At 43.4% G+C, this 144,179-nt stretch overlaps 3 protein-coding genes and 2 long non-coding RNA genes across 13 annotated transcripts; 3 read left to right on the top strand and 2 right to left on the bottom strand.

Moving 5' to 3' along the window:
• Positions 1–23,970: 23,970 nt before the first annotated feature.
• CREG2 (cellular repressor of E1A stimulated genes 2) lies at positions 23,971–59,672 on the bottom strand. The gene is made up of 4 exons (XM_072844489.1): positions 59,239–59,672; positions 57,024–57,193; positions 31,359–31,472; positions 23,971–29,015 (listed from the first exon to the last, which is right to left on the bottom strand). Exons 1-4 carry the CDS (start codon positions 59,656–59,658, stop codon positions 28,868–28,870), a joined length of 852 nt encoding a protein of 283 aa, XP_072700590.1. The 5' UTR covers positions 59,659–59,672; the 3' UTR covers positions 23,971–28,867.
• On the top strand, positions 28,339–42,942 carry LOC140643078 (uncharacterized). 4 transcript variants are annotated; one of them, XR_012039477.1, is made up of 5 exons: positions 28,339–28,437; positions 28,557–29,107; positions 39,172–39,384; positions 41,266–41,381; positions 41,807–42,942. It is a non-coding gene; the product is annotated as an uncharacterized lncRNA (long non-coding RNA). The 4 variants fall into 4 exon arrangements; XR_012039476.1 differs by lacking the exons at positions 41,266–41,381; positions 41,807–42,942 and adding an exon at positions 41,105–41,259 and having other exon boundaries at positions 28,557–28,653; positions 28,872–29,107; XR_012039475.1 differs by lacking the exons at positions 41,266–41,381; positions 41,807–42,942 and adding an exon at positions 41,105–41,259.
• Positions 54,746–79,062, top strand: LOC140643079 (uncharacterized). 6 transcript variants are annotated; one of them, XR_012039481.1, is made up of 5 exons: positions 54,746–56,069; positions 57,965–58,041; positions 76,394–76,535; positions 77,957–78,006; positions 78,450–79,062. It is a non-coding gene; the product is annotated as an uncharacterized lncRNA (long non-coding RNA). The 6 variants fall into 6 exon arrangements; XR_012039482.1 differs by lacking the exon at positions 76,394–76,535 and having other exon boundaries at positions 54,749–56,069; XR_012039480.1 differs by lacking the exon at positions 54,746–56,069 and having other exon boundaries at positions 56,280–58,041.
• On the bottom strand, positions 76,775–141,537 carry RFX8 (regulatory factor X8). Its single transcript, XM_072844488.1, is given in 16 exon segments — positions 76,775–77,038; positions 77,041–77,166; positions 82,709–83,025; positions 85,221–85,335; positions 88,447–88,541; positions 90,679–90,835; positions 92,385–92,443; positions 95,046–95,196; positions 96,000–96,113; positions 98,420–98,497; positions 99,076–99,186; positions 103,946–104,009; positions 119,504–119,590; positions 120,658–120,719; positions 132,944–133,067; positions 141,392–141,537. Coding segments are annotated over 15 exon segments (1,659 nt in total). The 5' UTR covers positions 133,016–133,067; positions 141,392–141,537; the 3' UTR covers positions 76,775–76,987.
• On the top strand, positions 127,191–127,880 carry LOC140643071 (ubiquitin-conjugating enzyme E2 N-like). Its single transcript, XM_072844433.1, has one exon. The coding sequence runs from the start codon at positions 127,269–127,271 to the stop codon at positions 127,725–127,727; it is 459 nt and encodes a 152-aa protein (XP_072700534.1). The 5' UTR covers positions 127,191–127,268; the 3' UTR covers positions 127,728–127,880.
• Positions 141,538–144,179: the final 2,642 nt, after the last annotated feature.

The raw sequence follows: 144,179 nt of genomic DNA, 5'->3' as shown, positions 1-144,179 counted from the left end.
TGCGTCCGAGGGCAGAAATACTTGAAGTGTGGACTCTGGTGCCAGTCAGTGAATTGTTTGTTAATGGTCTGACATGAGATAAAGAGCTTGTACCAGAGTGTAAATCAGTTCACTGTTTCTTTTATAATGAAAGTCTTGGTACAAAAAGAAAAAATTTCAGCTGAACCAGGCATGATGCTTAAAGATGTGGACCATACTTTGACACTGTGGGGCTCTGCGTGAGGGAACGCAAAAAGAAATATGGCAGAAACTAATCTACAATTGAGTAGTAGAGATAAATGTTCTTATTTCTTTTTTTAAGATTTTATTTATTTATGAGAGACACAGAGAGAGAGAGGCAGAGACACAGGAAGAGGGAGAAGCAGGCTCCATGCAGGGAGCCCGATGTGGGACTCAATCCTGGGTCTCCAGGATCACACCCTGGGCTGAAGGCAGCACTAAATCGCTGAGCCACCTGGGCTGCCCCAAATGTTCCTATTTCTCTGTGTTGTTGCTGGGTAAATTGTAGTAGATACCATCAGGAGCTCCAATAAATAGTGAGAGAGTTTCCAAGTAGAAAAATCTGGCAGTAGTTTACTAAAGCAGTGAATCTGAACTAAAGTTTAAATGATGGTTAAGATTTTTTTAGGGATTAAAAATATTTTTTCCAGTTTTATTGAGGTATAAGTGACAAAAATTGTATACGTTTAAGGTATACAATATGACAATTTGATGCACTTATACACTGTGAAATGATTACACAATCAAGTTAACATATCACCTCACATAATTTTTTGGGTGCAGTGAGAAGGTCTAATTTTCTTAGAAAGTTTCTTAGAAAGTTTCAAGGAGGGATCCCTGGGCGCAGCGGTTTAGCACCTGCTTTTGGCCCAGGGCGCGATCCTGGAGACCTGGGATCGAATCCCACGTTGGGCTCCTGGTGCATGGAGCCTGCTTCTCCCTCTGCCTATGTCTCTGCCTCTCTCTCTCTCTCTCTGACTATCATAAATAAATAAAAATTAAAAAAAAAAGTTTCAAGGATACAATACAATATTACTGTACGTTAGATCCCCAGAACTTGTTCCTCTTATAACTAAAAGCTTGTGCTCTTTGACTAACATAATCTCATTCCCCCAGCCCCTAGCAACTATCATTCTGCTCTGCTTGTGTGAGTTCAACTGTTTTAGATTTCATATGTAAGTGATATCATACAGTATTTCTCTTTTGGTGTCTTGCCTATTTTACTTAGTGTAATGTCTTCCAGATTCAGCCATGTTGTCACAAATGGCAGGCTTTCCTTTTTTATTTTTTATTTTATTTTATTTTATTTATTTTTATTTATTTTTAATTTTTATTTATTTATGATAGTCACAGAGAGAGAGAGAGAGGCAGAGACAGAGGCAGAGGGAGAAGCAGGCTCCATGCACCGGGAGCCCGACGTGGGACTCAATCCCGGGTCTCCAGGATCGCGCCCTGGGCCAAAGGCAGGCGCCAAACCGCTGCGCCACCCAGGGATCCCGGCTTTCCTTTTTTAATGGCTGAATTTTATCTCTCACTCTCTCTCTCTCCATATATATAATTCACATACATGATTGATACATATCATATGATATTTATACATTATATGTATAATATTTTCTTTATCCATTCATTCACCAAGGCTTAGGTTGTTTCCATATCCTGTATTTCTATGTATAACTACAAATGGGATTGCTGGATAATACAGTAGTTCTAGTTTTAATTTTTGAGGAACCTCCATACCATTTTCCACAGTGGCCAGCTTATATTCCCACCAACAGAGTTCCCTTTTCTTCACATCCCCACCAACCCTTGTTATTGTCTTTTTGGGTATTACCTATTTTAACAGGTGTGAGGTGATATCTCATTGTGGTTTTGATTTGCATTTCCCTGATGATTAGCAATACCAAACATCTTCTTATGTGCCCTTTGGCCATTTATATGTCTTCTTGGAAAAATGTCTATCAAGGTCCTCTGTTGAATGATGGTTATGTATAGGGTTGGTAGAGAGAAGACATAAGGCATTTGAGGTAGTACACAGTAAAAGAAAGTTTGGAAGTGGGAAAAATGAGGGTTGTGTTTGGATACTAGTAAGTAGTGAATTGTGAATGGAAAATAAGGTATAGAAGTCAGAGTGAGGTAAGGTCAGAAAGTATTTGAGGCCACATTAGAAAGGACTTGGATTCTGCAGCATGGAGTTTGTCCTCTGCTTTTGGGCAATAAGGACCCATTGATATTTGGTGAACCAGGAAGTGACATGGTTCTACTTTGATTTAAAAGATTAACTTCATATATTTGAGGAACAAATATCTAAAGAGAAACAGACCAGAGTGAGGGAGACTCATTAAAATGTTATTTAAATAATAAGAGACCAATAATGAAGGACTGAAGTGGGGTGGTGGTAGTGGGATCTGCCAGGACTATGATTGAGACACCATTTACAGGTCTTAAAACTGCTCAAATATGAACAACCAGGGAAAGAAAGGGTGTTTGAAAGGATGATGGTGCCAAACCAAGGGAGAGAGGCAGCAGGTAGAACTGGTTTGGTGGGAAGATAATGAATTGGCTTGGATTGAGTTTGAGGTTCTTGGCAAGCCATCCAAGTAGAAATATGCATAGACAATGTAGGTCAGCAACTTGAGAGAAAGGTGAGGTCTAGCGATCCTAATTTGAGAGGCAACAGCACCGAGATGATTGGGGAGCTATGAGGATTGAGATGCTTGCAAAGGAAACTACTTGATGAGAGAAGGTAGAGAACCTTGGGGGTAGGTTCTCTACCTTTAACCAAGTAAGAACTTTAGGGGAAGAAGGAGTGGTGGTTGGTAAGGGTAAGAGAATGAAAAAGAGACATTGAAAGTGGCAGATAAATGTTCAGGTAAGAAGACCCCAAGGATTACCCTGGCTATAATCCTGGGGGCTGTAAGTGTAACAATTAAATGCATTAAGTCACTTGAGGAGAAGCAAGATTGGTAATTCCAGGAAGTAGTAGGATTGAGGGGAGCATTTTATTTCTTGGGGTGAGATTGAGCTAAAGGAGTCAACCTTAAAAGGCAGGAAGCATATATTTTTTCTTAGACATGGGGGAGAAGGATGAAAAGGTAAGTGTGGCTCCAGAGACATTCTGATGTGTGGAGACAGGAAGCTGAAGACATTCTTGGTGGGTGACTCACTCTTTTCAAGAGAATAGAAGGTGAGATCACCAGAGACCAGCATGGAACAGGTGCTGGGTTTTGAGAATAAGGGAAAAGACTGAAGTGGCTGTTGGGGTGAGATAGAGTCCACTAGAAATGGGCAAACAGATTTCTGAAGACCACTAGGAGCCTGAGTCTAAATCCAAGACTTTGTGGTAGAAGTAGGAAGCACAATCACCCATGTGGGGTCCCTGGAGGGCAAAGAGAAGAAACCAAATAGTGGGGTCTTCCAGATATATGTTCTAGTCAGTTATCTATATATTTTACATTATCACTGCAAGTGAAAAGCAGGTTCATACCTTACTTGGCATTGTAGTCCCCATACCCAGTGCCATTACCATGTTCATATTTAAGGGTTTGTTGAATATAAGGGTTTATTGTTCATATGTTCATGTCCATGTTTATATAAGGGTTTATTAAATGAATAAACAGACTATGCAGCAAGATTAAAATTCTCATTAACTAGCTACCATAGAGCAGAAGGAGAGGATGGAAAGTGAGAAACTGAGTTATTACTAAGGCTGAGTCAGTGCCCCATCAGCAGCTGCCCATGTCCACGTGCCAGGGAGAAGATGCCAGAACCTCAGATCCCTCTTCCCTATTGAAGCTCAACATGCCTACCAGTGGTACGGAAGAGATCCATGAAACTTCCCCCACCCCCTCCTTTCCTTGATCGCCATGCTTACCTTTCAGCCCTGATCTCTAATTCTGCTTCCTAAGATCTATGGGGTCTAATATCAAAGCCACAATCATGGCTTACTACAGAGATTTTATCTTTTTTTAACATTAATAAATTAGCACAATGGCTTATAAGCCAGTCTTGTGTGAGTTTGGTTCATGGGAGGCATATTAATTCATGGATGAATTAATAGAACAAGTTCAAAAGTTGCAAAGCTGAGCATTAGCATCAGGATCAGAGGCAATTTACTGTAATTATACTTTCACATTGCTAAGATTGAAGTCAAGAAATTTAGAATTTAGTGCTCTCTTCAATTAAGAGTATCTAATATTTTAGCCGAGGGCGTGGGCTTTTCTTAAAAAAAAAAAAATCAGAACCCTCAAGAGGAAACTACAAGACAAAATGAATAATTATTTAGATGTTACATGAACATTTACAGTCTACAGATCTAGATTCTCAGAGTTTTATATATCTGGGCAGAACACTCTTTTAGACACAGAGGACTATGAACCTGCTGTGCACCTGCAGTGAATCTCATTGACCCCAAACAGCATGGGTGTAACTGACTGCTGTTGCTGGCCTGTTGTCGGCCAATAACTGGGTGCTCCAGCCAGGGATGTGGAGGCATCTGCATTCTTAGAAGACGTGGATCTCCTCTGATAGCCAAGTTTGGCTTGAGAGCTCTCCTTTGGCCTTTGCAGAACGTTCCTTACAGCACACAGAGGTCTAGGACACCTCCAGCCCCTCTTCCTTCCCTGTCTCCTTCACTCAGGGTCAAATTTGCCTGGGTGCTAATGTTGCATCCAACCTTTCCAGTCCCTTCCTCATTATCTCTCACAGGCATAATAAAATGCTGGCACCATTCATCTCATCTCAAGCCATGGAGTTGGCTTCTTGGGGGACCCAGACTGACACAGAACCATTGTGTCAGGACCCAGAGGCCAAGAGAGACAGATGGCAGGCGAGAGTTTTCATAGCATTGCTCTAGCCACCGAAGGGGCTGACGGTATTGTAAGAAATATGTATTTTGGTCTTTGTCCTTGGGAACTGATGATCCTAATCTGAGTTCAAAAGCCTGAGGATTGGGATCTCTGGGTGGCACAGTGGTTTGGTGCCTGCCTTTGGCCCAGGGCGCGATCCTGGAGACCCGGGATCGAATCCCACATCGAGCTCCCGGTGCATGGAGCCTGCTTCTCCCTCTGCCTGTGTCTCTGCCTCTCTCTCTCTCTCTCTCTCTCTCTCTGTGTGACTATCATAAATAAATAAAAATTTAAAAAAATATATTATCTATAAAAAAAAAAGCCTGAGGATTAGGGGATTGACAGTATTAAGTCCTGGTCTGAGTCCAAAGGACGGAAAATCAGAACACCGATTCTGTTCAAGGACAGAAGAAGATGGGTGTCCTAGATCAAGCAAAAGCAAAAATTCACTCTTCCCCTTCTTTTGTTCTATCCAGACTTTGAATGGACAGGGTGATGTCCACTTGCACTGGTAAGGATGATCTTTACTGGGTCTGTGATTCAAATGCTAATCTCTTGGGAAACATTCTCACAGACACACTCAGGAATGAAGTTTAAGCCGCTCTCTGGGCATCCCCTAACTCAGTAAAATCAACACATTAAATGAACCACCACATACAGGTTTCCTCTTCTGTGCTTAACAGCTAGGGAGAAAAGGGAAAGTCTCAGTGAATTAAGATTTATTGGAGAACATATTTCTGTAACCTAACCACTGAGTTAAGTGTAGTGGATATCTGTTGAGTGTGCCTGCCCAGGGTCCATCTCCTGTTTTGCTAGGAGCACCACTGTTTTGTTTAGTGGAAATAGCTTTCTGCACTGGATACTGTCTTGCTGGGAGTGTCACTCAAGGTGCTTTCTCTCTCTCACTCAAGTGTTGGTAAGTAACTCAAAGAGGAGCTCCCTCCCAGAGCCTGAATTAGAGTAGCACAAAACTGGAGATGGTTGGAGAACATTCGCATAGGGACCAGGACTCTGAAGAAACCTTCCCTGGGTTCCTGACCCAGACCTCAAAAAGCCGGGAACTTTGGCTTTCTTTCAAGTCTGTGGCCATCTTCAAAGCATCTCAAGATTTTCCTTTGCTGAAATTAGGCAGAGGTGGTTCTCCCCGGTTTTACTGTATTCCATTTTTCGAGAAAGTCTCTTTGAGACAAAATCAGAAAGGAACAGCAAGAAAATACTGACGTTTATCCCCTCACAAGTGGGATCACCTTTCTCTTTAAGGTCAACATCACATTCAGTGTCTCAGTGGAACCTCTCAGGATCTTCCTCCTCCTCCTCATGGGTAAATAGAGGCTGCCCAGAGCTATATAATTAGGGAGTGATGGGGTTGGCACATGTATTTAGTTGTCTGACTCAGGGACGTCATGCTGGTATCTCTCAGATAGCACCCTGGCGTGCCCACCTTGCTCTCGGATTGTGATTTGGACCCTACCACTTATACACTGTGGGGCCTAAGGAGCCTCTTCTGGGCCTCCATTTCCATGTCTATAATGTGAAGATTGGATTGCCTGCCCTGTAAGACTCCTTCCCCACTCTCAAATTTTCTATCTTTCAATGTAACATTATGGGTAGGAAGAGGAATGTAAAAACACCATTTCCTCTGTGCTTAATATATGTCAGGCCTTTCCATGTATTTTGTATGGACTAACTCCCCTAATTCTCACATCCCCTGCCTCTGTGGTAGAGGCTCCATGAGGGCACAGGCTTTGTTTTGTTCACTGTGGTATCCACTCTGTGCTTGGCATAAAGTAGATGATCAATAAATGTTACAACAGCTGAATAAACAAGTTAAAAAATAAGAAAAAAAATCAATTGATGAATGAGTAGAAAGGGGAAAGAGACCAATTTTTTTCAAATCTAGTTCCATGGACTTTTGGTTTTCTTGAGGCTCATTTTGGGTTCTCATTATTTCTCCAGTAGGCTCTAGGTGTTTTGAGGAAATTCCCAAATTAGTTCTTTTTTTCAACTGCTGTGAAGATATGATTTCTGCATCTGCTTTGTTTCTGTTTTTCTTCTTTCAAGTAGAACCGATAACTGAGCCCAATGGTATAAGTACTTAGCTGAAAAATGGGTATCATTTATTTTACCCGGATCCATATAGGAAAGGCTCTTCCAGTTCTGAGATGGTAGGTTACCAGTTCCACATAACCCAGTTCCAATGGGGGTTTTCTATAACCAGGTCACTGAGAAAAAACTTAAGCTTAGTTTTAAAATTTTTAATTTATTTTTTGAGAGAGAGGGAGAGCATGCACGTGTGTGCAAATGAGTGGGGGTGAGGTGGAGAGGAAGGCCAGAGGAAGAGGGAGAGGGAATCTTAAGTAGGCAACACCACTCAGTGAGGAGCTGGACACTGGGCTCATGACTCTGAGATCATGACCTGAGCTGAATTCAAGAGTCTGATACTTAAACAACTGAGCCACCCAGGCACCCCTTAAGCTCAATTTATGATATGAAGCCGTCAGCCAGAAGTGGACAGCTGCAATGTTGTGGCTTCATCCAGGAGGGTGTCCAAAAGAAAACAGGAAAGACAAATCCTGGGCAGGACTGCCCAGTTGGAGAGCAGTCAAAGAAATGGTCTATATTGTTAATGGTTTGGCTGGATAGCCAGGGACCTGGAAAATAAAAGACCGGTGATAAGGAGGTCTGAGGAGGGGGAACATGCACTGACACTTTGGAAAGGGCAAAAGTTGGGAAAATATTTAACACCTCATGTGAATGTGCATCAAAGAGCAGAGGAGGACCCTAATAATCAGAAGAACAACATGCCCTATTCTGTGGATGTCAGCCTCTTTTTCCTATCACCCCTGCCTTTACCCAGTGCAGATGGGGATGTGGGCAATGCATGGACTCAACAACCTATGTTTCCTTTCACAAGATTGGCCCTGCTACTGAGGCTACTGTGTGCTGGCTCTGTCACCAACAGATGTCAGTGCTTAGTCTCCAATATGGCACCCTTCCCGAAGGGATCAGTCATCCATCTGGTGGGCAGGTTCATTATGGGGGACTGTCATTTGACCATGAGGGCTCTTCATGCTCTTGAACCAAAAGGCAGGTTGTCTGGGTGATTGATCCTGATTACCAAGGGCAAATGGCTCCTGATACACAAAGGGAGCATGATGCGTGGAACACCTTAGTAAAACATAAAGGAAGGCTACAGCAACCAACAAAGACAGGACTGCTAAGGAACCAATCCTTTCAGCAAAGGTTTGGGGCACTCTGGGTGAAGAAACTCACCTGAATGCTACCAGAGATGAAAAGGAACATGAAATGAATAGTGGAAGAAGGAAGTTAGGCTTATCAACCATGACCTTGTGACCAGGTATACAACAAGGACTTTGACATTATTATATTTTCTTCCTTGTTTGTTGTTTACATATTCATCTGTAAAAATTTCCCTCCAGCTTTTCTTATTCATTTTATATGAGGAGTGATGGTGATGATTAACATTATCATTTGGCTCTTGGATTATAGAACATCGGGCAGTAATTAATACCACCCAGGGTGTGATACAATGACCAATGAGCCTTTAAATCTCCCCTTTTCAGAGAGAGAGATTGAGAGAGAGAGAGAATCTTTATTTGGATAACGTGTACTTGCATCTTGTAAGGTAGAAACATGAGGTTTCTTGGTGGTGGTGAATGGACATTGAAACACTAATTGAAGGGGTAGACTGTGCCAACTATTGACCAACTGTCTCTTACAACTTCATTGTCTCTTTTCCAGTTGGTTCTGTAATGTGAAGGCTGGGAGTCTGCAAACTCTCTTGGAGGGTGGGATCTTGGAGACCCCAGCTGTCTTGCCAGCTGACTTCCTATCGTCTTCTGCCAATAGGAGGCACTGAGGGTAGATCCAAAGGTGGGAGAAGAGGGGAAAGGAGAAATTGCTCCTTCAGTAGGTGAAATCCCGGGAGTATTCAAGAGTGTCTATGTTCAGATTAACTGGAGAATAAGGAACCATTTTGTCAGCTTCTCCAAATATTGGGTCTTATATTTGAAGTTGCTAATTGACTGAAAAATTGCAAAACCATATTACAGTGCACTAAGAGTTACAAACATCAGCATGGGATCATTGGCCCTAATGTCATGAATACCTATCAAATTTACCCTGGAAATTATGACCATTTTCTCTTGAAAAGCCTGTGAAACATTATCCACCCAGGAGGTCATTAAGCATTACTGATTTATTAAAATGTGTAAAGACAGCATTTTTCTCACCTGTAACATTAGGAGCTCCTTTGATCTTGGTTGACTTTTTAGCTGAAGGGATTTGGACATCTTTGTTGGCATCAGAAAGGACAAAGAGTTGTCACTGTTTGATAGCTATTTGATATTTGACCTCTTTTAGCTGAAATGATTAGAGTCTTTGTAGAAACCATGTATTAATACACGGTGAATAATTCTGTGTCTTAAAGGCCCATGCAAATACATTTAAAACATAATTTTTTGGTTACGCAATATTGTGAATGTACTGAATGTCAATGAACTGTATACTTTAAAATGGATAATTCTAGGGTGCGGGTGGCTCAGTCATTTGAGCATCTACTCCTGATTTTAGCACAGGTCATGATCTCAGGATTGTGGGGTTGAGTTCCATGTCATGCTGGGCATAGAGCCGCCTAAGATTCTCTCTCCCCCTCTCCCTCATGCCCCTCCCCCTCAAAAAGAAATAAAAAATAATAAAATGGCTAATTCTATGTTATGTGAATTTTGCTTAAATAAAAAACTTTTCTTAAAGTATTTTTTTCACATTGAAAAAATTATTTGCATACAATTTCACTTAGATTCAAGGACTTTTTAAAAGTTTCTCATTACCCCTCCACCCCCAAAAAAGTTTCTCATTACCCACTTCAGCTTATCCTTTAGCTGAAAGCCATTTCATAGATCTCAGATCTTGGGTCATTTTTGTTTTCAGTGAAATTCATGATTTTTGATTACTTAATAGATGGAATAAGATATGGAGGACTTGTTGCACTGGCTATTTAACCCAGGTATCTAAAAGGTTCACAATAATCAATTGTGAAAAATACACAGAAATCTCAGGATACTTTCTTATGCATGCTCAGAAAAATCACCAATTTTGTAGTTGTATGAATTTGTAGGAAATCATTAAAAAGGAATTTTGGAAAAAATTAAATTGTGGGAATTTAAGATAGTTATAATGAAATATTATGACATGAATAGTTCTGAAGCTTGCTAGTTATTAATTTTATTTTTCATAGTTCTTGTGCCTATATATAGCAGATTGCTTCTTTCTTCAAAATAAAGCTATATAGAGGCTCTGCAGGAAAATCATGTTTAATGTAACTATCATTGCTCTTCATATGTTGCTGAGGATTTTTCTAATATCAAATTATGAGGACCATCATTCTAAATTTGTTTGGAAATTTTAATCTTACATGTGTGGGCAGATATATCCTTTGTTTATTATATCTCCTCTTTATTCTAGATTCCAAATTTAAAAATCTACTTAAATTTTTTACTAAAATTGTATTTTCTTAATAGTTATGCCAATTTATATGTATACTTTTTTTTTCAAGATTTTATTTATTTATTCATGAGAGACACAGAGACAGAGAGAGGCAGAGACAAAGGCAGAGGGAGAAGCATAGGCCTTCAGGGAGCTTGATGCAGGACTCAATCCCAGAACCCAGGGATCATGACCTGAGCCAGAGGCAGATGCCCAACCACTGAACCACCCAGGTGCCCTCTGAGTTTTGTTTTCAACTAGGTCTTATCCGTCATGTTTTACTCCTTTTTTATAGGAGCTAATTTGTTATGAATATGTACTGTATTAGTTTCCTGTGGCTGTAACAAATTATCACAAACTCAGTAGCTTAAAACCACACGGATTTATTGTCCTAAAGTTTGGGAGGTCAGCAGTCTAACATGGTTCTCAATGAACTTAAATCAGGGTGTCAGCACATCTACATTTCTTTGAGGAGGCTTTAGTGGAGAATCCATTTTTTCTTCCCTTTTCCAGCTTCTAGAAGCTGCCTGCATTCCTTGGCTCATGGCCTCTTCCGTCTCCAAAGCCAGCAGTAGCTGATTGAGTCTTTCTCACGTTACATCACTCAAACTCAGGCTCTCTTAACTCCTTTCACTTAGAAAGACTCTTGTGATTACATTAGCCCCACCCAGATATTCCAGAATAATCTCCTCATCTCAGGATCTTTAACTTAATCACAAATATAAAAAGTCCCTTTTGCCAACCCATTCACAGATTCTGGGGATTAAGATGTGGAAATCATTGACAGGCCATTAGTCTGCCTACCATATGTACCATAAAATAAAGCATAAAAACATAGTGTTACAGAAGGATACTGACAACCAGATTTCAATTATATTGTTTAAAGACATAAAACAAACACATAGTTTGTGTAAATATGAAAATAAGTGTGGGATGATATACTTGCCATCTGTTGGGTAGCAGTGACCCTGGGGAAAGGAAGAAAGAAGGGAGAGGAAAGGATTAAGGGTATCACTTTATTTCTTTAAGAAATCTCAAGCAAAATGTTAACATCTTGTAAATCTAAATGGCAGTTACATAAATGGCTGTTATATTCTCCTACATGTTGTATTACTTCATAATTGATAACTAAAAAACATTAAGATAGTATCCATTGTAAAGATGTGGTATATATACTCAATGGAATATTACACAGCCATCAGAAAGGATGAATACCTTTTGCTTTGACATGGATGGAACTGGAGGGTATTATGAGTGAAATAAGTCAATGGGAGAAAGACAATTATCATATGGTTTCACTCATACGTGGAATAGAATAGTAAAAGGGACCATAAGAGAAGGAGAGAAGCTCAGTGGGAAAAAATTAGAGGGGAAGACAAACCATGAGAGACTCCTAACTCTGGAAAACAAAGGGTTGCAGGGTGGAGGAGTGTCGGGGTGGGGTGGGGTAACTGGATAATAGGCACTAAGGATGGCACTTAATGGGATGAGCACTGGATGTTATACTATATGTTGGCAAATTGAATTTAAATAAAATATTTTTTAAAATAAATTTTAAAAAAAGATAGTACCCAGCAACATCTCAGTGTTGGATAACCTGAACTAACTCCAATTTGATTTCGTTGTCAAAAAGAAATCAGTTTTCCATAACTTTTACAAAGCATACCAGAAAGTGAATGAAAATTTGTTTTCACTTGTATGACATTTGTTATATAGTCTGCTTCTCTACACAATATTTATGTTGCTAAGTGGGAACTTCTATGTTTTAGCATTTAGCATTCAAATTGCTATTTCAATTCAAAGTGTTGATCTTTTCTGATTCAAGCACATAACTATCTGGTTAGTTGTAGGATTTAAGTATTAATTTGATGACTGACCAGAATGGCAAGAAGAAATGAGAAAAGACCTGTTCACTGAATGGGCTCACTGGGTACTGGGGAAACTACCCCAGAGATATCAATTCTGAGACACAGACTAAAAAACTATTATATTTCAAAGAAAAAGAAAATCCTAAAGGCCTGCAGGCTAAACTATCAAATAAATTACAAAAGAAAGAAGAATTAATCTGGCCACAAAAGAATTAGTCTGGCATCAAACTTTTTGGTCTACATACCAAGAAAGCAACATTGAACACCACTTAAAAACAAAACAAAACAAAACAAAAACAAGAACAAGAAAAGAAAGCATGACCCAAGGGTTTTATACCAAAACAAGTTGTCCTTCAAATATCAAGGCTAAAGAAAAATAGCCCTAGACATAATAACATAGAGAAATCTGCATCCACCAATCCTCCTTGAGGATTTACTACAGTATAAATATTCATTAACCAAATGATGACTGGGAAAACTTCAGAAAACATGATGGTGAGTATTTTGAAACATATAAATGCACCCCTAAGATTAAATTAAAAATGGAGACAAAGGTAGAAGACCAATGTACAGATTTTGTATATTATGACAAAATTGAAATATGAGAACTAAAATATGGGAGAAGGGAGCAAGAAAGTAAAAAATAAAATAAGCTTATTAGTTATTGTAGACAATAAGTGGGCTTTAATGGATACTAATTAAAAAAAACAGATCATAAAAATTAAATAAGAAAATAAAGGAGAGGACTAAACATGAGACTGAAGCCATCAAAGCTCCTAAAATAAAACATAGGCAGTAATTCCTTGGACATCAGTCTTAGCAACATATTTATGGAAAGGTCTCTTTGGGCAGTGGTAACAAAAGCAAGAATAAACTATTGGGACTACACCAAAATGAAAAGCTTTTGCACAGCAAAGGAAACTTGACAAAACAAAAAGACAACTTACTGAATGAAACAAAATATCTGTAAATGATGCAACCAATAAGAGGTTAATATCCTGAATATATCAAGAATTTACACAGCTCACCACCAAAAAACCCCAAATAATCCAATTAAAAAATAGGCAGAGGACTTTAATTAATAGTTTTCCAAAGAAGACATCCAGATGGCCAACAGACACATGAAAAGATGCTCAATATCACTCATCATCAGGCAAATGCAAATCAACACCATAATGAGATATCACCTTATACCTGTCAGAATGGTATCAAAAGAAATGTGTTGGGGCACCTGGGTGGCTCAGTGGTTAAGCATCTCCCTTTGGCTCAGGTTGTGATCCTGGGGTCCTGGGATTAAGTCCTGCATTAGGCTCCCCAGAGGGAGCCTGCCTCTCTCTCTGTGTCTCTAATGAAAATAAAATCTTATAAAAAAAAAAAAAAAAAGGAAGGAAGGAAGGAAGGGCAAGTGTTCATGAGGATGTGGAAGAAAAGGAACTCTATGCACTATTGGTGGGGATGCAAACTGGTGCATTAGCCAGTACAGCAGTACATGAAAACATTAAAATTAGAAATACCACACAATCCAGCAATTTCACTATTGGGTATTTACCCAAAGAAAATGAAAACACTTAATTCAAAAAGGTACAGGTAGCCCTATGCCCATTGCAGCATTACTTAACAATAGCCAAGATACAGAAGCAACCCAAGTGTCCATCAATAGATAAATGAATAAAAAAAAAAAGATGTGGTATGTGGTATACACACTCAATGGAATAATCCTCAGCCACAGAAAGGAGTGAGATCTTGCCATTTGCAACAACATGGATGGGCCTGAGGGTATCATGCTAAGTGAAATAAATCAGTCTTTCTAGTGAAATAAATCAGTCTTTCTAGACAAATATCAGATGATTTCACTTATATATAGAATCTAAAAAAACTAAACAGACAATAAAAGACTCTTAAAAACAGAGAACAAACTGGTGGTTACCAGAGCGGGGGGTGGGGGGTGGAATAGGTGAGATAGGTGAAGAGGATTGAGATGTACAAACTTCCAGTTACAAAATAAAAAAGGAAAAAAAGGGAAAAAAGAAAATAGGGGAGCAAGGGACTTCTGCTTCTAGCATGATGGAGTAACAGGGACTAGATTCACTCTCCCCTTCGAAATGACTAACACAAACACAAAATAGGTGAAATGATGGTTTTCAGACATTGCACCTCAGATTATGAAGAACAGGAATTCCTGAGAAAGAGGAAACTTAGGAGAGATGAGTGAGTGCCGAACTTGGGGTCTGAAGACAATCTTCAGGTAGTGGGGGAATGCAGCTAGAGAGCCCAGCAATTTCACTGAGTTGAGGAAGTGTGATCAGGAGTTCTGGGAGGCCAAACTAGCTTGGGTGCACAGGGCAAAGTGTCGGAGAGGAGACAGCTGCATGTGTGCACAAAAATAGAGGGCCATGCAGTGCCGGAGATCCAAAGTCTTCTAATCTTCAGCAGAGTATTGTAAGAGGAAACTACTCAAGGCCGTGGAAAGAATCAGCCCTTCAGATTAAAGGGAACAATCCTGAAAGGTTGCACAGGGCTAGGAATTGTTTCTGTGCTCACGAGCTGGAGCGGGAAACCTCACCATTCATGGTCAGTGAGTAACTCAGAAAGTTACTGCCTCTGTAATGGAGTCACATTAGTCACAGACTAAAGGCTGCTTTGATCCCACCTAAGCAACCTAAAAGCAAAATTGAAAGGATCAAACTGTTTCTAAACAACAATTTCATCCCAGAACAAAGCTCAATGATATTTATAGGAACACAGAAACATCTAGTCCCCAAAACAAGATACAATATTCGGTAGAAAAAATGCTGGTGTTCTGCTATTCAATAAAAAATTTCTTGGTTTTGCGGTTGTGATTCGAGCCCCACATTTGATATAGAAATTACTTAAAAATAAAATCTTAAAAAAAAATTTCTGAGCATGCAAAGGAGCCAGAAAATATGACCCACAGTGAGGAGGAGAGCAAATCAATACAAACAGGCCCAGAAATGACAAAATGATTAAATCAGTAAACAAAGCGAAGTTAATAGAACTCTGTTATTATGTTCAAGAAGGAAAAGCTTGAATGTGTTAAGTAGAGACAAGAGAGATATAAAAAAGACACACATGAAAACTCTAGAGATGAACCATGCACTGGAATTAATAGCCGATTAGACACTGTGGAAGAAAAAAAGCCTAAGTACAGAGGTGACCACCAGAAGAAAACACGAACTTTCCTAAGTACCAAAAGTGTTTTAATAAATAAGAGTAAAGGGTGCATATCTTTCTTTTTTTTTCTTTCTTTCTTTTAGAGAGAAGTGCACGTGTGTGTAAGTGGGGTGGGGAGAAAGGGCAGAATGAGAGAATCTTAGGAAGCCACCGGCTTTATCTCGTGACTCTGAGATCACAACTTGAGTGAAATCAAGAGTTAGACACACCACCCAGGCACCCCAAGAATGCGCATCTTTTAGAAAAAGAAGTACACGGGACGCCTGGGTGGCTCAGCGGTTGAGTTTCTGCCTTTGGCCCAGGGTGTGATCGCATGGTCATGGGATCGAGTCCCGCATCGGGCTCCCTGCATGGAGCCTGCTTCTCCCTCCGCCTGTGTCTCTGCCTCTCTCTCTGTGTCTTTCTCATGAATAAATAAATAAAATCTTTAAAAAAAAAAGAAAAAGAAGTACAGTAAATACACCAAACATACCAATGACATCAATAAATGTGAACAGGCATAACTCACCTAGTAAAACAGTAAGATTTTCACTTTGAGTCATAAAACTACACCCAACTAGATGCTGCAAACAAGACCTCAAGCAAAATGATTCAGAAAGACTACACATAGAGGTATAGATGAAGGTATGTTAGGCTAAAAGAAAAATGGAAGGAGACAAAATATAGAAATTATCATGAAAAAATATTTTTTTAAAAAAGGGGGGGACACTTAGGTGGCTCAGTGGTTGAGTGTCTATCTTTGGCTCAGGGCATGATCCCAGGGTCCTGGGATCGAGTCCTGCATCACGCTCCCAGGAGGGAGCCTGCTTCTCCCTCTGCTTGTGTTTCTGCCTCTCTCTGTGTCTCTTATGAATAAATAAGTAAAATTAAAAAAAAAATAAAAGAGAATTATCATGACAGACCTTTATGCTTACCTGTACACATTCTTTAGTATTTATTAACAGAATTCTTAACTTCCCAGTTGACACTGAAAATTGCTCTATGTTTGTACCTGACTCCATGCCTTTTTCATGTGGGGCAGACTGCAATTACAGCTATCACTTAAAGAATGGAACTTCAGGCACTGTACCAAGAGGCTTTATTTACACATCTCATTTAATCTTCAGAACAACTCTATGGCATTTATGGATTATGACTCTCAGTTTACTATGGAGAAAATGAAAGATCAGAGAGGTCAAGTACTTTGTCCAAGGTCACACAGTAGTAGTAAGTGGCATAGCCAATAACTCACTCAGGTCTGTTTGAGTCCCTTGTACCTGGACTCGTCTGGTACTTGTACCTGGACTCGTCTGGTACTCCACACTGCCTTATCTTTTGTTAGGTCCTCATAAGATATTTGAAAAATACTGACGTTACCAGAAGGCATGTTAAATACTACATCAAATATAAAAATATGCCACATAGAAGAAATACCATTTATTTTAGAGAAGAATTTAAAATGCCCAATGTGGCACTCGAACTCACGGCCCTGAGATCAAAAGTTACATGCTCTACCAACTGAGCCAGCCAGGCACTCCTTACCTTTTCTTTCTTTCTTTTCTTTTCTTTTCTTTTTTTTTTTAATATTTTATTTATTTATTTGGCAGAGAGAGCACAACGAGGGAGAGAGGCAGGCAGAGGGAGAGGGAGAAGCAGGCTCCCCAGTGGGCAGAGAGCCTGACATGGGGCTTGATCCTAGGACCCTGGGATCATGACCTGAACTGAAGGCAGACACCTAACCGACTGAACCACCCAGGCACCCCGCCTTTTCTATTTTTAATAAAAACCGGTGGAAAGGGCTGATTTACATTAAACAGCCATTACAACAGGGATTATTGTATAATACATAGGTTACTTCCAAGATCCTAATTAATTACACTATTTTATTTTATTTTTTAAATTTTTATTTATTTATGATAGTCACACAGAGAGAGAGAGGCAGAGACATAGGCAGAGGGAGAAGCAGGCTCCATGCACGGGGAGCCCGACGTGGGACTTGATCCCGGGTCTCCAGGATCGCGCCCTGGGCCAAAGGCAGGCGCCAAACCGCTGCGCCACCCAGGGATCCCACACTATTTTATATATATAACCTCCCACTTAATTTTTCTTTGGGCCCAAATGAGCAGAATCACTAAGTTTTCATAAAATATTTTGATGTTATCATAAATGTGCTTTCCTTTTTTTTTTTTAAATTTTATTATCAAGTAATCTTTGCACACAATGTGGGGCTCGCACTCACAACCCTGAGATGATGAGTTGCTTGCTCCACTGACTGAACCAGCCAGGTGCCCTTGACTTGCTCAACTTTTGAAGTGTACAATTTCCATGGTTTATGGCTCCTCACACAAACTATATTTGTATTCTAGGCCTGAGAAATGTGAACATGCTGACTGGATATATGAATACACACACACAACAATAAAGTTCTTCTCAAGGTTTCATTTATATTAATGTAATTTAAGTATATAGTATCCCCATTCAATTAGGAGTAGTATCAATTTTAGTTTTATCTGGATTTAAATTCCCTAAAAATTCTAGCAATGTGCATAATGAGAATTCCTGGTCCCAGAAACTGTGTGATATGATAAATGTCGTTGCGTTCAACTACTGAGTTTGGGGGTAAATTGTTAAACAGCAATAGATGATCGAAATACTGAGATGCAATCTAAATCAACTAAGCACATGATATGGAAATTATTGGTTGTCATGGAAGGACATCTCAAAACTTCCTGAGTGGTTCTAATCAATCAGTAAGTATTAATCAATATTTAATAAATTGTTGGGAGATAGAATGGCTATATGCTGCAAACACACATGACTTAAAGGATGGTGCCTTGGAATAGAGCTTTGTCAGTAATATTAAGCATTTACCCATCACCCTCTTCTAGGGAGAGACCTCCTAAATCTGGATTATAAGAATAATTTGGCTGCATTCTCTGTTAGGGAATAAAGATGATCTTGTTTCCCTTTTTCTGAGTTTAGATGAATAACCCCTTCCAACCCATTCTACTCCTTTGATCTGTTTTATGCCTGTCAAACAACTCTGGATAACAATTCAGCTGTCCTGGGGAAAAGGGTGGGGGGTCCTCACTGTGAGGCAGGAACATTTGGATGTGTGGATGCTGTCCTAGCCTGCTCAGCCAAAGGCCATCTGGACAAACCCCAAGTCTGACAAAGTCAGGTTTATTGGTTCAAGGAACTAGAGCCTGCATACCAGCGGAGCCCTGGGGCATTTCACCAAACAAAGAAAAGAGATAAGGTTATTATGTAATTTGGGGGAAGGGAGTTTAGGTAAAATTTAAATGAAGTAATGTTTGAATAGCCTCAAAACAAACAGGGTTGTGTGTTAGGGGTCAGTTTTGGGTGTAAACTGCAAATCAAACTCAGGGCTTTGCTTCTTGGGAATTAGCAAGCGAAGATAGCTATATAAATGTCTTGTCTGGAGCCCGCATTTCGGTTGAAATGGAGGCTGTTTCTCTATGTTAAAGACATAGATCTGCCCAGCAAAAGAGTGCGGGCTTTCATTCTCGCTGGTTGGATTTTAAACAGCAGTGTTTCTTGATGGCCTCTGATTTTAGAACAAGGCTTCTCATCAAGAAAATAGAAGTCACTCAAAAGGGGGTTTGTTATGACGTCTTACAGCTTTACCATGACCTTGGGAGTAATACTGTTTCCAGTTAACTTTGCAGCTGGCTTTGTTTCTGTTCTGCCATCCAGATTCAGGGTAGGGCAGTTTTTCCTTTCTCAGTGTAATGTCTGGGGAGAGAATTGTTTGAGTCTTTATTAAAAAAAAAAAAAAAAAATCACCAGCTACTTTGCTGAATGTAGTACACCACAGATGAATACAATAAAAAGTAATAGCTATGTTTAAAAACCAACCAACCAACCAACCCCAAACAGTCATACTATTTCACTGTTCCCAAACACTTTTAGGTCACGACATCGTTCTTTCACAATTGTCTATAAAAAAGTGGCATTCACGTCAGAGGGATCCAGAGCATGATCTTAAAAGTAATTAAAATATTGTATGACCTGGGAAATGTGAGTCATGACAGAAGAAATGTTTTTCTCTTCCACGAGAACCTAAGAGATCACTGCCAAGAACATTTCTTTCTTGTTAGAAAGTGTTAATCAGTGTCCAATCAGAAAAACAATCTAGATAATTCTACTAAACAGGATTGAAGGTAGGGACTTAGCTACAAAGTCGTTGGAAGGGCTGGAAGAACCGAGGAGCCAAAGACCCAAGAAGTTCGAGCTGGGAGTGAGGTGGGGATTATTGTAAAAGCTCCCACTGAGTGGCTAGGGGACGTGGGTCTGCATTACTATTCTTGTATTACTGAATCAAAATTAAAATGTCAATCACCATTTGATACTGAAAAATACACAGATAAACCTGTTGAGTCATGTTTCAGAGCATGGATGTGAGGCACCAGCAATTATTAGCTGCGTGACCCTGGGCAGGTTTTCTCACTCGGCAATAGAGGAAGCTCTACCTCCCAGGGTAGCTGTATTGTTGCAATGAGTAAAGAGGGTACAGCTTGTGAAGGGCTCGCAGCAGGCCTGGCACCCGGTAAACTCTCCACTGATTTAGGGTCCTTGCATCTGCTGGAAGCAGCACCTGCCTAAGCCTGAGGCCATGCCAGGGACGGCCACTCACCCTGCTGGAGAATGGAAGAAAAACTAGATAGAAATAACTGAGGTAGGGGCCCAGGCGGTTCAGTGGTTGAGCGTTTGCCTTTGGCTCAGGACGTGATCCTGGGGTCGGGGGATCGAGTCCTGCATCAGGGTCCCTGCCTGGAGCCTGCTTCTCCCTCTGCCTGTGTCCCTGCCTCTCTCTCTGTGTCTCTCATGAGTAAATAAATAAAATCTTTAAAAAATAATAATAAAAAGAAAGAAGTGAGGTCTTCCTGAAACCCTTACAATGTTGGGGTGGGGGGCGGTTGGCGTCAGATGGTCCTGGGTTTAGTACCCACTGGGCTCCCTACCTGGTCCTGGGCCCCAGGAGTGCAGGTCTGAAGGGCTTCTGAGCTGCAGGTTTTCTTTTCTTTTTTTTTTTTTTTTTTAATTTATTTATGATAGTCACAGAGAGAGAGAGAGAGGCAGAGACATAGGCAGAGGGAGAAGCAGGCTCCATGCCCCGGGAGCCCGACGTGGGACTCGATCCCGGGTCTCCAGGATCGCGCCCTGGGCCAAAGGCAGGCGCCAAACCACTGCGCCACCCAGGGATCCCGAGCTGCAGGTTTTCCCAGGTGGAAAACTGCAGTAGTTTCTTCCTCGCAGGGTAGATGTAAAACCTAAATGAGATTTTTTTTTTTAAAGTATGTGAAATACCTGGCTTATAGCAGGAGTTTAATAACAGGAACTGCTGTAATTAAATAATTACTTTATAAATAATTAACAGATAAATAATTAAAACCTTTGACATAATTAAATAATTAAAAATCACTACCAAAATGTCATAACGTATTGTGTCTGTCCTATCACCGTGTGCGGGGAAAACACTTATCTGGGTGCGTTTTCAAAGGGAGAGCTTGGTGTGCGCGCGTGTCCATCACGGGCACCTTCTCTCCGGCGGCTCCCGGGCCTGGGCGCTGCGTTCACGGGCTCTGGCGTCCAGGGCGGGGGAAAGCTGAAGTCCCCACATGTCGCCACCGGGTGGCGCAGCGACCCTTCGCCAGGCTGCCTGGAAAAATCCGCCGGGTTGGGAAGCCTGACCGGCTTTGTCAGAAGCTCTGGCAGGGCCAGCACTTTGTCTGGAAGTGGCCAGGAGGATGCGCGGCCTCCGTGAGCCCCCTGGGTGGCCCAGAGATTGAGCGCCTGCCTTCGGCCCAGGGCTGATCCTGGAGTCCCGGGATCGAGTCCCACGTCGGGCTCCCTGCGTGGACCCTGCTGCTCTCCCTCTGCCTGTGTCTCTACCTCTCTCTCTGTATGTGTCTCTCATGAATAAATAAATAAAATAGTTTAAAAAAAGAAAAAAAGAAAATAACAGGACGTAATGCCACCATCTCTTCAACCCTTATGGCGAGCCAGGGGCTGGATGATAATCTTCCTACTTTGCACAGGAGGAAACCAGGATTCAAGGGATTCACTCATTTTCCAAATTCCCAAAGCTGAAAAAACCGGATTCAAGCCATGCCACCCTATTTTAGAGGCTTTGTCAGCAGTGCTTTGCAAACCACTGCTGCTCGCCTAAAACAAGACACACAGCCCCGCTCCTTTAAAAGCTCACCACTTGAGGTTAGTCTCAGCAGGTTGGCAAGATGACAGTGGGCACCGGCCCCCCCACCCCAGCCCCGGGCTCAGTGACCCTCTTGCCCTCCTCCCTGCTCCCTGTTCACTCACTGACTTAGGCACGTGGCTCACTGTAACCACCATCTTCTGGCCACTTCCGCTGCCGCTCCCACAGCCACGGCTGGCCTTGGTGATCGCTGGCGGCTGGGCCCTGGAGAGACTGGCACCCACATCTCCCTGCTTACGTGGCCTTCCAGCTGGGTGCCTCAAATGCCCCGCCCAGAAGGAAACCTCATTTAACCTGGCGAGAGGAGGCCAGCTCGGGAGGCCCTCACGCCCCTCCACTGGTGGCCAACTGCACACCCAACGGGAAGACTCACCCGCCAAGTAGACAGCTGCTACTTCACTCCAGACAGCAGAGGGAAAGGGCTGTCTCCTGGGAGCTCCAACAGCCCAGCCAGGGAGAGACTGTCACAACTCAGCCAGTGAAAAGCCACTGCACGTCGAATCCCAATTTACGCCAATGAACACTGGGTTCGTAAGAGCTGCCCCATCTCCTTTTCCACCATGAAGGACCCTCCTGCTTTGTTTTGCGGGCTTGCCTAGCATTCTGCTGCAGTTTGCTCATCCCAAGTTGCCATTCTCTGCTATTCCTGAAAAAAGCCTCTTTTTGATGGGAAAATAACTGACACTTTTCTTTTTAAAGTTAACACAACTATTCTTTGCTTTCTGGGCCCCCTGGCAACTGGTCCAGCTTCTCCCTGCACCCACCTCTCCTGACTTCACCTCCTTCTTTCCCCAGCGTAGTTCCCATGAGGTGGCACCTCGGCTACCCTTCAAGAACAGCTTCGGTGCTGTCCCCAGTCCCACTCTCCTCCGGGTGCTGGCTTCTACCTTGCCATCACCAGTCCTTGCTGGGCACTACATCCCGCAACCGTGGCCGTGGCCTCGGTGGGAATCCTTGCAGCAGGGGAGCCCGTTGGAAGGGAATAGGAAATTCTGAAATGGAGCACTGAGCTGAAGGCTTCAGAGTTCTCTGGGACGGCAGCGAAGTTGTGGGGTCCCAGGGCTGAAGACAGTGGAGAGGCCCTGATAGTCACTGAGGAGAATGGGGAGCTCCTGGTGGGAGGAGCATGCGGAGGGCCCAGCTGAGGATGTGGACCTAGGAGCTAAGGTGGGACCAATTCTGTGGCTGTGGCCTTCCTCTCTGAATGCTTGGCTGCAGGGATGAGCAATCAGTTTATCCAGGGCAGGAGGCTGCCAGGTGGTTCCAACAGAAAATGCTGGAGATATTGGCCAAAGTGTTGGAGCGAAATTTATAGACATTAACCAGATTACCTGGCTTGAAAACCTGATCGTTTACTAATTGTTTACAAAACAGAAGCTTCCTGAAAGCAGGGCCTTGCTCTGCATGTAGTCCTATCCTGTCAGGGGTCACTTCTTGAGCAAGTGAACTCAGACAGTGGGCATGAAGAACCCCAGTGCTCTGGCAGCAGGACAGAGGCAGAGGGAGAGTAAGAGACTGAAGGAGGTGTCTGATGGCCCAGTTTCAGAGACGGGTCACTTCTGGAGATGATCTGCTCAGGACACCAGGGCCTGAGGTCAAGTGCAGGTAGGTGACCAATACATCTGGGTTTGTTTGGACCTTCTTGACTCTACCATGGAAAGCCCTGTGTCCTCGAGAGCCTTCAGTCCTGGGTAAATTGGCCAACTGGTTACTACATGCTGGACAAGAACTCTCTGAGAAGCCAGAATATTGGTCAGTGGTCTGTGGAAGCTGCAGGATTCCTCACTCCTGTGAGCCTGTGTCAGTTTTTGCCACACTCAGTGTGGGACTCCTTGGGCATGTTTTCCCAGCAGTGAAAGGGAGCTTTTTCATAGCACTGAACTCTAGGAATAACAAGTATGCTAAAAATGGCAAGTACTTCCAAGAGTGGAAACACCAAGGTGTGGCTACATCAGCATTTCCAAATCTGCAAATTAAGTGCATCGTGCTCAGAGCCTTAAAAAAATCCTATCAACACAGCTGCCCTGCTAATTTTTTCTCTTTCTAGTGGAAATTAAACTGCTGATTTATTATAATAGCATCTATTTTCTTATAACTCTAATAATGTCAATTTGCAATATTACATGAAATGCCTATATATAAATATCATAATTTTATTTAATTGAGCACAAGAATCATATCAAAAATGAAATAGTCTTTGGTTAAATAGACATAGCTAGTGTTGAAAATAGATTTCACACTCCACATGCATTACATAGCATAGACAAACCATAGCTTCATTATAATTCAAATTTTCTAATAACTGACTTGCTGTTACAGCAATCAAATGTGCATCGGTAAATTATTCTAGAGAAGCTTTATTTTCAGGACCATATTTGATGGATAAATCATTAAAAATGAAATACAGACTTTCTGGAAAAATTGCAGAAATACATTTCAACTAAAAAATAACTCTCATAATGAGTCAATATACACAAGGTACATTGAAACAAGTAACATCAGAATTATCCTATGTCAACATCATGGATATGTACAGTCACTATAAATAAAACCATAGGGGTCAGGATATAGCTGTTCACAGAAACAAAAGAAGACTTCTTTCCCAGAATATTTAGGAATATTCCAGGAATGTTACTAGGAGTATAGTTCTTTCCTATAATCAGGGGAGAATCAGTATTTACAGACTCGGATTCCTACAGTACCTACAGCTTACTCAACATGCTTATGTCAGAAATTTGAAGACAGCCTCCCTTTTCTATGTGTCCCACATAAAATCTTATTTGAATCTGTTGAATTCTTATTAATTTGGATTCAATATTAAATTGAATACATTTAGAAAACAAATCTTCTCTTTCACAAGTGCGTACATTAATGGTTAACTAAAGAAAACTAATGTCTGTTCTGCTAGATTTTGGCACATAGTTGAGTTCTTCATTTCATTAAGGACCAATGAGATAGCATAAATGCCTTAGTAAGTCCGTTAAGCCTTATATTTTGTTTGTATTAAACTTTTTACTCTGAGATAATTGCAAATTCTAAGATAACTGCAGAAATTGTAGATTCACATAGAGTTGTAGAAAATAATACAAAGAGATCTTGTTTGCCTTTTATCCAGTTTCCCCCAAGGGTACTATCTTGCAAAACTATTCCATACCACAACCAGGATTTTGACATTGATACAGTCAAGACACAGAATGTTTCCATTGTAAGGATCCCTGCGATTACTCACCTCTCTCCTCCAAACTCCTCCTTAGCAACCTCTCATCTGTTCTCCATTTCTAGAACTTTGCATTTCAAAATGTTGTATAAAAAAAATGTTGTATAAATGAATTGTACAGTATGTCACCCTGTGGGATTGACTTTTCACTCAGCATAATTCTCTGGCGATTCATCCAAGTTGTTGCTTGTATGAGAGATTATTTTTATTGCTGAGTAGTATTCCAGGGCATGGATGTATCACATGTTTAACCAGCCACCCATTAAAGGACATCTGGTTGTTTACAGTTTTTGAATATTATGAATAAAGCTGCTATGAACATTCATGGACATTTTTTGTGTGTGAACATAAGTTTTCATCTCTCTGGGATAAATGCCCAACAGTGCAATTGCTAAGTGGTATGGCAGCTGCATGTTTAGATTTATAGGAAACTGCCAAATGGTTTTGCAGAGTGGCTGTTCCATTTTACGTTCCCACCAGCTACGTATGACTGATCCAGTTTTTTTGTATCCTTGCTAATACTTGGTGTTGTTACTATATGTTAGGAATTTTGATAGGTGCATAGTGGTATCTCATTGTGGTTTTAATTTGCAATTCCCTAATGATCAATGATGTTGAGTATCTTTTCATGGTCTTATTTGCCATGTGTATATCCTCTTCAGTGAAATGTTTGTATATGTTCTCTATTTTTGAATTGGATTTTTTAAAAAAAATTATTGAGTTTTGTGAGTTCTCTATATATTTCTAGGTATTAGTCATTTGTCAGATATACACTTGCAAATATTTTCTCTCAGTCTGTAGCCTGTCTTTTCATTCTCCTAACATGGTCTTTTTCAGAGCAGAAGTTTGAAACTTTGATGAAGTCATTTATCAAACTTTCCTTTATGGATTGTGCTTTTAGGTATCAAATCAAAGGACTCTTTCCTTAGCCCTAGGCCCTGCAATTTTCTATTTTTTTAAAGTTTTATAGTTTAAGATTTTATGTTTAGAAGTATGATCCATTTTGAGTTAATTTTTACATAAGGTATAGGGTTTAGGCTGAGGTTTCTATTTGCCTGTGGATATCCCATTGCTTTAACATATTTGCTGAAAAGACTATCCTCCCTCCATTGAATTACTTTTGCATCTTTATATAAAACCCAGCCGAATATATTTATGTGGGTCTATTTCTAGATTTTCTACTCTGTTCTGTTGATCTATGTATCTGTGCCTCCAGCAATAAAAGCCATACTGTCTTGATTACTGTAGTTACATATAAATTTTTATATTGAATAGAGTGATTTCTCCTACTTATTTTTCTTTTACAAGACTGTTTTAGCTATTCCAAGGCCTATGTCTTAGAATTCCTGGAATAAAAAAAAAAAAAAAAAAAAAAAAGAATTCCTGGAATAAACTTGAATATGTCTACAAACTTTGCTGGGACTTTGACAGAAATTGCATTAAACCGATAGCTAAATCTGGAGAGAACCGACATCCTTGCTATTTTGTGTCTTCCAATCCATGAACATGGTATATCTCTTCATTTATTTAGGTCTTTGATTTCTTTCATTAACATCTTTTAATTTTTAACATATAGATCTTGTACATGTTTTGATAAATTTATACCTATTTATTTTCTTTGGAGTTATAACAAATGGCATTGTGCTTTTAATTTTGGTCTCCACTTTGTTCATTGTTAGTGTTTAGAAAAGTGATTAAATTTTGTGTGCTGATCTTGTATCCTGAAACCTTGTTGAATCCACTAGTTCTGGGAGTTTTGTTTTTTTGTTTTTTTTAGTAGATTCTTTGGAATTTCTATGTAGACAATCCTGTCATTTGTAAACAGAGATATTTCTTTCCAATCATATGCATTTAATTTTTTTTCTTGTTTATTGCCATGTGTGGAACTTCCACGACAGCCTTTAACATTTTCATCAATGTAAATTTCCAGAGATTTGCAGAAACATACTGTCCTGAATGGGGCCCATCATTCTCAAACAGATGTATCTTCAACACTCTTTATCATCCAACCTATTTAGACTTCATTCCCTATAATTTGGATAAATAACTGGTAACATTCAGCAGTGGTTTTTTAATGGCACCCACAACTGCAAAGCCTCTTGAAGCTAGCAGAGAGGCCGTTAATGAGCTAAGTGGAACCTCATTATAAAAGCAAACTTAGCATAGGAACATTATTCGTAAGACAGAACTAGGAGGTAGTGATGCTCAAAGATTTAAGGTATGAGGTTGACTTATGGAATATGTGGTTTATCCTTCCAGTTTTCCCCTCTTACCTCTAAATTGAAGGTAGCCATAATTTTTAACTTGGAAATACAAAGTACCATCAAAGTTACCTTATTCTTATATATTAGAAATTGCTATTGTTAGGAACCCTTTCAATAATTGGCTTTTGACAAAGAATTCCATGCATCTTTCTATGCTTTTAGTAATAGGCACTTAAAATATATTTTGACATCTCAAACTCTATTCATATCTTAATTTTTTAAATAAAAGTATAACCGTCAATAACATTTTACTTATTTAAAAAGTGTTTATTTCCTATAGTGTTGTGTTTTTATGTTATATAACATACCTAACCCACCAAAGAGGGTTCATAGCCATTATAAAAAGACAGAAAACTGGGTACTACTAGATCTTTATAGAGGTCAATGTAAGAGGTCTTGGATGTATACACATAGGCCCTCTATAGGCCTTAGATGTGTGCTCAGGTACAATGCAGTTTCTTGCAAAACCAGGAGCTCCTGCATATAATTTGTAGAAAATTTTAATCTGTAGTAACAATAAAACTTCAGAGACTTTTGTTTTTGTTTTTGTTATTTTGGTAGTTAACCGTGGCAAATCAGCCACAGACAGGTTAATCCTCACTTTACCGATTTTGCTGATTCAATGACCACCCCTGCATTTCAATAACACTCTTGTCTTGTTCTTAAGATTGGAAATCATCTAAGTTCCACTTCACCAGAAGCAGTGGCTTCTGGAGTCAGACCATGGGACGCTGACGTAGCCTGTCTGAGCCTCAGTTTTCTCGTCTGTAAGTGGCAATAATGATATGACTCTCACTGGTTGTAAGGCTTACATGAGATGATCCTGCCAAGGGCCTGGTCCAAGGCTGGGCAGGGAGTGTGCCTTCAATTACTGACTTCCTGGATTCCTCCTCTTGTATATTGTCCTTGCTTCCTTCTCTACTTCCCCCATGCCCTTCTCCTCTCTACACACCACAGAATGAGATGCTTCTTATTTTGGATGCCACTCCTCATGCCTAAGAGAAGGGAACCATCTGTCAGAAGCATTAGCAGTTGGGATCTGGGGAGTTTGGTGCTGAAGCTGTCCTGCCTCAAGAATGAATTACTAAGGCCTGCTCACCCAGAATGGGGCTGCACGCAGGACTCTGTGTTCTCATGCAGTTTGTCATGTTACAGTGGGACAAAGGCTTCCTAAGTGCCTAATACATTCTAGCAAATGTGACTTCATAATGCATCTGCAGTCCAGTAAGTAGCATGATGAGTGCTCCATAGACAAGCAGCCCTGCGTGCTCACCCCAAACACAAGACTGTAGCCATGTGAGGCATATCTAGTTCCTTTGTGGTTGCGGTGAGCTTCAAATCCAGACTGCTTTGGGCACAGCAAGCAATGAAAATATGCTCACAATACAATGCAATCACATTGCACATAATTTTTTTTTTTTTTTTTTTTTTTTTTTTTGTCCTAAGGAATGGAACAGCAACTGTCTCAACAGGTCACTTTGACAACCAACGATGATTCCCGAGTCAGCGAGACTGGGTTGAGTACAATACAGAGGCTAAATATGTGAGTGCCTGTGGGAACTGGGGGTTTGCAAATGAGCACTCTAATCTCCAGCCTGGCACAGGGTTCCCTGGTCACCCTCCCTCACTCTGCCATGATGATGACAGGGCGGCTATGAAGCCTGCAACCAGACAAAAAGCAGATCAGTCGCCGTCTGGCAGCGTGACTTCAAAGGTTTTCATTTCCTGCAAACCCCAAGGACTTTCTTCTTACTCCATCAGGCCTTTCTTGGGACTGCTCTGAAGTATTCGTCCCTCGAAATGTTGGATACTCCTCCATACCATTTCTGAAGCCAGATATGTTCTATCCTCATCTTCATAAAGAACCACTCATACTGACGAGGCCACTTCCTCATAACGGGGTGTCTGCAGAAATAAAGGAGAGGTCACAAGAGAGCCATTCTTATCAGCGGGTGCACCCTCCCCGGGCAGCGATCCAGACTACTAGCATCGGCCAGGTGAGGCAGGCCTCCAGAACCCAAGCCTCGTTTGGGTGGAGCCAGGGGCAGAAGCCAGGAAGCCAGGGATGGGGGCTGGGACACCCCCAGGAAGGCAGGAAACTGCACCTCCACCGAGGAGCAAACCAGTCTTGTCCCAGGCTCCTTGGTTCCAATCCCAGGCTGACTGCTGATGAGCTATGATGCTTCATGGGCCGTTTGGCCTCTCAAACCCTGCTCTCCTTACCCATCATGTGGGATGATGGTCAGTGCTCAGATCATGGGGTTGTGCGGAGAGCAAACAACTCTGCACACATGAAGCACCTGCACAGACCAAGTGCTCGGTGAATGCTGGTTACTGTTACCAGGAAACACAAAGACAGGCTTGATGCATCAAAAGAATTGTGAGCCCATGAAACGAATCTGTTCACGGGAAGATCTCCACTCCTGCCAGAGGCTTAGAACTGTTGAACCAAGTAGAGAGTTAGCCAGAATGGACAGGGAACGTTGCACTCCACCTTCACTGACTTGCTTTCTCCCTCATGCGTAACCCTACACACACGCATGATTCGTAAGGGCAGGGGCTTGGCTCACTTCTTTAAAATTTCATAAAAGTAAAAAATTATATTCATATCAAATAATGTCAGAAACAAAATTCAAAGACCAAAGGCAGGCTGGGAAGGATGTCTGTAACCATGTAGATGCAGTAACAGGCTCATGGCCTCTTATAAGAGATAATTTGCTTTGAAATAACTGTAAACGCACAGAGAAGTTGAAAGTACATTACAATGAACTGGGTTTTTCCCCCTAAACCACTTGAAATTAAATTGCTGATGTGATGGGCCAACACTCCAAATGTTTGAGCAGCCAAGATAATAAAAGGATTGTCATTATTTTAAGCCAACACCTTTTGTACTTGGAACTGGAACACACTTTGGCACTGGCAGGTGTGGGGCAGGTGTAGCAAATCCTAATCCAGGGGGCACCGGCCTTGCATGCAGGCAGCTAGGGGCAGGTGGCAGGAACTTGAGGAGACTCACAGTGGGGGCTTAAAAGAAGCTAAAGATGAAATTCGTCGAAGTGGGAGATAAAGGGACCCATGTAACATAGTGGTGAAAATTTGGCAACACCATGCCTGCGTGATGCAGACGGCAGGAAATGAATTTAACGAACCCAATGGTCTCCCTGAGATTCTGGCCTCTTCTCACTGCCTATCATAACACAAAAGAAGAGTGTTTAGAAGTAAAGAGGACAGCTGGGCTTGAAAGTATATCACGCATGCGGGCACACACACCTTCTCTGTTCTTTTCTCAGTCTATGTTCAGAAAACCCTGCGTTCGTGTTATGTATCTGATCACGATACGATTCAGGAGTTCATTCCGATTTTCTCTGTGGATGTGAAACTCTTTTCCACTGCATTGAGAAGCCAGGGTTCCCCTCTCCTACTACTTATTTGATGCTTCTCCTGTATGCTTCACCTCCTGAAGTGCCACCCACACCGCTTCTCCACTGCTTTCATATTACTCTAACTTAGACAAAGTATTAATCTGCCTGTTTTCATCACCTGCAACTCTGGGAGGGTACCTGCCACTCCCGGGCCCGGCTCTGACCAAGGCCACCCCCCTGACCCATGGAGACAGACTCCACACCCGAGCGACCACCCCTCCTTGCACACACCCTCCTCACGTTTTCACAAGCCCTTGACCTCTCACCACCTCTAACCTCCTGCTCACTGGGAACCCCTACAGCAGTGATTCTTAAACTTCAGCATTCATGCTAATTTCCTGGAATGTGCTTTTAAAATTTAGATTGAATCTTCTCTCCAGAGAATCTGACTCAGTCAGTGGGTGGGTTGGGTGGGTGGGGGCAGAAAGCCTGTGGCTGCCAGCATCTTCATGAGTCAGACAGAGGCATCACAGGACCACACTGGAGAGGCTCTTTCACCTCTGCACTGTGCTTTGCTTAGCGTGGCCCTTTGACAATGTTTGTTGGGTTGACTTCTCTACAAAGCCCAGTTATTTCCATTTCAAGGCAAGGTGTTGTGGATGGTTGCAAGGGCGCAAGGAAGACAGCCTCAATCAGGATGCTGTGTGGCCTCTGCTGCCACCTGGAGCAGCCAAGACAGCCAGCGTGAGGTTGGCAGTGCTGCCACCTGAGGGCCACTCAGACCATTACTCTCATTTGCTTCAAAGGCAACAAATGGCACAGTCCTCACCTCTGCTTTTTATTGAGGTTTATTTTGGGGCAAATCAACTTGAAAGCATATACAAACCTTGAAAACATGGCCTGCTTGGCAAATTCTACTTCTTCTGGAGGCACTGCAATCATCTGGCCGGTGAGTGTCAACCGGGCACATCTGGGGTCTTCGGGGTCAACGATATTTTTTCTGCATTCAGAGAACGTTTTTCACATATTAAAATGATAGAACATTGACCTGAAATACCGAGGATTTTATTAAAAATTAAAAATAGCAGCCACACAGCTGGTTGTATCATTCAGGTTTTTACACTGTCCATAATCACTTTAAAAATACTTTGGCACAGGCCACATGGGAGGTGTGCGTGGGTAAGTTACACATCGGCCTGCACCCCCAGGGCAGCAGAGAACCCCCAAAGGACCTTAGTCAAGGGAGCACGTGCCAGCCTGACCTCTGCAAGACCACAGTCGGGAGCCGCTGTCCTGAATCATGTTGCTGCTCTGCACAACTCTAGGGGGTGCCACTCACTTAAAGACTGTATGAAAGGTGCTCCTGAAGTAGTGCGGTGCACCTGCCTGGATCCAGGGTGACTGAGACAAGGGTCTTCAGACGTCACTATCAGAACGTGGAGGCTCCTCCCTCAGCGTAAGGGACATTGGAAATAATGAGAACGTTATTGTGACTGTATCTGTGACTGCTTGCTAGAAGTGCTTCCACGGTGGCAGACTTCTTCTAAGACCTGCTTTCACTGAGTCACCTGGCAGTAAGGGTGTATTCTGTATTCGGGACACCACTCTACTTCTGTAATATAACATACGGTATGATATGATGTAATATAATTCTCCTAGTTAAAAATTCTCATTAGGATTGCCTGATAAAATATTGCATGGCGCATAGTTACGTGGGAAACATATTTGTTGTTTATCTCATTTAATTTTTTATAGCTTTACTGATATATATAATATATATATATATTTACATAAAATTCACCCTTTTGAAGTGCACAGTTGAGAGTTTTTAGGATATTCAGAGTAGTGCAACCAAAACCATAATCTAATTTTAGAACATTTTCATCACCCCCCACAAAAACCCCTGTGCCTGTTGGGGACACATTCCTCATTCCTGACCCTTCACTCCATCCACCCCATCCCGAGCGACCTCTGATCTACTGTCCACCTCTATAGATGTGCCTGTTGGGTCGATCCGGATGGAGTCATACCACATATGGTCTTTGGCGACTATCTTCTCTCACTTAGCATAGTGACTTCAAAGTTTATCCATGTTGTAGCCTGAATCAGAACTTCTTTTTTTTTTTTTTTTTTTACTGCTGAATGTTATTTGATTGTATGGAGAGACCACCTTGTGCTTATCCATTCATCAGCTGATGGACATGTGGGTTGTTCCCACTTTCTGGTCCTTACAAATAATGCTGCCCTTGGCCCTTACAAATGATGTTTTTGTGTGGACATGTTTTTCAGTGGTGGAACTGTTAGAAAGGGAATCGCCAGATCCTATGGCAATTCTACGTTTAACTTTTGGAAGAATAGCTGAATTGTTTTCCAAAGCAGCTGTACTATATTATATCCCCACCAGCAGTGTGTGAGGCCAGTTCCTCCACGTCTTTGACAACACTGTTTTAGTCTTTTTCATTCTAGCCAGCTTAGTGAGTGTGAAGTTGTACCTCACTGTGGGTTTTATTTGCATTTCCCTGATGGCTAATGATATTGCCCACCTTTTCATGTGCTCATTGGCCATGTATCTATCTTTGGAGAAATGTTGCTCAAATCCTTCCCCATTTTAATTTCGACTTGATGTATGTAAAAATAACTTAAAATTTTTTCATCAAGTCCAAATTACCTATTTTGCTTTTGTTTCCATTTATGTTTTTTTTTAAATCTCCCACCAAACTAGGGCAAAGGCTATTTATCAAAATCCTACACATATGTTATATTTCATGGAACATGACAAGCATGTCCATATTACTAGATATTGTGGCTTCTATAGTAAGACAAGAAATAGAAATATGTATAAAGATTGGGAAATAATAAACAAACTTGTAGTTATTTGCAAATAACATGACTGTATACAAAGGAAAATGCAAGAAAATCCACACTAGGAACATCAGTATTGAGAAGAAAGCTCAGCAAGATTGTTGAGTTTAGGAATAAGATTATGAAACAATTGCATTGCTACTTATAAGCAAAAAATTATTTTTAAATACTAAAAAGTATACAAGATGGTTAAAAAATACCTATAAAATACCTAGAAATAAATGTAACAAATATTGTGTAATACCTTGGTGGAAAAAAACTGTGACTTTATTGAAATACATAAATGGCCTAAGCAAAGGAAGAGTTATCCCATACATATGAATGGGGAAGCCCAATTTAATGGAGCTGTCAATTTTCCCAGAATTAATCTTTTTCTAAAAAGATTTCATTTATTTATTTGAGTGAGAGAGAAAGAGAACAAAAAAGGGAGGAAAGGGAGAAGCAGGCTCCCCACTGAGGAGGGAGGCCCATGTGGGGCTGGATCCCAGGACCCTGAGGTCATGACCTGAGCCGAAGGCAGATGCTTAACTGACTGAGCCACCCAGGTGCCCCTCAAAAGTAATCTTTATAGATGACATAATTTCAATCAAATTCTGGTGTTTTTTAAAGATTTTATGTCTAAGTAATCTCTACACCCAACATGGAGCTCAAACTCACAGCCCCAAGATCAAGAGTCACATGTTCTGCTGACTGCGCCAACCAGGCGCCCCAAATTCTGGTATTTTTAAAGTAGAACTAAGCAAGCTGAATCTAAGCTTCACATGGAATAACAAAAGTCTGAGAATAGTCAAAACCATGATAAAGAAGAGCAATATGGTGGGAGGGCTTCCTCTACCAGATAGCAAACCCTGATGTAGAAGAACCATATTAATAAGGCAATGGGTATTGGTGTAAGGATAAAGCAAGGGAACAGACTGGAAGACCCAGAAATAGATTCATGCTTACACAATCCTTGACATACACCAAAGACTGAATTAGAAATTAGCAGGCAAGGTTCTAATTATTCAATAAATGGTGCTGAAAAAAATGGCTATCTGTATGGGAAAAGAAATCTAAAAATAAATCCCTATATCACACCCCGTACAAGTAAATTCTACACTGAATTAATGAAATTAATGATTTAAATGTATAAAGTAAAGCCCTAATACTTTTAGGACAAAATCTTTATGACTTCAGGGTTGAAAAGAATTTCTTAAGCAACACACAAAATGCACAAACCACAAAGGTAGATGAACATGACTCATTAAAATGTCAATTCTTCTTTAATAAAATATTTCATAAGTCAGCTATGGGTGAAGTCTGTTAATTTCCATCATGATTTCTTATTCTCTCAGTGAGCGTGGTGGGCAGAATTCTGGGATGGCCTTCGTCATCTCCACCCCCTACTGCTCCACCCTCTATAATCCTTCTCCCTGAACGTGGGAGCCGGCTCTCGCTTTTAACCAACAGAATATGGCAAAGGTGACAGGATGTTAATCCCATGCTTATAAGATGTCACAGGCAGTGAAAAAGACTTAGGGACTGTGGAAGAGACAGACTGTCTTACCCTTCCTGCTGGTCTGGAAGAGGTCAGGTGCTGTGAGGTGACCTGTCCTGGCAGTGGAGGGAACAGTGGTGGCCTCTGGGAGCTGAGGCCCCAGTCCTACATCCACAAGGAAGTGAACTGTTCCACCAGGAACAACACTCATGGGAGCTAGAAAGAGGACCAGAGCTCCAGAAAAGGAAGGATGCAACCCCACTGACATCTTGCTTGCAGCTTCAGGAGACTCTGAGCAGAGGACTCAGTTAAGCCATGCCCAGAACCCTGACCCACAGAAACTGTGAGATAACCAATGTGTGCTATTCCAAGCCTCCATGTTTGTGTTAGTTTGTTACATAGCACAGAGAGTGAATACAGTGGGTCTGTTCAAATTGTAATTTTCAGCTGATAATTCTTTTTCCAGTCCCATTGTTTGTTACTGATTTCCAACTTAACTACATTTTGGTCAGAAAGTTATCCATATGGTATCTTTTGTTTGGTATTTGTTGAAATCAGCCTTGAAGCCTTGTGGTCAACTGCTTTGTGCCTAAATAGAATGGGCTTTCTCTAACTGTTCAGTGAAGGTTCTACAAATGACCATTACGGCAAGCTTCTTAAATGTCTTCAAATCTCTTATATCTTTGCTATTTTTGTTGTTGTTGTTTGCTTGCTCTATCAATTACTAAAAGGTGTGTGAAATATTTTAAGGGCCTAATGTCTGGATCTCCATCCTTACACACACGCATGCACTCACTCACTTCTCTTCCTCCTAAAGTAGTTAGATCATAATTTTTATTTTTATTCATATAAATATTGTGTTTACAGTGAACACAGCATTTACATAAGCCACTATGAATAAAGTTTTTATTCAACCTTTTGTTTTCATTTGGAATTACCAATAACTTCCCCTTTTTCTTTCTTTCCTTTTTAATTTTATGTTAGCATTCTAGAAAGTTACCATTTATTCATTCCCAAACTTCCTTTTAGCACAATCAAATATCAGATATATTCTATTGTACTCAAAAGAACTGAAAACATGGGACGCCTGGTTGGCTCAGTGGTTGAGCATCTACCTTCGGCTCCGGGCGTGATCCCAGGATCCATGATCCGGTCCCACATAGGGCTCCCTGTGGGCAGCCTGCTTCTCCCTCTGCCTATGTCTCTGCCTCTCTCTCTGTGTCTCTCATGAATAAATAAATCTTAAAAAAAAAAGAACTGAAAACATAAGTTCATACAAAAACTTGTACATAGATGTTGATAGCAGCATTATTTATAATAGCCCAAAAGTAGAAATAAACCAAATGGCATCAAATAGACAGAATGTGGGATAAGTCATTCATTAAAGCTGAATATTATTCAGCTTTAAAAAGGAATGAAGTACTAGGGTGCCTGACTGGCTTAGTTGGTAGGGCATGCAACTCTTGATCTTGGGGTTGTAAGTTCAATCCTCACATTGAGTGCAGACATTACTTAAAAAAAAATCTTTATAAAATTGGTGCCCTCTCTCACTTCTAAAAAAAAGAATGAAGTACTGATAGTATGGGTAAACTCTGAAGATACTTCAAGGTGTGTATGTGTAATATAGATACATAACTCATATATATATATGTGTATATAGGTGCAGAATATGCAAATTCATAGAGACAGAAAGGAGATTAGTGGCTGTAAGGGCTGGAAGAAGAGGAAATGGGAAGAGAAAGCGAATACGCATGGGGTTTATTTTGAGGGAAATGAAGATATTCTGAAACTAGGCAGTGGTGATAGATGCACAACCTTGTGAATTTACTAAAAGTCAGTGAACATCACACTTTAAAAGGTAAATTAAAAAAAATAAATAAAAGGTGAATTTTATGGTACATGAATTCTATCTCAATTAAGAAAAAAGCCGTATTCCACGGAGTTCATTTTTTTCTTCTTGGAAATCAGCTGCTGGCTCCCACCTGTACAGTACAGGTACTTTCATGCTTGTTGCATGACCATAATCAGGAGAACTCGCTTTATCAATGAGAAATTTCCCTGGTCCTGTGTAGGATCATTTCTTTCCTTTTTCTTTCTTCTCATTCTGGTATAATGATTCTGCCCAAAATATGTACGTTTTCTGAGAAGAACTACATTGGAAGTAAAATTGAGGTTTTGTTTATTTGAGAATGTGATTAGTTTATTCTGATTTCTTTTATTTTTTTAAGTAAACTCTACACCTCATGTGGGGTTCAAACCTACCACCCCAAGATCAAGAGTAGCATGCTCCACTGACTGAGCCAGCCATGTGCCCCTAGTTTACTCTCATTCTTGATTGATAGTTTGGCCGAGTAGTAAATGGTATATTTAATGCTATACTAAATGCTGAAGTAAATCCATCATTCTGGGTACCTGGTGAATAGTTTTAAATCTGGAGACTCGTGTCTTTTGGTTCTGAAGAATTTTTCTTCAATTATATCTGATAATTTTTTCTTCTATTTTCTCAACTCATCTTTCCTGGAATTCTTTTATTTTAACTGCTGGACCTTTTGGATTAGTCCTTTAATTTTCTTATTGTTCTTCTCATATGTTTCATCTATTTCCTTTTATTCCACTTTTTGGAAGATTACCTCAAATCTACCTTCTATATTTCAGTTGAGTTTTTTTATTTCTGTTATCATATTTTTAATCTTTAAGAGCTTTTTTTTTGGTCCTTAAAGCTCATTCTTCTGCTATATATTATCTTCTGTCCTGAAAAAATGTTTCCCTCTTTTTGTATTGTTTTAATTTTCCCTAGTTCTTTTTATCTGTTCATTTTGCATGGTAGAGATTTTCCTCAAATGTTTTCCTTGACTGTTTATATTTAAAATGTGGTACCTCACAGCCAACTGAAAATTCTGACTGCATAGGTATGGCTTTCTGACTAGTGGACTTTACTCTAAGGTGATCAGCTTTGATGGTTTTGCTGAGGGATTCCCGAACTATTTAGTATCTCTGTGTTTGTGTGTGTGTGTATGTGTTTCTCTTGGGCTGTTCAGTAACCCTGGGGAAATCCTCAAAGGATTCTCAGACAAAGCTTTGTTAAAGATGAGCTCAGTCCATAATTCACAGGAATAAGCAAGAGTCAGTAGAAACATAAACAGTAGAATAGATACCCAAGATACACTTAACTGATTTATAAGATAAGGATATCTAGGGCAGCCTGGGTGGCTCAGCGTTTTAGCACCACCTTCGGGCTGGGGCCTGATCCTGGAGACCCGGGATCGAGTCCCGTATCAGGCTCCCTGCATGGAGCCTGCTTCTCCCTCTGCCTGTGTCTCTGCCTCTCTCTCTCTCTCTGTGTCTCTCATGAATAAATAAATTTTTAAAAAAATCTTTAAAAAATAAGATAGGGATATCTAAAATTAATAAGATCTCCCAATCTTTAATTGAAAGTGTAGCTCTTTGGAGGTCTGATTTTATATAGGGACCTTATTTCTAACTCTTCACCTGACCAGCCCAAGCTATTGTTTCTTATTTCTTGTTGCATTAAAACCTAAGCCTTTATTTTTCCCAGACTAGTATACCCCACTAGAAAAGTTCTGGTTCTGGGGTTTTTTTCATCTTCATTTTTAACCCCTGGGGATTTCTTTTTGTTTCTTATGAGTATGCATTTAAAAGACTGTTTTTTAGATTGATGAAGTCTGCAGTTGTATTTTATTTTATTTATTTTTTAAAAGATTTTATTTATTTATTCATGAGAGACACACACACACACACAGAGGCAGAGACACAGACAGAGGGAGAAGCAGGCTCCATGCAGGAAACCTGACATGGGACTTGATTCCTGGACTCCAGGATCAGGCCCTGGGCCAAAGGCAGGTGCTAAAACGCTGAGCCACCCAGGGATCCCCTGCAGTTGTATTTTAAAACTTTAAACAGGGCAGCCTGTGTGGCTCAGCAGTTTAGCGCTGCTTTCAAGCCTAGGGTGTGATCCTGGAGACCCGGGATGGAGTCCCGTGTCGGGCTCTCTGCATGGAGCCTGTTTCTCCCTGTGTTTGTGTGTCTCTCAGGAATACATAAACAAAATCTTTGAAAAAAAAAAACTTTAAACAATACAAATTTTTCTTTTTTAAGATAAAAACATAATTTTCATGTAGAAGATTTGGAGACTATAAAAACATACGCTAGAAAATAAAAATGTGTGTTTTAAAATAAACTTGGAATTTTCATCACTTGGAGTTGCCTCATATAGAGCTTATTTTTTCCACTTCAAAATTAAATCGTGAACATTTTATTTTGAGAAGTACATGCTGTGAGGCCTATGTACTTGCAGAATTCTCAAACATTTTTCTACCATTCCTGTCTACTGAGTATCCAGAAGGGGCTGGGACACTGCAGCTCTGATGTTGAATGATTTCACCCTGTATTGCGGGGCTGTGCAGAGAAGCTGAGTCATGGGAAGTGCACGGTGTCTGCTCTCGGTGAGACCACGGACCTTGTGAGCTGAAGCCCCCAAGGACAGAGCCTCACTTTCTTCTTTGGTAAAGTGAGGACATTAATTTCTTGCCTGCCTTCTTCACAGAGTTCAAAGGTATGTAAGAGCATGATGAGCATCATAAGGAAGTGTTTTCATCGAAACGTGAAACTACAGTAAGTTAACGTGAGTGGGTTCAAGACAGGGAAGCTCTTCTTTGGGGTAGACTGGATCATTTCCCTTCTCCATCAGTCTATAACCGCAAGAGATTATTCTGGCGCTGCATTTCATTATCTAAGGCTAAATGAGAAAATCTTTATGATGGATTGTTCTCCAACATCAAAGGAGAGAAGGCAGCGGGAGAGAGCTTGCATTTCCCTTTTGCTTGAGGCCAGTTACAGTTAGGAAAAAGGGAGGTGGAGTACTCTTCCCTCGTCTGTCTTGTACAGTCAGTATCACTGAGCATTCTGATAGACAGTAAATGCAGAAGGACGTGAAAGGCATATAGCGAGGTGGTTAAGAGCATAGACTCCGGGCGCACCTGGCTGGCTCAGTCGGTGTTGTATGTGACTTCCTCTCTCTCTATCTCAGGGTTGTGGGTTCGAGTCCCACGTTGTGTGTAGAGATTCCTTTAAATAAAATCTTAAAAAAAAAAAAGAGGATGGGCTCCTAATCAGCCCCTTAGACTTGAATCCTGTGATTCAACCTCTTTATGCTTCAGTTTCCTCACCTGTAAGAAACAGACACAAAGTTCCTGCCTTCTAGCAGCATTGTGAGGTACCAGTGTGGAAGATGGAGACTTCCTGGTGCTGTGATGAGATGGACTCCCCAGGATAACACTCCGGACTCTCTCCAATACTAAGACTTCAGTTAATCATTGAGTCTGAAAGAAGATACTGGACATCTTCTTGCAGGAAGAATCTATTCTGTTCTCCCCGGTTTCTTGCCATAAATTGGAAAGACCTGCCACAGCTCAGAGAGGTCCTAGGGTGGAAGTGCTGTAGACTGTGTGAATCTGTCAAATTTGGGAGTCTCCCACATTCTCCATGTTGGCTTGACCAATGTTAAAAGTGAGATTTTGCTGTTCCCTCTGCTTTACTCTTTTAGTTCTCAATTGGTTTAGACCAGGCAAACGATGGCCTCTCACTTGTTTGTGTTTGGTGTGACAGATAAGAATGGATTTTACATTTTTAGAGGATGGAGAAAAATCAAAAGAAGAATAATATTTTATGACACATGAAATCTATATGAAATTTGGATTTCAGTCTACTTGAAAAAAGTTGTATTGGAGTATAGTCTCACTCATTTGTCTGTGGCTGCTTTCATGCTACAACAGCAGAGTTGAGTAGTTGTGACAGAAACCATATGGCCCCACATCTAAAAAATTTGTCATCCTCCCCCTACAGAAAACATTTTCCAACCCCTGGTTTAGATCATGGGACTGTTCATCAGGTCCCCTGGGACTCCTACATGAGGATGAAATGCATAAATTCATATAACATAATTAGAATAGTGCCTGGCCTGTAGTAAGCCCTCATAGAGTCATGCTGTTACCATTCTGCTCAGTTGTCTTGGGAGCTGAAAGGGTGGAGTGGCTGGAAAGTTCTGGAATCTTATAGCCTTGATTGGTGGTGGTATTGATCATGAAATATCAAGAAGACTGCTATGGAGTGAGCTGTTTGCCTCTCAAATTCAAATGGTGAACCACCACCTCCCAGTGGGGCTGTATGTGAAAACAGGGTTTTTAGAGAAGTAATTGAGGGTAATTAATCAGTTAAGGTTAATGAGGTCATAAGGGCAGTGTCCTCATCTGATGGCACTGTCCATCTGATGGCAGGGAGGGACATGCAGAGGACAAAGCCCAAGGGAGGACCAAGCAAGAAGGGGGCCATCTTCAAACCCAGGAGAGAGGCCTCAAGAGAAGCCAACCCTGCTGACACCTTCATCTTGGGCTTCCAGCATCCCGGCCTGTGAAAAAATAAATTTCTGTTGTTTCAGCCTCCCAGTCTGTGGTATTTTGCTAATACAAAGTTGGTGGGGACTGTACGGGGACTCTGAAATGGTGAGCACCAAAAGCCTCCTCCTCTGGCTCTCAGGCCACATTTGTTGCAGAGGTAGGATATTATGGGATGGAAGGTATTAAATTAGTATGACAGTAGATAACACATAATATTGGTGGGAGTTAACTTACAAAATCTTGGAGGTATTTTTTTAAAGCTGAAAATGGAGACCGATTATGTGTGTGGCAGATCCTGTGCCTGTATTGGGAACCTCGGGGTCTAAGGAGTCCACAGAGATGTGGGAAAGACCTACTCTCGCTGACTCCCAGAAGTTTGTGTATTTTTACCATCTGAATATTATGACATCCCCTGGCATCATGGTTAAAGCTGTCCCCACTTTAAGAACCTTGGCAGTTTCCAGCTGGGCTGTGCATTTCAATTCAAATCTACCCACCTAGTTACCAATCCATTTGCTTCACTTTGTAATTTGATCACTGCTTGAGAAAATGATATTTCTTTTTTTTTCCTTTTTGAAACAGGTATCACTATTTGACTTTTACATATCTCCTTTACATAATACTATGTATCTTTTAAGGCATCTGACTTGTTTAATCCTCACCATATCCACGGGACGTAGGTAAGGAGCTAACTCAGCAGACCACAGTTGCTCAGGCCCTGCACATTCCAAAGAAAGACCTGTTTCAGGAGGACTGGCCCTCAGCTGGTTCCTGGAAGATAACTTCTGAGGCCATGACATATCCTCCTTCGTGAGAGTGTTTCTGTGAGGCCCTGGGCCACACAGGATCAACTTGACCTCTATGGGGCCCAGAGACTGAGTAGCTAAGATGAGTCATTTGGACACCGTAGTGCCCATGTGACTGAACTACAATAAAAACACTGGATATTGAGGCTCAGGTGAGCTTCTCTAGTTGGCAACACTTTATACATGCTGTCATGCTTCATTGCTGGGAGAATTCAGTGTGTCTCCATGTAATTCCGCGGGAAGCGACTCTTGGAAGCTTGGGCCTCCTTACTCTTGGACTTCACCTGTGCAGCTTTTCTTCTGATGACCTTGACTGTATCCTTTCACTGCAGTAAAGCAAGAGCTCCTGAGTCTCACAAGTCATTTCAGCAAATCATCAAGCTGTTGGGGGGGGGGGGTCGTTTGGGAGTTCCTGACACAGCTGGCCAAGCAGACTCCCATAGATCTATTTCTCCCAGATGGCATGTGTCATAAAATGGAAGCCTTGAGGCATGATTCATTAAAACTCATTCTCACCCATTAAATTTCATTAAAACCTTGAGAAAGGTACATTTGTTAAGCAAAGCATATGTTTTGCTTATATTTAAGGAACTTGTTTTCACCTGCCTGGAAGCTTTTCTGTACCACACAACCTGTTGAGTTGTAACACGGGAAAGAGTGGACATGCCCACACTTTCAGGTCTATTGCTTCATGTGAGAACACTGTGTACCGTTTGAAAGTGTTATAGTCTGCTCTGTTTATGACACCACAAAAAATGCAGTTGCTGAATTGTGAATTCTTGTGGGGTTATGATGAAAGAATGGTGGGAAGCAATCCACATAATAACTATGAATCTACATTGAACTTGGTGAAAAACCCAACAGGAGAAAAGAAGCAAGAACAGTAAACAGGAACTAAATTTACATACACCAGACAAGACTGTCAATCAGTTGCACCTAATTATTTGTTCACTATTAAGGCTAATTTCTTCACAACATTGCTCTTTGATGAAAGCAACAAAGTAGTAGTCATAAGTAAGTCATTACAGGGTTTATATAGGGGGCATCATTTTTATATAGGGAGTGTTTTGCTTATCCACTGGTGGTGATTATATAGAAAAGAAAGGAGATTATGTATTTAAATAGATAAATAGAAAACTTTCCATTTATGCAGCGGACAACCCAGCGAGACTCTGTAGAAGTTCCTTCCCACCTGTGGCAGGCAGGATAATTGCCACCCCACCCCCCAACAAAGATGTTTGCATCCTAATCTCTGGAACACGTGACTGTGTTACTTTACATGGCAAAGGGAAATTATCCAATGCCAGCTGGTTTTCCCATTTCTCCTCTCTGCCTTCCCTTCTGCTTCATTTTAAAGATGGCCCCACTTGTGATCCAGATGTGGCGCCAGCAATTTCAAGGCTGTTTGGCCAACCAGATGGCATTGGATACGGAGACTATCCTGGATTATCCGGCTGGGCCCAGGGCAGCCACAGGAGTCATTAAAAGTCACGGGGGGAGACAAAGGAGAGTGTGAGAGAGATACGGTGTGAGAAAGACGACCTGCCATCGCTGGCTTTGAATGTGGCAAGGGCCACAAGCCAAGGAATACAGGCAGTTTCCAGAAGCAGGAAAAGGCAAGAAAATGGGTTTTTCCCCTAGAGCCTCCAGGAAGGCACGCAGTCCTGTCTACACCTTGATTGCAGCCTATGAAGACCTGTTTGGGACCCCTGACCTCTGTCACTGTAACAATATATTTGTGTCATTTGAAGCCAGTAGGTTGTGCTGCTTTGGTACAGCAGTAAGAGGGAACTAACTAGCATCTGAAAGAGGTGGGAACCGGGCCACCCCGGTGGCGCAGCGGTTTGGCGCCACCCGCGGCCGAGGGTGTGATCCTGGAGACCCAGGATCCAGTCCCACGTGGGGCTCCCTGCATGGAGCCTGCTTCTCCCTCTCCCTGTGTCTCTGCCTCCCTCTCTCTCTCTCTCTCTGTCTCTCATGAATAAATAAATAAAATCTCTAAAAAAAATAATAAATTAAAAAAAAAGAAAGAGGTGGGAACCTTTAGTTCCCTGCCCACCCCCCGCCACCCCACTACAACATACTTGAGGTTCCTCGCAGCTGCTGCTCTTGAGATGGTCGGTAAATGCACCAGCTACCAGCGAGGAGGATGCCCTGTACCCTGGGGACCCTTCCAGTTTATGAGAGCCTCCTTTGGTGAACAGGGGCTGGAGACAGACTCTCCCTCTTCCTGACACTGTTTAGGCATCTGCTTGTCCCTGACACAGCTCCAGGGAACCCTATTCCACCACCCTGATCCTGAGGGCTGGGATTGCCTAAACCAGCACACTCTGTCCCCTGGCCAAAGTGATGGATTCAGGGATTGGCACAAGAAGTCCGGTCACTAAAGCTCAAGGTGCTCCTTGCTGGGGACTTCTGGAAGGGCAGTCCCCTTACTCTCCTCTGGAGTCTACCTGGAGAGGTGCTCACTCTCCCTGGACATAAAGAGGGAACAGCCTTGAAATTGCTGGTCCCACATCTGGATCACAAGTGGGGCCATCTTTAAAATGAAGCAGAAGGGAAGGCAGAGATGAGAAATGGGAAAAGCTGATTTGGGCTGACACTGCAGGACCCCTAAGAAAAGCCTTCCTCTGGACTTCCAAATATGTCAGTTAATAAGTTTATTTCCCTAAGCACTTCTGAACTTATTTTTTTCTCTTTCTTGGCATCTGAGAGGCTCCTCACTGGTAGAACGGTTTACAGTTCCTGGAGCTCTTCCTGTTCTTAGAATGGATCCTGTGGTTGAGGCATGCCCGCCTAATGCTGGTGGTATTAATAGTGATCTGCAAACTGTTCTCGATACAGGCAGTAAAGTCGTGATGGAACTGTGCAGAGGAAGGAGGTCCCCATCTGCATCTGTTTCTACTAACACAGTATCAGGCCAAGCAAAGAGGGCCCAGGTTTAAAAACTATTCACACTTTGATATATTTTTTTAAAGATAAGACTCTATAAGTCTTATCTAAGCAGTTCTCCAAGAGTGTCTTGTGTTTCTGACCTCTTAGGAGCAGAGGACTAGCTTCCTTTGTTCAGGACCATCTTTTCCCAGAGATGTTCATAGAGCAAAGTGCCTTGGAGGGTACAGTGTTTCCCTCTGGGGCAAAGGGCAGGCTTGTTTACGTCCAGCAGGATGAAGATGCTGTCTTTCCCAGGACGGCGGGGGCAGGCAGGCTTGCTCTCGGTCACACAAGACTGAGGCTGAGAGGCTGAGAGTTGCTCTCCTGTTGTGCAACCCACTGTGTGTATAGATGCCAACTGGCCCTCTTCATATCCTTGTGGGAACTGGGGCCCCTGGGAACCCCGGCCACAAAACACTGCTGTGCTAGCCACTGCCCTTGCGGTGAGCAACCCAAACCTTTGTCTCTGACTCACGAGTTTTGTGTCCTGTGCCAGCATCTGCGAACCACGGCAGGCTCACTGTTGGTTAGAACGAACGTGGCCAACTTGCTTGCAAATAGGGCAAAATCTTAGCCCTGTCACAGTTCTTGACACCATGTAAAATCGTTAAGTTTCTTTGCTTTGGATTGGAAGTGAATCACTTTGGAATCAGCGAAGTAAAAATAAATAGATCGTGCTGATTGCAAGCTCCGATTTGCATATGTATATATCTCTCTGAGTAATAAAAGCGGAGGAATAAGTTATCTTAAAATGCCATCTGCCCATTAGACAAAAATATTTCATATTACATGGATTATAGAGTAAGATAATGAAGAAGGCGTTGCTGGTGCAAACTCTGGAGTCCATTGGTGGCCTTCTTCTTTCTGGATTAGTCCAGGGCCTTGCTGGTCTATCCCCAGACTGGGGGTGTGTGCAGCACTGGCAGGAAAGGAACTGCCTCTTCTCCTTCAGAACTTCCCCCAAGTCTGTCCATTCACCTCTTGTTCCCTGTTATTATCTGCACAGCACTCCAAGTCTGATACCCACCTGCTATTTCTTGACCTCTGACTCTAGCTTAACCGCATTCCTTGGCTCCTGGTGGACTCACCACTAAAGAAACATGAGCTGACTGCAGCTGGCCAGGAATTCCTGCGTCTCCGTGTGACTGGAGTAGAGGACCCGGTGGTGGGAACAGAGGGCAGCAAACACATCTCAGGAAGGGCTGCTCTTTTGTTTAGGAAAAGCATTAATGAGTCTTGATGAGGAGGACAAGGCGAGGCCCCCTCCCCAGGGCAGGGCTGGCATGCACACGGGTCAGCGTGTGCAGTTCTGCAAATGATGTCTTCCCTTGATGTTATTGCATCTTGGACTCCTGTGCAGGCAGGAGACACAGAAGAGTTTTTTTTTTTTTTTTAATTTTTATTTATTTATGATAGTCATACAGAGAGAGAGAGAGGCAGAGACACAGGCAGAGGGAGAAGCAGGCTCCATGCACCGGGAGCCCGATGTGGGATTCGATCCCGGGTCTCCAGGATCGCGCCCTGGGCCAAAGGCAGGCACTAAACCGCTGCGCCACCCAGGGATCCCCAAGAGTTTGGTTTTGTTCGGGGAGGGTGCTGAGACTCAGAGAAGAGAAGAGCAGAGACATGGAGTTGAGAAGGGAGGAAGGGAGGCCCAGCAGTGTGGCGGGAGGCTGGGGGTAAGGGGCAGACGTGCTCTCCATCCCTGCAAGGAGGGGCGGCCAGTGATTGGAGCGGGGACGCCCTGGGATCCTCTGAGATGGGGTTAGGGTGCCCGGGCAGGCCTCACCTGCAGTGCTGGCCTCCAATTGGATGCAGCCCTGAAACCACTTCCGAGATTCCACCCAAGCTCCCCCTGCCCTTCTGCTGGCACTGCCTGAACCCCGACGTGGGCAAACAGGCCTTGCAGCTCCGCTTGGGCTACTTGTGCTTCTTAGACCCACCATGGCCCTCCTGCCTCAGAAACAGGACAGCAAGTCCCCGTGGAGGCACACAAGACAACAGGAGCCCGCAAAGTGGGCTTTGCTTTTGTCCTCACCCTGCGTGCCGATGCTCTAGCAGTTGTGGCTCGAGCACACATGCTGTCTAATGACACTGTCCTCAACTGCACGTTCAGCTATCCTTCCCCAAACCCCACTGCTCATCCTGCTCGGAGATGTGCGGCAGCCGACGAAGTAAGCAAGAGGAGCTGCCTGGCACTCCAACACTCCACCCCTTGGAAGGAGAGAAGGCAAGGAGGCAGCTACAGAGGAGCTGAAAGCCGGAAGATGTGGGTGCTCAGTGGGGAGCAGAGCTGTCTGCAGAGACCACGCGGTGGGCAAGGGGTGACCAAATCCTGAGCCCCCATTTCTGGGCCCCGGCTTCCCGCCCCTCAGCTCCTAACCTGTAAAGTGGAAGGCAGTAGCCCATGGCCAGGCCCTTGCAGGCTGTTAGGACCTCTCAGTACCCCGGAGCCTTGGCCTGTTGTACGGGGAGAGACTGTGCCCCTTGGAGAATCACGTCTGCCTGCAGCCCAGTCAGGCTCAGCTTAGGCTGCTCTGATACCTGAAGGGGAACAGGGCAGAAAGGCAGCGCAGGGCGCACTAGGGTCAGCAGGTGGGGAGCACACAAACACCCCGCTGTCCTGGCAGGTGGGGGTGCAGGGGAATGGGCTTGTCAGAGCTGGGGGCCTGGGACGATGCAGTCCCAGGGGCTGAGACCTGGGCTCTCCTTGAGAGGCAGGCAGAAATGAAGTGCATCCTGGGGAATGAACTGGTAATTACTGGGACTAGAAGGTGTGTTCGAAGCCTTAAGATGGGAAGGAAGAGGCAAAGAAAGGAAGGGACTTTCAAGAGATTAACTTTCAGATCAACTCTGTTGTTTTTGGTTTTTGGTTTATTTATTTATTTATTTATTTATTTATTTATTTATTTATTTATTTATTTTAGATTTACTTTTTACTTTAGAGAAAGAGAAAGAAGGCATGCAAGCAGGGGGAGGGGCAGAGGGAGAGGGAGAGGGAGAGAGAATCTCAAGCAGACTGTGTTTCAGTGCAGAGCCCACCTAGGGACTCAATTTCAGGTCCCTGAGATCATGACCTGAGCAGAAATCAAGAGTCGGACACTTAACTGACTGAGCCCCCCCCCAGGCGCCGCAGTGTCTTAAAGGACAGGTCAGGCTGAGTGGGATGAGATGGAAATGGTGGACAGACAGATGCCAAGTGGAGATGCTAAGCTGGTGGAAATCACAGCTACCATGTGCATTTCTACTCATCTACCCCACTGCAGAGATGTGTGGTTTTAACAGTTAGGGGCCCTTTACACACAGTCACTTGTTCGATCTCCCTGTCTCAGTTCAAATGACTTGTGACAAATAAGCAGGGAAGAGCCCATGTCTTTAAGTCCTAATTATGTGCACCTGGCATAGAGGGAGTGCTTGATAAATATTGTTTGAAAGAAAAACTTATTTTCATTACTATATTTAGCATGTTCCTTTGTATACAGTATGCTTAATTCAATTAATTTTTTAAAAGATCTTATTTATTTATTCATGAGAGATACAGAAAGAGAGGCAGAGACACAGGCAGAGGGAGAAGCAGGCTCCATGCAGGGAGCCCGATGTGGGACTCGATCCCGGGACTCCAGGGTCACACCCTGGGCCGAAGGCAGACGGTCAACCGCTGAGCCACCCAGGCGTCCCTCAATTAATGTTTAATTGATTTTATTGTCAGTATCTCCCCACCTCATCTCTACATTATTAGAATAACAGCTTTCCCTCACAAATCCCTTTGTGATCCAATTAATTAAAATCTTTTTTCTGAGACATTTTCTTACCATTCTGCACATTAGATCATTTAGGTGTACTTCTGTATTATCTCAGGAAAGTTACTTCAATTATGTCCTTTTCTGATGGGGGAAGTCCAGCTTATAGAAGTGAAAGAACACTAACCAAGAATATATATAATTTAAATGTCAATATTAAATCCTGAGTTTTTCTACTTCTTCCAATGACAAAAGAAGAGAAAATCAGACAAAAATGCATTACAAACATTTGCAAATTATACATCTGACAAGGATCATATCCAGAATATAGAAAGAACTCTGGCAACTGAATAATAAAAAGAGAAATAGCCCAATTAAAAAAGGGTAAAGGCATTAAATAGTCCTCCAAAGAAGATAGATAGCTAATAAGAACATGTGAAGACACTTAACATTAGTAGTCATTAGGAAAATGCATATCAAAACCACAATGAAACACCACCAGGATGGCCATCATAAACAAGACAGACAATAACATGCATTGGTGAGGGTGTGGAGAAACTGGAAACCTCATACACTGCTGATGGAAGGTAAAACGGCGCAGCCCGTGAAGAAAACATTCAGTTCCTCAAAAAGCTGAACATACAGTTACCATATGACCCAGCAGTTCTACTCTTAGGTAGGTACCCTAGCGAATTGAAAGAAAAAGTCCATATGAAAACTTTTAAATATTCATAGTAGCATAATTCATAACAGGCAAAACATGGAAGCAAATGTCCTCAACTGATGAATGCATAAGTAAAAATAGATACACAGAATGTGGCATTTTCATACAATAGAATAGTATTTGGCCATAAAAAGGAATGAAGTATGGATACATGCTAAAACATAATGAACCGCAAAAGCTGATGAGAGAAAAACTCTAAAGATCTATCCTCCAGGGAAGCCATTCTAGATTTCTAAGTCAGCATGACTCTAAACTTTGTTCAAACCAAAAGCCTGATTTATGGCCACCATGCATGTATTGTACATCTGCTTTGTGAATGAGTAACCAAAAGAAAAATCATCTTGTCCTTGAGATACGGATCAATGTTCTTGCTCCCTGCATTCCTTTATGATGTAAAACTCTTGATTCCTGCCTATATGTTAATCCATAATCTTCCGAGCTTCTACAAGATGTAAAATGTAGACAATCCTGTAAAAATGACTCATTCTTCAGAACACGTTCATCTCTGTGAAGAGCGTGTTTCCCAGGCAGCCTAACTTGGGCTCAAATAAAATGCTCTTTCTTGCAGTTAGAGATTCTAAAAGATTTGTTCATTTTGCATTGACAAAAACATCATGCTAAGTGAAAGAAATCAGTCATAAAAAAGCATATATTATATAATTCCACTTAAAGGAAATGCCCAGAATAGACAAATTCAATAAATACACAAAATAGATTAGCAATTTCCAGAGGCTAAGGGCCTTATAATAAAACCCTTACCTCTCTCTTAACAACTAAAAGCTTTCTGGAAGGTGTATATTTATAGGAGCTACTTATCATGAATTCATCTCATTTCAGCACAAGGTGAAATCATGTCTAACAGGTGAATAAAACACTGTAAACTGGATGGGGAGAGGTAGTCAGAGATGCCAGAGGGTGTGGTATGAAGACAGGGGAACCAGAATCACCAGTGGACCTGTGAAATGAGTGCCCTGGGATCCACAGGGACAGAACTTCATGGAGCTGAAACAAAATTAGGGAGAAAGAAGTAGCCACAGGTTCCCGGGAGCACTGGCCATGGCAATGAGTGGAAGACGGGAGAGAAAAAGCAAACACCTGCCCAGGAAGCCTTCTCTCCCAGACAGTCTTTTAAAAGCAACTCAGGTTAATGTTAGCTTCAGGATTTCAGGGCTGTGCAGGCAAAGGAGAAGAGGCAACATGGACCTGGACAGAAAGCCGTCTATTTAGAAGACCTCTATGTTGCCTTCAAGGAGAATGAACAAAATTCAGTTGAAGAGAAATTGAATTCAGCTTCTTTAGCTGATGAGGGCTGGGCCCTGCGCTTTGGAACGCCCGTCACGTCACAGGTAGACGGAGTGCAGACGGAGATACATCCTGGCCGTTAGCAGGCAAGCTGTTGCAAGCACATGCTTACGCTGAGTGTGCACTTGACTGAACTCTTCTAGAGAACAATGGAAAAGAGCGCCTTCCACGTATAGTTCTAGGGGCACAGATCTTGGAGCCTGCATTTGAAATTGGGCTGGGCTAAGGTTTTCGGCTCCCATTTGATGTATCTTTTCTTCCTACGACAACAGTTAAAAAGATGCAGGCTAAGGGGCATTTGTATTTCTGGAACTTCTTGTAATTTTCTGCAGAGAAGGAAGGATTAAAGTCACTATGCTGTTTGAGTTGTGTGAGCCCACTGAGCGTTTGTCCTGCCTGTGCTCCTGGCACAAAGGCAGACCAGCCCTCCCACGGACACCCTCCCACGGTTCACCAAAGGAGCTTCTTGGCCCGTCAATGTGCCTATCAAATGCGAGGGCTGCTCAGAGGATAGGGCGGGAACCTGTGTCCAAGCACATTGTCCCAAAATCTCTAGTGTGAGCAATACTCTTTTGATGTGGGATTCTTCAGTGTTGAATTCCCTGTGCTGCACGTACCCCTCCAAGCAAATCACGCTGAGGGACCATCGTTTCTGAAGGGCTCCCATTCCGTGTTTTACACACCCAGGGGGCTTCGATCCATTCAGTCTGGCATCTCCCTCTCAGAAACTAGATTCCTTTACAAAACAGAATCTCAGCATCTCCTTTGATGCCAAACCACTCTGAGCCCTGGTCAATTCAAGAGCTTTGACAAGCTCATTGTTTGGACAGGGATGCCCTCAGCTGGGGGGAGGGGAGGTGAGTAGGGCGGGAATGAATGGGCCATGGCAATATTTCATTAAAAACCTTTTGGGGAAAAGGAAACAAGTGTTTTCAGATCCTCCTGTCTTGATAATTGAGTAGAAACCTAGCATGTGTCCAAACTATCAATCAAATCTTTTTTTTCATTGCAGGAAAAGCATCTGATAAACCCCTTTGGGTCCTATTTATTTCCAGATCTTCAAAATGAAAGTTCATTCTAATGCCAACGAGCAGAATGTCACTCAATAGAAGAACCCTCCCTGGCCCAGAAGGCTTGATTTGCCTTGGCTCTGAGAAGATGCAAACCCTAAATCCCACAGTGTTCGAGCCTGCGCACTCTGTAAGGAAAGATGTTTCTGCAGAGGGGAAGGTCTCCGATAGGCTTTCTCTGTCAATCAATATTTATTGGATATTCACACAACTGGGTCTCTGGTCTGAGCATAAAGTTACTTAGGCATAGGAGCATCTCTACATCCTTATGTGTTTGAAGAAAGAGGAAAATGAGAGGGGAGGGGGTTGCTCATTGCTGGTGAACCTTGTGAACTGGAATCTTATGCTCAATTTGTCATGTTAACCTGAGCTGGGAAGCCTGAGCGTGGTCCTTTAGAAGCCACCAATCCTGTCCTTTTCCGACATTGAAAGTCGCTTTTTGTTTATTGTCCAGTCGGATTCCCTTTCCAAATGATCTCCTCCCGGAGGAAGGGCAGGTAATAGCACCCAGTTCAATACGTCCTGGCATGGGAGTCCAGACAACTGCGTGCCATTACATCTAGTAACTTTACTGTGACATTTTAGGGTATGTTCAGGGACCAGAGGATCAGGGTGGTAAAAAGTCTGGGGGAAATCCCATAACCAGATGGGATGGAGGACCCCAGGCTGCATTTTCAAAAAATATTTTATTTATTTATTCATGAGAGACACAGAGAGAGGCAGAGACACAGGCAGAGGGAGAAGCAGGCTCCTTACTGGGATCCCAATGCGGGACTCAATCCTGGAATCCCGGGATCATGCCCTGAGCCAAAGACAGATGCTCAACCGCTGAGCCATCCAGCCATCCCCCCAGGTTGAATTTTACAGATTCACCAAAAAACTCTCTAATGTCCCTGTAAACCTGTAAAATGTGGAGAAATACGTGTTCCTTGCTTATTCTCAAGATGTTGGTCAGCCTTAGTTAAGGACAGGACATCTGCTATGTATTTTCTTCATCATTAAACCTCCTCAGAGTTTTGGATACTTGATGTCTTTCACCTCTAGGAATTAATTTATTTATTTTTAAAGATGTATTTATTTACTCATGAGAGAGGCAGAGACACAGGCAGAGGGAGAAGCAGACTCCCTGTGGGAAGCCTGATGTGAGAGTTGATCCCAGGACCCCAGGATCATGGCCTGAGCCAAAGGCAGACAGTCAACCACTGAGCCACCCAGGTGTTCCACCCCTAATAGTTTAGATCCAACTTTATCTTTAATCTACAGGCCAGCTATAGACCTAAGCATCATTTTTGGGGCATGATCTGTGTCAACACACATGTGGTGTTCTAGAATGAAAAGCACTTCTCATGTATACAGGAGGACATTAATCAGCTAAGAGAAAAAAGAAACTCTGCTATTTGAGACAACATGGATGCCTCCTGAGGATGTTATGTTGAGCATGAAAAATCAGATAGAGAAAGACAAAAACGGTATGATCTCACTTACAGGTGGAGTTCAAAAAAAAGCCAAACTCACTCACTCAGAGAGTAGGGTGGTGCTTACCAGGGCCTGAGGATGGGGGTGGGGGGGGACCAAGGATGTGTTGGTCAAAGGACACAGGTGAGCAGTTGGAAGATTAATGAGCTCTGGGCAGCAAATGCACAGCACAGTGATCACAGGCAATGATACCGTATCACATACTTCAAAGATGCCAAGAGACCAGATCTTAAATGTTCTCACCACAAGAAAGAAATAACAATTATGGGACGTGCCAGAGGTGCTCGCTAACACTACGGTGGTAACCACACTGTAATATGTAAATGTATCAAATCAACACGTTATACACCTTATATACTGTTCTATGTCTATTATATCGCAATAAAAAAAAGCGCATTTCTTAGCTACATGCCAAACAGCCACATCAGCTTTGATCACAACATGCTTTCAAGGTTAAGCCTCTCAAATTAATAAAACGAGGATATAAATCAACTGCTAAGTCAATTAGCAAAGACTCGGGCTCTCTTACCTATTTTGAGAAAGAGGCAGGCTCCCGGCCATGCAGGGCCTCTCAGGCCATTTCTGAGGATTTTGTTATTTTTCCCAATGAAAGCATTTAAGCAGGGGAATCCCAGGATCTGACTCGGGTTCTGAAAGATCACTTCAGCTGCTGGATAGAGAATTCAAGGTGACAGAGGAGACTGAGGGGGAGCTGGGGTGGGGTGCCTGAGGTACATGCCCTCCGAATGGGTAATAGTCGAATAAGGGACAGTACGCACACGTGCACCCACGCGGCTCAGCCTGCCCTGGCAGGAGAATCCATGCGTGCAGCGCACCCTCGGGCAGGAACAGTGCTTGGCCCTGCTGGCGCTGTGTCCTGCCGGGCAAGTGCACACTGTGGGCACCGGGCTAGGCCTGGGGCAGAGGCATAGCCGTAGCTGCAACGCTCCATGGGCCCTTCAGGAAAATGGCTGGGAAGGTACTTCTTTTCCTTCTCTCAGAGCATCGGTGGCCGCGTTGCTTCCCTCCTGTCTGGCCTCGGTCTGTGGTCGGGTTTCTGAGGGTTCCTCAGCCCCAGCATGGCCCTCGGGGCCCACAGAGCCCTGGCATGCAGCACGCAGGAAGAACGGGTCTGGCTTCGTCTGCCCACTTGGGGTGAAATGGGGAAGAGCCAGCCCCTCCCCGGGTGCACAGAGCGGAGAGCACCACGAGCGTGCAGAACGTACCAGACGTGATGGTAAAAATGCTGCTGCACGTCTTCAATCCACAAGGACACCAGCTTTAAAGAATGAAGGCAATTCTCACTTTGCTGAGTATGAGCTGCCTTCTGCAGGTGAAAGGAAGGTGAAAGGCTTTGGTTTATCAGCAGCAGCAGCAGCAGCAGCATGAGAAATGAGAGGGGTTTTTTTTTTTTCTTTTTTTGTAATCCCGCGGCTCTGTGGGGAATGCTGTGAAGGGCTTGGCAAAGAGCCCTGGTCTCAGGGGCCATCTCTCTAGACCCAGGGATCAGGTGGGAGGGGCAGCTTCTCACTGCCTTGCCAGGCTGTGGCAGGTCCGAGTAGTTCTTAGCCATGGACATATTTTTTTAATTTATTTTTTCATGAGACACACAGAGAGAGGCAGAGACACAGGCAGAGGGAGAAGCAGGCTCCCTGCGGGGAGTCCGATGCGAGACTTGATCCCAGGACCCCGGGATCACGCCCTGAGCAGAAGGCAGATGCTCACCCACTGAGCCCCCCGGCTGCCCCAGCCATGGGTATTTGTATCTGATGCCCTGTGATGCTCCTGTGACCCGAGGAGCTCCCGCTCGGCTTGTTTGTTCAGGGCTCCAGTGTCTGCCTGGCTTTCTAGTTAAGTCTCTGTGCTCAACATCACCAAGATGCTGGATCCAAAGCCTAAAATATAATGCAGAGCTTGGATGCTGAAGCTCACACAGCAGAAACACACCGGGGCATAGGCAGTTCAACGGAAGTAGTGGATCTTGGGGTGAAAACAGGCCCCACTGCTCGGTCACCTTAGCTTCGGTGCTAACCTTGATTTTGTGTATGTTTCTTTAAGTTCTATTTTAATGCTTCAGAAGCTTAAACAGGGAAAACAGGGAGCAGTTCTGAGAAGTAATTTCACGTGAGGATCTAAACACAGGGGTAACAACGGTGGCGGCTCATCCCTCCTCTTCCAGGCCAGGCTTACACGTGTGCTGAGACACTGATGCCCTCGGGCCTGGGGTGGCCACTCAGGTCCTGAGTGGCCTCCTCCAGTGACCCTGGCGTGCTGCACAGGTGTCTGAACTTTCCAGATGTGGTCTGCACGCATGAAGACGGATGGCACAGATGGTTCCAGGCCACACACACACATACCCAGTTCTTACAGACCTCGATCACCCCAGCAAGGACTTCTCGAAGCCAGATTTCTCGTGGCTGCCAGCTTTCAGCTCCTGCTGACGCCCGCCTGGGACCTTCCAGTCGACAATTCCTTCCGCCATCCGAACGCTGCAGCAGCCGTGTGCGCTGCTCTATGTTCTGTTGTCTGTCTCCAAGAGCTGCTGTGGGATCAACACGCTCAGGCCTCATGACAACCTTTAGGATGCCTGATTTAGGAACTCCTCAGATGTTTAGAAAGGTATCCTGGGAATATACTTCTAGTGCCAGCAAGCTTGACTGGCCAAGAACAGAGAGAATATTCCATGAAAGAAGAACCATCCCTTTTCCTGGCTTCTTGCCAGACCCCACAGGGAACTGGGTCAGCTGAACTGTCTCTAGCCCAATGCAGTCTCTCCTTGTCAGTGTCCCAAAGGTAAGCGACAGAGTCTTTTATCTGAGTGGCATTTTACAGCATGTTGTTGCTTTGATTATTACCACCCCACACCCCAAAGAACTAATCAGTTTGTTTGCTTAATGTTTTTTTATGCCTTGTGTAAAGAATAATAGAATTTTGGAATTGGGATGAATTCTATCCTAGTTCCTAAAGTGTCACCAAATTTTCCAGTGAAGTGACTGAGTCCTGGGGCTTAAGGAACTTGCCTGAGGCCACCTGTTGCATTTGCTGCTCCTCAGGGGGTTCCTGCCGTGTGACCCCCACACAAGCGTGGTGCAGACGTCTCCCTGGCAGGATGGGATTTCAACCTCTATGCTCTGAATGCAGACAGAAGTGTTGGATTAATGTTCCATCTGCACTTAAGTGTCTTTTCTTTTTAGAGGTTTTGAAAAAAGTGTGTTAAAGAATTTGGGGTCTTTGTGCATACATCTCTGGTGGGAGGGATGGTGGGTTCAAAATTAATTTGAAAAACAGTAAATAGAGAGTGAAGTAGGTAGATCACTGGGGGTAGTAAATGGAGTCCTTGCTACTTGTGACTCATGGACTATTGGACCTTCCTTCATCAACCTCCCCTCCCTACCCTATTTCCATCATAACAAGAGCTGCCAGTTGCCCACCAGGTATTGTACAAGACCCTCAACCGTCCCAGTAACCCTGTGAGGTAGGAATTATTATTCCCATTGCACAGAGGAGGAAGCTGAGGATCCCACAGGTGAAGTAACTTGCCCCAAATCACATAACTTGGTGAGTGGTGGAATTCTATTCACCTGATTCCAAGGGGCGGACAGCCACTCCTTCCACTTCAGGTTGGTAAACACATCACTTTGCATCTCAGGGCCCTGGCAAAGTCATGCCACCCAGACAGGACCCACCCCATGGTCCCTCTTCTTTATGCAGAGGACCTGTGTGGGCAAGGCCAACCCCTTTGTCTACCTGCAGAACTCTCCTTCTGATTCTGGCAGCAGGAGGGAGGCCATGGGGTTCTTCATCAGATCGGCCACTGCAGGGTCCTTGGGTGTCACATAGAAGAAAGGAATCCCAGTGCTGTTGTCCAAGGGGCCGTCGCTGATGGGCAGGCAGTTCCCAAACGGCAGTCCTGGGATCTAACAAATAGCGAAAAAGGCTTTTTCAATGCAGGGTTTTGGATTGATCTGAGCTGGGAGCTTAGCTTGTGTCTCTGGTCAGGAAATGTAGCAACGAGGATGGCACGGCATCATCACGGGGTTGACGGGTAGTAAATGAAGCCACAGGGGTTCCCACCTGACCCAGGTCACCCAGTGATGGCTCTACAATTCTACAGAGAAGGTGAGCGGGGCCATTCTGTCTGGGAGAATAGCAAAGGGATTATTCTGGAAGTTGATGAAAAGCATTTGACAAAGAAAAATGCTCACTTTATGCAATTTAAAGCGATCTGTGGGAGAGGTGATGAAATGTATGGAAGGGTGCTAGAATATTTTCCATAAGCTGCCCCTAGAAGCCTCACTCTCCCAAGGTTTTGAAAACTTTGAGAACAGAACTCAAGTCTTAACTTTAATAACTGGTCTTTGGACTCTTTGGGAACTTTCTATTACTGTTACTCTTAGGGCCATACCATTTTCTTAGGTATTAGTTACATTTTTTAATTGTAATCAATATTTCATTATATAGTCCAGCAAGTCACCCTGGAAGTCCTAGGAACATACTACACCCGGTTTTGTTCATGATCACCCAGCGGTGTGGGTGAAGTTCTCAGACATGTATGCAAATATATCTTAGGTTTGCCCTGACACCTGCTGGGTGTTGCATCCCTATCTTCATGAGCTTTATTTACCTTCTACAGAGTGTTCCTTATTCTCACTGAGCTTAGAACTCAGGGGCTGTCCTTGTCTTTAAAGTGTTACATGGCAACAGTGGAATAATAGATGGCTTTCATCTTTGAAGGAGACGCAACGTTATGGAGTCTTCCAAAATTGTAAGTTCATTCACAGATTCTTGTTTTTCAGCTTGTCATAAACTGCCTCGAGTCATGCTTTGCACACATGACATGCATATGGTAAATGCTCTCTGAATGTATTGAATTTGGATGAAATGTCAATACCGGAATAATAAAGCTAAGAAAAGAGACGTTGAAAGTCAAAGTATCTTCAGTACATTGGCACTAGCCTTTTAACTGCTTGAAACAATCTGTGTATTTTTTTAAACATTCACTCTATCTAGATTCTTCTTTTCTAAAAAAAAAATTATTTTTAATTTAAGTAATCTCTATACCCAGTGTGGGGCTCAAACTCACAAACCCCAGATCAAGAGGGGGTTGGGCTCTTCTGACTGAGCCAGCCACACACGCTGAAACAATGGTTTAAACCAAGATCAGCTTCATAGTTAAGCTTCATGTCTTCCTAAGGTGTGTCTTAGGAACATCATATATAACCGTGAGCAACCATTTGGATGCTGTGACAGGGGTTAAATCATTGCCATAATCATAATAAACTTCTTGAGATATTTTTTAAAAAGTAAAACAGGAACTTCGAAACTATATAGTCAACCACTTAATTTCATAGACAAGGAAAGCAAAGTGGACAAGCCAGTGACTTGGCCAGTCCCCAAATGGGTGAGACCTGGGTTAAGAGCCTGCCTGCTGGCTAATGACCTATACATTCCAAAAAAAAAAATTTTTTTTTGCATAAATTAAATAGGAGTTCTAATTACCTCCCTGTAATAAAACCCTTACCAGGCTTACCAGCCCTGAAAGCTTTCTGGAGGGTGAGTACTTAAGGATGTCACAGCCTCGTATTTCTCCATGTCATTTTGACTTAAGGTGTAATCCTGGCTAACAGGTGAGTAAAACGTTTGCGAACCGAATGATAAAAGTGGAGCAGAAACCGGCTCATTCCAGCCTGTATGTATATACACATACACATACACTTTGCACCCTAAACCTCCTTTCCAGAAAGATTCTCGAGGTCCATATTTCACAATGTCACTGTGCACCCCCAGCCCCTGGTGCTTCCTCCCAGCCGCAGTGTGGGCAGGTGGCCCGGAAGCTGGGGTCCGCGGGGCGCCGAGGGCTGGGAGGCCGCGTCCCCCCGCTCCCCGTTGCCAGGGTAACCAGGCGCCGGCTCCCCCCCGGGCCCCGCGGGGCGCGCACCTGCAGCCGGCTCGGGCCGCTTACCTTCTCGTGGGCGGACACGGTGGCCAGACAGCCCCAGGCGCTGGCGTGGGCCAGGAAGCGGGCGGTGCCGGGGCGCAGCCTCGGGCCGCCCTGGCGCCGGTAGGAGAACATCCCCGGCGGCGCGGGGGGCGGCCTGGCGCGGGCGGCGGCGGCGGCGGCGGCGGCGGGCGGCAGGTGCGCGTCCTCCTTGTGCGCCGAGGCCGGGAAGCTGCGCTGCCAGATGCTGCCCGAGTCCTCCAGCAGCGCGGGCAGCGCGTCCTCGGTGGAGGCGCTGTCCAGCTCCTCGTCCACCTCGTTGGTGACGGCCCAGGACACGGAGCTCACGATCACGTAGCCGGCGGCCGGGGACAGCAGGGCGCCGCAGCACAGCAGCCAGGGGAGGCGGCCGGCGGGCCGCGCGGGCCGGCGGCGCACAGACATCTTGCGGCGCGCGCCCTGCCGCGGGGGCCGCCTGGAGCGCGCGGGCGGCGGGCCGGGCGGGGGCGCCCCCCGGCGGCGGGAGCGCGGAACTGGGCTGGGCCCCCGGCCGCCCCCGGCCGCCCCCGCCCCCGCCCCCGCCCCGCGCTCCCCGTCGCCGGGTCCCGCCGCCTGCCGGGCCGGGGTGCGCTCCGCGGCCAGACCGGGTGGGCGCGCAGATCCCAACCGACGCGCGCGCTGACTCCCCGGCTCACTTAGCCTCTCTGTGCCTCGGTTTCTCTACCGGAGAAACCCGCAAAGCACAGCATCTAGCGCCTGGGGTGCTGGATGGGAGAAGTGAATCGGGGCTTGCGGAGGCTCAGGGCAGCGCGGGGCGCGCCGCGAGCGTCAGGGTCCGGCCGTGCACAGAGGTCGTTGTCATTTAGAGAGTAAATGTCACTGTGCACCCCCAGCCCCGTGGGGCTTCCTCCCAGCCGCAGTGTGGGCAGGTGGCCGGGACAGAGGCGAAGGCGAGCTTAGCCCCGCGTCAGTCTGATGCAAAGGCCTCGCTCTTCCTCTTGAGCACGAGGACCATGACCGCCTTTACACTTTGCTGGGACAGGAATGCGTTGCCCCCAGCTCATCTGAAGGCAAAATCAAATGTTTACGGATCAACTGAAGTAGAAGGGAGCAGACGCCCAGAGACAAAGTGGCTGGGGTGGACTGGGCGGAGAATTCTCTGAACGTGCCGGGTTTAAAGCGTTCTCTTATTGGTGGATATTTGGGCTGTTGCCAGCAGTGAAGTTTTATAGATATCAACATGATCTAATCATTTACCCTCTGAGCCTCTGCTTAGGCCATTCCCTTATCTGCCCGTATGGAGACATGGTCTGCTCTAGATTTTCTATTCTTTTTTTTTTTTTTTTAAGATTTTTTATTGGGGATCCCTGGGTGGCTCAGCGGTTTAGCACCTGCATTTGGCCCAGGGAGCGATCCTAGAGTCCCGGAATCGAGTCCCGCATCAGGTCCCTGCATGGAGCCTGCTTCTCCCTCTGCCTGTGTCTCTGCCTCCCTCCCTCTCTCTCTCTCTCTCTCTCTCTCTCTCTCATAAATAAATAAATAAATAAATAAATAAATAAATAAATAAATAAATAAATAAAATCTTAAAAAAAAAACTAAAGATTTTTTAAATTTATTCATAGAGACAGAGAGAGAGAGAGAGAGGCAGAGACACAGGCAGAGGAAGAAGCAGGCTCCATGCAGGGAGCCCGACGTGGGACTCGATCCCGGGTCTCCAAGATCACACCGTGGACTGAAGGCGGCGCTAAACCGCTGAGCCACTCGGACTGCCCTGCTCTAGATTTTCTATTCAAAATCTGATAGTCCTACTTCCAATTTATTATGGATGAAAGAAACAGGAGCTCGCACTAGCATTTTTGTAGCTCTTTTGGCAAATGTTACATGGTGCAGTAACCAGGGGATCTGTTGTCTACTCTGTCCCCCAATCCATCTACCTCCTTCTTTCCCTTCTCTTCAAAGCCTTTCTTCTTTTAAAAAGTCGGCTTCATCTCCTGGGTGCCCTCCAAGCTGACCTCCTCCCACCCCACCCCCCACCTTTTCACGATGCCCTCTTTCTACCGAGAGCCTAAGGGGAGGCCTGGTATTCTCTCCCAGTGATCGCCTCTCCTCCGTGGCTCTGCTGCTGACTTGCCAACCTCTCTCACTCGCCCCAGAGTGATGTGTGCCACGGTCTTGGAGAGGCAGCGTAGCAAGTTATTAAAAACGTGGGCTCTTTCAAATGACTTCAAATGAATCCAAATCCTGCTCTATGACCTACTAGCTGTGTCTGCAAAATAAGGACAGTCACATCTATCCCAGTGGCCCAGGAGGAGCACGGAGCCGCCGCGCCAGATCCGTGTAGCACAACCGCTTCCCCTGCCGGGCTCTGCAGGGAGCAGGGCAAGCCCCGCGGCTACTCCTGCCATCGACGCTCTTGTTCTTGACTGTCAGGGGCTGCGTCTTATTGTGAGGCTCTGGTGAAGGTGGGTGTTGTCCTCTGACGCCCCAGCACATGATGTGAAGAAGAAATGCCTAATTCTTACTGTTCATTGCCAGCAGGATCAAGTCCAGGTTCCTTAATTCGATATACAGGACCCCTGTAACCTGGTCCCTGCCTGTCTGTCTGTCCCTGGCCATCCTCCACTGCATCTCCCTCGCAGACTCTGCTGCAGTCATACCAGCCTCTTTGTGGTGCTACAGTCAGCGAACACCCACACTGGCACCATGTAGATAATGCAATTACCATTCTGATCTACTTGCGTCCTCACTCTTTAGCCCTCTGTTCATTCATCAGGCTACATGATAATAATTTTAGAATATTTTGATTAAGAGATAGGACATATGCAGCCAATGCGTAAAATACATGTGTACGATTTAAAGAATCACTAACAAGAAAATCTGCTAAAATCATTCAGTGAGGAAATTTTACCATTACCATTACCAGTTCCCCAGAAGCTCTCCATATATCCCCCTCCCCAAATCACAACACCCTGCCCCCTCTCCTGGAGGTGATTACCATCTTGTCATTTGTGACACACATTCTTTGCTTTTCTTCATAGTCTGACTTCCTACGTATGCACCCTCAATGCTATGGATTCATCTTATTTTGAACTTCATATAAATGAAATCATACTTAATGTATTTTTTGTGTCTGCGTTCAGTCAAAATTCTGTTTGTGGGGATCACCCTTGTTTTGTTGTTTGTGGATGTATATGGCTGTACACAATACTTTGCATTGTGTGACTATCTGACCATTTATTCAAGTACTGTCAGTAGATGTTTTGATAGGTTTTATTATTCAGGTAGGGTGAGGCCGGCAGATCAAGAGATGACTGCCATGGCAAAGGTAATTTACTCTACTCGTAGATCTCAAGAAAAGGGATCTTTGACTAATGTGGACAGGAGCCCTAGGATAAATACTCCCCATTTCCAGGCCACGGGTGGGCAATTTACTTTACACAGTTTCTCGGAGGGTATCCAGCAGGAATGAGCATGGGTTGCTCACCCCCTTCGAATGGCTTTCCTTCCTCACTGGTTCAATCATTCAAATGATGCGCCACTTCTGTTCTTTAGGACTGACTACATCCCGAAGTAAACTACTGTGTGCCAAGTGCTCGTCTCAGAACTTTGGAGGAACCTAAGCTAAGGCACTGGTGCACACATTCAAGAGTTTCTCTAGAAAATATCACTTGTAGTAGGATAGCTGATTGTGGGGTATAAGTGTGCTTAATTTTATTATATAATGTCAAACTGATTTCCACAATGATTGTACCAGTTTACATCGCTATAATCAGTGTATGATAGTTGCTGTTGCTCCACATTCTCATCAATACAGATTATTGTCAGATTTCCTGGTTTTTGACTCCTCCACCAGTCTGGTGGATAAATAATGGTAATGAGTGATTTTTGTTTTAATGACTAATGTGTTTGGTTGATTACCTTTTCATACTTCTATTGGCCAGTTGGATATCCTCTTTTGTGAAACGCCTTAATATCTTTTCCCCATTTTTATTGGGTTGCCTGTGGGGTTTCTTTGGTATTGATTTGTAAGAGTTAATTTTATTTTCTGTATGCCAGTCTTTTGGTGTTGAAAAGTGCCACAGCTTGTCTTTGGGTAGCTGTTAATGCTCATGTTTTTATGCATCAACTTCACGGGGCTAAGGGATGCCTAGACAGCTGGTAAGACATCATTTCTGGGTGTGTCTGTGAGGGTGTATGGGGAAGAGATTAGTGTTTGAGTCCATAGATGAGCAAAGAAGATGGGTCGCACCACTGGGGGTGGGCATCACCCAGTCCTTAAGGGTCTGAATAGAGCTGAGACACCCATCTCCTCCTGCCCTTGGACATCAGCACTCTTGGTTCCCAAGTTTTCAGGTTCACGCTGAGATTTACTCCATTGATACCCCTGGTTCTCAGAGCTTTGGGTTTGGACCGAGACCACATAAGTGGCTTTCTGGGGCCTGCAGCTTGCAGTGGGCAGATCTTGGACTTCTCTGGCTCCATAATCACATGAGCTAATCCATGTTGTTCTATGGACCAGTAGTGCTTTCCTTTTTCTAGGTGACTAATATTCCCTCGTGTAGATATACATTTGTTTATTCATTCAACGGTTGATATTGTGTTGTTTCTTTTCTTTTCTTTTTTTTTTTTGCTGTTATGAATAAAGCTGCTAATAACATTCACATACAAGTGTAGGTGGGGACACATGTCTTCATTTTTCTTGAGTAACACTTAAGAACAGGATTGCTGGGTTGTGTGGTAATTATCAATTTACCTCTATAATGAATCATCAAGATTTTTTTTCCCTAAAGTGTCTATGCCATTTTGCATTCCCACTGACACTACATGACTGTTTCAATTGCTCCACATCCTTGGCAACACTTGGTATTGGGTGGCTTTTAATTTTAGCCATTTACTGGGTATGTAGTGATATCTCAGTGCAGTTTTAATTTACATTTCTCCAATGACTATTAATATTGGGCAGATTTTTATGTGCTTACCTACTTTTTACCTATCTTCTTTGGTGAAGTGTCTCTTTAATTCTTTACTCATTTAAAAAATCTGGTTGGGTCTTCCTATTGTTGAGTTGTGAGAGTTATTTTATATATTCTCCATACCAGTCTTTTTCCAGGTATGTGTTTTGCCAATATTTTCTCCCAGTTTATGGCTTGCATTTCCATATTCTTACCAGTGTCTTTTTAAAAATATTTTATTTATTTATTCATGAGAGACACAGAGAGAGAGAGAGGGACAGAGACATAGGCAGAGGGAGAAGCAGGCTCCATGCAGGGAGCCTGACATGGGACTCGATCCCAGGTGTCTGGGATCCGGCCCTGGGCTAAAGGTGGTGCTAAACCGCTGAGCTACCGGGGCTGCCCTTACTAGTGTCTTTTGAAGAAAAAAACATTTAAAATTTTGATGGCATCTAATTTTCCAATTTTTTTTTCTTTCATGGTTTGTGCTTTCTGTATTGTTTCTAAGAAATCTTTGCCTGACCTAAGCCCATGAAAAATAGCTTTGATGTTGTATTCTAGAAGATTAATAGCTTTATCTCTTACATTTAAGTCTATAATCCATTTAAAGACATTTTCTGTATATGGGTGAGGTTCATTTTGTCCCCAGAGATTAGACTGATCCATCACTCTTTGTTAAAAAGACTATCCTTTCTTCTGACTTACATGTTGTTGTTTTAATGCTATATTATCTTAATACAATGAGACATTGTTATTCTTTTATCCACTCATTTATTCATTTTTAAATATTTCATTTGAGAGAAAGAGAGAGAGAGAGAGAGAGAGAGAATGCGCTAGTGGGGGGAGGGGCAGAGGGAGAGAATCTCAAGCGGACTCCCTGCTCTCAAGACCCTAAGATCATGACCTGAGCTGAAATCAAGAGTTGGATGCTTAACTAACTGGGCCACACAGGCACCCCCAGTTCACATTTATTTAGATTTAGCCACATATTCTCCAATTTCCTCACTCTGTCTTTTCTTGTATCTCAGATATTCCATTTGTAATCATTTTCTTTCCTCCTAAAGGCCCATCTCTAAATATCATCTAAAAGATCATTCTAAAGGAATTATATCCTTTAGAATTCGCTTTAATGAGGGTCTACTAGTGGCAAACTCTCTGTCTGAAGTGTACTTCTCTTTCACTCTCAGCAAATATTTCTGCTGAGTATAGAATTCTAGCAATAGGCATGTCTTCAAGACATGGAAGTCATCATTCCACTTTTGGTTTCCATGTTGCTGCTGAGAAGTCAGATTTCAGCCTCATGGCCACTCCTTTGAAGACCACTGCTCTTTAGTTCTCCTGTGGCTTTAAAACTAAACTCTTCTCTGTGTGTTTGGTATGCATCTGAGTGGGGGTTTCTTCCTCCTCCTTTTCTTCCTTCTTTCATTGGAAACATTTTAGACCTCTCTGGTCTTTAACCTTTTATATTTGTTGTCTCTTTATCTTTGTGCTACATTTTGGATAACTTATTGTTGTGGACAGAAGCTTTGTGTCTACCCCCACCCCCAATTCATATGTTTAGGGGTAGCTATATTTGGGGATCGGGCCTCTAATGAAATAATTAAAGTTAAGTGAAGCTGTAAAGGTGGGGACTGATCTGACAGAATTAGTGACCTAATAAGAACACCAGAGAACTATCTCTCTGTGTATGAGCACCAAGGAAAGCCATGTGATGACATAGCGCAAGGGTGGCCATCTGCAAGCCAGGAAGAGAGCTCTTACCAGAAACTGAATCAGCTGGAAACTTGATCTTGGACTGCCCAGCCTTCAGAACTGTGAGAGAAGAACCTTCTGTTCTTTAAGCCACCCAGCCTGTGTATTTTTTTTTTTCAGCCTGTGTATTTTTTATGGCAACCTCAAGCACCTGAATACAATGAATATACTGAAATTGGTTTGTCCTTGAACCTATTGATGGATAATAATCTTGTTACCAGATATTGTCTATTATAGCTAAAGCATCTATAAGTACCCTTGTACAAGTCTTTTTGTGAATATATGTTTTCTTTCTTTTGGGTAAATACCTTGGAATAAAATCGCTGGCTGATAGAGTAGCTATATGTTTATAGAAAACTGTGTTATGGATGGAATGTTTGTGGCCCTGCCCATATGTGGAAGCTCTATCCCCCATTATGATGATATTTAGAGATGGGGCCTTTGGGAGGTAATGAGGATTGGATTAGGTCATAGGGTGAGACCCCATGATGGCATTAATGGCCTTATAAGAAGAGGAAGTGAGAAAGTTCTTCCACCCACCTTCCTGCCCCACTGTGTCTATGCACCAAGGAAGGCTGTGTAAGGACACAGCAAGAAGATAGATAGATGTAAGCTAGGGAGTGAACTTACCAGGAACCAAGTCATCTGACATCTTGATCTTATACTACTAGCTTCCAGAATTGTGAGAAAATAAATGTCTGTGGTTTAAGCCACTCAGTTTATGATATTTTGTTATGACAGCCCAAGCAGACTGACACACTGTCAAACTGTTTTCCAATGTGATATTTACCATCTTATAGTCCTAGTAGCCTGGTAGCAGTGTATGAGCACCACATGAGGTCTCTAAATGATGCATGTGGTCATAGCACTTACACAGAAGGAGTTATTTTGAATTGGAACTTGGTTACTTGGCTTAGTGACATTTTCCAGTGATTTTAGGTTTGTTTTACTGTAAGCAATCCAGAACCATCGGGTATGTGTTGCTCTAGCAAAGGACTCTCCCACTAGCAAATACTCTCAAGTTTGGTTGTAGGAGACTGGCCATTGGTACCTTTACAAGAATATTTGACTAGTAATGGGAGAGAACAGATTGCAGATCTACTGCTCACCCATTACTTCCCACTCACAAATACTTTGTCAAGAACAATGAGAGGCATGTGGTCGGAGGAAATAGAGCATGGTTTAAAGTTTGAGGATGGGAATGTACAAGATGAGGCTGGGATGCCTTCTCGAGTTAGAAAAGAAAGCTAGAAAAGATTAATAGATCATGTCAGAAGAACACAGGAGGCAACTGGAAAGGTCTTCCCCTGGGAAAAGATGGAATAATTTAAGTATCAAAAAGAATAATAGTGGCAGTTATTTTAAACACTAAACATACATTTATTTACCGTACTCCTCAGCAATTGCTCTCCTGGGCATTTTTCCCAGAGAACTAAAACCATATGTCTCCCACGAAAACCTATAGACATCAGTGTTCATAGCAACTTTATTTGTAGCAGCCTCAAACTGGAAGCAACCCAAATGTCCCTCAATATGTGAATGGCTAAACAAATGGTTCTATCCATATCATGGAATACTACTCAACAATAAAAATTGATACATGCAACAACTTGGGTGGATCTTAAAAGCATTATGTTGAGTGAAAAAAAAATCAGTCTCAAAAAGTCACACATTGTATGATTTCATTTATATGACATTCTCAAAATGACAAAATTATAGGGATGGAAAACAGGCTAGTGGTTGCTAAGGGTTAATGATGGTGTGTGGGGGTGTATAACTATAAGGGGGTAGCGTGAAGGAGCTCTTTGTGGTGGTGGAAGAGTTTTGTATCTTTTTAAAAAAAAGATTTTATTTACTCATGAGAGGCACAGAGAGAGGCAGAGACATACGCAGACAGAGAAGCAGGCTCTCTGTGGGGAGCCCAATGCAGGACTCGATCCCAGGACCCCAGGATCACTCTCTGAGCCAAAGGCAGATGCTCAACTGAGCCACTCAGGTGACCCAAGAGTTCTGTATCTTGATTGTGGTAGTGGTTACACAAATCTACATGTGATAAAATGTCATAGAACTACACACACACAGCACCAATGTTGAATTCCTGTTTTTTATGTTGTACTATAATTGCATAAGACATTAGTCTAGCTAATAGTACTGGTCTCTTGAGTTAATAATGATGAAAAACAAAACAAAAGACAAAATCTCAATAGTCTTCACTGGAAGTTATCAGGGCATCTGATTTATTCTATTTTTTTTTTAAGATTTTATTTATTTAATCATGAGAGAGAGAGAGAGAGAGGCAGAGACACAGGCAGAGGGAGAAGCAGGCTCCATGCAGGGAGCCTGATGTGGGACTCAATCCCGGGACTCCAGGATCATGCCCTGGGCTGAAGTCAGGTACTAAACCGCTGAGCCACCCAGGGATCCCTCCTACTCTATTTTTTTCTAAAGCAAAAATAATCTAAGCATTTATCCTGCCTTTCCTCTTATATTTCAATTATATTTCAAGGTAACCAATAGTTGATGAGGGAAAGATTTTCTTTCTAGATAAATTCTAGCTAACACATCTAGAAGGAAATAGAAAATGATAAAAAAATCATTTTGCAACCCCTAATGAGGCAATCAATATAGGCAACAATAATCAATATATAAGTACAGCGCAGCCTGGGTGGCTCAGCAGTTTAGCACCTCCTTCGGCCCAGGACCTGATCCTGGACACCTGGGATCAAGTCCCACATTAGGCTCCCTGCACAGAGCCTGCTTCTCCCTCTGCCTGTGTCTCTGACTCTCTCTCTCTGTCTCTCATGAATAAATAAAATCTTAAAAAAAATACTGAGTACAAGTTCAGGTGGAATTTTACACCAGTCTGGCAACACTTGAACCCTGGGATCGATCCTAATTCCTAATTTCACCAAATGTGGGACAAAGGACTGTCTTAGTCTGTTTGGGCTACTCTATCAAAATACCATTGACTAGGTGGTTCAAACGACAGACACTTATTTCTCACAGTTCTGGAGGCTGAGAAGTCCAAGATCGAGGTGCTGGCAGATTTGATGTCTGGTGAAGGTTCTCTTCTTGGCTTATAGATGGCCACTTCACTGTGTGCTTAGATGACTTTTCCTCTTTTTTTCTTTTTATAAGAGCACTAATACCATCATGAAGCCCCCATCCTCAAGGCCTCATCTAATCCTAGTTGCCTCCCAAAGTCCCCACCTTTAAACACTGGGGTCTAGGGCTTCAACATATGAATTTTGGAGGAACACATTCAGCTCATTGCAGTGACATCAAGTGTTTCCTGATGTGATGCAGTGGTGTGAGCACAAGTAGGAATTGCACAGGGCTGTCTAGGAAATGTTTAAAATAATTTACCCTTAGCAACCTCATTAACCCTTGGCCTGATCTATGCAATGGGAGAAGATATATGCAACTGACACATCTGATAAAGGGTTAGTATCCAAAATAGATAAAGAACTTATCAAAATCGGGATGCCTGGGTGGCTCAGCAGTTGAGCATCTGCCTTTGGCTCAGGGCATCGGGATCAGTCCCACATTGGACTCCCTGCAAGGAGCCTCCCTCTCTGTGTCTCTGCCTCTCTTTCTAAGTCTCTCATGAATAAATAAAATATTTTTTAAAAAAGAATTTATCAGAATCAACATCCAAAAAACAAATAATCAGTTAAGGAAAGGGCAGAAGACACAAATAGGCATTTTCCAAAGAAGACATCTAGATGGCTAATAGATACATGAAAAGGTGCTCAATATAACTCATCATCAGGGAAATACAGATCAAAACTACAATAAGATACCACTTCCCACCTGTGAGAATGTTCTTCACAGGAAACAGCAGATGTTGGCAAATATGTGAAGAAAGGGGAAACCTTCTTTTACTGTTGGTGGGAATGCAAGCTGGTCCAGTCACTCTGGAGAACAATTTGGAGGTTCCTCAGAAAGTTAAAAATAGAGCTACCTTTATGACTCAGCAATTGCACTGCTACGTATTTATTCAAAGGATACAAAAATACTGATTTGAAGGGGCACCTGCACCCCAATGTTTATAGTAGCATTATCAACAATAGCCAAACTATGGAAAGAGCCCAAATATCCATTAGCTGATGAATGGATAAAGAAGATGTAGGGATCCCTGGGTGGCACAGCGGTTTGGCGCCTGCCTTTGGCCCAGGGCCCGATCCTGGAGACCCGGGATCGAGTCCCACGTCGGGCTCCCGGTGCATGGAGCCTGAAGCACTCCCTCTGCCTGTGTCTCTGCCTCTCTCCCTTTCTCTGTGTGACTATCATAAATAAATAAAAATTTAAAAAAAAGATGTAATATATATGAACAATGGAATATTACTCAGTCATCAAAAACAATGAAATCTTGTCATTTGCAATGATGTGGATGGATCTAGATCACTTATGCTAAGTGAAATAAGTCAGCCAGAGAAAGACAAATATATTATTTCACTCATATGTGGAATTAAAGAAACAAAACAGATGAACATAGGGGAAGGAAAAAGAAAGAGAGAGGGAAGCAAACCATGAGAGAGTCTTAACTATAGGGAACAAGCTGAGGGTTGCTGGAGGGAGTTGGTTGGGGAATGGGCTAAATGAGTGATGGATATTAAGGAAGGCACTTAGTTGGGATGAGCACTGGGTGTTATATGTAAATGATGAATCTAAATTCTACTCTTAAAACCAATATTACAGTCTATGTTAATTAACTAGAATTTATTTTTTTAATTTATTTTTTTTTATTTTTTATTTATTTATGATAGTCACAGAGAGAGAGAGAGAGAGGCAGAGACACAGGCAGAGGGAGAAGCAGGCTCCATGCACCGGGAGCCCGATGTGGGATTCGATCCCGGGTCTCCAGGATCGCGCCCTGGGCCAAAGGCAGGCGCCAAACCGCTGTGCCACCCAGGGATCCCTAGAATTTATTTTTAAAATTTTTCCATAGAACTTTTATTTTTAATTGAATTTTATTTAAATTCAATTAATTAACATACAGTGTATTATTAGTCTCGGAGGTAGAGTTCAGGGATTCATCAGTTGCATATTAACACTCAGTGCTCATTAGATCATGTACCCTCCTTAATGCCTATCACCCAGTTACCCCATTTCCCCACTACCTTCCCTCCAGCAACCCTCAGTTTGTTTCCTATTAACTGGAATTTAAATAAAAACTTGAAACAAAAAATTTGGCCTGAATCTGCCCAAGCTTCTATTTTAACTTCTACATAACAGAAATATGGAATGCAATGGAACAGGTTATATAATTCAGAATGTGGAACACTCCCTGGTACAAATGACTCCATTTCCTCAACAAATAAGTGGCATGAAAAATTATGGGTACGGTCATAGATATGAAAAGATTTAGGAGACACAGATGAAGTGCAATGTATGGGCCAACTGTTAAAATCTATTATTGAAGTAAGTAGCGAAATCTGGATGTGGGCTAAGAATTAGATGATAATGAAAGAATGTCGTTATATTTATTAGATGCGATAAAGGATTTTTTGCTAGGTAAAATATTCTGTTACAGAGACATTATCTGACAAGGGACTTGTATCCAGAATACCCAGGGACATCTACAACTCAATAACAAGAAAACAAGCCTCTTTAAAAATGTGCAAATGGGGTGTCTGGGTGGCTCAGTCCATTAAGTGTCCAACTCTTGATTTCAGCTTAGGTGATGATCTCAGGGTGAGATCAAGCCCTGTGTTGGGCTCCATACTCAACAGGGAGTCTGCTTGAGATTTTTCTCTCTCCCTCTCCCTCTGGCCCTCCCACCACTTGCATGCTCTCTCCCTCTCTCTAAAATAAATAAAATCTTTAAAAACTGAAAAATTAAAAAATTAAAATGTGCTAAGGATTTTAATAGACATTTCTTCTAAGAAGATATGCAAATGGCCAATAAGCACATGAGAAAATGTTCAACATTATTAGTCATTAGGGAAATGCACGCCAAAACCACAATGAGATACCACTTCACAAAAAGACAGGTGATAAATATGTGGACCCTTTACCCATTTCTTTTTTTTTAATATTTTTTTAAATTTTTATTTATTTATGATAGTCACAGAGAGAGAGACAGAGAGAGACAGAGAGAGAGGCAGAGACACAGGCAGAGGGAGAAGCAGGCTCCATGCACCGGGAGCCCGATGTGGGATTCGATCCCGGGTCTCCAGGATTGCGCCCTGGGCCAAAGGCAGGCGCCAAACCGCTGTGCCACCCAGGGATCTCCTCTTTACCCATTTCTGATGAGAATATTCAGTGTGATAAGAGGAAATAGGGGTGCTAAATGAATTAAAGTTACTCATCTTTTGGGCAATTTTCTCTTTTTCAAATCCCCTAATAACAGCCAGGATTCCCTCCAGCCAGGATTCCCTGTGTACTATCCACACAATTGTTGGTCAAGCTTCCTAGGCTGTGGAGAAGTTTCATAAAATAAAGCTATTTCTTTGGGAAACAGTTGTGTTTTCTTTGGAAAACAGTTTGGCTGTTCTTGAAAAGGTTAAACATAGAGTTAGCATATGAACCAGTGGGATGCCTGGGTGGCTCAGCGGTTGAGCGTCTGCCTTTGACTCAGGGCCCGATCCCGGAGTTTGGGATCGAGTCCCACATCTGGCACCTGCATGGAGTCTGCTTCTCCCTCTCCCTGTGCCTCTGTCTCTCTCATTAATAAATAACTAAAATCTTAAAAAGAAAATAAAAAGCATATGAACCAGCAATTTAATTCCAGGTATATACCCAAGATAAATGAAAATGTGTGTCCACACAAAAACTTGTACACCAATGTTTATAGAGGTGTTATTCAAGTGGAAATGACGTCATTTCCATTTCCATTCAGGGAAAACAACCTAAATGATGAATGGATAAATGAGATGTGGTATATCCATCCAATAGAATACCATTTGTCAATAAAAGGAGTGGCTTCTAGGGGCTGGGAAGAAAGAGAGAAGAGAGGGTGACAGCTTTCCCCCCAACCTGTTACACCCAGCAACTTTGTCACCTCCTGGGTATGGAATAGGGTGGGAAGGGAGGGCAGGGGCACGTTCACTTCTGACTCACCCTTACCTGGAGTGTATAAACCTTTGGATGTTCCAATTTGTGAGGTCTGCTATTAGACTCCACACCCTGGATAGGTTCTGGTATTTGACTACTGCTCTCTTCCCCCTAGTGGTCATCAAACCTGAAGCTCAAAGTAGCATAGATTGGAAAAAGTAGCCTTGGTGCTCAGCTTATCTCACTTAACTCCACTTTCTCTTAGATTTTGATCGGGAGGGCTTTTTTTTTTTTTTTTTTTTTTTTTCCATCTAGTCAGCTTTGTGATGCTTTTAAGAAGACATTTTCTGTTTTTTTTCCAACACATATAGTTGCTTTCACCTGATGAATTCATTCCAATATAGTAGCTTGCCATATTTCTGAAACCAATATTGATTTTAAATCCTTAATAGTTTTAAGTTCATGGTCATTAACTTCAAGAGGCCACTGGGGCTGCCTGGGAGTGCTACTCAACTACCCTGATTCATTGTCCCACCCTTCTAGAAGATTCTCACAATTTCTTTTTTCTTTCTTTTGATCTCTTTTCAAATTACACCTTGTGACAGAGACCTTGCTTGAGAACCCTGGAAGAAGCAACACCTGCCTCCCCATCATTATCTCCATTATTGTGTGTTATTTTAACTATTATACTAGGTAATAGCGATAGCTACCTAAGATATCAGACTTCTGTTGATTAGTTTGGTGTTGGTCTTCTACCAGGAATATAAGCCCACGAGGAGCAGGGATTTGCCTGTTTAGTTCCATGATGATCCCCGATGCTTAAAGAGTAGCACATGAAAAAGAATACATATGACAAATAATTTTGGAATACATCACTATACATTTTAGATCAAATGCCTGTGTTTGCAAGATCTGTTTGTTGCCAGAATGTTGGTAGGCTTCCAATTTTTTTTTTAAATTTTTAACTTATTTATTAATGAAAGACAGAGAGAGAGAGAGAGAGGCAGAGACACAGGCAGGCAGAAGGAGAAGCAGGCTCCATGCAGGGAGCCTGATGCGGAACTCGATCCTGGGACTCCAGAATCACGCCCTGGGCCGAAGGCAGGCGCTAAACCGCTGAGCCACCCAGGGATCCCCCCTTCCAATTTAACATCACTGTGGGTACAGTTTTATGTTCCAAGATCTATGTACTATTTGATGTGCTTCTCTTTCTGCAAGCACCATATTGACACTAGTGATGGGCCCTGGGAAGACTTCTGTTTGTACAGGGGCTCATTATTATTTCTATTTCAAATGACTGTTTCAGGAAATATTATTGCCTCTGTGGTAGATGGCTGAGTGAGTCCAGCCAAGGTTCACGGGGTCCAGCCCAGATCAGCATAATCGTCCAAACAACCTGAGGACCCGTGGGAGGAATAATACACACATTGTGGCTGTTTGAAGCCATTAAGGCTTAGTCAGGCCACAATCGTGAAGTGATAGATGGTGCAAGCAGGAAACAGTCTTTGCCACTCGCTCTGTAAATTATTTCTGGCTCTTTGATAAAAACCCAGGTTTGGGGAAGGGACCAGAGGGAGGTCCTATTTATGCTCACATTCACGTTCACATCATAGACCACCCGTCACTTTCAATCGTAAGCACTGCCATGATTTCAAATCCACTTCTTCATGGTTAAGTGAGGTTGTCTGGATCTAAGGGTGACTTTGTTTACATTCGGGTGACCATGTCAGAAGGACGTCACAAAACTGCTGTGCTGAGTGCTTACAGATACCAAGAATCTGTGAAGCCTTACCAGAGTGTTCTGTCCAGGCAGGGCTGCTCTTTGGCGGTCTAGATAGCTCTTTGAAGACCTTGGGACAGTAGCTCCTGCCGTGGCGAGGCTACTCCTTGCTGGCCGTGGTGCAAACCATGCAGTGGCCCCCTGAAGGGGATCCTCTTCCCCACCAACACCAGCGCTTCCGCTCTGCTAGCAAGGTGCTCCAGGGACAAGGCGCCTTCAATCCGTGCTGGCAGCTGGCCCTCAGCTCTTGGTTGGCGAAGCTGACTCTTCTGAGAACCAACTTGTGGAAAGGCACACCTCAATTAAATTTGGATTTTATATCTTTCATCTCCCCTTTGCCTGGAACAGTAGTGTAATTAATCTATTACTGGTTTGGAGTATGTTATTTCTTTATTGGCTCATGAAGAGAGACATTATCCTGGATGCTGCTGGCTTGTGACATATTATTATTATAAATTATAATTCCCGCAGTGAACTTCCGTTAAATGAGTTATTGGCAAAGACAATCTTGGTCTCTGAGCATAATTTGCCATGAATGAAACAAGAACCCTCTCTGTTGAGTAATTAGAATGTCCGATCCAGTGTAATAACCCAAATGTCAAACTTTATTAAGGATAAGAGCTTCTCCTCTCTCCTGGCTGAGAACTCTGTTGGGTCTTGAGGGAGGTGGATGTGGTTAGATTCTCAGCTTCCTTGCTCGGCCTCCTGCCTCAGCTCACAAGGGGTAGACTGAGAGGGAAAAACACAGATGTGCAGGGCAGGTGTGGTTCCATTTTCGTATCAGGACTCATGGGCTCTGGTGGCTTTCCAACCTGGCTCACTGTCTCTTGAACTCCTGTGTGCTTCTTAGCCATTCTCCCACCAGAAACTTCCAAAACGATCCCCATTATGTATGTAATGCCTTCTATTTTTAAAAATACATTTTCGGGTATAATATAAAGCAGAAAAGTAATCAAATCAAACCACAAACTTTGTGACCCTTTTTCACAAGGTGAACACACTTGTACAGCCACCCCCCACCCCAGTCAGGAACTGGAGACTCTATGAGAGTCCCAGAAACCCTTCTTCTCTTCTTTCTTACAACCCACCCCCATCCCCTACCCTAATTTCTAACCCTAGAGATAAACAATTCAGATTGTTGCCTTTGACAAACCTGGTTGGCTTTTTCAAGGACAGAATGTCCTCTGCTAGTTCTCAGCTTATCAGTTTACCCCAAAATATGCAAACAAAATTCACTGTTCCCAGACTGATACATCTTGTTGTTAGCTTTGTTTCTTCACTCAGTCTCCCATCCCTTTACTTACATGTGAGCAAACAAATGATATGCTAAGTTATTGAACAGTGAGCAAAGGAGAATCTCTGAGTTATTCTTTGATAGACAACCCCTCCCAGAGAGCTTAAGGAATGAGGTAACATATTAAAGGTCGGGGGGGGCCTGAAATATGATTACTTCTTTAACTATAAAGATGAAGAATTCTTAATGGATCTCGTGACATATAGTTCTTAGGTTTCTTTAAAACTTCCAAGCATTTAGGGAAACCTAACTCATTTCTTAAATAATATAAGATCAATAAAATATTCTCTCTTCTCTCCACTTACACCAGAAATCATGTTGAGCATGAATTGTTAAATTCCTTTTAAATATTATAATTGGTTATATAAAAATTGATCTGGTTTAACAGGGATCTATTCTTAGTTTCAGCATTCCTTAGGATTTTGCAACAGAGAGGAATGAAAAGTGATTCAAAGCAGGACATCATTTGTTGCAGACACTACTGCTTTCACAATTCCACCTCACCTTTCGAATATTCTTAGTGGACCACTGTGTAAGCCTAACGGTGGGTTCAAATTGCATTTTGCCTGTTCCTCACTGCCTGAGGGGATCTTTCTGCAAGGGGAAGAAAAATGTTACCATTGGCATTCTATTGCTTGTATAAGTTTGTGTTCTTCAAACTTTATCTTTCTCTAGAGATCTATCCATTTCTCTCCTCCCAACAAGATTTCTCAAATTTCTCTTCTGTTAAGTCCCCAACAAACATACTCAAAAATCCCTAAAGAAAAGCAACAGAAGCAACAATTAATCTCCAAATCAGTTTATGAGATTCATCAAAACTGGCTCCTTGAAATACAAACACAGACAATGCTACCTCTCCCATGTACAGAAAATCTTCTTTCTAATCAATATAAAAGCTTTAGCATTTAATATATCTTTATTTTTATTTTTTTTCATTTAACATATTTTTAAGAGTGAAAAATCTATGTCTTCTCATGTCCTATTCAAATAATAACCTTATATATTAGCATTGCTTTCCCTGAAAAAAAATATTTTCAGAGCTTTGGGGGTACATCTGATATGTGAATTACAAATTTTTGTCCATCTTTTAGGGTCACAAGGGCTTCTTGTCCCACAGGAAGGCTGAGTTTGACAGTGCTTTCCGTGGCCTTGTCTTCTAGTAATACCTGGATGAGCTGCAAGGGGGAAATGTTTAAACGGCAGGGAAAGATAAAAAGAGAAGTTACTCCCTGTTGCAGGACCCACCACTTGTATCCTTCTACCATGCCCTCAACCCACCTAAACTGCAAGCTTGTGCCCTTATTTATTCCTACTACATGAGGTCCTAATTTCTCTGAGGAATGATCAAGGCCTGGTGAGGACTTCAGGGAAGGAGTCTCATCCCTGGGATGGTGCAAGAGAGAGGGGCCACGGGGAGGGGAGGCAGGTGGGCTCTCTTTAGGAAAACGAGTAGGCCTGCAGTTGTTTGGGAGGAGCAGAGATCAAACCAATACTCTGCTATTAAAGACACGGGTGAGTGTGGATCCATTGTCAGAAAGGAACCTGTGAAATGTCCGTGGGGCTCCAGGTGGCTGAAAAGCTCATCGCTTCGGCTGCCTTCCAGATGGATACCAATCCCTGTATTCTTGGCTCCAGTTCCCACATAGATCCTCTCTCCACCATCCATCAAACATACCAGTAGATAAGGGATGATGAAAAAAGTCCTTGATTAAATTAACACTCCTGGGTACTAATAGATTCGAGAGATTCACAGATTCTGATGTTAGCTTAGTGCCTGCTCTTGGATAAGGCATCTAACTTGCCTGAGCTGGCCTTGCTATCAGAGAAACAAGGATAATATGCCTCCTTTCCCTTAGCTCCAATGGTACTTGGAAGATTAGTAAATCCTTGGACATGATTACTTTTAAACTGATAGAGACATATTTTCTTGGTGTGGTTTCATCGATAACCTCCTTCACTCCCCAGAAGTGAATACATTTTGACAAGGATGTGCACAAGACAACTTCAAATGCAAGGTTAGTGAAATTATTTTTCATTCTTTCTCCCTAAATTTGACAATAACCATCACCACCCAATGAGAGGATGTTTCTCTTCTCTCTCAAAAAAATCGTCTTTAGGGATCCCTGGGTGGCGCAGCGGTTTGGCGCCTGCCTTTGGCCCAGGGCGCGATCCTGGAGACCCAGGATCGAGTCCCATGTCGGGCTCCCGGTGCATGGAGCCTGCTTCTCCCTCTGCCTGTGTCTCTGCCTCTCTCTCTCTCTGTGTGTGACTATCATAAAAAAAAAAAAAAAAAAACCTTAAAAAAATCGTCTTTACCTTTGTCCTATAGCTAAAGAGTCATTTGTTTTTAAATATTTTTGCCATGCTTTAATCCTTGAGTATATACCCTAAAGTGAAAAATGTTTAGTATGTTATTTTATTTTTTATTTCTAAATATATATATTTTTTTATTTTTAAGTGATCTCTACACCCAATGTGGGGTTTCAACTTACAACCCTGAGATCAAGAGCCACATGGTTTACCAACTCAGCCAGCCAGGTGCCTCCATGTGGTATGTTTTTAAAAAGAATATTTCTTGGGATCCCTGGGTGGCGCAGCGGTTTAGCGCCTGCCTTTGGACCAGGGCGCGATCCTGGAGACCCGGGATCGAATCCCACGTCGGGCTCCCGGTGCATGGAGCCTGCTTCTCCCTCTGCCTATGTCTCTGCCTCTCTCTCTCTCTCTGTGTGACTATCATAAATAAATTTGAAAAAATAAAAAAAAGAATATTTCTTATTTAATATCAGTATGATTTTTTACTTTATTCTTAAAGACTCCTTGGCACCTTCCTATCTTGAATGTTGTTGGAATGTAGAAGAGTGACAGATGGATATGCAAGTCCAGAATGCTGACTTTGGATGTTATCATAGGTGCAGGGCAGCACTAAATTGTTCAAAGAATGAGGAAGCCACAGATGTACCGCTGAATGAGGCGTTAACTCGCGGCAGATGAATGCAGATGGGACACAGAGGGTGTGCTTTTTTGTTGATGATGAGTGCAAATGCTGAATAATGAATGCAATAAAAATTAGATGAGCGTAACTTTTTGGTGTTAGAGTGTTTAAGTCATTATAGCTAATTCAGCAGACATGCACAAACAGAAGCAGGTTTAATTAATCTCTAATGCATATTACCTTGGATTATCTGACATTCATCTGCCTGTATTGCTTTATGATGTAGTTCAATTAAGTATTTAATGTTTTTCTCTATTGTTTCCACCAATTAAATATAGGTCAAACCCCACTGCAATGAACTTTGGAGTTGCTAGGAGATTGGGTGGAGTGTCAATGGAAAGGCACTCAGATTAGGTTTCTTTGGAGAAATAATAATGATGACTAATGGTTATGGGTAATTACTATGTTCAAGAATTTTGTAACGATTGACTTATTTAAATTTCATAACAGCCCTATGGGATTAGATATTATTATTCCCATTTTGTAGATAGGGAAACTGAGGAACAGATAAATTAAGCAACTTGCACAAGGTTCTCAGCTAAGAGGTGGAAGATGGGCATTTGAACCCAGGAAGTTAATATACATAGAATTTCCCACTTATATTCCCAAATCTTCAGACTTGAAGGTATTTTTTATTTATTCTTGAATCACCGCTTTTGGACTTAAAGCACATAGTAGCATCTTCTGGGGAGAGAGAAAATGCTAGATGGTCTTGCAAGGAGATCTACAAAGGTTTGACTCCCTGCTCTGTCAATTACTAGTGAGGTGACCTTAGGAACATTACTTGACACCTCATGAGCTCAGTTATGCTATCTGTGAAATGGAGGCAATGATGGCACATCTTGAGTTGCTGAAATGATGCATTTAAATGCTCAGCATAAGGAGCTGACAGTGTCTGCTCTCCAGCAGCTTCCAGCTGTGGCCAAAGAAGTGAAAATTTACTCCCAGTTATCTTGGTGATCAAGGGGCATGTCAGATTATCTACAGTCCTAGTTCTCTCCCCAGCCAGGGAGTAGAGAGATGTACACACTTGGAAATGAGTGTCTAGTACAATTGCTTGTCCTGCTAGGGTTGCATAGAATGTTCCAAAGTGTACTCAGGCAGACTTCCTACTGGCCAGCCCTTGTGGGACCCTGTTGTCAGGACAAGGCACATCATCCAGAGGGTCAGGGTGCCGGGAGAGACATGCCCCTGGGCACAGCCTGGCCAATGGATCTGACTGAGCCTTCTGACAATAGCCCTGAAATACTAGCTCATGAGTGATGTCTTAAATGTCCCTGGCTGTTCCTCTCCTAAGGGGGCCCCTGCCACTGGGTCCCTGATTTGAGGCAAGTATGTTACTATATCACTATTTCATCCCTATCCGGCATATCTGCTTCACATACACACTCACAGAGGAAGTGAGTTTCTTATTTATAGACACACATCTGAATCTCCTTCACCAACAGCATCAAAGGCAGCTGGATATATGAACTTATTATTGCAAAGTAAGAAAACAAAGACCAAAGGCAGAGAATTTGTAAACCTGAGATGCATTTCTTTTGTTCCTGCTCATATTATTTTTGTCTAGAATGGTGTTCCATCCACACATTGCTCAATAACATGGTTCTCTGGGGGTGCCTGGGTGGCTCAGTCGGTTAAGTGCCTAACTCCTGGTTATAGCTCAGGTCATGATCCCAGGGTCTTGGGATCGAGCTCCTTGTCGGGCTCCCCACTCAGCGGGGAGTCTGCTTGTGGATTTTCTCCCTGTGTCCCTTCCCCTTCTCCCCAGAGAGCGAGAGCTCTCTCTCTGTCTCTCTCTAAAAATAAATAAGTAAGTCTTTATTTAAAAACACACACACACACACACAAGGTTCTCTGCACTCTGGAATACTTGGAACGAGAGTTTGTTCAGGAAGAAAAGGTCCCTGGGAAGTTCTGGTTATTGTGATGACTGACTGGAGGGCACGAACAGTTTCAGGCTATGACTCAGTCCCATGGTCAAGACCACCGTAACTCAGGTGAAGGGCAATGCCTTTGCCTGGGTCTCCTACTCAGCTCAACTCCTCATCTTTCCCAAAGGGGAAGGAACTTGAGGGTGCAATAGAAATAGTATGCAAAGTGGTTAAACTTCCAAACGTGTATAGAAGTTTTAGAAATCAGTACTAAGACAATTGTCTTTACACCAGGCATCCCTGCTTCCTCAGTCAGCAGAGTAGTTTTGGCGGCTTGTTCCATCAGTCTGGCTCCTCTTTCTGGCACTCAAGGCCCCCTGCACATCTGCAACCCATGTCATAATCTTCTGGGGGCATGGATCACCTTCTTCGGATCTTGTGTTATGGGAGAAGAATGGATTGGAGAATAGGCAGGCCAGGGCTCCAATCTCTATTCCATTATTTAGTGCTGTGTGACTTTGTGCAAATCACTTAGCTTCTCCGAGCCTCAGTTACCTCAGCCATGGCATGACAGTGATAGCAACAAATATTCCACAGATCTGTATGGTTTCGAGATAATGTATATAAAGGGTGTGTAGTGGGTGTTAGATAAATAGCAATTCCTTTTTTTTTTTTTTTTTTGAGAGGGACAGGGGAGGGGCTTAAGGAGAGGGCGATACAGAATCTTTTTTTTTTTTAGAGTGGGGAGGGGCAGAGAAAGAGAGAGAATCTTAAGCAAGTTCCACACCTGGCATGGAGCCTGATGCAGGGCTCAATCTCACAACCCTGAGATCATGACCTGAGCTGAAATCAACAGTCAGACATTTAACAGGCTGAGCCACCCAGGTGCCCCAGCAATTCTCATTTTTACATCTTTGAAGAGATAACCCAATTCTATCTTTTCAAAATCCAAAACACCAGACGTGCTTTCAGCGCTTATGTCTTAGTTGAGTTAGCTCAGTTAGTCTTACCATGCCTGGTAAGCTCTGGAAAGAGAAGACCCAGGCCATCAAATCTTCCATACCTCTAAGTGTGCCAGGTACCTATCTATGCACCACAAACTTGAGCCAACCAGTGATCAACAGATAAGCTACTATAATCACCTCTGGCACAATCTCCCAAAGCAAAGATAAATCTAGAATTGTGTATCATTGTTTGGACAAAGTGATCTTTATGGGTTTCTTTTTCTTTCTTTTTTTTTTCTTTATGGGTTTCCTAACCATATGATAGTGTTAGGAGTTAGCTGACCAGGTGAGTAGTCAGGGCCAGGGTCCCCAACAAGAAAATATGGAGTCAGGACAGCTAAAATAAAATAGCATTGACAATCTGCTTTGCAGGCCTCGCAGAACTAACTTCTGCAAAATGTCCTAAAACAAGACAATTGACCACAAAGCATTTGTCAATATCATGGGCAAGGGGCAGTGAAGACTTAAGCCCCCAGATGTCAACAAAACAAGACCATCAGCACATGGACATTAACCAAATGGGTAGACAGATAAGTGACCAAAGCCCTGATTGGCATGACTCAGCATACCTTGACTGCTTAAGAAATTTCTGCAAAAGAGCTCATAAAAACCCTTAAACTTAGAAATTCCGAGGGTAACCCACTCAGGCTCCCCTCCCTCTCAGGGAGCTTTATACTCTTGCCCAATAAACTTTGCTTTGCAGCCCACCACTCTTCACCTGGTCTACCTCTTCATTCTCCGAAGCGGCATGACCAAGAACCTGGGCACTAATGGGACAAAAATCCTATAACAATGGTTCTTGCTTCCTTTGCAAAGACTGCAGAAGCCAGGGCCCCTGTATCTGTACCTTATTGCCTGTGTCAGTGTCCACCAGGAAGCCCAGGACCCTGAGAACCACACTGCTCACACCCACAGGATATTGGCTCTGGCCCATGTGTTTCAGTGTCACCCGGTGTGGATCCACACTTGGGCTGTCATACTCCCGAGTTGGTGAAGAATCTGGAGGGTGGAAAGGTGCCTGGTCTGGCTGGACAAGAGACTGGTCATCTGGTAGCATTTCCTTGAGATTTCCCACGTCGTCGTCCTCCTCTTCTTCTTCTATGCGTGACTGAAGTATATGAGTTACAAATTCCAAAAGCAGCAAATGAAACAGATGCCAGGAGCCTACATTGAAATAACAACCCCCAAATGAATAATTAGATAGGCAGATGGACAAATAAACAGATCATTGTGGAACTACCAACTTTTCTGGAGCTTTTAACTCCTGTGTATGAGGCCCTTCACAGTCCTTTAGCAGATCCTGGGGGGGGGAGGGGGTCCTGGGCAGGCATTCCATACCCGTGAACCCCAGCAAGGCGACTTTTGGACAGAAAGCACAGACAGCTAGATAGCCTGAGCCATGAAAGGGAACTTAAAACCCATCTAGTATGAGGTGGGAGAAAAGCCAATCCTACAGAGAAAGAGGTGCTATTCCCAGAGCCGGGGAATGCGCCCCTCAGCACACAGGGCACACAGCTGGCACACAGCACACAAGGGACAGGCTGGGAGAAGCCGTGGAGGCAGAGTATGGAGGAGGCCAGCTGGCACTGGGAGGCTGGAAATGCAGCCTCGCCTTTCCCCTGTTGCAGTCTGTGGGGTGCCTGTCCTGGGGGGGAAGTGGGAAGGGAAGCTGGCTGACATTCTCTCCTGCCCACCCGCCTGCAAGGGCTGCCATCAGGGACATCATGTGGGGAAGACGGGAGGGCCTGCGACTCAGCTGAGTGCTCCAAATCCCAAGGTCTTTGGTCTTCCAGGAAAGAAGGATAATTAATGTTCAGCTGAAAAGCAGGCAGGGGCGGGGTGGGGGTGGGGGAGGGGGGTCTGGCTTATTGCTATCATTAAAAGATACTTTTTTTTAAAGAAGGGAAAACCGAGGCTCTCTACAGATATAAAATAAACCTGCATCAAAGATCTTATGTAAGTCGTTTATTAAAGAGGAATTAATAAAATGTTGCAATTGGTTCAAAGGAGAATTCAAAGCACTAAACATATATAGACAGTAAAGAATTCACACAAAGATGCCCAACAGATCTGTCCTCAGGGCAGTAATTAATAGCATCCACCTGACACAACTAGTTTGCATTTCCCTGGAGGAGAATCATTTGCATTGTTATTGATATAATTTAGAGAGTTGCAAAATAACTCAAACACAATGAAAGGTGGAGATAACTCAGAAGTGTGTGCTGAACCTTTGGCCTTTTTCAAAGCCTTTTGTCCATTTCAAGCAAACTTTTGTCGATTTCAAAGCCTTATACAGAGTTTGTTTTTCCTTGATGGATCTGGGTGGGATGGAATGATCTGACCTGGTCTGGAATGAGCCTGACCAGCAACCCCTGGCCTATTTAACTATGTAAAGAGAAGAGACCAATGCAAACACTTTCCTTGGATGTCCTACAGGGGTTGTGTCGGGGGAGGGGGCAAGAGCTTCAGGGCTGGGTTTCTTTCTGTGATTGCACTCCATCACTTTGCTCCGGGAGAGCATTAGCATAAAGCAGAGTCATTTTGGACTTCATCAAAGGGGAGAGTCTCATTACCAATGGGTGTCACCTACATGGCAGCTTACAGCAGCCACTCTCCATCGAGTTCCAGAGTAAAACTGGGAAAACTGGGCCACAATAGGTTTCACCTACCTGGCGTGAGGGCATCCGGCAGCTCTCTGGAGCTGGGAGTCTTCACTCTGCAAGCTCACAGGGTGGAGACTTTATCCTCTCACTGCAATGCCCCGGAAGGTGCCTGGGACTTTGTAGGGACACAATAAATGTCCACGGGAATAAACGATCCTTTCCATGAGGCTGGAAGGCTCAGGGGTGAACTGCCCTTCCTACTGCTCTCCTATGCGGCATCTTTGCCACAGATGCAGCGGAGGTGACCTTCCCAGAGAAAGACCACCTCTGACCAGAAAGTTTGCAGTGGATGCTGCTTCACTCTTTCCACTATCTGCATACAATGATGACTGTTATCGACTACTATTCACGAAATTTAAATATGGGTGCCCCAAGGAACCCATGTTCCTTTCCATCTCCATCGCCCCCCTGGGTGCTTTTCTGAACACACTCACTCAAGCACACAATTCAAAAACAGAAACAAGGAGAAGTTTCGTCTGCATCGGACCAGGATGGAATGGGAATGGGAAGCATGCTGTTTGATGGGCTATCATGTTGCCATTAAAAAAACGATTATTAGGGTTTTTGTGTCTATGTTGTATTTTACATACACAGGTGAAAAGAAAAGAAGGTGACTGGATTCTATGTGAAACACAGAAAATGCTTATGCTCTAATAGCAGTTTTCAATACAAACTGTTTGGTATTCTCGGACTTACCGAAACTCTCTCTGTGGCAGAGGGTCATGGCTTTGCTCACGGCAGTGAGAAGGAAATTCCATCGTAGCTGGAAGCTGGCGGCCAATTGGACAAACTCTTCTTTGTTTCTGCTTGGCTATTACATTTTTGTGAGGGGAAAAAAAATGCTGGGGTTTATGACCAAGTCAAGAAGATCATGTGCGCACAGCTGCCCTGCACAGATGCTCCCAGGTGGCCGAGCGGAGGAGGAAGAAATGGTCAGGCTGGGACGGGGGCAGAGGCACGCTGGCCTGTTTCTGGTCTCCGGCATCTCCTGTGGAGATGATTCCAGGCCAGAACCCTTTGAAGTCGGTGGAGAGTAGAAAAGAGGTGGGAAACTGGCCTACATTTTTTTGTTTTATTTTGTTTTCATCCCACACGATTGTTTGAAGGCGGTCACCTGCGGGGCGCACAGAGAAGGGCTGCAGGGGCGGCCTCGCGGATGCCATCGGGAGAGCTGGAGGCTCTTGCGCACCTGCCAAGGCCCGTGGGGTTGGCGGGGGGCGGGGGGCGGCACAGAATCCCTTGCTGGCCGCCGCGCCGCGTGCACGGCTGAGCCTGGAGGGTCCGGCGCGGGCGGCCAGCGAGGGGCAGCCTGGGCAGCCTGGGCAGCCGGTACCCGCCAGACGCCTCCACGCGCGGGCTGCGCAGCTCCCCCGGGCTGAGGCTCGCCTTGGGCCGCGGGATCGTGTGGCTCGCGGGCGCGGGAGTGAACGCCCCGAAGCCCTCCCGGGTCTCCCGGGCCCTGGGGACCACCGGCCGGCTGGCCCGCAGGCTGGGGGGAGCAGGCGTGGAGACAGAGGGGCTGCAGACGAGGGAACGCCCTCTGCTCTATCCCTAACCCTCCCCCTCCGCCCCCACAGCTGCGGGGCTGGCGGGGGGCTCCGGGGGGCTGGGACCCCGGCGGGAGCAGCGCCCTCCCCCGCGCCTTTGGGCCCCCGGGCCGGTGCTTCTGACCACCCAAAGCCGGCCTCCCAGGACCAGCCCCGCTCAGCACATTCAAGGATAACTTTTTAAAAGCATCGAGAGGGCAGCCCGGGTGGCCCAGCGGTTTGGCGCCGCCTTCAGCCCAGGGCGTGATCCTGGAGACCCAGGACCGAGTCTCACATCGGGCTCCCTGCTTCTCCCTCTGCCTGTGTCTCTCTCTCTGTGTGTCTCTCATGCATAAATAAATAAAATCTTAAAAAAATAAAAGCAATAGAGAAAGTAGCCCTGGGTGACCAGCTCTCTGCACGAAACTTAAGACTCCAGGGGGAAACCGTGAACGCCCTGGGGTGTCCCTCTGGTGCTCTGCTGGCCACCCCACTGACACTTCAGGTTCCCATGTCCCGAAGCTGCTCCAGGCCCGACCCCGCAGGAGCTGGGGGGAAGGGACCCGAGCCCCGGCGACTGTCCCCGGTGCTAGCCCGCTGCCAGATGCTAGCCGCTGACGCCGTGAGTCATCTCCGGCAGGCCTCGGGGCTTACATCCTAACAGTCTGAGTATTTTACTGACAGTAGTCTGTTTTTTATCAGCCAGGCTGTTGTACAAAAACAAGCCCTTGGAAGGCACGGTTACAAAATACACCATTTTTCTAACATGCCTCATTTGTGAAGGGTGAAGATACGGGGGCGGAGTCCGGGAAATCCAGCGGGTCCTGCCCCAACACAGGGCGAGCCTCTGGGGCTGCCCCCAGGCAGGGGGGGGCATCAATGGTCTCAGACACAACTTGGTTGAAGTCGGAGGTGGCGTGAATACTCAAAACAAGGGACAGAGGCTTGAAGGCTTCTATGGAGGAAACTTTCCAATGAATACATGTCTCCACAGCAACGCAACCCTAGACACATGCTTACCACTGTTACAAATAAGCTTTGCCGAAGCCCAATGAGGAGGAATAAAAGCCATACAGAATCTGGAGTGATTATCACCCAGAAGCAAAAAATGGGGACAGACCCCTGCCAAGGATTGGAACTGACTTTCAAGCTCCTTCCTGAAAAGTTTTGTGGTTCATCTCTCTCTATGAGGTGTGTGACCCCACGGCTGCCCGCAGTCTTTGTGGCCTTAGGTATTTTCTGCGCCCTCTCTCTTCAATGGGCATCCAGACAAGATCAGGCAGGGCAGGAAGCAGGAGAGAAAGAAATGTGACTGAGGCTTAACAGAGAAAGCCCAAAGTCGAGTTTCTGGTCCAGGCCCTCCAAGTCTTTGCTTTCTGTTCCAGAGACATCTGCTTCTTCTTCAGGAAATATGTCCTCCATTTTTCCATATGCTCCTTCTGCTCATGCCAGTCTCATGTGGACTGTTCCCTTTCAGAATATTGTTTTAATCCTATTCACCTTCCACATCCTGTTTAAATCCCACCTCCCTCATCAAGGCCTTTCCGAAGGGCCCCAGCCTTCAGAGGACAATGCCTCAAGGTGGGGCGGCCTTGTGCTACCTTCTTTGGGTCTAAGTTTTAATGCATTGCCCCCAGCTCCTAGCCCACCACCCACTGTGGGCCACTGGGGCAAGGGTGCTGTGGCTTTCTCTGGCGGTACTCTCAGCTCTTACAGTGTGGCTGCTGAGGCAGAAGAGGAGGACAAGCAAGCCAAAATAAAGCCCTATTCAAGTAACACCCAAGTTTCAAGCTGACCAGAAGGACCAAACTCATCTGTATCCAAAACAATATGTCTTTGATTTTATGAAATCAAGCCTGACACTCTACTGGGATAGTTCTGCAAAGTACCCAGACCTGCACCATTCTCCCCAAATAGACAAAATCCCCCCCCCTTTTTTCCCTAGACACTCCTGCTTGGTGTACACATACACTCATCCATGCTCATCTGCACACACATGCTCACTTGCACACACCCTTTCATACACATGCTCACCTGCACACACATGCTCAGCCACCCTCACACACACTCACCTACATACTCATGTTCCCCCCCCGACACACATGCTTATTCACTGTCACCCAACTCACCTGTATATATGTGCTCACTTGTACACATACCCGAGGCTACACATGCTCACCCACAAACACATGCCTGCGTGTGCCAGCCTCTGATTCCTGTCTTGCTACAGGAGTCAGACACTACTTCCCTATTCTTAATATAGGCACCAGCCTTGATACATTTCTAGCCAGAGAAAATTCTTTCATTTCATCAAGCCATGGGCACTGGTGCTAAAACATAGTTAGAATGAGCAACAGCCCCTTCTTCCCTTAAAAAAAAAAATCATGGTTTTGTACCTGAAGAACAAATGTTTGGAGATTTGAATACAGACAATTCAGGAATACACTGAGATCTGTGGATGTCCCCAGCAAAGCAATCAAACTGCTTAAACCTGTAAACAGAAGAAACAAAAAGACCGTGAGCCAAGTAGCAGGATTTTACTGGAGGTATTTGTATACTAGGTAACCTGGGCACAACACTGGACCTGCGGTTCAAAGGAATTCCCTGGGGCCTTACACTGCTTTTGAACACAAAGGATGAATTCTAAAGCTGTATTTGTCACTTCTGCGGTCAGCTGGTTCAGAGTTACAAGGTCTTGCCTCTTAGGAACCACCTCTGTCGCTCGTTGAAATGGAAAAAAAAATATTTTGAAATAATAACCACACCTTGTAATTATACAGAACCTGGCTACAGATGAGCTCATTGCATGATATAGACATGAGCTCACCTCCCCTTGCTGTTTTCACAAAAGGGGTAGTTTATTCATGTCCTTTAAGCCAATGGTGGACCTCAAAGCTGCTGAAGGATGTGCCTTGCCTGGGGTTACAGGCTCAGTGAGTACAGACCTGAAGGGTGGAGCCCAAGCATTTGTGATGTTGGCACTTGGGTCCTCCACCTTCACGGGCAACATTGAGCAAAGAATAGCCTTTGGCTCTCCCACCTTTTTGCATGCAGCTCTGTACCAAGCAGAGTTTAGAAAACCAAGTAGGTTGCTGAGGCTGGGCCAGGCCTCATCTGGAGAATCCTCCAGGGATACCTCAAGCATTTGCCTGCTAGGTGTCAGCAGTGGGTACCAGAATACTGTCTCCTTGCTGGCTCTGTGCCCCCTTGGAAGTTCTTTTATTCACAAGAGCCCAGCAGAAGCACAGGAGCCCTGGGCAGGCATCTGGGGAGAGGCCTCATACCCTCCTGGGGCTCCCTGGGCTCTGGCTGGGGGCAAGAGCAGGGTTTGGGCAATCACCTGGAGTTTGGGGAAGAACCATTAGCCTGGGAGGGGGGCCTTTTGGGCTCCTACTAATGAGCATGACTTATCCATATCTCTGAAGCTTGCTAGGTTAGGCATTTACCTTCTCGTTCCTGGTTTGGGAGGGGAGGAGCTGGGATTTGGGACAGTAGGGCAACAGGGGCAGGGGAGACCAGCCAACAAGTATGGACCTATTTAAATATTTTAATAACTGGTACAATCCTACCAAAGTCGGCCCTACTTCAAGATTAAAGAAAGAGGCCAGGATAATTTGTGGTTCATTTATGTACTACTGAATCCCTGTATTCATCTAGTTATGAAGTATGGAAGTATTACCATGTGCGACACATGAATGAGCCACAGATGACACCTGAAGAAGCCCACAGGTTCTGGGGAGGCAGCTCTATGCACTGTTAAGTGTATCAGGACAGGGCCAGGTGCAGGGGGGAGTGAGGCCATCGTGGTGGAGCATCGGGAACAGGCATGAATGGAGCAGGGCCCTCTTAGCCCCCTCCTGGCAACTCTCATCCAAAGGCCTAGAGATTCACCCATCGTCTGGGGAGGAGGTCATGCACCTTCTGTAGCTCTCCTCCTGAATCAGCATCCAGTTTCTCCCCACTGAATGAGGACAGCTCCTTCTCTCACTTTGCTTCCGGGAGATGGAACCGTGCTGTCAGGCAGCTTGCTGAGCCCTTTGTGGAAGGGAGATTTTTTTTTTTCCCCTTGAAAAATAATTACAACTATCAAATAGCAAAGGGCAGGAATATCAGCCTGCTTAATATCACTTGTTTGGAAAGCAGAGGAATACGGTAAGAGCACCGTGGCTAAACTTGTTCAAAAGAATACTTGGTGATGTAACAATAGTGAGAGCAGAAGCTGGCCAGGCTGGGAGCTAACTGAATCCAATTCAGACAAAGGTAAAAAAAAAAAAAAAAAAGACACTGCTGAATCTGCATGTGTGAGATTGATGTGGAAACGTTTTTTCCAAAGGAGACACTCCAGATTGATTTTTTTTCCAGAAAGAAATACCGGGAAGCAATAACCAAACTCATCTGTCCATCCATCCAACACTCGTGTATCAGCACTGCTGGCAGACCCAGGAGGAGGCCCCGGAGCGCATCCCCTGGGGTGCTCCTCACCCCTGCAGGACGAGATGTGGGAGCAGATAAATCATCATACCAAAGAGTAAAGTAGGTTCTACCTCTATTAAGAATTCATAAACTACTCATGGCCACGCCAGCCCCAAATAGACCCCACATGCTTTAAGCCGCAGGAGGAAGATTACATTTCATCTCCATGTGCATCTCCAGGTCAACCGAGCTACTCGGGGTACTGGGCAGGGCTTTCTTAGAGAGGTCCAGAGTGCCTTGATCGATGATGGCATGCAGATCTGACTTCAAAATGTGGACTCTTCTGTTATTTTCCAATAGCATTCTCATAGTCTAAAGATAATGGAGAAGCGTAATACTTCATTAAGTCTTGTCCTTTGACTTTTGCCTAATCCCCCTCTCCAAATGACCTTTTTTTTTTTTTAATTTTAACTTTTATTTTTTGAGGAGAAAGACAAGTGGATTTGGGTATTATCCTTTAAAACTGAATTTACTGTCCTAAATGACAATTGAAATGTTTGAATTGCACACATTCTAGAACAGCCTGTCTGAAAAATCACCATTCAGAGTGCTTCCGCTCAGAGGCCGATGTGGTCAGGGCTCTCGGGGCTCTGTGGCTCTTCTTCCCCTGGTTCTTATTCTCTGCACCCCATTCCATGAACCTGAACTACTCTAGAGAGGAGCACAAAGGCTCTGCCTGAAGTTCTCCAAGGAGAGTGTGGTGCTGCAGACATGACTATTGACCTAATCCAGATGGTGGCTGTGGGCCCCCAGACACTGTCTCTGTCCTTCCCTCTTGGAGGTTTGGGCCATGAATTCAGCTGCTGGGAGCTGATTTCCTCAGCCATCCAACAGGGGCAACCCAATTCCTTACACTTCTAGAGTCCATCCAGACTCTAGATGGGGTGGGTCATCCTCACACCAGCCTGATGGCAGTGGGTCATCCTCTGCTCATGAGAGACACCAGCCTGAGGAGCAGACACTAGAGCCACCTCCTCCATCTGATAGGGGAGGACGCCGAGGGCCCCTGGGTGTGAGTAAACTTTCCCAAGCAACAGTGTTCAGAAAGAGAAGATTTGCCACTTGGGCGGGGGTTGGGATGGAGGCCTTGCTATGGGGCCGTCACCAGTTGACCAAACAGAAATGAGAAAGTGCTGGAGAATGGGATGGGCTGCAAGCACATAGGCAGGAAACAACCCCAAGAAATGTGAAGTCAAGAGGGAGTTTTGTGCTGGGGGGACAGAGGTGGGTAAGTGGAGCGCCCAGCAGAGCTCCTGCTGAGCCGGGATTGGTTTGGAACAGAGCTGCAGTCTAAGTGCTGTCCTGATCTAGTGTCACAGGATTTCAGAACAGGCAGCTGAGGGGCCAAACGCCGGCATTATATAACCTTTCTTTCAGCCCTTCTCTGCCTTCCTCTAACACTGACGCTACATAAATAACCTGGGAGGGGAAAGGTCAGAGCTGAGAGACCTGGAGGCCCAGACACCCGGAGTCCATGGGGCCACGCACAGGGTGAAGGGCTCTGTCTGGCTGTCCCAGGCTCTGTTACGATGCCCCTTCACCTCTGCCACTGGCTGGCCCTGGTCAGCACTTCTGTGGGGTCCTCCTCTGGAACTTTAGAATGTTGACCTGCTTTTGCTTTTTCTCCTGCAGGGAGAACCCTTCTCAGGAGGGGAGCAGGGGCATTGGCTTCTAGCTGAGTTTGGGGTGCACTGTGCCTTCCCATCAGTAGCCAGCAAGGTCCTCCTGTCTGCCTCTGCCCTCCGCATGGATGGACACAGCCTCCAAGGGAGCTCCCCCTGCTCTCAGGGGAGACCAGCAGCTTTCACTTTTTACTGCAGGAAACAGCTTCATTCCCTCCTTCCTGAGGGCTGAAACCTACCTTTGCCATGTTGGAAAGGTATGTCTTTCTTCTTAGTCTCTTGACAAACACAGTAACTTCTGTTGAGAACAATACACATGGCCGTTATTGACACTGTGGGGACGAGGACATGGCACAGACACGAGGCACACATGTTTGTCTAGGCAGGTACAGCCGCCTGAACTGCCCTCCACACAGGGAGGCCTGGTCTTCCCACCGCCCACTGACCCTTTCCCAAATGGCCAAGAGGTGCTGGCGGGGGCCACTTGACTACAACACTGCTCCCCCCACCCCTCTGTACCAGGAGGTGATGCACTCCCAGCATCTGACGTGCCTGCTCAAAGGAGTTTAGGACTTTTGCCCGGGAAGCTCGAGTTTCCCCAATTTTGTCTTCTCTACAGTGCTCCCCTCTAAAACTCACCCAAGGAGGGGCTACTGGGGGGCTCAGTCGGTTAAGGGGCTGACTCTTGGTTTCAGCTCAGGTCATGATCTCAGGGTGTTGGGTTCGAGCAGTGCATCAGACTCTGTGCTCAGCAGGGAGACTGCTCAGGATTCTCTTTCTCCCTCTGTGCTTCCCCCAGCTCTCTCTCTCAAATAAATAAATAAATCTTAAAAAAAAAAAAAGATTCAAGAAAAGGAAAGGGTGAAATGAGGAAACAAAGGGAGTGTGTGCATGTATTCATCTGGCAAATATTTATGAGGGACACTGGCGCAGTGTGTGCTCCATAAATGTGTGCGGGGTATTCGCTGGATTGTTGGACAAAGGAGGGCAGCCTCAACTCTCTAGGGAGGGCCTCACCTTCTGAGGATGGGTCACCAGATGTGCAGACGCCTTCCTCAGAACAGGCTAAGTGCCCCCCTGTCCTGGGGAAGAAGGAAAGAAGGGGGAGGTACAGAGGGAAGGGAGAGGCCTGTTTGGAAAAAGGTGTCAGGTGTGGCTCCACTTAGAATGTGCAAGGTAGGAGTTAGGGAGGGGTGAGGGCTTGGCAGGGGAGGGAGGCAGGGGATGAGGATGGGTTTGGCAGACTAGGCAGAGACAGGAGCAGAAATGTGGACCTTTTTGGAGACAACCCGTGTTGTGTTGCTGGGGAGCACCCATGGAAGGACTCCCTGGAGGCTGGGGGCAAAGATGAGGCCAGAGGCCAAGCTGTAAATGACTCTGCCTAGTGAGTGAAGGTGCGTGGACCATCCAGACAGCAGAGGTCATGGAAGGTTTCATGAGTCAGAGCATTGTGTAGAAGGATCACGGTGGGTAGAGGGAAGTGTGACAGAGCGGGTGATGCTGGAGGTGGGGGTGTGGACGATCAATGAGGAAGCTCTGAGGCAGCTTGGGGGAGGGCCAGAGGGAGACTGGCCTTGAGTGCTGAAGTCACCATAGGAAAGCTGGAGCGGGGCTTTGTCTCCTCATTTGACCCTCTGCCACACCAAGTTTCAGACCTCATGTTCCTTGCAATGCCCCCTCTCTGCCAGTCCTTGGCTGGCAGTCTCACAGCTCAGGGCCCCTGCCCGGCCATGGAGCACTTCCAGGGGTCCTGCAGGATGAAGATTCCCCTGTGAGTGCTGAACACAGCAAAGGGTGCAGGCTGGTGGGTTACAATGAGATATGGTGCTGTTCCAGGAGACAGCAAACAGTGTGCTGAGTCAGCCCGGAGCAAGCTGGCCCAGGAAGACAAGGGCCCAGGTAGGGAGGGCATTGGAGGTAGCTATGGGTGGTGGAGGGCAGGAGGGAGAAAAGAGGTATTTCCAGGACCATAAAGCATGTCACACACACAAGGGTGAGTGCTTGCATTGTGAGCCATTGTAGGCCTTGAGTGGACAAGCAGCCTGGGGGCAGTAGTATTCAGAGACTACCACCTGGCAGTAGGATGGAAGGGAACATGTTCTAGAACATGTTCTAGAAGGTGAGCGAGGAGACTGAGACCACCAAAGTGTGAATGTCTCAGTGGCCCAAGAGGTGTGAATAAGTTTAGGACATGGGAAGAATTTCTTTCTTTCTTTTTTACCCTAAAGATTTTATTTATTTATTCATGAGAGACACAGAAAGAGAAGCAGAGACATGGGCGGGGAGGGGGAGAAGCAGGCTCCATGCAGGGAGCCCTATGTGGGACTCGATCTCAGGACCCCAGAACATACTCTGAGCCAAAGGCAGACACACAACCACTGAGCCACCCAGGTGTCCCAAGGGAGGAATTTCTAAGGAGGGAGTGATGTTCTTTGAAGACTTGCTGGGAGGCCACACAGAGCACAAAGAGGCAGAAGACTCTTCGAGCCAGAACCCTGTTCAGTCCTGCTAACATGGCCCCTGAGCCCAAAGGCTGCCCTCAGGGGACTGCTCTGAGAAGGCACACATCAGCCACCAGCTGGACGCACTGCCGGCTTCTCTCCTGCCTGGACCATAGTCAGTGGCACCTTTTCTGCACCTCTAACTAATAACCCTGTGGACCTGTCAAAAATCTACGTTAGTATTTATAAGGGGCAGTCCATGAAAGGGTGTGGATGGATCAGCACAAGGACCCAACACCCTAAAGAAAATGCCAGCAAATCCGAACCGGTCAGGCCTTGCGGACTGCAGTTTAGCACAGGATGGGAAGAGTTACCCAACAGCTGGAGTGACCTGTCTCAGTTTGAAAGTTAGATACTTCACCTACTCTCACCGAATTTCTTTCTTTCATTGAAACCTACCTTTGAGTTTGGAGATCTGTACAAGGGCTGGAAAACCTTCCAAAGCATTAAGTAGCCACAGCTTAAATTTCTTACTGAATAACCGGACAGATTTCAGGTACTGAATAGATACATCTTCCAAAAAGTCATGAAGGAGAATGTCCTCAATGCCCTACAACAGAATTGTCAAGGTGTGGTGACTGCGGGCCAAGGTAGGCATTCTCTAGTTGCAAGTGGCCACAGTCACACATGCCACAAACTCAGAGAGAAAGCTACCATGCAGCCCTAGCCACTGCTCATGGTGCAGGGTATATAGCCAGAATGGGATTTTTTTCAAAGATCTTAAAATATTGACAATTGATTGAAAATTTGAAGAGATACTATTTTAACCAGTAGTAGGTGGATCAAACCCAAATATACAAGGGTTGAACCCAGCCTCCAGTTTTCAACCCTTGTGTTCAAAACTTTGAGGCACTAGATTATTTCTAAAAAATAATCTAAAAAATAAGTAAGAGGTAAAGGTTCATGACCAGCTTGAGGAGAACCACAGAAATTATATATAACAGATTCCCCAGTAACAATAATCACTTTAGAGATAGAGCATTAAACAAACCCAACAAGAACCATATGTATATTCCAAAGCAATTATTCCAATTACTCATTTTTAAAGGCTTCTTTTGTTGAAATTACCAGAGAAAGAAATTTGACTCAGTGCAGGGTTCACTAACCACTGGAATCATAGGTTACCATGTGTATTGGCTTTTTCATTATATGAGGTAACTCTCGCTGAATTTAAAAAGAAAAGCTGAGTTTTAGGGAAAGATCAAAATGCTCCGTCAACACCATGATTTACTTCTTAGAGGGCCTGAAGTCCACAGAGACTGCAGAACAGAATTGCTGCAGTTCTAACCCTAGCATTTGGTATCAGTTTCTGGAAAGGACACAAACCAGCAAGGCCAGTAAATGTCATCCTACCTTGTACAGCTGCACATCATAGTATTTAAAGAGCTGGCACACATCGGGCAATGACATAAGCATGACTGTGTCTTGCTGCAGAGATTTCCAGAAGGAAGTGAGCAAGTCCTCCACCTGATGAGACAATAGAACATACCTCCAAGTGATCCCCTCTTGTATACCTAATCAGCCCTAAATGATAATGGGATGGATTTCAGTCCAGTTAATGTAAAGCTCGGCCTATGAACTTTTCCAAGCTGTATTTTAGAAGTGTTCTTTCCAGCAATCCATCAGTGAGCAACTGCCAGGTGGATGGGATAATGTGGAACATGGTTTTTCATGAAGTTTTCTGGAAGGAAGGCTGTTTCTGACCACAAGGGGGCTCCTTTTGATTGTAATAGGATGAGCCACAGGGCATAGACCACAGTTTAGAATAAATGTTCATTGATTGATTGACTCCCTCAATTATTTGTCAGCTCAGAAGGATGTGTAACAGTATGTAATCAAAGAGGTCTCCTCAAGAAGTTAGAATTCACCTAAGGACCGTGTGAGCAAAAGGGCACCTGTATCATTCTACATAGGAGCCTTCTTTAAAGACTACAAAAGGTAGACACCTTTTGTTGTGGAACAAAATGGTAGCTTCCTAACTTTTCTTTATGTTTGTCCCTGTTGACTCTTCAGACTCTATTATTGAACCAGGTGGCCAATCTGAGATGCCAACTGAGAAAAACTCTTGCCTTTTTGGGATTTTTGCAGGCTCAAATATTTTGCAGCATTGAAACCCTGAAGTGAGGACCCAACAATGACTCCAGGCAAGGAACTATTCCTGTATATAGGCTGTCAAGGAAGTTCTGGCCAACTCTCAACATACCTGATGATGAGGCTGTGATTTGGAATCCTATTATTGGGGCATTAATTTTAGAGAAGACATCTCCAAATGACTCATAGATACTGAACAAAAAATACAATAATGAGATGAGCAGGATTATTTAATTCTTTTACTGTCAGGTTGGTAACTTTGGAGCATGGCTCTTTGAGGTTGGTGGGTCTGAATGAGGTAGCAATCACAGGCTCATCTCTGATGACCCCCTCATCACCTTTGTCCAAAGTCATCCAATCCTGCTGCATCTGGTTCAGAAATATTTCTCCAATTTGTCCATCTTTCTCTCTGATGTCATTGTCACTGCTCCAGATTGGACACCACCTCATATACCACCATGACAAAGCCTCCTGAATGTTCTCTGCTCCAATATGGCAATCTTGCATCATTGCTCCCCCACCTCCTTCTCAATCAGAATTCTTCACAGGGCACGAGGCCCTTTCTAGCACCAGACTATTTCCCCACATCCCCTCTGGTTCTCTTCTTAAGAGATATTAATTTAGTCATAGTGACCTTTCTGCTGTGTCATGCCTGTGAACATCTTGCTGCTTTTGCCTACACCATTGGTTCTACCTGGAACCCCTTTCCTACTGCACTTTTAAGAGTATTTGAACCTTTGCTTTTCTACTGCAATCAACAGTATCATGGATTCCCCTTGGGAGACTCTTGGGCCATCTTTGTTACTCTTCCTCCTGGCACCCACAACAATCTAATCAAGTTGTCATTCTAGAACTTGCCATATTGTATCATATTTATTGACTTATATTCCTCTTTTAGTACCTGACTATAAGCTTCTTGAGGCTTATGGAGAATACCTTCCTAGTTCTAGAAATGGCACTAGTCAAGTGTAAGAATTAGGTTAATGTTTGATGAGAAAATAAAGGAAAAGAGTATATTAGATATTTAATGTGGATGGATATTTCTAAAATTTCATTGGTAGAATAGGGGCCATCCTGAAGACATCTTGGTCTCCACTATAATGCTTTACACTGAATAAGTACTAAATGAACTCATGCTAAATGAATATTATCACCATACTTAAAGTACTTAGAACACTAGGCATCAGAAAAGCTTTCATTTAAATGTGTGCCCAGGAATTTCTACTTCAAAGGATAAAATTCAGAATGGTTAAAAGATTTGTTTGTGTTTCCCACAGCCATTTCTAGAATAAAACGCAATCATTACAACACAGATGACCCTGCTTCAAACTCTTGCTTCTTTTTAGTTAGTATGTATCAATAAAATGGCTCTTTAGCATTACTGAAAATTCTAAGGTGGACAGTGTTACCAATACTTTATTCAAAATCAGCAGGAATTAGATCTTTAAAAATAGCTGAATTATATTTGAAGCATAAGGCTATATTCGCACCTTGGAAAATTTCCAAATGATTAAAACTGAATAAAAATATCACCTCAGATATCTCCTCAATATCCATAAATAGCTGACTTCTAAGCACTACAGTGCAATGAATTACCACTTGATACCCCTTCAGGGGGTCTTTTCAAGTGAAAGGATTAATAATGAGCCATAAATACTTGTATTTTATAGATAAAACCCTACCCTCTCAAATTCTTGGTTCCTCACGTTTTGTAGAATGTCTTGGCAATAGTTGTAGTAGTCATCAGCAAGAAAGGCCATCTAGGAAGGATATGGAAAATAATTTCAGGTGACTTCAAGAATGAACTGATCCTTAAAGGCCTCTTTAAGCCCTTTAGAAACTGCTGCTTATATTGCGATGTTGCGATTCTGATATGACAGTAGCTGAGCTCTTCCAGTGTTGTTTATTTTGGGTAGCAATACATACATATTATTGGCCTAACATCAATATAGCTTCAGTTTTGATGTCATAACTCCAGGGTATGTACCACCCACTAAAGAGGCCACCAATCTCTGACATCTCTCTCCCTAAACCCCAATTTCCCCCTCCATATTCCCCAGTCCCAATTTCTAGAAAATCTGCCTATCTATTCTCTGCTCTGTCACTCTAGATGACAAAGTGGTCTCAGGTAGAGCCTTTCTATATAGGATGTGAGGGGAAGACCTGCATTTCCTAACTGCCACCAAACCCAGGAGGGAACATTGGTGCTCATGGGTTTGGGGAGAAGGCAAATGTTACTCCATTTGGTTCAAATGATCATAAGCAAAATAAGAAGACATTTACTCCTCTAAGCATCAAAAGCATGAAAAGTTAGTTTCTCCCGAGTGTGCAAGCCTACCATTTTGTAGGAATACTTCTTTGCCAGTTCTTGCTCCCAGAATGGACATCTCCTGAATTCAGACAAAGGGGATCCAACTGGGTCTGTCTTTATCGGTGAATGATTTTCACACTAGAAACCATTTACACATGGATTATCTCTTTAAAATAAAATTGATTTTCTTTCATATAAACCAGGTAATAATCACATTGCTACTACAGGTTAATGTTCTATGTAACCTTTATCCACACCTCTGGACATATTATCAATCCTAGCAACTTTTCCCCCTTATTTCATTCCAAGTGATATTAACCTTCCCCTATGTTCCATAAACTATGGTCATCAGGAAGCAGTTAGGACTGAATATATTACTCAAATGTATCACTCTTGTGGTCATGTATTACAAGTGCTGTATAGCAACATGGGATGAAAATATTATCTATGAATAATTTAATACCACAAATACATTTATAAAATCTTTGTCTATGTACCTGTCCCTCCTTGAAATAAAACCATATCCTGCTAGGTCATAATGCCTGTATTATAAAAAGGATGAGTTGTATCAGAAATCTTAGGGCCTAACTACCATGGAAAACGAAGAGCACAGACTTCAGAAGGACAAACTACAGAATGGCAAAACATTCCATCAAGGAAAAAAAAGGCAACATCGCAGAAAGCAAATCCAACATTCCTTCCTGCTGTCCCCTTTGAGCAAGGGAAGGCATGATCCCTCCTGATTGATTGAAGGACCTTGATTTTTTTTTAATTTTTTATTTATTTATGATAGTCACACACACACACACACAGAGAGAGAGAGAGAGAGAGAGAGAGGCAGAGACACAGGCAGAGGGAGAAGCAGGCTCCTGTCAGGGAGCCCAACGTGGGATTCGATCCCGGGTCTCCAGGATCGCACCCTGGGCCAAAGGCAGACGCCAAACCTCTGCGCCACCCAGGGATCCCAGGACCTTAATTTTTATATTAAATGACTTCTTCAAGATTTTTCAGAACAACTTTTTTTAAAGACTTTTTTTTTTTAATTTTTATTTATTTATGATAGGCACACAGTGAGAGAGAGAGAGAGAGGCAGAGACACAGGCAGAGGGAGAAGCAGGCTCCATGCACCGGGAGCCCGACGTGGGATCCGATCCCAGGTCTCCAGGATCGCGCCCTGGGCCAAAGGCAGGCACCAAACAGCTGCGCCACCCAGGGATCCCAGAACAACTTTTGAATAATTTCCATGTCAATAGAGTTGGATGAAGTCATTTCTAGGAGTTGTAGGAGTTGGAAATTGAGCTGGCTACATTGGAATTTTTTTTTTTTTTATGATAGTCACAGAGAGAGAGAGAGGCAAAGACACAGGCAGAGGGAGAAGCAGGCTCCATGCACCGGGAGCCCGATGTGGGACTCGATCCCGGGTCTACCAGGATCGCGCCCTGGGCCAAAGGCAGGTGCCAAACCGCTGTGCCACCCAGGGATCCCTGGCTACATTGGATTGTAACACGTGTGAAAGTTTTCCTCTTCATTCTCCAATGGTTTGCTCTGTGACAGTACAGTTCCAAGATCAGTATTTCACCCTTAGATCTTATATCCTCAGATCTTACATACTTAGAGCCTCACTGAGCTACTCACTTATATCTTGCTTAGTAGATTGTTTATGTGGGTTTGCAGTATGTTCCTGTCTACAAGTGATGTGAGGGAAGAGCAGCCTTCTGAACTGCCTGCCTCACCCTTATGGAGAGGAGTGGCACTCAGTGACCACCCCACTTGGGGCTTCCAGCTTCCTCCTTCTCTCATACTCTCCTGTTATCAACCCATATCACAGTGAGGATCAGTGGAGCTTCAGGGTCATGGCCAACAGTCTTCTCAGTGTCCTAAAATCTTTACTATTTAACTCTTCGTGGTCCTGAACCCCTTTGAGATCTGATGAAAGCAACTGACCCTTTCCCTGGAGCCATGCACACTATGTACTTGATACTATGAAGTGCCAAGTTGAAATTCCCCTTGTTGATATTTTTGGAATAAATAGAGGTGTGGGTGTCTAAATACATAAAGTAGTCGCACAGAAAGGTGACAGCTCAAAGGATGTCATTTCCTATGGGTGTTTGGTTTCTACTGGGTTTGCACTGGGTACTATTCAATTCCCATTTCTCTCACTTTGGAACACTGGCTTTATTTGGAGTCATGGATGGACAGCCCTTGTAGTACATGGGTGTGGGTCATCAAGAAGGATGGAGCTATTTCATGGAGTTCACTGGTGTGGCCATCCATCTTCTATTAGAGAAGCACTAAGGAATACCAGCATTGGGCTAGCTTCTCCTACCTTCCACATTTTACCCTAACTATATCCGTTTTCTGTAGAGCACACCTTGAACTCCTGTGTTCATCAATGCTCCTGAGGCTGATGTTGCTATGATCAAAGCCCGTGTTTCTCAAGTGTGGTCCTGATACCATGTACATCAGAATCCCTGGGAGCGCTTGGGGTTCATATCCCGAGGGCCCTAGTAGATCAGATGAAGGCAGAAATCTGTCATTTTAATCAGCCTCCCAAGGGAGCCTTACACATGCTCAAGTTAAGAATCGCAGTTCCAGGCAGACTGTTCTTTGTCTCGCTGCAGAAATTGCTACATTTCAACATGGCAAATATATCACAGTTCTACCTGTTTAATGTACTATGTACTATCGTAGCAATGTACTATTGTAGTAACGTAAGGAAAATGTAAAAGTAATCAATTACTAAAAAATAACAAAAAGCAAAGTTGTGTGTTCCTGGAGTTCATCCTTTCCAGGCTCTTCCTGTGAAAAGAACTGATCTTTCAAAAAAATTTTGTTTTAAAACCACAAATTGAAATCTTTTCCTTACAACATAAACAATCAGAAATCTAATGTGGAAGTATGTTACAGAATCATTTAAGTCAGAATTTCTGCAGGAGAAGGCATTCAGGAAAGAATCAGAGGAATTCCCATTCTGGAAAAATAATTCAGCAAAATGACAAAGAAAAAAGTGAGAAATTCTACTTAGATTTTCAAATTTCTATTCAAGCAACTATTTATTTTTTAAAAATATTTTAAAATTTATTCATGAGAGATCAGCAGAAAGGCAGAGACATAGGCAGAGGGAGAAGCAGGCTCTCCATGGGAAGCTTGATGTGGGACTCCATCCCTTGACCCCGGGATCATGACCCTAGCCAAAGGCAGACCCTCAACCACTGAGCCATCTAGGTTCTCCCAAACATCTATTTAGATGTCAAATGAAGTTTGGGATTTTCAACAGTTCCAAAAAATGTCATTGTAATCTTCAGCAAGCGCATACTGTGTGTCATACCCTAGAGATACAATGGGAGACCTTTCTAGTCAATATCAATCCTCTAGGCATTGTCTGCCTTCCCTATCAATTCTCCTGGATGCCATTGGTCCTTCCTGCATCCTTGACAACACTCATGCCTCTGTTATCACCCCCAAAGCAAACATAACCTGTCATTCTTCTTCTAAAGATGCCTCAATGGTGGCCTATAGTCTCCACCAGTCTTTACTATAGGCGAAATGTAAATTCCTTGGCCTGACATTGACAAGCTATCTACCATCTGACCCCACAGAGTCAGAGTGCAGAGAGAGCAGTACAAAGTCTACTGCCCATACACCTCCCAGCATGAATGCAGAGTACACCCTCAACATGAATGTCCCCTAAAGAAGATCCAAGTGATCCCTCCAGGCTCAGCTTAAGGAGGCGTGTGGCAAGCAGAATAATGGCCAAAGATGTCCACATCCTAATCCCCAGAACCTTAGATGGTGAGAGAGACTCTGCACATGTGATTAAGGATGTTGAGATGGGGAGATTATCTGGATCATCTAGGCAGTCCCAATGTAATCACAAGGGTTCTTAATAGCAGGGAGCCCTTTGCAGCTGCAAAGAGCCAGAGGGATGGCAGTATGAGAAAGACTCAGCCTGCCTTTGCTGGGTTTGAAGACTGGTGAAGGGGTCATGAGCCAAGGAACATGGGCAGCCTCAAAAGTTGGAAAAGACAAAAGAACATGGATTTTTCCCCCACACCCCGCAGAAAGACTGTAGCCAGCACTTTGATCTTAGTCTGGTGAGAACCACGTCACACTGTGACTTCTAGAACTGTAAGAAAATAAGTTTGTGTTTTAAATCACTACATTTGTGCTAATTTGTTATAGGAGCAATAGGAAACAAACACAGGCCACCTCTTCCATGAGGCCTTCCCTAATCACTCTGGCCCACTACAATCTTTCTCTTCCAATCCCACTTTGGACTTCCCAATCCACCTACAGCCTACCCTGCCCGTATCCCAGCACACCAGTTATTTCATGTCTATCTTATTTCCCCAACCATGAAACTGTATTCTATTCAAGTATAGAGCATATGTTTTTACTTTTCTTTCATACCTCATTCAGTCCTCAAGAGTGTTGGTCACAAAAAAAGGTTTTTTATAAATTCATCCATTCAATGACACCAATCCACAAGACAGTATCAAAGTACTACCACGTCATCTCAGACAACTTAAGTAAAATTCAACTCGTGATGTCATAGATTAGCTATGAATAATTCTGGTGTCCTAATTCAAAGAGCTATAATTGTAATATGGAGATGCTTTCACACAATTTGATTGCTAACAACTTATACATCCTTCTTAATTATAGCAAAAGAAACACAAACAGCTGATGTGCAGTGAACAGTATACTCCTTGAGGACATCTGTCCCAGCACAGTGTGTGGCACATTGTGGATAATCAACAACCCTGGCCAAATGGGTGAGTGTTTAAGGGTCACACATAACATGACCATCAAACACAGGAAAACAGTTGCATCTGATCTAGCAATTACTGACTATTGCAGGGTCCGTTATAGTAACTCTATTTTATTCCATACTCACTGTTCCTTTTTGTTGGATAATGCTGTTATAATTAGGAGATTTTTCAAAGGCAATGATGTCTCCACTGTGACAGAACAGATAACAGAGAAATAATTTTAGTAAGCCACCTGTTTCTGAGCGCAAGCATGAAGTGATTTTTTTTTGCAGCAAGTTTACTTATATGGGGTATAACTTTTATTTCAAAACTCTCCTCCAAGTTTCTATACATGACTGGTGATTAGCACCTGCTTGGAGTTAAAAAAATCAATTTCTGTGACTGAGACTGCCATGTATTTCTTTTGAAGGGTTTATTCCCCCTTAGAAGTAAGGTTATGATGTCACCATGGGTAGAGCTTGCTCCTGAGAGAAAAGAAAAATCATTATGGAAATGAAGTTTTATACTTCCTGATTTGGGGCTTTTAAATGGACCAATTCAGAAATGATAATATCTTTTGAGTCGATGGAGGTTGTAGGCACCTTCACAGAACAAGGAAATGGAGGATAATGAGATGCACATTGCATTTCCCCATGCCTCTTGGATTCATACCTTATAATGAAGACATTTGTATGTCATGGAGAACAGATTCAGTCCTCTCCATGTGGTGTGGTACATTTTCCCTCTAATTCTGGGTATTTGAGAAACTGGGAGCCCAGAGATGACCCTCTTTGCACAGGAAATGTGTATTTGCTGGATGCCAGAGGAGGTGGCATCTCCTTCCCAGTTCCCCTACCATCCTCAGAGCTGTGGAGGCTCTGTCCACTCCAACTCAATGCACATCATCACACCAGATTGTTTCAACTCTATGTAAACATACAAAGAAAAGAGGAAGGCAGTAGACTAGTTCTCTACATCTGGAAGCAAGGAGGTGGTCTTCAAGATAGGATGGCCTGGGAAGAGGTCAGAGTCCAGGGGAGCAGGGGAGATGGAAGCCAATGGCTTTTATCTCACACAGGGAGAGACTACAGCCCCTTCCAGCCTCTCCAAAACCCCAGAAGCTCCCTGCTGAAGGTTTCTGTGTCTCCAGTCTCCAACCCAACTTGTAGGAAACTGAGATTACTTGATACCCCTCTGATGAATGTTTCTACGTAATATTCTATTTCAAAACAGGGCAAATAGATTAGGGTTTGGATACAAAACCACTAGAAAGCCACCCTCTTCACCTTCCATTAAGAGTTGTTATCACAACGGGAATTGTACTTTGGAGTGCTCAATGACAAGAGGGTTTCAGAACATGGGATCTGAACAGAATCTGGAGGAAAGATATATTTATCTTTCTCTACATAGCATGATGGATTGATGGATGGTGCAAGGAGAGCCACAGGTGAAGAATTTGAGATGTCTTGGAATTCTACTTGTCATATCCCAGTGGTCTCTCAGGTAGGTATGGACAATGATGGAGTTTCTCCAGGTAAAATATGTAAACAGCCCTTTGCCACTGAGGTTCTGAGACAGTTCCTCAAGATCAACAAATAATAAATAAAACATTGGATAAAACCTAGAATGAAAGAAGACAGAGGAGGGGTGCCTGGATGGTTTAGTCAGTTGTGTCTGCCTTCAGCTCAGGTCATGATCCCCGGGTCCAGGGATTGGGCCCCACATCAGGCTCCCTGCTCAGTGGGGAGTCTGTTTCTCACTCTCCCTCTATCCCTCCCCCCTGCTTGTGTTCTCTCTCTTGCTCTCACAAATAAAAAATAAAAGATCTTAAAAAAAAAGAAGGTCAGAAAGTTCACTGAGTAAATGGCTAATAGAAGAGGAATTTATATAAAAATATATAATCATCAGCCTTGAAGAGATGCCCTAAAAATCACTTGTGAGGTCTCTTGTCAACTAAATTGGAAGGAAAAAATTTCTCTGTAATTCCATATTCTGTTAATATGCTACTCTTAATATATTCTCTTTGGAAAAATGAATGCAAGATATTCATTCAAAATATGAGGGTATTCAGTGTCATCCATCCATCCATCCATCCATCCATCCATCCATCCATCCCTCATCAAATATTTACTGCATGCCTACTATATGTCAGGCACTGCACTAGGCTTTGGGGGATATAGCTATGATCATGGTAGAGAGGCTGTTCTCACAGAGGTAACAGCCTATAGAGGATAAAAGATGTTACATAACTGCAAAGATACTGCATGGGAGTTAAGACAGTTGCAGTATGGGGTGTTAGGGGAACAAATGTCGGGGGGCCTGTGCTATCCCATTGTTAGTCTACGTGCCTATAAATTATCAGTTTGATAAGCTCAGGAGAGCTTCACTTGTGATTAGTTAGCCCCTTTGGTTGGTACTTATCTTTTTTTTCTTTAATTTTTATTTATTTATGATAGTCACACACAGAGAGAGAGAGAGGCAGAGACACAGGCAGAGGGAGAAGCAGGCTCCATGCACCGGGAGCCCGATGTGGGATTTGATCCCGGGTCTCCAGGATTGCGCCCTGGGCCAAAGGCAGGCGCCAAACCGCTGCACCACCCAGGGATCCCTGGTTGGTACTTATCTTAACACTGTACTTGGACAGCACTTACTAAACTCTTTTGATGATGACAGCAATCTTCCTGGGACATTCCTTTAGCTGCTTAGAAACAGGAATCTGGAAGCTAGAAGGTTTGATTTCTGATTTAAAGCAAGACAACGGGGATGCCTGGGTGGCTCAGCGGTTGAGCCAATGCCTTCAGTTCAGGGCGTGATCCCAGAGTCCCGGGATCGAGTCCTACATTGGGCTCCCTGCTTGGAGCCTGCTTCTCCCTCTGCCTGTGTCCCTGCCTCTCTCTGTCTGTGTCTCTCATGAATAAATAAATAAAATCTTAAAAAAAAAAAAAAAAAAGCAAGACAAGGGCAACCCTCTTGCCTTATTGCTCAGCCCCTCTGCTCTGACCCTGATTCTGGTAGCTTTGGAAGCCAATCAACTGAGAGTATAAATGCGAGTCCCAAGTTTCTGCCATGTGTTTAACATAGTATATGAGTTTAATTTAACAACCATTGAAAGGAGCATGGTGTTACCCTCCTCACTGTTCAAAGGAGGCTGAAAGGGAACTTCCTGCCACATAGAAGCCTTTGTGTATCAGACTAGGAAACACAAGCCCCCTATTCTCAAGGGGGAGTTATTTTATTTTCATGACATTTAGATGGGGGATTTTATCCTTTGAAACAATAGTGACAGGAAAAATAAAATCTCATCTTCAAAGAGAGATATTACAAAAAAGTGTCCATCTCTTTCTGGCCAGACAGTGACAGCTAACTTGTTCAAAACAATGGCAAGGTTGCCTCTTCCAACCTTTGGGATCCCTTAATTCATGTCAATGGCTCATAACATGGGTTTGGATTTAGTGTAATCCTATCTATTTATTTAAAAAATTTGCTAGTCTCAAAGGCCCCCTTCAAGCAAAGATGCATGAAAGTATGCACCAGTTAGTGAGAGAGAGGGAGGCAGTATGAGAGCCAGGCTACAAAGCAGGTGAGCAGAGGGTTGCTGTTGGAGACCAGCCTTGTGGCAAGAGGGGGATCCATGGAGGCCCAGGGCGAGGGCATTGGTGCCCAGAGGATCTGGCCAACTAGGCCAAACAGACACTGTAGACATTGGCCCCATGCTTTAATCTTCAGACAAGGCTGGGCTGAGCTAGAAAGGGAGACTGGAAGACAGGTGAGGTTTATCACTCAAGGGGAGAGGCAATCAGGGTGGAGAGGGTAGGGAGGCCAAAGCAGCATTGGAGGTGACAGTTTCAGCTCTTGGGGTGCCAGCCAGGATGGCCTCGTGTTCTAGGGGTCACTGTTACTGCATCACTTCCCTTGTGTGGTTCTGATTCAGTCCTTTGGGACATTTATTAGGTTGTGGTCAAAAGCATAGTCATTGCTGAAATATGGTTCTAAAAAAAACACACTAACATCCAGAGCCAGCCTTGCCATGAATGAAGGGCTTCCAGTCCACGAGGTCTTCTTCCACCATTCTCTGAGGCCTGAGGTATTTCATGGTGTCAAATCCAGTGAAGCTCAGGGCTTAAGAGAAACCCCGAATCAAGTCTGCCCAGTGAAGTCACTTGTGTTCCTTATGAACTGTCTCCTGAGCCCCAGGCCCAGGATGTCAGGATTTAACCACTAGGGATGGGGTGGTGGTGGTCAGAAGGGGTCACAAAGGGTCCCCTGGAAATGGAAGGAGAAAGACTTAGGAAGAAGGAAGGCTCAGAATTCATACAGTACGATAGAGAATCTGGAGCAGACTCCCTCTTGAGCATGGAGCCCGATGCAGGACACAGGGCTTAATCTCATGACCCCGAGATCATGACCTGAGCAGAAATCAAGTGTTGGGTGCTTAAGAGACTGAGCCACCCAGGCACCCCATTACTTGAATTTGTTTTTATGATAAATTTGGCTAAAGAAGGATTCAGCATGAGGAGGACTGCTATGTAGATTATATGGCACACAACTCATTTTTTTTTTAACCATAAAATCTTTCAAATGCAGTGTTAGCTCAATACACTTTTTGGCATTTGACTTTCTTATAGTCTAAGTACAATTTGCATTCACATTCTCAGGTTTTGACATCATTTGTCATTAATCCAGACTTTCATTTACATCATTTTGGCCTCGTAATTTGTCCTCTCAAATCACTCCAACAGCAGTGAAACAACTTGAAGCAATTACAAAGGTAAGAGGATAAAAATGTAATAAAACCTAATTCGTGGACCATACTTGTTTGTTGTCAGATTGCAGAGCAAAGGTGCTTCACTTTCCAGTCATTAAAGGATCCAATTTCAATTTTTACTCAAAGCACATGAATAATTATGTTTCAGTCTGATTAGATGAACTTAACTTGATGAATATTTTTATAGCTAAAATTAAAATAATAAATGTATGTAGCTGTAGAAGGACACGTGTCATTAGGATTGAAAAACAAAAGCTTTCTTTGATATAATTTTGCTTTTACCAGTGATACTAATCCCTACAATCCACTGAGCACTTATTTATTGCTAAGTGCTTTACTTTGTATTCCCTAAATTCTTCTAACATAACAATCCACAAGGTAGATAGATAATAATTCATTATTATCCCCATTTTATGTATCAGAAAAGAGAAACAATTCAAAGAGCTAGAGACCCAGCTCTGACTGCAGAGCCTTATCTCTATCCATTCTGTCTTGCAAGATGTACGTTTAGGATAAAAAACAATATACATGAGGACAGAGTAAGACATCAGGTATTTGAAACTTAAAATAGACAATAACCACCTTATTTTAAAAACTGGTTTGCTGAGTGTTCGTGGATTAGTCATGTCCTGCATTGGGGGCTGCTGGTTTTTATACTGCTTAACCATACCCTGACCCATTAGATTTTATGAGCAACCTAATTGCAAAATGATGATTGCAGGGAACACCTTTGCAAATGCTGGAAGTCTAATCCATTCACCTTCACCCTCCTGAGGTAAAACTCGGCAACCAGAAGTCAAGTTTCAGCAGCAGAGAGCAAACCGCACGTTGCCTTGCAGCGGCCCGTGGGTGAGGGAGGGAGGCTTGGAGCAAACCGGATCATCCAGCATCCGCGAGCTCGAGCTCGGAGTGCTACCTGCTTTTATAATCTTTTCCAGGCAGGCGCAGTCCAGGGTATAATTCCCCACACGTATGTTTCTCGAGCTGCTAGACAGCACCCAGGGAATGTGTATTTTTTTAACCTTCGCATGTTCTAACCAGCCTTGAAAACTATAGGGTGGACAGGGCCAAAAAGCGGGTTGCAACTTGGACACCTTGTTAGTACCTGAGAGTCAGATCCTCTGGGGCTCACCAGAGCCTGGGGCCGCGACCCAAACGGAGGGACGGAAAGGAAGCCGTTCTTGGGTCTGGAGGACTCTGAAGGAACTGCTGGTGTTCGCTCTGACATCATTAGGTCTGCGGTGCCCACAATTGCCAGGCTGACAGCTCCCTGTGAACTCATTCTCCTCAAGGGTGGTGTGGTCTGAAAGACGAACCCTTTGCCTTTCTGCTTTGTCGGCAGGACTAGCCAGCCTTGGACTCACGGCCCTGGATCCCGCAGGCCCGAGGCCCACCGAGGCAGCCCCCTGAGCTCATGAGCTGGCCGAAGAACAAAGGGCCAAAGAACAAAGCCATAGAATGTCGAAGGCACAATTTTAGAAGCTTTTTAAGGGCTTTTAATCTCCTAAGTTTGAAAAGCTGGGAGAGAGAGAGAGAGAAAGTGAGAGAGGGAGTGAGAGGGAGAGGTGGAGAGAGAGAGAGAGAGAGAGAGAGAGAGATTGTTGCTGGGAGAGGAATGAGGGCAAGGGTTAGTTTCCATATTTCCTGAGAGAAATATGAGCCTCTGTACAACTGATTTCAGAATTTACATTAGGTAGAATGGGAATTCATCTATTTGCAACATGACAAAGACGTTTTCCTTGGAACATACTAACGGGGATTTTGCCTCCGAGGAAGAGCCTAACCGTGAATTAAACAGGGTTGTTTCTCTAGATGTGACAATAATACACACACTCTCCTCCCATTCCCCTCTTTTTCCCCAGACAGTAATAAAGCATTTTATACTCTGGCCTCAATTCTTCAGTGAGTTTCTAGGTCAGCAATTATACCCAGGTCCAAGTCTCGATCTGGTTGCCAGCTAAACAAGATTGGAATCTGGGGAGGCCTATTCCCTGTAAAATTATGTTACCCCGGAGAGGGGAGCAGGAGGGAAAACGTTCTGGATTTTGTGAAGGGGTCCTTTTCATATGGTGCACACTGCATATTTATAGTTATTTTTCTTTTTCCAAAAAAAAAAAAAAAAAAAAGGAAGAAGAAGAAAAGCCTCAAACTTTTCATTTGCTTTGAAAATCAAACCTCGGTCTCTGCTTGGTTCAGGGCAGACGCTGCCTCAGCAGTTTTTAGTGAAATTCAGCACCACCCCCACTCCACCCCACTGCAAGCGAATGCTGTTGACATGCTGGACTCCTGATTTGCTCCTTGGCCACCTATTTAGGTGTCCAGTGAAGGGAATCATCAGTGAATGTGGGCCCTGGCTCTGAATCATGTTTTCCTGCTGCTTTTGTTTGCTTGCATGGAGGTCAGGGTTGGATGGATGGTGTCAGAGACCTAGGCATCAGAAGTTCTAGACTGATGAGCCTTTGGAGGAACAATATGGAATAAATAGGGAGGAGATAGGGACTTATTTTGATACTAAATCCATGTTAATTAGGTTATATGCTTCTTTGCAGCGCTTGGTGGTGGTGGTGAGGAGAAAGCGAAGTCCCCCAAAGCCACCCTTTGCTACCAACCTGGGTTCCTTGTCAAATCTATGTTGACACTCCTATTGGTGTTTCCATTTCTTTCCTTAACACAAGGTCCAGAAGGCATAAAAGGCAAACAGAATGCCCTTGAACAGCATGCACACAGCTCAATAACTCAGGTGGTTGTTGCTGGAAATGGAGTATATTCCACTCTAAAACCCTGCTAACAAGTCATGCTGTTAAAAATAGAAATGAAACAAAACAAAAAAACCAACCACAATAACAACAAAACCTAAAAATTCAGATTCCTATTCTTCTCATAGGCAAATTTTCATAAGATAGTTTTTGTAAATTAGTCTTCACAGAGAGAAGTGCCTGCTTCATTGGGACATTCAACTTTTGGAAACTATGAATATACTCATCTGTGGTTTGCTGTGGGTTTCCCTCTGTGTTTTAAACACTGGGGAGATCATGCTCCTGAAGGTGAATGTAAACATGCTTCAGCAGATGCAGTTGCCCACTGCCCACAGGGCTTGAAGACTTTCCCAAGCCTGCAGAGGGCCCCTCCTGTTCTGTGCCTCTTGGCTCTAACAAGTCTTGCTTGGTTACGGTAATGAGGCCATTTAAGGTCTCAGAGGAAGAACAACTGGGCTGCCATTGCCACTTCCACACAGAGGAATGTGCAGGAGAGTGCTTTGAAATAAAGAACTGAACTCTGTGAGAAGAGAGAATGGGTGTGGGCAGAAGAAACACTAAAACCTCTGCAGATATGGCCTGGAAAAATGGGCAAGGGAATACTGTGGGGATACTTCATGGGACCTGTCATGTAGGATTAGGCTTCATTATTTGAAATTGAAATTTTTAATTGAGTTAACTGTAGATTGACATGTAGTAAGGAATGATTTGAAGAGCTTCCTTTTATACTCTGTCCAATTTCCCCCAATAGTAACATTTCACAAAACTATAGTCAGTGTCCCAACCTGGATGTTGACGTTGATGCAATTCACTGATCTTACTCAATTTTATCAAGTTTTACCTAAACTCATTTTTATGTGTATTTAGTGCTATAATTTTATCACCTATGGAGATTCATGTGTCCATCCCGCCACAGACAACATATAGAACAGTCTCATGATCACAAGGATCCTTGTGTTGCCTATCTATAACCATACCCACCTCTTGCTTCTCTACCCCTGGGTCCCTGGCAACCACTAATTTGTCCTCTATTATAAAAATTGTGTCATTTAAAAATGTTTTATAAATGGAATCATAAGGCATGGAACCTTCTGAGACAGGAGTTTCTTCACTTAGCATCTAGAGATTCATCCAAGCTGTCAAATCAGTAGTTTATTCCTCTTTGTTGCTGAGTAATATTCCATGGCATAGATGTACCAGAGTTTGTTTAATCATTCACCCAATGAAGGAAATCAGGGCTGATTCTAATTTTTGGCCATTATAAAGAAAGCCGCTGAACAGCAGTTGTGTTGTTTTATTAAATTTAATTAATTAATTAATTTGAGATAGAGTGAGCATGTGAGCACAAGCAGGAGGGGCAGGGAAAGGGAGGAGAATGTCAAGCTGACTCTGCTGAGTGTGGACTCTGACATGGGGCTTGACCTTATAACTGTGAAATCATGACCTACAACTGTGAGATCACAACCTGAACTGAAACCAAGAGTCAGATGAGGAACTTACTGTACCGCCCAGGCACCCCATACAGATTTTTATGTGGATCTAATTCTTCATTTGTATGGGATAAATGCCCAAGAGTACAATTGATGGTTTGAATGTTCATTGTATGTTTAGTTTTATAAAAACTGCCAAACTATTTTGAATTCTTACCAGCAATGTATAAGTGATGCAGCTTCTCTGGATCCTCATCAGCATTTGGTGATTGCTGCTTTTTATTTTAGTCAGTCTGATAGGCATGTAGTTATATTTCACTATGGTGTTAATTTGCATTTTTATAATGATTAATGATGCTGATCATTCTTTCATGTTCTTATTTTCCATCTGTATCTCTTCTTCAGTGAGATATATGTGTCTTTTGCTCATTTTCTAATTTTACTAATTTTTTTTACTGTTTTGAGAATTCTTTATGTATACTAGTTACTAGTCCTTTCTCCCAATTTCTATTTTGTCTTTCCGTCTTCTTCATACCATCTTTCACAGAAAGCAATTTTTAATTTTGGTGAGATCCAACTTATTAGCTTTTTCCCATAGGCTGTGGTTTTGGTGTCAAGGGGCACCTTGGTGGTTCAGTCAGTTATATGGCTGCCTTCACCTCAGGTCATGATCTCAGAATCCTGAGATTGAGCCCTTCCTTGGGCATTCTGTTCAGTGGGGAGTCTGCTCCTCTCTATCCCTCTGTGCTTTTTCTCTCTCAAATAAATAAAAATAAAATCTTAAAAAATATTTTCATGGTTTAAAAGTAAGTCTGTGATCCATTTTAGTTAATTTTTGTATAAGTTGTGAAGTTTAGTTGTGATTTTTTTTTTTAATGTGGACATCTTAGTTGTTTCAGCACCATTGAAAATCTAGTCTCTTTCCATTGAACTTCTTTTGCACCTTTGTGAAAAGCCAGTTGAGTATATTTGAGTGGATCTATTTCTGGATTCTCTACTCTGCTTGATCTGTGTCTGTGCCTCACCAAAACCACACTGCAGTCTTGATTACTGTAGCTACATTACTTGACATTAAGTATCAAGTAGTGTTTCCTCCCACTTAATTCTTCTTTGTCAAGACTGAACTATATTAGGGCCTTGCCTTTCCACATAACTTTTAGAATAAGCTTGTCTATGTCTACAAAAAACCTTGCTGGGATTTTTTTTTTAACAACTTCACTGAGAGATAATTCACATACCATACAATTCACCCATTTAAAGAGTGCAATTCAATGTTTTCTTCATATATTCACAGGGTCATACAATTGTGCAGAAAAGAGATAACACAGTGGTACTGAGACTGCTCTCCTTAGAAAGGCCTGCTTGCAAGATTGGCCCTTGGCTGGAGTCTGGGAACTTGGTTCCCAGAGTGTTCTCAGTTAACAGTTACTGATAAGAGTGGTTCCCTGTGCCTAGACTGTTTGTGCAAACAATATAATTTATGTTGAATAACATATTTTCTTTTTGGGACTCTGTCATTTTGGCATATGCTAGGAAGAATATGCTTATGACCAGCCCCCAGTAAAAACTTTGAGTGTGGAGTCTCTCAATGGGCTTACCTGAGTAGAAACATCACATATCTGTTGCTGCATTTTTATTGCACAGAGGAGTATGCTCTGTGTGATCCCTCATAGGAGAGCAAGAGCATATAGAAGCCTAAACATGCATGTCTCCAGACCTCTGCCTCTTTTCCCCTTATGTTCCAACTGTGTATCCTTACTATGTCTCTGTAGTAAATTTTAGCCATATGTATGAATATATTATTTTGGTTTGCTTAGTTTATCTAGTGCTACTGGGGCTCCCTGCTGGTGCTACCTGAGGGAGCTGGAGGGCTATTCCAAGATTGGGTGAGGGGTTTCTCTCTGTGGGGCAGGGGTTCCCTCCATTGGTGCTCCCCAGCTCCCTCTGGGTGCAGTAGAGACAGAGGTTTCCTAGACTAGGCCACTTGCTATAGCTGGGTCTCCCTTGACAGATTAGCTCAAACTCCTCAGTGTATCTCTTGGTGGAAAAGGGGTATCTCAGACCCAGAGAGTAATGAGAGTGCTTTCTTTGGCTACTTAGTTTTGGTGAGACTTCCCTTGGCTGCTATTAGAGAAACTAGAGGAGGAACAAGTCTACCCAGATGCCTTGTCTTGCTAGGTAGGGGGCTGGGAACCAGTGGGTCTGGGTGAATGGGGGAAGATACACAGTGCCCTATCACAGTGCTGGTTGTGCAGTCCTGGGGTCCCCAGCCAGCTCACTTTCTTCTTACCACCTTTCAGAGTTTTCCTTTCTTCTTGCATTGTTACCAGGGTTTACAGATGTGCTTAGCAAGGAGGAGCAGAAAGAAATGGGTGTATGCCATCTAGGCCTGGCCAGAAGTCCCTACCATCATTTTTAACACATCATATTTTAATTTGTTAGGCACAATCATATAATCAAGCATTCCAATCACTGGTGACATTAATTTATAATGTATACAAGGTCTGCTTTCAGAAGGTTTTGGATGCAGCATGGATGATGTACAGGGAACAAGATAGTGTGGATTCATTTTTCCTTGCTGATTCCCTCTAATACAAATAGATACCCTGGAAATTTTTCTTTTCTTTTTTTTTTTCCTGGAAATTTTTCAATGGGACATGATGAAAGTGCTCTGAAACCTGGAAAGTAGAAGGTGGACTGACCAGAGAAGAGATAGTGTGGCAAGTGCCTGAAGGCACTTTTCTTTTTATGTCCCACTCATAGTTGGATTGGGTACTGGAGAGACCTGTAACCCAGAACTGTCAGTAGGAATAGGCATAAATCCCAAGAAAAATCTACACTCTCTGAACAAAGTACTAGGAAAGGGAAGTCTAACAGAGACCCAGAGGGGGCTGCAACCTTTGCTTCTGGAGCATGGACTGGCAACCCAGTTTGACCACAGTGGCAGTCTCAATACCCAGGATGGGCTGATCCACCTGCAGAGACAGTACTGAGTCCTTTGGGAATTCAATGGAGTATAGAGGGGCAAGCATGCTACCCATGGGAGCAATGCCAGCAGAACCTAGTACTTCCCTGCCTGACACCAATTAGCATAAAAGGACCCAGGCCCAGCCACTCTGGCTTTCTGCATTCCCCACAGAAGATGGCCCAGGGGAGCAGCAGGTTCAGCCCCTGTAGGTAGCACCTGTAAGGAATTGATCAGCAGTCCCTGTGGTGCCAGAAGAATGAAGCAGACCAGAACAGCATGCAAGGGCTCTGAAAATTAAACCATCTTTAGTCTACAGCACACAAAAGTAGGCCAGAACCTATATGCTACACCTAAACAGGGTGACTGTCTGGTAAAGTAGAAGATTTAATAGGATTGAAAATCTTCTAACAGCATAACCCAAATGCTTGGGATACAATAGAAAATCAATGGAAAAAGCCCAAAATAGAATAGAAAAATACACAGATCAACAGACCAGAATAGAAGGGCCAGTAGTAAGCCCATACATTTATTGTCAATTAATTACAACAAAGCAGCCAAGAATATACAACAATAAATGATGTTAGGGAAACTGGACAGCCACATGCAAAGTAAATGCTAAAGATTTTATTTATGCATGAGAGACACAGAGAGATAGGCAGAGACACAGGCAGAGGGAGAAGCAGACTCCATGCAGGGAGCTCGATGTGGGACTCAATCCCGGGACTCCAGGATCACGCCCTGGGCCGAAGGCAGGCACCCAACCGCTGAGCCACCAGGGATCCCCTCATGCTGCCTTTTTGAGAGAATTAAACTTATTTCAGTGAGAAATATCAATGGGCCAGCTCTGCCAGGGCTGCTGAGAAAGTCTTCCATCTGGTCACCCTGCCTCCATTTAAAAGAGGCAGAGGCAGAAGGATCTCCATTTAAAATATGAATCAGAAACACCGCATGACCCAGTAATTCTACTGCTGGGTCTTTACCCAAAGAAAAGGAAGATGCTAATTTGAAATGATACATGCGCTCCTCTGTTCATTTATGCAGCATTATTTACAATAGTCAAGATATGGAAGCAACCCAAGAGTCCATCCATAGAGGAATGGATAAAGAAGATTTGGTGTATATATGCACAATGGATAATATTAACTATAAAAACAGATGAGATCATGTCACTTGTGACAACATGGATGGACCTAGAGGGTTATTATACTAAGTGAAATAAGTCAGATAGAGAAAAAAATACCATATGACTTCACTTAACAGTAGAATGTAAAAAACAAAAATGAATAAACAAAAAGCAGCATCAGACCTACAAATAGAGAACAAACTGGGGGGTGCCAGAGACAAGGAGGGGGGAAGGATGGGCACCATGGGTAAAGGAGATTGGGAGGTACCCCCAAATTCCAGTAATGGGGTGAGCACAGCATAATGTATATAGTTGTTGAATCACTATGTTGTACACCAGAAACTAATGTAACAGGTGTGTCAAGTATACTCAAATTTTAAAAAATTCAAATAAAAAGAAATCAGATTGCTTCACTACCCAGCCTGAGACTCTCAAGTGGCTCCTTATCACACCCACATCAATAGCCAACCTCCTTGCCAAGACTTTTAGGTCCTGCTTTTATGTTCAGATTCCACTCCTCCCACTCTTCTGCTCATTCACCAACCTCCACCCTCAGACTTTCTTGCTGTTCTCTGGAGTCATCCCTGCCTCAGGCCCTTTGCGCTTGCTCTTTCCTCTGCCTGGAATACTTGTCCCCTAGATCTTCACTTGGCTGGCTCTTTTTTTTTTCACATTTCTGCTCAAAAGGCATCTTTTCAAGGAAGTCTTCCCATGACTTCATTTTATGGTCTTCAGAGTAATCTTGCAATTGTTCCTTTTTTATTGTCTTACATCTTCACACTAAAACTGACAAGAGGGGAGACCTTGTTTGTCTTGTTTACTGCTTTATTATCAGTGACTAGAACAGGGTCTGACTTATTGTGGGAACTCAAATATTTGTTGAATAAACAAAAAAATGAATGGATGAGTTATACAGTTTTCACTGGAGAAATGAAATTTTTGTTTTGAGACCTAATTTTTTTTTTTTTTTTTTTGGAAGGAGAGACCTAATTTTTAAGAGGAATTTGTCATACAGATCCTTCTATAAAATGTACAATAGAAGACATTTTCATCTGTGTATTTCATAGATTATTAATAACAGTGTATCATTTATTATATTTCTGCATTCTAAAATACATATTAAGTATTTTCTAAAATCTAGAACCAGTAAGGCAGTTAAATCTTAGTGCTTTAAAAAATCTCTTAAATGGCCAAGACTGTAGAGTTTATCAATTATCAAATATTATTAAATATGTGTTGAGCATGAAAAGCGCCTGGTGTTGGGCTTATCTCATGGATCATCCAATGTCACCCCTGTTCTTATCTCTCTGTCTCCTGATAGCCCTCCTCTTCCTTGTTGAGGATAAAACCTACATTTTTTCCCACAAAGACCAGTTCCAGATCCTCTCTCTGTGACATCAACCCAGAGACTTTAGGACACTCTTGGCATCTCACGCTGCTGAGTGCCAGTCTTGTCATGCTGTGGGGCTCTCTAAACTGTCGGCTGGGTGCTCTGGGGCAAAGCGAGATGCCAGCTCTAGCCTTTCAAAAGTGTATGGGTCAGTAAGTGAGAGAATTTGCACAAGGAGAGTTCTAACCCTCACTGAAATAAATCTCCTATCTATTGCCTTCCCTAACTTCTCAATTTTTGTTGATGCATTTTTTCCATCTTTGTGACTAATCGATGAATAAGACATTTAAGAGGAAGAGTTGGTTGGAAGAGGAACATAATGACTTTATTTGAGGTTAAGTTTGAGGTTTCAGAGGGACAGGCTGGGCTGAGTCAACCAACCGAAGACCCTGCCTTGGAGAGGGCTTTCTGATCTGCCACATTTTTTATTCAGGCACTCATCCAAATGACCACAGCAGTCTTAGAACTATCTCTTAGGCTGAACCTCACTTCGCAATCTAGTCAGGGATGACTTTGGGATGACACTTTGTGCAGATTCTATCTATTGGTAGCATAGATTAAAATAAGTCAAGAGGAAGTCAAGAGGCAGAGATGTTTTGGAAGGAGATTGAAAATTTAGATTTCTGCATACTAAGTATGAGGCACCAATGGGTCATATAAATGAAAATATCCAGTAGACTGAGAGGAATGGCTGGGAGGTGAGAGAGAAAGGCCCATCAAAAATGACTTAGGAGAAGGAGTCATCCATGGGGGCGTGGTGATAGGTGAAGGATAAAGAAGGATGAGATATCTTGGGACCAGAGGATAGGAAAAGCTCCACTGGTTGGGTCTCAGGAGAATGTCTGCACATAAAAGAAGAGAGCGATAAGGAGACCAAGAAGGGGTCACTCTGGGGAAAAAATTGGAAGAAGCAGTCTTCAGAGCCAAATGAAGTTTCAAGAAAGAAGTGGCCAATGCTGTCATATTTTACAGAGAATTTGAGAAGAACGAATAAAAAACGGCTTTGGCAATTGCAATGATAATTATAATGAAAAGTATCCAAGAAAATGAACTGGAAATGCCTTTCTCTGGCTAATGATGTTGCCAGAGACTGATTTATTGCCCATGTCAAAGCCATGTCGACATGATGATGTGTGTGTTTCCATCTTTAAGAAGGATTAATAGCAGAACAGCCAAAAAAGCCAGTTAGATTCAACTAAAATATGAATGCTTCTCATATTAATCAGGCTGTAACCTATGACTAAAATACCTAAATGACAGACAGATACTAACCTGTGATACCTTTTTTCACCCAGAAGGTAACAATACTGGGCATAGAAGAAAGAACTTTTCTTGATACAGATTCCATCATAATGATACCTGAAAAATAAAGATTAAGATAAAGATTAATCTTTAAGATGTCTTAAAGATTATGTCAAACCACTGACATATGCTTTACAAAAGCCACTGAATAGGCTAGCTCATGAAGACCTGAGTTTCATCTCAGTTTTAGCTATGACTCCCTTTTATTAGCTCCATTAGGTAGACAGTTTCATACTATTTCATACACATTAGCTCACAAACGTTCTACTCTGCTTTCCCAACTTAGGACACCCCAGTCTTAGAAAGATGTGGCAGGGAAAGCCTTCTGCTGCACCTCCATGAACCTTTTTAAAGTGAAAGAGAGCGACACCAATGTTCCCTCTACTGAGAACCAGAGTCAGGTTCTCATAAACCCAAGAAGGAAGTTAGTTCCTGCTCTGCAGCCCAGGCACTTTGCTGAGCTGGGAAAATGCAGCTGCTTGTCTAGGCTCACAGCAGCAGAGCAAAATTTTTTCAAGTGAACTATTACCCAATGTTTAGTTTGGCAAATGCTTGGGCTTGTCTTCATTCCCCTGTGGGTAGCAGGCCCCTTTCCTAATTTGGCTTCTATCCCTTCGCACTGATTTTCTGATCTCACTGATTTCTCCTGATTTTTCTGGATTTAAAAGAAACAACAAACAATAGTAATTGAGTGACAATTATAACCCAATGCACCTGATAACACTGGAATTTCCTTTTGCATTAAAAATACAAAGAGCCTGGGTACCTGGTCTCCTGAAAATTCAAATATGCTAATTAGATGAATACTTAAAAATTTTAGTTCAAAGAATAATTAAAACAGTGTGTAAATATTTCGATATTTCAACAGACATTTAAAGTGTTGAAATAAGAAAACATTGTGATTTTCGTATTTTAACAAAGTCACCAAGAAAGTAAAAACTATTTGCTTCTAGTATCACCCAAATTATTCCAGGCAGTAGGATATCATTTGAATCATGGGAACTCTTTGGTAAAGCATTGACTTTTCTAGTTTGTTTAGTTTTGCATTTTTTTGTCACCCATTATGAGATTTTTCAAAATGTTTGTTTTTAACACTTCAAATAAAGCAAAAATGATAAACCTACCTGGCACTTCCTCTCGTGCCTAGCCTCCGGGTGCCGAGATCAGGAAAAACCAAATGCACAAGCTAAAAGAATAAACCAGATTTAAAGCTGCACTTAGAAAATTTAGAAATAAAACTTACTGTTTCATTTATAATGTTTCAATTGTATTTCCTCTTTTTTTATTATAAAGAAAATATATGTAAATGAAATTTGAAAAAAATCAGACAAGTATAGGAGAAAAAAACATACCATTCAGGGTAAACCATCATTTAAACCTCAGTGTGGTTCCTTTCAGTCTTTTTTGTTTGTTTTTTAAAAGATTTATGAGAGAGAGAGAGAGAGAGAGAGAGCACACTTGTGTGGGGAAAGGGCAGAGGGAGAGAGAGTCTTTTTTTTTTTTTTTAATTTATTCATGATAGTCACAGAGAGAGAGAGAGAGAGAGAGAGGCAGAGACACAGGCAGAGGGAGAAGCAGGCTCCATGCACCGGGAGCCCGACATGGGATTCGATCCCGGGTCTCCAGGATCGTGCCCTGGGCCAAAGGCAGGCGCCAAACCGCTGCGCCACCCAGGGATCCCGGAGAGAGAGTCTTAAGCAGACTCTCTGCTGAGCTCAGAGCCAGATCCAGGGCTCTATCTCAAGACCCTGAGGCATGAGTTGAATCCAAGAGTTGGTTGCTTAACTGATTGAGCCACCCAAGCACCCCTTTCTAGTCTTTTTTGCAAGCCTCAATATGTGTATGTATTCTGTGGGTATACATAGGAAACAACTAGTGTCAGACAATTAGCATGTGTGCAGTTTTGCTTTTGACTTTCTCCCCTCTACAATGTACCATAAATGTTTCCCCTTGTTATTAAGAATTCTCTAAAAACAAGAGATTATTAATAGCTGCATAATAGTCTATGTGAGTTGCCATAATTTTACTATTTTCCTCTTTTTCCAATGTGATAGTCATTTTCATTTTTTATTATTTGTTTACCCAATTTTTTCATTTTAAAGGTTTTAGTAGCAAATGTTATTAAAATATTGAATAACATAGCTACTTCTGACTCAACTTCTCATCCCCCAGTTGTTTTTGATGTGTTTTGTTAGCACTGATATTATATTTATGACTAATTACACTTAAAAAAAAAATAGAAGTCTGTTCCAGTTTCCTAATTAGAAGAGGTCCATGACATGCATGGTATCCAAGTGCATGTCTGTTGAAAGTGGAAATCCTGGGACGCCTGGGTGGCTCAGTGGTTGAGCATCTGCCTTTGGCCCAGGGTGTGGTCCCGGGTTCCCGGGATCGAATTCCACATAGGGCTCCTCATGGGGAGTCTGCTTCTCCCTCTGCCTGTGTCTCTGCCTCTCAGTGTCTCTCATGAATAAATAAGTAAAATCTTAAAAAAAAAAAAAAAAAGAAAGTGGAAATCCTGGAGCATGGTGGAATTAGAAAAATACAGAGCATGAAAGGCATGGTGTTTAAAGCAGTTAAGTAATGATTTCTGCTATTTTTCTACAATCCCCTCCATAATCATTCAGCTTCTGCTTCTGCTTGGTTTCTTCTTACATCCCTCTTTTTTCTTTTTTTTTTTTAAAGATTTTATTTATGTATTTGAGAGACCATGAGAGAGAGCAGGGGGAGGGGCAGATGGAGGGGGAGAAGCAGACACCTTACTGAGCAGGGAGCCCAGTGTGCGGTTCTGTCCCAGGACCCCAAGATCATGACCTGAGCTGAAGGCAGCTGCTTAACTGACTGAGCCACCCAGGTGTCCCTTCTTTCTTTTTTTTCTTAACTTCTAAGCAGCAAGGTTTGACAGTGTTGTGTAATGTTTCTCTTATCTGGTTCCAGGCCCTACCTTTTCCTATGGGAAGCCACCCAAGCCTGGGTATGGAGGAAGAAAAATGAAGGAACAGGAAAGGCAAGTCTTGCACAATTAAACATCAAGGTTGTGAGGGCAAATTGAGAAGTTCCTTCAGGGAAAGGGTCCAAAATGTACAGATGAAGAATAAATGATGATAAAAGAAAAAGCCAGCAAGTCTAAAAATGCAGGATTAGAAGCCAGAAATTCTTACTTTCAACAAGAGATTCTGAAAATTCCATCACCTCCTAAGAAAATCACTTACAACCCTCCCTCTATATCTACTTGTAAAATAGTGGGTACCTAGAAGAATTATTATGATCTATGCAGCAGGCTCAGATTCAAGGCCCTGGGAAATAATCTGGTGTTTTGGAGAGAGAATCAGAAATAAATTGCCTAGTTGTCTGGCAGCATAATAATCTGCACATTTTATTTTATTGAGTAATTCCAACCCCAGACTATCCTGTGTTTTCATTTTATGATCAGGTATGCCACAGTTAAATTTAAAAACCAACTGAGATGATTATTTCCAAAAAATGTAATAAGAAATATGTATGTCTAATATATGGACAGCTCACATAAATTAATGGGAAAACAACAATACCTCAATAAAAAGTGGTCTGCTGATAATATGTATCCATATTACATAATATACACACAAGATCCATATGACCAAAGCACATGCAAAAGTGCTTACCTTTCCTAATCATCCAATAAGTGCAAGTTGAAACAGCTAAATATAGTTCTTTTTTTTTTTTTAAAAAGATTGCATTTATTTATTTATTTATTCCTTCACAGAAGGAGAGGCAGAGACACAGGCAGAGGGAGAAGCAAGTTCCTCGAAGGGAGCCCAATGCAGAACTTGATCCCAGGATCACGCCCTGAGCCGAAGGCAGACGCTCAACCACTGAGCCACCCAGGTTTCCCAGCTATACATTTTCTTAGTTAAAATTTTAGAGATTTGGCTTACCAAATATATCAGGAACTACCATAAGGGCTGTGAATTGGTTATAATTGTCTAGAATCTCTCCTAGGGAAGCTATCACATACAGGTGGGGACTTACAGTAAAAGAGAAAAATTATAAACAACTGAAATTTCCAATAAGGGAAATGGTTAAATGAATTCTGGAACATCCAAAAAGTATTTTACATCATTTATTTTAAAACATTTTAATGTGAAAATGTTTATGATATTCTAAGTGATAAATGGGCATATAATTATATAAGTTAATTATTTCTTGAGTGCTTCCTATGTGCCAAGATCACTCATTTCTTTTTATGTGCATTATCTCATTAATTTCTTAAAAGTATCTCTTAAGGCAGGTACTGTTATTAACATTATGAATCGTTTCACTTTGCAGTTGATGATGTTGAGGCACAAAAAGATGAAATAATTTGCCTAAGGTTATAGCCTAATTAGTCAGATTCCAGGCTTAGTGCTGTTAAAAACCATACTATATTACAAAATCAACAACACATGAAACAACAAGTGTTGGCGAGGATGTGGAGAAAAAGGAACCCTCATGCACTGTTGGTCGGAATGCAAGCCGGTGCAGCCACTGTGGAAAACAGTATGGAGGTCCCTCAGAAAGTTAAAAAAAAAAAAAAAAAAAAAGACCTCACTTCAAATGGATACATGCACTCTTATGTTTATAGCACCATTATTTACAATAACCAAAGTATCAAAGGAGCCCGTGCCTATCAATTGATGAATGGGTAAAAAAAAAAAGTGATATATATTTAAGGGAATATTATTCAGCCACAAAAAAGAATGAAACCTTGTCATTTGCAATGACTTGGATGGAACTAGAGAGTATAATGTTAAGCAAAATAAGTCAGAGAAAGACATATACCATATGACTTCATTCATATGTGGAATTTAAGAAACATAACAAGCAAAGGAAAATGAGTGAGTGAGAGAGATAGACAGACAGACAGACTGACCAAGAAAAGACTCTTAATTATAGAGAACAAACTGATGGCTACCAGAGGAGGTGGGTGAAGGGATGGGGGATACAGGAGGCAGGAATAAAGAGTATACTTATTATGATGGAAAAATGATAAAAAATGCCATACTGTATGCTGTCTATCCACCTGTCCATTCACCTCTCTGTCTGCCTATCCACACATCAATCAATCCATCCCTCCACGTAGTATCTATACAACAAGATGAGGCACGAAGACAGCAGACAGCAAAGTGAATTGTGAGACACACATCTCAGGGAACTTATACCCTTAGACATTTGTCTAAAATTGGGTATTAAAACCCTAAAAAGTCCTCATCTCAATTTACTCACGATGAGATAGAGAGAAGAGGAGGTCTAAGAGGATTTCTTGTGGTAAGATGACCTTCTTACCTGTAGAGGGTGTGTGGGACAGAGTGTGGCTCAATCATCTCAAGCCTAGCAGAAGAGGATTTACAGATCACTCCAAGAACTCTTGGGGAGGTCCCTGGAATGCGTATCTGGCTATGGCATAGGACTCCTGATAGACTACAGACAGGCTGGCCAGTGGCCTTGGTGGACAGGCAGAGGTGAGTGTCAGTCAGCACATCCACAGTCTGTTTAGTTCAAGAATGGCTGAGTAGTTCCTATGGCCAGAAGTTGTCTATGTGTGAGAAAGAGCTGACATGTGTAAGACGCCAGACTTCACCCAGCAAAAGGCCCACAGAGTGGACAGTCAGGCTGTAGAAAGAGTCATTCACCAAGACAAGGAATGCATACTAGAACATTCCCAAAGACTGCTTGGAAGAAGCCACCAAAGGATCAGGAAACAAGAGTCTGTCTGGTCTCCAAAGTGTAAAGCTCAATAGTAGGAACTTTCCAGCCATTTTTACCTCCTCTGCTCCCAGAGTGGTCAAACCAACCCCCAGTAAGTTTTGGAGAAGAGGAATATAGGGAGGAAAACAGAAGCCCTCGTGCCAAGTTCTCTGCAGGCAAGAAACCATCCTGGAGGAGATAAGGAAAAGATTTCACTTTAAACCCAGATATTATATGGAACTGGATATTCTAAGTATCAGACTGATACCATGTGGTAAATTAAGATAAGGGTGACAACAGGGCTTTGTATCACCCGAGGATTTTTAGAGAGGTCACACTGCCTGTTTGTGTGCTCATTCAGGAGTGGAGGAAGAACCAGCCAACGAGCAGGTTCAAAACACCATGGGAAATGAAGACAAAACCACTGTGTGATTAGTCCCTCAGCTCTTGCTGGTCACATGTGTGTGCATGTTTGTGCAAATATGCAAATAAACACATGTGTGGCTACATATCTGGACAATGAGGTTATAGACAGTATTTATTTCCCTCTTTTTATAGTTTTCTCTAAATCCTATACTTTCTATAAAGGGACTGTAATACTTTAATAATCAGAAAAATAATCAGTAAATGTTATTTTTAAAAAGGAAGTCAGTGTTATGGAAATTCCCTAATCCATGTGAGATATCACTTGCACCAAGAATGAGCACTACCCATCACATGCCCAGGGCTGCCAAAAAGAGCAAGAAACATTCCAACATCTGCACAGGAACTTGATGTGGAATCTGGAATCAACTCCATTCCCAGGGGAAGGGGGAGGAAATGAGAATTGGGTATTTTGTTGTTTCTCTTGTAAACATGCTTTGGGATCATATCCTTTTCCCCTTCCTCTCCCTTGTCCATTAGTCACAAATTCAGCAGCAAGGGTCCCTTCCCAACATGGGCTCCACAGAATGGCCCATTCTTCAGGCAAACCCCCAACGAGAATTGAACGTTAGTTGTCTTGAAGAATGATTCTAAATATTAAAATGAAAAATGCGAAATAAATGCCCATCGCCACACACTGAAGTCTCTTTTTTATTTTTCCTTTGGAATGTTCTGCAGTGAGACTACCCTAGAGGGAACACAACTTACAAGAAACTCTAAAAAAGATTTTGAGAAATAGGCTTTGGCTTCTTAAAAAATCAAGTAGAAGTCTTGCAGAGCCTAAACATGTCATGCTCAAGTCATGCCACTTCCATCTGATCAAGCTGTTGGGCAGGTAGATAAAGAAAATGCTGTACAGCCAGGGTCCCCAGGAGTGGGTCCCCTTGAGGAAATGCTCCAGGCTGCCAAGTGACGAAATGGCAAAATGTGGGCTGAATGATAAGCTAGCTGAGGGAATTCCTGGTTGGCTGGAAAATTTTACTCAAGGACACCTTGTGAACACACAGTGTACTCAACGTCTTACACGTACTCATACTGCTTTCATTTATTGAATGAGGGATAAGAGATACACTTTTCACCAGGTTGAGAAGACTGGATGACTTACAAGATTCAAGAAGATACTGGCAAACAGAACTGCAGTTTGAAATTAAGAAGCTGAGATATAGGAATAAGGGAATGGCTGCTCCTGTGTTCAAATAGTTAAAATGACAATAATCTGAGAATAATATTTTGTATTTATGTGGAGTATTTCACAGTTTCCAAAGCAGTTTTTTTTTTTGAGGAAGGGAGATAGCTTGATTTTAATTCATGTGAAAAAATATTTAGGTGTTATTTTTGTTTTGTTGACCACAAGCTTAAGATGAAACCAACAGAGTGACAGGGAAGGATAAAAGCCAATAGTAGTCCCCCCATAAAAGTAAGAGCCTCTGTCCTCTGAGTACTCCTAAGACACCTTTTAAGAAGAACATCAATAGGACTTTTGATGATCTGATTTAAACTTTACAAAGTTTATTCTGTTTATTGTAGAGAGAATAAATGATCCACTCGTGCGTGAGGTGAGCGGAGCGGGAGTCGAGAGCAGAGGCCGAACTCGGGATCTGACAAGATGGCCAGGCTGCCCCGCAGGATTATCAAGGAAACCCAGCGTTTGCTGGCAGAACCAGCTCCTGGCATTAAAGCAGAACCAGATGAGAGCAACGCCCGTTATTTTCATGTGGTCATTGCTGGCCCCCAGGATTCCCCCTTTGAGGGAGGGACTTTTAAACTTGAACTATTCCTTCCAGAAGAATACCCAATGGCAGCCCCTAAAGTACGTTTCATGACCAAAATTTATCATCCTAATGTAGACAAGTTGGGAAGAATATGTTTAGATATTTTGAAAGATAAGTGGTCCCCAGCATTGCAGATCCGCACAGTTCTGCTATCGATCCAGGCTTTGTTAAGTGCTCCCAATCCAGATGATCCGTTAGCAAATGATGTAGCGGAGCAGTGGAAGACCAACGAAGCCCAAGCCATAGAAACAGCTAGAGCATGGACTAGGCTAAATGCCATGAATAATATTTAAAACCGATCTGATCATCAAGTGTGCATCACTTCTCCTGTTCTGCCAAGACTTCTTCCTTTTTTGTTTGCATTTAATGGACACAGTCTTAGAAACATTACAGAATAAAAGCCCAGACATCTTCAGTCCTTTGGTGATTAAATGCACATTAGCAAATATATGTCTTGTCCTGATTCACTGTTGTAAAGCATGAGCAGAGGCTAGAAGTACCATCTGGATTGTTGTGAAATGTTTAAAAGCAGTGGCCCCTCTCTGCTTTTATTCATTTCCCCCATCATGGTTTAAGTATAAAGCACTGTGAATGAAGGTAGTTGTCAGGGTTAGCTGCAGGGGTGTGGGTGTTTTTCTTTATTATTATTTTTTTGAGGGGGAGAGGTAGTTTTATTTTAATTCTATGGGCTCCTTTCCCCCTTTTTATGGTGATCTAATTGCATTGGTTAAAAGCAGCTAACCAGTTCTTTAGAATATGCTCTCTAGCCAAGTCTAACTTTATTTAGACGCTGTAGATGGACAAGCTTGATTGTTTGAACCAAAATGGGAACATTAAACAAACATCACAGTCCTCACTAATAACATTGTGACTTTGCTGTCAAGTGTAGAATCCTTCCTTCAAGAAAAAGCTTGTGACCATTTTGTATGGCTTGTCTGGAAACTTCTGTAAATCTTATGTTTTAGTAAAATATTTTTTGTTATTCTAAAAAAGAAATAGAAGAAGAACATCAATAAATTGAAGTCATAATGAAACAAGTGGGTATGAAGGTAAAGATTCGGGAGCCAAGGAGTATTTAGTGTGGAGAAGCAAAGACAGGGAGATGTAAAAAATTGCTTCAAATATTTGAGCAGCTGCCATATTAGAAGATTCTTCTATGTATTTTATTATTATCAAAAGTACAGGACTTCTACCAATGACTCTAAGTTTCAGGCATGAAGATTTTGGTCTGAGGAATGGATCAAAAAAGTCAATGTTTTGGAAGCAACATTGGAATCCACAGAATTGCTTGTGGGAGGGTAACCTGGAACAGCCACTTTGGAAAATATTTTGGCCCCATCCTGAGACATCACAGTCACACCCCCTCCTTAGCTTGCAAGGTTCACTCCTTGCCCAAGAGAACATCATGTGCACAGCAGGAAATGTACACATGAATATTCGCAACAGCAAATTCTGGAAACAATCCAAATGCTCATCTGTAGGACAGTGGATGAGAAAATTATGAAATATTATACAATAGTGAAATGAATCTAGATGAATTTTAATACAATATTAAGTGGACTAAGTCCCAAAAGATGATGAATAACATAACATGATACCCCCTTTTAAAAAGTTAAGCCACAAAAATTAAAAATATGCTTTTTAGAAATACATGTATGAAATAGGTTGGACAAAGAAAGCCAAGTACCCTATGATCTCACTTACATGTGAACCTAAAAGACAAAAACAACAACAACAAACCAAACTCACAGATATGGAAAACAGGTTGGTGGTTGAGAGAGGCAAGGGGCAGGGGAGTGGGCAAAAGGGGTAAAGGTGGTTAAAGGGTTAAAAAATACACAAAAATGCACTAAAACTCTTTTTTAAAAAGCAAGGTAATGATGAGAAGGTTGACGGTTCCCACCAGTGGGGCAGGCAGGGAGATGGGTCATGGGGAACTGGTGATGTGGTTCATTTGGGGTTGTGGGTTCACAGATGTTTACCACATTGTTAAAAAGAACTAAGTAGGGCAGCCCAGGTGGCTCAGCGGTTTAGCACCGCCTTCAGCCCAGGGCCTGATCCAGGAGACCCAGGATCGAGTCCCAAGTCAGGCTCCCTGCATGGAGCCTGCTTCTCCCTCTGCCTGTGTCTCTGCCTCTCTCTCTCTCTCTCTCTCTCTCTCTCTCTCCCTGTGTGTGTGTCTCATGAATAAATAAATAAATATTAAAAAAAAAAAGAACTAAGTATCCAGATAGAATTAGGCCATGGGTAAGCCCATGATGAGAGTGTGTCATGCATCAATTCAGTTCTGTCTATCTGAGCGCCATGGAAAAGAGGGAGAAGGAACAAAAGAAGGAAGGGAGGTATGGAAGATATTGAATTGGCATCGTTGTGGCCTGGTCAGCAAGCTCCTTGTCACCCACATGATTTCAGCCCAAGTCAGGTGGCTGCCCAAAGTGGTATGGTTGTACAGGTTGTGAGGTGCACCAAGGTCACCAATGAGGAGTCAAGCAGGTTTTCATCAAGCTGTGCTCTACTTGTCAAGCAAGATCCTGCAACAGGACTGTGTTTGCTCAGAGGAAGAGCACAGAAGCCTGCTGCCCTGTCACCTATCTCCGCCCAGAGAGGGCATTTTGTTCTCATAAAAAGTTCCAGCCAGAGGTGCTTTCAAAGGGATCTTGCACCAGGATGGAACTGGACCAGGTGATGGTTAAGGTCTCTTTGAACTCAAGGATATTTTTGATGGAATAACAAGTGGAAAGAAGTCTGACTCACAATTCAGGAGACTGAATGTGAGGGGAGCAAAATTTGCCACCCCAAAGTGTATCTCTATAGTAAGCAGGTTATTTTAGGTATATAGAGGGCTCCAGAAGAACCTTTGACCTTTCCCCTAATTGCCTAAAAGAATTTAGAGTACCTGTTATCTTCTAAGGGAGGTATCTCTACAGAAAAGTCTGGTATAATATGAATGAAGTGAGGAAGACAGGGAGGAATTTTAGCAAAATCTGTTTGCTAAAATTCCTCTCGTTGTTTCTGTATGGCCCAGCTAAAGTTTACCAAACATTCACTCTTTTTCATCTTTCTGTGAATTGCATTTCTTCCCTTTTGAAGTCCCACAGTCCCACCCCCTTCTCCTTGGTGCTAGATGGCATATAAGCCTCAATTGCCTGACTGCCAGATGGTCCATAATAACCCCCACGTACACAATTATGTGTGTGTAAATTTGATTTTCTCTTGTTAATCTGTCTCCTGTCAATTTAAATCTTAGACCAACCAAAAGAACCTGAAAGAGTAGAGGAAAAAAATTTTTCCCCAACCACCACCCAAGCATTGCAACTAGCTGGGTGATCCTCAGCCTTACTGCTAGTTTGTTTCCTTGACTTCTAATGCTGCCTGCTTCAGCCAACGGCTATGACACAAGACAAAGCTTTAAAAATGCCAACCATTTCCTCCCTGCCCACATGTCCTTCCTGCAGGCCTCTCTTGCCCAAAGCCTGTTACAGTATGGGGCACTGGGGCAGAAGGTCAGGTATAGGAAGCACCATCCAAGCAGCCATCATGGGAAATCAGGAAGTCAGTGAAGGAAGTTGGCTTCTCGGAAGGGACATGGAGCAGGCCAGTGGAGAGAAGCAGAGTCCCAGTGGTGTAAGGATATACTGGAGAGAAAGAAAAGAGATGCCTGGCGACTTAGAATCTAGCTGTGGGCTGAGATGGGGACCACCAGCCACATGTGGCTACTGCACACTTGAAACGTGCTAGTCCATACTGAGATGGGCTGTACATGTAAAACATACACCAGATTTTTGAGATTTAGCATAAAGAAAAGAATGAAAAACTCAGTGATTTTATAATATTGATTCCACATTAAAATAACATTTTGGAAATTTTGGATTACATTTCAAAATAATAAAAAATTGCACTTTTTAAACAATCCCAAAATGAGGATACTAGGATATTTTAAATTACATCTGTGGCTCCTATTACATTTTTATTGGGCAGCAATGGAGTAGACTCTATGAAGTCTGAACTTCTTACAAGAGGATTTGATGAGATATTTCTTTTCCTTTAAAAAATTCTCATTCTAACTTGTTTTGAGTTGGTGTGTGCCTATTCCTAAAAAACCAGATGGGTAAGTGCCCTGAAAATGAATACAACTCTATCACTGGAAGTTATTATTATTGTTAATTTAATAACGATTATGTCTTATGATTCTATTAATTATTTCCATCAACAAATCCTATTGGCTGTTTCCCAAATATATCCAGAATTTGACTTCTTCTCCCTAATACATCTCTGTCCATTCTTGGCACAGCTGGCTCCTCTTGCTTCCCTGATTTGACCTCAAGGTCCTGAGGACCATCCTGCTCCTCTCTCCCTGTTCTCCTCCCTCCAGCTGTTACAGTCTCCTTGCTGCTTGTGCTCCTTCCCTCAGGGCCTTTGCACTGACTCTGCCTGCACTGCTCTTTTATTCATATCCACATACTCACTGCCTTATCTCTTCAAAGTCTGGATTCAAATATTACTTCTGAGGGAGGCCTTCCTTGTTTGCCTTCCCTAAAACTACAACATTTACACACACACACACACACATACACACACCCCTTATCTCCTTCTGCTCTATTATTCCCCTTAGCATTTATACTGTCTAATATACTATGTATTTTATCTTATATATATTTCTCTTCCAACTATAATACATTTAGCAAAGGCAGGAATTTTTCTCTGTCTTGTTCATTATTATATTCCCAGCATCTAAAACAGTGCCTGGGACATAGCAGCTGCTCAGTAAATATTTGTCATATGTGGAGGGTCTCAGATAGACTACTCTTGTGCTAATAAGTGCTGTATATTATATGTTCTACACAAAGTTCCTGACAGAGCTCTTAACCTCCAGAGGAGGTATTTAAGAGCCAATAAATTCTCTAAGTACAACCAAATTATAAGAAGCACCAGCTGTCTGACACCACAAGTGGTGCTTAGAGTTTGTGTGGTGCAAAGCATTGGCAATTCTTTTCTTTTTAAAAAAAAAAGATTTATTTATTTGAGAGTCAGAAAGAGTGAGCATGAGTGAGAGGGGCAGAGGGACAGGAAGAGAGAATCTGAAGCAGATTCCCTACCAAGCATGGAGCCCAACATGGCTTGTTCTCACAACCCTGAGACCACGACCTGAGCCAAAACCATTTAAGCAACTGCACCACCTAGGCACCCTAAGTGTTGGCATTCCTATGCAGGGAATATCAGCCCAGCAAACCTGGCTGAGGTTTTGGAGTATTTGGAGCTGCCGTGGGTGTACTTTCTTAGGCACTGCCCATTCCTTACCTTTCCAGACCCCTTACCAAGAAGTGTGGACAAAGGACAGAATGGCTTTTCAAAGAAGATGAAGAAGTATATTAACCATCTGGTCAGCTTCCAAGCCAATTATTCCCACTAAGAACCCATTAGACCCAAATACATTTTAATATTTCCTCATCAGTTCACTCGCACACTTTTTTTACTCAGCGAGTACTATATTTTTATCTTCATAACCTACCTTCCCAAATGTGGCTGGGTTGACTTGATTCTGAGCATTCTGACCACAGGTCTCCACATAAATCTCATACATCAGGCAGCGAGGCACACTGTATCCTTCACAGATACAGAAATTGTCAACCAACCTGCGGGGAGAGGAAGACAAGGCAGAGGTGAAATTGACATTGGTTTGTCTGGAGTAGAACATTTTGATAAAGATCAACAGTCAGACACATGTGTGGGATCCAAGGAAATGAAATCTGTTTAAGTATTAAATGCAAAGGCTCACCAATCAGCATCGATAATGTATTTTTTTTTTTTTTTAAGATTTATTCATGAGAGACACACAGAGAGAGGCAGAGAGAGAAGCAGGCTCCATGCAGGGAGCCCGACATGAGACTAGATCCTAGGTCTCCAGGATCACGCCCTGGGCTGAAGGCGGCGCTAAACCGCTGAGCCACCTGGGCTGCCCAATAATGTATCTTTTTGTTCTCAGCCCAGAGTATATTGATTATGGGTCTTTATTTTTTTTAGTTATTTAATTTTAATTCGAGTATCACTAACATACAATGCTATAAGTTTCAGGAGTACAATACAATCATTCAATCCTATACATCACTCAGTGCTCATCAAGATAAGTATACGCTCCTCCCCGCTAGGAACCATCAGCTTGTTCTCTATAGTTAAGAGTCTGTAGGGGTGCCTGGGTGGCTCAGTTGGTTAAGCATCTGCCTTTGGCTCGGGTCATGATCCCAGAATCCTGGGATTGAGCCCCATATCGGGCTCCCTGCTCAGTGGGGAGCTTGCTTCTCCCTCTTCTTTGCTGTCTCTGTCAAATAAATAGATAAAATCTTAAGAAAAAAAAATCTGTTTCTTGGTTTGTCTCTCCGCCCCCCCACTTCCTGATCATTTGTTTTGTTTCTTAAATTCTGCATATGAATAAAATCATATGGTATTTGTCTCTGACTTATTTCACTTAGCATTATACTCTCTAGTTCTATCCATGTTGTTGCAAATGGCAAGATTTCATTCTTTTTTTATGGCTGAATGATACTTCAATGTGCATATGTGCCACATCTTCATCCATTCATCTACCAATGGATAGTTGGGCTGTTTCCATAATTTGGCTATTGTAAATAGTGTGCAGTGTACAGGGGGGCACATATATCCTTTTGAATTAGTGTTTTTGTATTTTGGGGGTAAAAACCCAGTAGTGCAATTACCAGATTGTAGGGTAATTCTATTTTTAACTTTTGGAGGAATCTTTATACTGTTTTCCACAGTGGCTGCACCAGTTTGCATTCTAATTATGGGTCTTTAGATTATCAACATGTGGGTTTTTATTGTTTTGTTTGTTGGTCTGTTTTTGTTTTTAGCATGTAGGCATATTGAAAAGAAGCCTAAATTATTGGCTCAGCAGACACTTTTTTTTTTAAGGTTTTATTTATATATTCATGAGAGACACACGGAGAGAGGCAGAGACATAGCCAGAGGGAGAGGCAGGCTCCCTGTGAGGACCCCAATGCAGGACTCGATCCCAGGACTCCGGGATCACACCCTGAGCAGAAGGCAGATGTTCAACCACTGAGCAACGAAGGTGGCCCAGCAAACACTGTTTTACGTACTATTATAAATGTTGCAGCCAAGATCTCTACAGCAATAAAGTGAGAATTTTTTTTCAAGATCTTATTTATGTGGGAGAGAAAGGGCGAATGAGAGCTAAAGAGAGAGCACAAGCAGGGGGAGGGGCAGAAGGATACAGAGAATCAGGCTCTCCTTGGAGCGGGAGCCTAATGTGGGGCTCGATCTCAGGACTCTGGGATCATAGCCTGAGTATAAGGCAGATGCTTCACCGACTGAGCCACCCAGGTGCCCCTAAAGTGAGAATTATTTACTTGCTATATCACCCCTGCAGGCGACTGCTTGTCCCAGCATGGCTTGCCAGTCCCTGTGTGCCTGTGACCCAGACCCTGTGTGCAATGCTTTGCCTCCCTCCCCCAGTTGTTTGCACAATTTTTAAACCTGAGTCATCTAGGGCAGGCCATGATATTTTGATCCTTTAAATTGAGATGAGATGTAAAATACAAGACACCAAGAGACAGAGAGGCAGTATGCTTTCCCTCTCCAGCTGAATGGCATTTATATGTGATCTGCAGCACTCCAGGCCTCTGCTCAAGTGCTCCCACACTTGGGGGCAGGTGGCGGCCCCTTGGCAACAAGGGGCTCTAGCCTCTGGCTCACAGCCCACAACCAGCCCTGTGGGGACAGCCAGGTCTCTGTTCTGGCAACTGGTATGTGTGTGGGGCAAGAAGTGGGGAGACTGAGATCAGAAAGTGTGGTCCAGGGCAGCCCCGGTGGCGCAGCGGTTTAGCGCCGCCTACAGCCCAGGGCGTGATCCTGGAGACCCTGGATCGAGTCCCATGTCGGGCTCTCTGCATGAGCCTGTTTCTCCCTCTGCCTGTGTCTCTGCCCCCCCCCCTCTGCATCTCAATAAATAAATAAAATCTTAAAAAAGAAAAGAAAAAAGAAAGAAAGTGTGGTCCATAGTGACATCTGATCACAATCCTCCCTTTCCTGGTTGAGGAAAGACTCTCAGGGTTCTCCTCATCCTTTTAGAGAAATATGCAAAGCAACCCAATATCATTTTTAAACACGGAAGGATGTTTAGCAGGGAATTTACCAATACATCTTCTCCTTTTTCATTGATGATATACAGCTTATTTTCTGGGATGAAGAATGCTAAGGCCCACATTTACTTTCCCTGAGAGCTAAAGACCACAGCCACAATTGTCAACCCCATCAGCTTCCTAGAAAAAGGAAAAACCAACATAGGGAAGGTGGGGGAATCTTTGGCCCTAATATGAGGTATACAAATTACCACAGGCCAGGCAACTTAAAGCAATAGAAATTGATTCTCTCCCAGTTCTGGAGGCTGAGAATTCAAAAATCAAGATGTCCTTAAGGGTGGTTCCTTCCAGAGGCTCTGAGGGAGAATGTGTTGTATGCTCTTCTCCTAATTTCTGTGGTCGCTGGACGTCTTTGGCTTATAGATGTGTCACACTTATGTCTGCCTCCGTCTTCACCTGGGCTTCTCTTCTCTGAGAGTCCTCTCCCCTCATGAGGATACCAGGGATTGGATTTAGGGGGCAGCCTAACCCAGTAGGATCTGTTCTTAATTATATCTGCAAAGGCCCCATTTCCAAATAAGGTCACATTCTGAGCTTCCAGATGGATATGTATTTTGGGGGGACACTATTCAACCCAGTACCTGCCCAAGGAGGGGGTTTTTCAAGGGTCTCCTTTACATCGTGTGAGAACATGCCACTTGAGATACTTTACCCTGGTTTAAATATAGCTGCTATAGCACCAATTATTTGGCTCAATGTTGAATACAGGATGATGTCTATTGGTGGGGAGCAGAGTGGCAAATTCATACAAGTAGGTGATACTTCTATTCCTCTTGTTAAGATATTACTCATTGATAGATGAAAAACCTAAAGTATCACAAAAGCTCACTACACTTGGGGAGCTGCTGCAAAATGTGATAGATGTTAACTTAAGGTCAAACTCACTGTTGTTTGTTTATAGCTGCTACTGATTTATCATGGGATGGTTTCCTTTAAAAAGAAGCATGCAAAATGCTCCTTAAAAATGAACTCCAGGGCAGCCCGGATGGCTCAGTGGTTTAGTGCTGCCTTCGGCCCAGGGTGTGATCCTGGAGTCCTGGGATCGAGTCCCCACGTCGGGCTCCCTGCAGGGAGCCTGCTTCTCCCTCTGCCTGTGTCTCTGCCTCTCTCTCTCATGAATGAATAAATAAAATCTTAAAAAAACAAAACAAAACAAAAAAAACAACTCCAGTTAAAATTTTTGGGAACCCTTTTTCCTTTGTTCTGGGCCTCTGTGAACTGTGTCCTTCTCTTTCAAAATGCCATTACCGAGTCTGCCTGTTATCTGGGAACACAAGTAAGGCCAAATAACACTATCAATGAGAATAACAGTAAGGGTCTATGATGAGTGTCTTCTCTGTCACACACTGAAACAAAGGGCTGCCTTTCTGGTTTTAAGCCTTGCACTGCCCCCTTGGTGACTTTGCTGCTTTGATCTTGGCTGCACCCCATTTCCGTCCACGTGCCTTTGGTTGTTTCCCCGAAGTCCCCAGCCAGATCTCAGAGACCGGCCTGTGGTGGGCAGCAGCATACATTAACTGGGAAAAAATGGAAGGTTTGAAAGAGGGTTTTAGTTTGTCCAGTAAGAGCATCTGTTCAGGGCCATGACTTTACTTCAGCTCAAACAGTGGTTGTTTCAGCATTTAGTCCCCACACGCATAGGAGATTATGATTTTTAAAAAAGCGTACTTATTTTAGAGAGAGAGCATGCACAAACAGGAGTAGGCGTGGCAGGAGAGGGAGTGGGAGGGAGAATCTCAAGTGGACTCCCTGCCTAATGCTGAGCCTGGCTTGGGCCTTGATCTAATGACCCTCAGATGATGACCTGTGCGGAAATTGAGAGTTAGATGCTTGGGGCACCTGGGTGGCTCAGTGGCTGAGCATCTGCCTTCAGCTCAGGTCGTGATCCCATACTGAGTCCCGAATCAGGTTCCCCACTGGGAGCCTGCTTCTCCTTCTGCCTGTGTCTCTGTCTCTCTCCGTGTCTCTCATGAATAAATAAATCTTAAAAAAAAAAAAAAAAAAAGAGTTGGATGCTTAACTCACTGGGCTACCCAGGCACCTCTATGAATTTTAAGTAAATTATTTCTTTTAAAATAATCTCTACACCCAACATGGGGCTCAAACTCATGACCCCAAGATGAAGAGTCACATGCCCTACTGATGGAGTCACCCAGGTGCCCCTTGAAATTATGATGAGTATTACCCAAGACTTTGCACCTCACAGAGCCAGGCTTTCCTTCTGACTCTGAGATACCAAGCTTTTGTGACTAGAAAACAAGCAGTAAGTACACTTACTGGCACATGGAAGCTCTTATCATTGTCATTTTAGTGTCTACCTCCAAAATCTTCAGTGGAAGCAAGAAACACATCCTTGTGGGCAGACTGGCAGCCCAGAAACACCTCTGGCAAGTGAGCCCGACTTTCAACAACATGCGGGCCCAAGGAGAGGCTGACGGGGGGGGGGGGGGGGGGGGGGTATATATAGGCAGTAGGGCTGGGCCAAACTACTGGCAGGTGAGATTGCTTAAGGTTTTACACTGTTCCACCAAAACGTGTTTTGGAAGTCATGATTATAAGGCCTGTACACGTGAGCAATGAATCAGCTCACTAAACTCCTTGCTTAGCTGCCTAACAGCAGTATTCATCAGGTCTTGTGACCAGATGAAGTTGATTGCTAAGATCTTAAAAACATTCATGATGTTCTCCTTGTTTTAAGTGATGTGTCCATCACAATCTGATAGTAGCCAACGTCAGAGCGCACGTACCTAGTCCTGCGATCCTCACGTTTTCTGAGCACTCCTTTCCATGGTAAAGAAAAACGTAATGCTGGGAATTACACATGCTGGGAATTGTAGTACCTTTTCTTTGATTCGACCTAATCAAAAGCTCCTATGAATTCTGTATCTTTCAAAATAAATTTGCATTTCATTAATTTCAACAGTCTGTAGAAATTTGAAAAAAGTCATATCATATGCGGGAGACAGTTATTTTGGTCTCTAGCCAGGCTCAGCCTGCAGAAGGATTAGAGGATGCCTAGCTTCATCTGAGGTCTGAAGCCAAGGGCCACAGTCAGACCTGTCACTCCCTAGCAGGGGAAGTCAAGTCATTGCTTTTCATCCCTTTGTGCTCCCCCGAGGTCCGACCACTTCTCTCTCCGTTTCTACAGTCCTTCTTGCCTGTGAAACAGAAAATGTCTATTACTTCTGTTCCTGGAGACTGTCCTGCTCCTTGCAGAACCTTTCTCCTTGGAGAATTTATCATATGTTTACGACAGTGGCACTGAGGTCTCTAAGGAATGCTGAGGACCTAACTGGTGACTGGAAAATGAAGTAATGAGGCAATGCTGAAAGTGGAATGTTCCTCCCACGTGACAATAACCAGCCCCCTCTCTGGTCTTTCACTCAGAAAGAAGGTCTGGGCAGCTCGCCCAACAGTACTCACTGCCACTCTTCTAGGAAACTGGTTTCCTCGGGCATCTTCTAACCCCCTCCAGGATGCCAAGGCTCTGGATTACAAACTGAGTGGCTCTACTGTGTGTGTATGTGTGTGTATGTGTTTTAAAATATATATGTATTTTTTCATTGTGGTAAATATATATAACAAAATTTACCATTTTAAAATGTATCATCAGTGGCGTTAAGCACCTTCACATTGTTGTGCAACCATCACTACCATCCATCCAAGAACTCTTACCATTTGCAAAAGAAATTCTGTACCTATTAAACACTAACTCCTCCTTACCTTTCCCTCAGCCCCTGATTCCCACCATTCTGCTTCTGTGAAGGGGACTACTTTAGGTACCTCATACAAGTGGAATCATACAGTATTTGTCCTTTTGTAACTGGCTTATTTTATTTAGCATAATGTCTTCAAGCTTCATTTGTATTGTAGTATGTATCAGAATTTCTTTCATTTTTTAAGCCTGAGTAATAGTCCATTGTACGTACATATCACATTTTGCTCATCCATTCATCTGTTGTTGGACACTTGGATTGTTTCCGTCTTTTGGCTATTGTGTACAATGCTGCTATACATGTGGGTGTGCAAAAATCTGCTCAGGTCTCTGGCTTTCAATTCTTTGGGGTAAATACCTAGAAGTGGAACTGCTGGATCATATGGTAGTTATATTTTTAATTTTCTTTGAGGCACTGCCATACTGTTTTCCATAATGGCTACACCATTTTCCATTTCCACCAATAGTGCACAAGGGCTCCAATTTCTCCACATCACTGACAACACTTATTTTCTATTTTTGTTTGCTTGATAATGGCTATCCTAATGGGTGTGAAGTTGGTGCTGTATTTTTAACGCCAATGTTAAAACCATCAGTACCAATGATCTGTTTTTTTTTTTTAATTTATTTATTCATAGAGACACACACACACAGAGAGAGAGAGAGAGAGAGAGAGACAGAAGCAGACTCCATGCAGGGAGCCTGACGTGGGACTCGATCCCAGGTCTCCAGGATCACGTCCTGGGCAGAAGGCAGGCGCTAAACTGTTGAGCCACCAGGGCTGCCCCCAGTGATCTGTTAATCATTCTACTTCATAGGCTGGATGACTAAAGAGCAGCCCTCCGCAGGAGGCTAAGCCCCCCTCACTTTCATTGCTCCATCTCCTCCCCCAACCTGAAGAGCATTACCCTGTGTTTTAGAGGCTTGTAGGGAGGTAGGAATTCATGGCCTAGGACTTGAATTAGTTCAGCTTACAGCTGAAATGGTCTACACCATCCTAAGTGATTTAGGGCACCTGCACTGTGGATAGCCTGCATTGTGCCTGTTCATAGACGACTTTAGGAGGGTGTCTAGGTATTTTTAAATCTCTAATGATTCTTAAGTCTCTGAATATAATGCAAATCCCAGAAACTCTAATTTACTAAAGAGTGACCTGGAATAGTTCACAAAGGCATCCTCATAGTTCTTTCTTCTAAGAAGGAGCCACTCTGCTGAGGGATCTGAGATATTGAGTATAAAGGAAAGAGAGCACTGCTCCGTGGTATTCTGAAAACTTTGTGTGTCCTCTAATATGCATTTTTTTTTTATCGTTTCTCTCTTATGCAAGACAGACTACATCAAAAATTTTCTCTTAGAGGAACACGCAGGGTAACACTTTAGGCCTTTTCACATTATAATCACAAACACGCCCTTCATTTTTCTATTTTGCTCACATGACTTTTTCAGTAAGTCTTCCCTGAGAAATATTCCCTAAAACCTTTTTAAAAAGTCATCAGATATCTGCTATTTGTTCACCTTATGAAACTTAGGTTTTAGATTTTAGAAGACTGGTTTCAATTATTTTCCTATTTACGAAAAGCTACAAACCCATGAGTTCATCAGTCCCAAGGGCTAATGATATTTTTCTTTCCAGTTTTTCTGTCCCTATTTAAATAGCCAGACGCGAATTTCACAAACAACGTGGAATGCATTGTTAAAGCTAAAAATGGCTTTGCTTTAAGTCAGAAAACATCCCATTCTGGATCTCATACCAGGGGGAAACGTTTCCTCTCCTGGTCGAGGCGCACGCGCCTTCAGACGTAGGTGTAAGAGCCGGTGGGGGCGACCACGGGGAAGCCCCACGGGGAGCCCCCCAGGAGGCCTTCGCGGGGTGTGCGCGCCCGCGGGCCCGTCCCCTGCGCCGCTCCGGGGCGTGAACCACGGCCCTTCCCGGCCTCTCTCCGGGGCTCCCGGCGCCGCCGGCCCAGGCCCCGCCCCCCGGGCCGCCCGGTCCTCCACCCCCGGGGCCGCGGCGCCCCCCAGCCCTGCCCTACGCCCGGCGCGGTGGGGAGGCGCCCGGGCCGCTCACCACTGGACGACGCCGCCGTGCAGGCCCCGCGGGCCCGCGCCGCCCGCCGCAGAGACCGGCCCCTCCTCCGCCGTGGCTGCGACCGGCCGTCGCTCCGGGCAGGGGGCGGCCGCGCTGCACCCGTCGGGCCGCCGCGCTCCTCGGTGTTTACTTTAGAGCGGGGCGCGCGGGGGGCGCGGGGGGCGCGGGGGGGCCGCGGGGGCCGGGGGGCGCGGGGGCACGCGGGGACCAGAGCCCCGGGGTGCCCTTTGGAGCCTGCTCGGGCGTGCCCTGCGCCCTGAGGAGGGTGGGTTACGGGCAGGGGTGGGGGGCACGGGCTCGCCTGCCCCGGGGTCAGAAGATGGAAGGACAGAAGGACGAAGGCGCGCTGCCCGCCGCGCCACCCACGCATCAAACAAACGGGGAAGCAACAGACCAAAACCAACGTCTAAGTTTCAGACGCGGTCACAGCAGCCGTGGCCAGCCGCGCCCTCCACCTGCCTGCGCTCTGGAGTTCCCTGAGCAGCTCCCAGAGACACTGCCGCCCGGGCGCCAACCCGAGTTCTGCTGTCATTGGTCTGGGGGGGGGGTGGCTCCCCAGGAGGTTAGTGCTGCTGGTGTGCAGGCTGAGAACCACTGGTCCTGGGAGGTTTGAGGAGCCGACATCAGGACTTTAGAGAGGCTGACCCCAGATTACTCCAGTGGTGGCTCACGTTGAGAACAGCTGCCCTGGAGTGACCCTCCCCTCAAACCTGCAGCCAATGATCCCCCAAACCTCCGGCAGTCCCTGCCCTCAGGAGCTAGATGTTCATGTCACTGATAGGTGATGTCCAACTGCTGACTCTCTCCCAACCTTACTTCACTTACTAGGAATTGTGTGGTTGTTTTAAGTATTAAGTGACCAAATATGGGCCACAGGGCCTGTGGCATGAAGAGTTCATTCAGGCAACTGTTACTTTGGCTGCTGACTGCTTAAAAGTCCTCTCATAAAGATTTCTTCATCTAGGTTAAAAATACACTTCATAACTCAACAACAACAACAACAATAAAACAGCCCAACTGGAAGATGGGCAAAGGACTTGAATATCTTCTCCAAAAGAAGATATAGAAATGTCTATAGATATAGAAATCTCCAAAAGAAGATAAAGAAATATCTTCTTTTGGAGAAGAAGATATAGAAATGGCTAATAAACACATGGAAAGATGATAAACATCACTGGCCATTAGAGAAATGCAAATCAAAATCACTATGAGATACCACTCCATACTCATTGGGATTGCTATTATTAAAAACAAGAAATAAAACCAAGAAAATAACTACTGTTCATGAAGATGTGAAAAACTAGAACCTTATTCATGGCTGGTGGGAATGTAAAATGGTGCAGCTGCTATAAATACAGGTGGTTTCTCAATTAAAAACAGAATCAACAAACATATCCATCAGTTCCACTTCCTGGGTATGTATTGTTGGGGTGGAAAAATTTTCCTTTACCTTCAAAGATTCTTATGGCTGGTTTAAGAATTAAATTTACATCAGACAGATTAACAGAGAAAAACAAATTTAATTTTATATGTACGGGAACCCCATATACATGAGAGCTGTAAAGACAGAAAGGTAAAAGAAGGGAAACATGCCATCCTGCGCTGAGGAATGATAGGGGCCTAGGGCTTCAAAGGGGAACAGGGCAATTCACAGGACCATAAGGAAAGAGGCAAATGTTTGGTAATTAGGTGTTTGCCTTGACATAAGGATGGGTCACTCAGATAAAATTTATCTCTGGTAGTAACTTTACTGGGGAAAGATCCCCAATTTAGATTCTTCTAGGTAGTTAGGGGAGGGGCAGGATTTTCTCTTGAGCCTGCAGGGTCTCAATTGCCTTCAGCTCAAAATAGACCACATGCTGAAGTGGCACATTTTGGGGAGATTTGTTCTGAATCCCTTCAGTACCCAGAAGAACTGAAAGCAGAGACTCAAACAGATATTTATAATTTATATCCCTATTCATAGCAGTATTATTCGCAAGAGCCAAAAGGTAGAAGCAACCCAAATGTCCATCAATGGTTGAATGGATAAACAAAATGCGGTATTTGTGTTTACATAAACAATGGAATATTATTCAGCCTTTAAAAGGAATGAAATTTTATTACATGCTACAACATGGATGAACCTTGAAGGCATTTGCTAAAAGAAATAAGCCAGTCACCAAAAGATGATTCCCCTTATATAAGGTACTTAGCATAGTCAAACTCATAGAGAAAGAATGGTGGTTACCGGGGGCTGGGGGAAGAGAAATGGGAGACGTTGTTTAATGAGTACAAAGTTTCAGTCTGGGATAAGGAAAAGTTTCTGGAGATTAATAATGGCAAAAGTTGCACAACGTAAATGTACTTAATGCCACTGAATTATACACTTAAAACTGGCTAAAATGGTAAATTTTATGTTATGCATATCTGACCACAATTTTTAAAAATCTGGCTCAAAAAAAAGATACCCCAGGGTGCTTGGGTGGCTCAGGCCATTAAGTGTCCAACTCTTTTTTTTTTTTTTTAAGTGTCCAACTCTTAATCTCAGCTTGTGTCTTGATCTTGGGGTCGTGAGTTCAAGCCCCATCTTGCGCTCCACACTAGGCATGGGGCCTACTTAAAAAAAAGAAAGGTAAAAAAAGATACCCCACCCCCACCACTAGCACCAGGTGAACACATTTGGAGAACCACTTTTACTTTTTTTTAAGATTTTATTAATTTAGTCATGAGAAACAAAGAGAAAGAGGCAGAGACATAGACATAGAGAGAAGTAGGCTACATGCAG

The sequence above is a fragment of the Canis lupus genome, chromosome 11, assembly GCF_048164855.1.
Source record: "Canis lupus baileyi chromosome 11, mCanLup2.hap1, whole genome shotgun sequence".
Classification (NCBI taxonomy): domain Eukaryota; kingdom Metazoa; phylum Chordata; class Mammalia; order Carnivora; family Canidae; genus Canis; species Canis lupus.
This window is presented reverse-complemented; position numbering and strand designations above follow the sequence as displayed.

Bases quoted from the DNA above. Each gene is read 5' to 3' on its own strand.
- CREG2 (XM_072844489.1), bottom strand. From the start codon at position 59,658: ATGTCTGTGCGCCGCCGGCCCGCGCGGCCCGCCGGCCGCCTCCCCTGG. The intron at 57,194-59,238 runs GTAAGCGGCCCG...GCTATTTGTTAG, and splicing joins CCGTGTCCGCCCACGAGAAG to ATCCCAGGACTGCCGTTTGG. The intron at 31,473-57,023 runs GTAGACAAAGGG...CTCTGAATGCAG, and splicing joins TCAGAAGGAGAGTTCTGCAG to AAAAAATATCGTTGACCCCG.
- LOC140643071 (XM_072844433.1), top strand. From the start codon at position 127,269: ATGGCCAGGCTGCCCCGCAGGATTATCAAGGAAACCCAGCGTTTGCTG.